The sequence below is a fragment of the Myotis nattereri genome (assembly GCF_964212035.1).
Source record: "Myotis nattereri genome assembly, chromosome: 3".
NCBI lineage: Eukaryota > Metazoa > Chordata > Mammalia > Chiroptera > Vespertilionidae > Myotis > Myotis nattereri.
In genome coordinates, this window is record NC_138077.1 from 126424386 (window position 1) to 126568564 (window position 144179).

Genomic DNA, 144179 nt, shown 5'->3' on the forward strand with positions numbered 1-144179 from the left:
CTCTGAGCCCGACCAGGGGCTGCACCTAGGAATTGGGCCTGCCCTCTGCCACCTGGGAGCAGGCCTAAGCCAGCAGGTCGTTATCTCCCGAGGGGTCCCAGACTGCGAGAGGGCACAGGCCGGGCTGAGGGATCCCCCTCCCCTCCCCCCCAAGTGCACAAATTTTTGTGTACCAGGCCTCTAGTGCATATATATATATATATATATATATATATATATATATATTACTCAGCCAAAGGTGAAATACTGCCATCTGAGAGAACATGGATAGATCATGAAAATATCATGCTAAGCAAGGTAAGTGAGATGAAAAAAGACAGCAACCATATGATTTCACTCATATGTGAGATATAAAACAGAAAGCAACAAACAAACAAAAAACCTCAGAGATACAAACAACAATATGGTGGTTACCGGAGTGGCTGGGGGGGGTCAAATATATGGTGACAGAAGGAGACTTTACTTTGAGTGGTGAACACAATGCAATGTATTATAAATGATGTATTATAGAACTGTATACTTGAATCTTATATAATCTTTTTTAAATAGATTTTTATTGATTTCAGAGAGGAAGGGAAAGGGATAGAGAAATAAAAACATCAGTGAGAAAGAATCATTAATTGACTGCATCTTGCATGCCCCCTACTGAGGGGGGCGGCGGGGATCGAGCCCGCAACCTGGGCATGTGCTGGAATCAAACCTAGGACCCTTTAGTCTGAAGGTCGACGCTTTATCTACTGAGCCAAACCAGCTAGGGCTAATCTTATATAATCCTATTAACTAATGTCATCTCAATAAATTTAAAAATATTTTTTTAACATTAGGTAGGAAGTGTTCCTTTCTCTTGTGTTTTCTGGAAGAGATTGTATAGAATTGGTTTTAATTTTTCTGTAGTTGTTTGGTAGAATTCTCCAGTATGCAGAAAAGAGTTAACGTGGAGACCTGAGACTGTGATTCTTACAAAGAGCTGCTTGTAAGGTTGGCCCTTGGCTGAGTGGCAGATAGTTCCCTATGGTGATAGCGCACTTTCCCTGAATGTTAACAGTGGCTCACTGTGCCTAAACTGTTCCTGGGATGTGGTTCATGCTAAACCACTGCTTTCCTTCTGGGTGTCTGGCATCTCAGTGACTGTGGTCGGTCACACAGGTGCCTACATAAGCAACCCTGGTGAAAAACCTTGGATTTCTAGGTTGGCAAGCTTCCCTTATAGACAAGACCTCATATGTGTTGTCATCACCCTTTGCTGGAGGAATTAAGAATATTTCACTCCACTGGAAAATGGCTCTCAAAAGCTTGTACCCGATTTCCTCGAGACTGTGCCCTAGGTGCATCTCCCTGCATTGATTTTATTCTGTATCCTTTTGCTGTAATAAATCATAACCATAAATTCACAGCATGCTGAGTTTATGAGTCCTGCTGGCAAATCACGAAGCCTGAGGGTAGCCTCAAGGACTCCCAACACATGCTGTGAATCCATTGGAGCCTACGGATTTCTTTTTCAGATTGGTTTAATTATAAATTCAATTTCTTTAATGGTTATGGTATAGTAAGATTGTCTATTTTATCTTGGCTATGTTTGAGTAGTTTGTTTTCTAGGAAATAATCCATTTCTGCCAAACTTTCAAATTTATGAGAAAAAGTGTTCAAAACATTCCCTTGTTAGTGTTTCAATGGCTGCAGAAGCTGTAGTGAAATCCTCTAGTTCATTTCTGATGTTGGTATTGATGTTTTCACTTTTCATTTTTGTCAATATTGTTAGAGGTATTTTAATTCCATTGATTTTTTTTTCAAATAACCAGTTTTCTGTTTCAGAGATTTTCTCTATCATTTTCCCACTTTCCACTTATTTGATTTCTGATCTCTATTATCTCTTCTGTTATGCTTTATTTGGTGTGTTTTTTTCTAGTTTCTTATAGCAAGAGTATAGATTACTGATTTGAGACCTTCCTTCATTTAATACTATAATGTTTCTCTCTCAGCACTGCTTTACCTGCATCTCACTTTTTTTAATATATCCTGTGTTATCATTTTCATTCAATTATATGTTTTTTAAAATTTTCCCTCTGAGAATCCTCTTTGATCTATGGATTATTTAAAAGTGTGTTGTTTAATATTCATGTGTTTAGAGATTTTCCCATCTACATTTTGTTATTGGTTTCTGGTTTGATTCCAACAGAGTCAGAGAACGCATTCTGTATAATTTCTTTGAAATTTGCTGAGTCTTGTTTTATGACCCAGGATATGAGAATATATCTTGGTGAATGTCTATGGGGGTTCTAGAAATGCGTTCTTCAGTTATTGGTATTCTATATATTATTTGTCAACTAGAGGCCCGGTGCACAAAATTCATGCATGGGTGGTGGTTGTGGCGGGGGGAGGCCCTTAGCCCAGCCTGCACCCTCTCCAATACGAGATCCCTCCCACAATCCAAAACCACTGTCTCCTAACCGCTCACCTGCCTGCCTGCCTGATGACCCTAACTGCTCCCCTGCCAGCCTGATGGCCCTAACTGCTCTCTCCTCCTGGCCTGATTGCCCTAACTGCCTATCTGTGCTCCCCTCCTGGCCTGATCCCTCTAACTGCCTTTCTGCTCTCCCTTCCTCTCTGCTCTCCCTTCCTCTCTGCGCTTTTCGGACCCCCAGTGCAGGAGTGCTGAGAGCTCTCCACCGTGGCCTCGCCCCCGTCCTGATTAGTCATTACATGATGGTGTCCAGCAATTTACATATTTCTCTATTATTAGTATAGATTAGATTCTGCTGATCACATGGTTTGTCCAGATGTGCTATCTCCTTGATGCTTTTTTGTCTAGCTGCTCTACCAGTTGCTAGAAAGTGATGTTGAAGTCTCCAATTATAATTGTGGGTTTTTTATTTCTCCTTTCAGCTTTATCAGCTTTAATTCGAATATTTTGAGGTCCTGTTTTTGGTGCACACATATTTAGGACCATTATACCTCCCTCATAGATTGATCTTTTTATCATTATATAATATACCTTTTTTCTCTGGCAATTTTTTTGCTCTGAAGTCTACTTTATCAGATACTAATATAGCCACTCTCATTTCTTTATTAATGATTTCATTATCATATATCTTTTTCTTATTCTTTTACTTTTAATTTATGTCATGAAATCTAAAATGAGCTTCTTAGAAGCAATATAAATATTGGTTGTTTTTTTAAAATTTATTTTAAAAAACCTCTTTCAGCCCTAGCTGGTCTGGCTCAGTGGATAGAGCATCCGCCTGCATACTGAAGAATCCCAGGTTCAATTCCGGTCAGGGCCGCATGTCAGGGTTGCGGACTCGGTCCCTGGTGGGGGGCGTGCAGGGGGCGGCCAACCAATGATTCTCTCATCATTGATGTTTCTCTCTCTCCCATTCCTTTCCTCTCTGAAATCAATAAAAACATATTTTTTTTAAAAAAAACCTCTTTCTTTTGATTTATGTATTTAGACCATTTACTTTTAAGGTAAATACTGACATGTTCATGTTTGTGATGCCATCCTGTATAATAAAGAGGTAATATGCAAATTGACCATCACATCCTCACACAAGATAGCCTCCTCCATGTGGTCAAAGATGGCCACCCCACCTCCATATGGACACAAGATGGACACTACAAGGTGGCTGGCAGGGGAGGGCAGTTGTGGGCAATCAGGCCAGCAGGGGAGGGCAGCTGGGGAGACCAGACCTGCAGGAGAGGGCAGTTGGGGGCAACCAGGCCTGCAAGAGAGGGAGGGCAGTTGGGGGAGACCAGGCCTACAGGAGAGGGTAGTTAGGGGCCACCAGGCCTGCAGAGGAGGGCAGTTAGGGGTGACCAGGCCTGCAGGGGAGGGCAGTTAGGGGTAACCAGGTCAGCAGGGGAGGGCAGTTAGGGGTCACCAGGCCAGATGGGAGGGCAGTTGTGGGTGGGGGGGATCAGGCCTGCAGGGGAGGGCAGTTTACAGGAACCAGTCCTGCAGGGAAGGGCAGTTGGGGGCAACCAGGCCTGCAGGGAAGGGCAGTTGGGGAGGATGAGGCTTGCAGGAGAAGGCAGTTGTGGGGGGAACCAGGCCAGAAGGGGAGGGCAGTTAAGGGTGACCAGTCCTACAGGGAAGGGCAGTTGGGGGCAACCAGGCCTGCAGGGAAGGGCAGTTAAGGGTGACCAGGCTGGCAGGGGAGGACAGTTGGGGGTGGTGGGGGGACCAGTCCTAAAGGGGAGGGCAGTTAGGGGCGACCAGGCCGGTAGGGGAGGGCAGTTAGGGGCAATGGGGCCAGCAGGGGAGCAGTTAGACATCAATCAGGCTGGCAGGGGAGTGGTTAGGAGGTGATCAGGCAGGCAGGCAGGCGAGCAGTTGGGAGCCAGCAGTCCCAGATTGTGGGAGGGATGTCCGACTGCAGAGACGAGGCAACCTATCTGACCAGTATTGCCCAGGGTTCTCTCCTCTCACCTTGCCCATCACAGCCTCATCTCTTTAGAGGCACATATTGGGCCTGGCCTGAACATGGCATGTGATTATCCTCACTGCCCCCCTGCCAGTCTTGCCCACCCTCAGTGAAGCTCCCTCACCTTTGGCACAAGCAAACATGATTGAAATTGGAAAAAAGGTAGATGGGGTGATGTTGCCATGATGATATGGCTACATTGGTATAAATACAGCCTGGTGGGGAAGAAAAAAGTTATTTGTGTTTTGTTTGTTTGTTTGTTTTTAAATATATTTTATTGATTTTTTACAGAGAGGAAGGGAGAGGGATAGAGAGTTAGAAACATCAATCAGCTACTTCCTGCACACCTCCCACTGGGGATGTGCCCACAACCAAGGTACATGCCCTTAACCGGAATCGAACCCGGGACCCCTCAGTCCACCACTCTATCCACTGAACCAAACTAGTTAGGGCAAGTTATTTGTTTTATTCCTTGTAGTTACACACTGAAAAAGGCTGAGATGCAATGTGACAAATTCTCCTCCATCTTCAACTCCACTAAACCTAAGACACTTATTAGAACTGAATTTTAAAATTTTTTAAAAACCTCTTCCATTCTAGAGGGAAAATATTGTGTGTCGCTGGTGCACTCTGCAATAATGGCTAAAATTCATCTGTCGAAGGTCTGTGCAATTCAAAACGCAATAGATAGGAGCTCTGGCTGTTCCTAGGCTTTGCAGCCTTTGGCTTCAGAATGAAGACTGCAGGTTGGAAGGTGATGATACAGCATAAAACCCAAGGGCCACCTTTTGTCAGATCCACTGTCAAAACTTTTATCTACAATATCCTGTGGATATCAACTTTTAGGGAAATGTTATGTTTTAAAAATCAACTTTCCCAAGTTTAGCTATAAATCTTATAAATCGTATGGTAATTAAAGATGAAAAAAAAAAACATTTCTTTTTCATTGATCTCATTTTTCTAATAAATGCCTTAGGGACTGACAGCTCAATCAATGCTTCCAGTCTCCTGAAATGAAATTATCTTTCTTTCATGAGCTAGATAAAAATGATTTAAGTAGGTGGAATAATTTGGTTATCTTAGTGTTATTAACTGAATGGCATTATCATCAATGTTTGTTCCCTCCTGTGTTATTTATTTCAAGAACAACCTGGGATTGCTGCAAAAAATAATTTTATTTCAGTAAAGATTATGTTTATAGAGGTTGCTCCCATTTACCCTTTGAATAATAGCGTAAATGTGAGGCCAGTGGCCTTCCTCAACTGAAAAGTAGATTTGATCTTCTTCAAATCAGAGCATTCATAGTACATTTAGAGCGTTCTTACATAAGATAAGCACACAAATTATAATTACAGAAGGAACATGGAAAATGTCTTGGTGGTTTAATAAGAATAGTTTTGTTGGCATTTTTCACTTGTTGTTTATTATATAAACATTTGTTAAACTATCATTATGTACTAGACTCAATGCCAGAAAGATGAATAACCAAGAGGCCTGGAGTTCGTGAATTTTATAGATGGAGAAGTAGACACAAATAAATAATGCTGATATACATAATGTGTACAAATGCTATAGATGAGATAGATAACTGGACCCTAGTGTGTAGGAACTGGGGATGGGGGGAACATAGATGACATATATTCTAAAGCAGCACTGCCCCATATGATAGCTACTGGCATCATGTAGCTATTGAGTACTAAAAATTTTCAGGTTTATTTCATTTTCATTAATTTGAGTAGCCAAATGTAGCCGGTGGCTACCATAGTGGATAGCATCATTCTAAAACAATAGTTCTCAAGCCTTTAGTCTGCATCAGAACCACCTAAAGACCTTCTGAGTTCTGATTCAATAGATCTGAGGAAGGCCCAAGAATTTGCATCTTTATAAGCCCAGGTGACTCTCATGCTGCTTGTCCATGGATCTCACTCTGAGAAGCACTGATCTCTAAAGGAATCGTGTCCTTGGCAGTCACCATAGGGCTAACACCCATCCTTTGCCATGTAGACTTACTATGAAGTGGGCTCCAGAGCCCACACTTCTATGGCCCGTTTGGAGACTTAAGAGGGTCTTCAGCAATGTGTTCACACAGGTCATAATTTGTAAAATTGGTAAAACCCAAGATTGGTTAAGACGACCATCTGACAAACTCTCCATCACTCTCCCTCTCCCATTGGCTGATGTGGAGACGCTAATGGCGTTTTGAGAATGGTGCTAAGGGGAGATTAATTGGCTTCCTTTTAGCTGCCTAGTGGGTATATTTTTGTGGTTTCCAGTTACATGCATGTGTAGAACTATGGCAGCTGGTTTTTGTGTAAGAATTGCAGCAAGACTGCTCCTATCAACTACTCTGCTGGCCTGCTGGCGCTGAGGTGAAGGTTCATTGCTTTACAGACTCTCCACACCACCAGACAGAAGTATGTGGACTGCAGGGGAGGAACAAGGTTTGAAATGGAATCTGTGGGATGTTTTCAATCATTAACGTTTATAATTGTAAGTGGAAGATTCAGTTCCTTATAGACACCTATTCAAAATGGAATTTCGTTCTTACAGAAATGTGCTTGATTCAGCGAATACAATATAAACAAACCATTTTCTTTTCTGTTGTTGTTGGCTGTTTTTGTGTGTTTTTTTTAAAGAGACAGATATTTTGAGAAAGTTGTTTTCCCTAATACTGTTTTACTTGCAATTTGGCAAGAGGTTTTGGAATGTATATTTTAAAAAGTGAAAAATTACAGAGTTTTTTGTAATTTATTTTGATATTTAGATATTTGTTTTGATCATCATTAAATTTATTGAATCAGCTAAAAATAAATGGAATCTAAAACAAAAGTCATAGAGATGAGCAGTGTAATTAGAAATTATTCTGATATTGAGAAGTAAGTAGTAGAAATTTTTGTCTTTATATTAAACCTAAAGTAGTAACTCATTATGTTGAATGAAAGTAAAGAGTAGGCTCTTTGGGTTGTTTGATATTCCAATTAATGAAGAGAAGTAAGTCCTATAGCAAAATGGGAAAACATTGAACTCTTATTGATTTGTCACAAACCACTAGTAACAACAAAAACCTAAAACTCATTAGAAGCCATGAAATGAAGGCCTGGTGACAGGATGGTTTATAAGTGTTTCTAACTCAAACTCTTTTTAGAAATTAGTATACCCAAAAAGTTGAAAAGTCCTCAGTGCCAGTTATTGTAAGGAAAAAACTCAGTTGATATTTTCCCAAATTTGACAATAATCTTAAAATTTTACCAGAAACAAATGGGGAAACTAATCATTTTTTATAAACTATCAATAATTTAAAAAAAAAACAACAACTTTAATCAATGATGCTAGAAGGGGCCCCTACCTTCATTGTCCCACTGTCTGGCTTCTGAGGACTCACAACCTGTGGACCCATTATCCCACTACCCACAAATCTGCCAGCTCTCATGTGTACAACCTGGTTCTGCCAGCGCCACCTTTATGAAGACAGTGATTCAACAGCTCCGGCTAGAGGCCGGGCTCAACTGTGTGAAGATTTCCCAGGCAGCTGCAGATTGGAAACAATTCTGTCTGCAGAATGCTCAACACGACCCCCTGCTGATGTGAGTAACTTCAAGTACCAATCCCTTTGGACCCCAGAAAGGCTGTTCTTTTTTGAAGTGAAATGAATCTTTGAAGGTGTTCTAAACCACTTTTCATGAACTGGTGAATATTCAAAGAGAGCTATATTTGAAGCCTGTACAAAAAGCTTGCCCTCTAACATGTGCCATACTACAGAAACTTCTGCTTTTGTTAGTCTTTAACATCTTCCACTCTAAATTTCATGAATTTCTATTTCACAAAGATGATTATTTTATATACACTGGCAACAGCATACAAATGAAATACTAGGTATAAACAACAACAAAAATAATGCTAGAGGAAAGACGAAATTATCTTCTTAAAATTGTCATCTGAAGAGAGTGAAGTAATAAAAAACAAACAAAAAAAAACCACAAAACACTAGGTGAAACAGTAGTTAGAGAGGATAACCAGAGAATTAACCAATTGAAATGTTATTTTTATAGATTTTGTGATGCTTGTGGTGTCAGCATTTTAAATTTAATGGCTTAAAATTGAATGATATCTTATTTATCTTATCATTTGAAATATTAATTTATGTTTGCAAATTTTTTTCTTCAAGAGGGCCCACAAATCATGAAAGTATTAGGCTCTACAAAACCTGATTTTGCCTCTGGCCTTCTCTTAGTACTTATGAAGTGAGTTGAAATAATGTTCTATAAGCAAATGGACTTAGGAAATGCTTTCTCTGCTATGGCACCCACAGTGCCTAGTTCATAGTAGGTGCTTAATAGAAAGTTGTTAAAGAGTAAATGAAGAGTAAAGCCCAGGAGTGAATAATGGTGAACAATTATCTGAGACAGAGCTACATGTGTGGGGTGAGGGGCTAGGGGACAAGTCAGGAAGAAGCTTCTTTTTACACACCCCATTTTGCTTCTCCTCAGTTACTCAGATTTATTGGTCCTGTGAAGCACACTCTGCTAGATTCCAGAGGCCTAAAGGTTTACATGACAGCCCCTCAAGGGGCTCTAAGTCCAGATGAGGGGACAAACTTATATAAAATAGTGCAACTGGGATGGTGAGGTAGCCTGGTGGACATCAGAGGAGAGAGAACACCCTGGGCCAATGTAATTGGTACAAGTTCATAGAACAGTAACTCTGAAACAGAAGAAAGGAGACGTGGGAGACGAGTGGGACAGGCAAAGGGTGGAGGTGGGAACTCATGTGGCCTGCTTGAAAGGCGACAGAAGGCAAACCACTTGGTGTGAATAGGCAAGTCCTGAAGGGAAAAATTGAAGCTTCTCTGGGAAAATCAACTATGAAGGCCAAGAATACCACTCCAAGGGGCTTGGCACCATCCCAAGCATAGAAAAGAACATGCAGAGGGTTGAATATGGGAGATGAGTGTCCAGTGGGGTGCAGAACACTTTGTCCCCATGGCACAGAGGAAGGCTTGGAAAACGGGACTCCAGGCAGGGAGACCAGATCAGAGGCTGCTCCACCAGCTCAGGAGCAAAGGAACATAGCCCAGGGCTCAGGATGTGGGAACATAGCAAAGGCGGGTGGCACTGAGGCACAATATAAGAGAGAGACTTGGGGTTTGCTTTATTCTGTTTTAACATTCATCGAATGCCTGGTGTGCAACAGATGCTTTTTCATGAACTACCTCATTCAAGTGCTGGTCACCTGAGAAGGTGGGGGACTCTTGTTCCAAAGCCCATCTTAGCATCTCAAGGCAGTCAGGGGGTTCTTAGGAGGGTAGTTGAAAGAGGAAAACTAAGGAATTCTGTCAAAGTCCAGTTTCAAATTCCAGTCTTCAGATGTTTCACTGTTCTCGTTATTGTGTGTCAGTGTCTGGTGCTTTATTTCTCTGTGGGTTTCATTGCTGATATCTGGGCACAGGATGTTGAAGGCCTGGTCAGCCATGAGCATCTGCTACACCTCAATGGTTGAGGCTGGCAAAAAGAGGAACTGGAACTGCTGCTGCCTGCAACATGCTTACATATGAAACTATTAATATTTTAGACTATAAGTTTTATTAGTATGTTCTTATTTTTAATTCTTGGTTAGTTAGTTAACTACATGTGAGGTTTTTTATACCCGATACCCTGTTACAAGCTACCTGGAAAAATGGAGGCCATCGTCCTCATGCCATCTGTAAGGAATGTGCGGCTCAGTGAAGTAACATTTGCCAAGCAGGCAGGATTCCAGGGGTTCCCCGTGAGCACGTTTTCAGCTCATGCTCTTTCAGCTCATGGCACAGCCCCTGGAAGGGGCGACAGTGGAGCAGTGTGCAGCATGGAAACCGAGAAAGGCCTGCCAGGGAGCCAGTGGGGGAAGGAGAGGAATGGCTGATTTTAACTGGGATCTTTTGCAGGAATTGATTTCTATTTGAACAGCTGGAGGACAGCTTCCTTTTCCTTGTTTTCCCAGCCTGACAAGTATTTTGAGCCCTGAGACTAAGACAGAATCACCCTGCAGCTGTCCCTGACATTTTTAAATCTGTTCCCAGTTTGAATTAAGTAAAGTCTCCATTCTTGGATATGAAAGCTATTGCCAAAAATGTTGTAGAAAGCAGTTTATTTCAGCTTTTTCTCCGTGTTGCAACTGACCTTCTAAATAAAAAATGTGCAATATAAACAGACCTTCCTGTCTCCAGTGAAGGAAAGTCTAGGAGATAAGATCCCGGGCCAGCCAACGTTCCACGGCCACATATCTAACTCCAGAAGAGGGGTTCGCGCTGCCTTTCTGCCCCTAGAGCTAGGCCATGGTCACACGTGAAGTTAAGCTAATACTGCTTCCACATGTGTGTTCCTTGTCTCCTCCAACTGTCTGAAGCTCAGTCCTTGGAGGGAATACAGTCACGGGGGTATGCTCAGGAGAGAGTATTTCTCCTGTTCAATAAGGAAAGAAATACTTATGCATTTTCACAATTTACAGTTTAACAAAGACATGTTTATTTATTTAACTATTTCTTGACAAGTCAGTTTTAATATCTTACATTAATCTTCCAAAGACAATTCACTACAGCTGCAAAACATCCTCCCTCTTGCAAAAACAAAAATTGCTGATTAATCACTTTAAATTGTCCTCTTCTATGGAAAGTGTGAACATTAAAGAAACACAAAAATGGTACTCCTACAACAGGAAGCTGATTTTAAAGACCCTGTAGGCATTCTTTAAGGTTTGAGGAAGTGAAATAAGAACTTATATGCATATATGCATAATCCGTGGACGCAGACAATAAGGTGTTGAAAGCCTGGGGTGGGACAGGAACTGGGTGGAGGGGGACAACAGAGGACATTTGTAATACTCTCAACAATAAAGATAAATTAAGAAAAGAAAGTAACAATCTCCACTTGCACCATCTAGGTGGATATTTTTTAAATCTTCTTTTTTAAATCACACAAGTGCTATGTGGTCACTGTAAGAGCAACAAATGTCATAAAACATAAGTCTAAATATCCCTTCCTTTATTGTCTCTCACAGGTTATTATACTGTTGTGAAAATTACATGTAAATATTCTGCATAAAATCTATAGTACATACTCCAGGGAGAACGTGAAATTAGACTGTGATGCATTGGATCACTCATGACTCTGCCACTATAACATGGCCCTGGTGTCGTCACGTCAGCTCAGAAAGCAGTGGTTCCGAAGTGCCTGCCCACAGACATGAGGAGGTACATGAATCATTTTTACCAGGTCTCAGCAAAATAAATAAAATAAGAATAATATCAATGTCAGTGTGAGGCTGCCAACTGTCTTGATTGTAAAGAACTTTGTTTTAATATAAGAATGTGTCTTTCTTTCATTTTTTTTTGGTCATTTCTCTAAAAACAATTATATCCATAGTAGATGATAATTTGGGATTTCTGCTTTTATGCCATTTATTGCAAAATAAGAAGTTTAGCAATACTAGTTCAGCTTATTTTTAACAACTTTCAATATTTTTAAGTGTACAATTAAGTGGCATCAATTACATTCACAATGTTGTGCAACCATCATCAGCATTTTCATGTTTTTTTCATCATCCCAGGTATTCTGTAACCATTAAACAGTAACTCCCCATTTCTCCTCCTCCAGCCCCTGGTAACCTCTATTGTATTTTCTGTCTCTATGAATTTGCCTATTCTAGGAACCTCATATAAGTGAGATCATACAGTTATCCTTTTGCATGTGGCTTATTTCACTTAGAATAATATTTTCAAGGTTCAGTCATGTTGTAGAATGTACCAAAACTGCATTCCTTTTTAAGGCTGAATAATATTCTGTTCTACATATGTACCAGTTTGTCTATCCATTAATTTGTTAATGGACCCATTGTCTTCCCCTTTTTTGGTAATGTGCATAATGCTGTTATGAACATGGATGTACATGTATTTTTTTGAGTCCCTGCTTTCAATTCATGTGCTAATGTAGCTAATGGATAGCCTTTTGGACAGCACAGCTCTACAGCAACCACTAACAACATAAAACAAGGAGGGAGAGCTAAAAAGCCAACATAAAAAATATTTTACATCAATGTTAAAGGCACGCTTTGAAATTAAATACCAATTGCATTTTGAAGTTATTTATTACATGTTCTTACAAGCTAATATCTTTTTAAAGTATGATACTTTGTGAAACACTGTGTGATATGAAGCCATAATTCTCGTGATCCATCCACAATGTGTTAACATGCTTTGTGACCTTAGAAAAGAGACCTAATCTTTCTCATCCTGCATTTATTCCTTTACCAAATAACTTATCAGAGGTGGGGCCAGAACGAAGTCACCACCCACCCACCCAATCTCTCCCTTACTGGGGCCATAGAATGTTGTACTTAAGAAAATGGACTTGAATATTAGCTCCAGGTTTGAGTCTCACCTCTGCCATTGTGCGACATTGAACAAATTACTTAATTGCTATAAAGTTCAGTTTCTTCATCTGTATAATGGGTACTATATAATACTTACCTTAAATCCATGTTAAACATGGTATCTATCATCTTGGAGGCCCTTAAAATATTAGTTTTTATTATTATTATGTACCCCACTAACTCTAAAAACCATGAACTATGAGGTACACACCATTCAAGGCAGCAGGGATTCAAAGGTGAATGGCAAAGGCCTTTTCTTCAACAGAGATGTGATATCGGACTGATGGAAATGGCTATTCTGAGGCTGAAGTAAGAAAGTTCAGAGAAGTGAAACCAGACAACCAGTGGATCTGGGCTGCTTGTCACTACTTCAGTCAATTAAACAGAGACAGGGTTGAATCATATATGATCGTTTATTCCAATACTGCCAGCAGTATGGAAGAGCCATGGGTCATCAACAAAAGTCTGCTCTCCAACACTCCATAAGACAGCTGCTTATATTGGATAGGACAAATATTACAGGGGGAAGTAGGAATTACAGGCATGGGGAAGTAGGCAATGCCAGCTGGGGTGGGACTCCATTGTTTGGGCAATAAGGTTATTAATCTTTCCATCATATTAGGTAGTTCTTGAATGAGAATGGACCACATTCTAAGGTTGACTCCCAGGTTCCAAGGTTGACCTCCAGGTCTGAGGTTAACTCCCAGGTCCCAGTGGTATGAGAGGTATACAACTCCCAGCCAGGTTAGAATATCCTTTCTTTAATCAGAACAAGGTAACCATGGTTAATGGGACATATTAATATTTCTTATAACTATAGCTAGTCCCCAATATTCTATTTTTGCCCCTAACAGAACCATTAGGGTAACCATATAAATGTTGCTATGTCAGTGTTCTTATTGTGATGTGTACTCTTTTTTTTTTTTTTTTTTTTTAAGTAAAATACAGTAACCAAGGAGCCTGGAAAAATTATGAATATTGTTCTGATTCAGTTGAGGAGACAAAAGAAGCTAGGCAGATTGGGGCAGGACCATGGGAGGAGGAACCCAACTAGGCGGAGTTACTAAGTAAGACACACCTATTGGGTGGGGAAAGAAGGTCGTGCTCAGGAGGCACAAGCTGTAAAATGTATGGCTATTTCTAAGACAGGCAGCATGCAGATAACCCATCACAAGATAGTAAGGTGCATAAGCCAATCCAAGGATGTTGCTAAAGCAGAATTATTTGAAAAGACCAATCAGGAGCTAGCAAGGCTATCTCTACCCCCTAAATTAAAAGGCATGCGCTTCCTCTCTCCTCTCTCTTCTCCCAGACTTGCTAGGATCTTGGGTTGATGGTAGGAGATGCACTCCCCTGCACCCATGTGGCTTATGGCCTCCGCACAGGGACTAATAGACTTAACTTGGATGCTAACCTACTCCCAGGGCAACATGGGAAGGAAGCTCTGGACACTGGCCTGCTCCTGGAACTCCAGCTGCACCTTTTCCAGGACTGGCTTCTCAATAAACTTTGGTTCCACTAACTGCTTTTGGTCCATGACTTTATTCTTCAATTTTATGAGACAAATGAATTTGGACTCAAACCCCACATTTTGGTTTCATAGTTATTGTTTCCAAAAATCATTAGGCTTTATTCTATCAGTGTACGGGAGTAAATTATTTCCATTTAACTTAAAAGAGCAGTTTCTACTCGTTCACAAAGAAGCTCAAATCTTCTAAATCTTACTCAGAGTTGTCAGGAAGTAGTATTTTACTGATAGTCTTTCTTATCAGCATCCTTTCACAAAGTATTGTGCTCATTTATGAGACCTAGCTGCTAATTTACGAGAGAATTATTCCCTAATGAGGATTACCAGGTTTTTAGTGCCAAATATGTAACAAGCACTTTCCATACATACTCAATCTAGTGTTTTTTTTTTTCAAACCTGAACCGTGGGTTTGGCGAGCTTCACTTTACAGATGACTCTGTGACCTGCCAAGGTCACAGGGTGGTCAGAGGTGGGACCAGAACCCAATTGCCCCGCCCAACTTCCCCCTGACAAGCTTGCTCTTCTAGTGGGTGTTTAGGAGAGAGCACTTGCTGAGTAATGGTATTTCCTATATGTTCAAAGTGTAAGGAATTGGTCCCACGCCTTCAATCGTTCTTGGCAAACCTTTGGAGGGGCTCCAAGGAGACTGCGCACTCCCAGGCGCAGCAGCAACAGCGGAGCAGCAGCCCAGGCCGGAGTTCACAGTCCAGAGTGGCAGCTGCAGCAACAGGCCCGGAGAAATCTCCTGTTCCACACAACTTCTAAGGTGATCATCACAAAGGGGAGGAAATTACCCACGCAAATACAGTCTCTTATCTAAAGCACTTTTATTTGTTTATGGATATTATCAGCACTTGTCTTTTATGAATAGCCGCATCCTCCTCCTAGTAAACTTGAGTGTCAAGCATTTCTCAGGGCAGGCTTTGCTTTACCTGCACCAGCTCATAATGCCATTTATCCAAGGATAAAGAGCACCATGCAAAGAGGAGGTAACAATAAATGTTTGTTAATTACATTCTCATGAAGATCTAAATTTAGTCCTCTTCCTTGCCATTTCTTGTCTTTACCTTTGATATCAAAATAGAAAAATGGGCAATAGCTATGCACAGGCATTTTCATAGGAAGAAATACAAATGATCAATAACAATAAGATGAAAACATGTTCAACTCTATTTGTGCTGAAAGAAATATAAGCAAAACAATTTTTAAATACTGATGTCTAACTGCTGGTGGGATTGTTGTATTATTACTGTGTCTGGAAACAATATGGTAGCATGTATGAAGAGTCTTAAAAGCTGGTAATTCTTTTCACCAAGTATTTCACTTTCAGGAGTTTACCCTGCGGAAGTAATCATGCCTTTCTGCACAAAAATACAGCAACAAGGAGATTTGCTGCTTCATTATCTCCTTCTAGTTTGCTATTAATAACAATATAAATTGATTAAATAAATTGTGGTTAATCCATGCAGTAAAATACTATAAGTCATTAAAAGTCATGTCATGGAAGAATTCTAAGAGACCAGTGTAAGTGATGTAGCATGTTACAGTATATGCAGTTTGTACAGTGTGGTCTTGTGTGTGTGTGGACTGAAAGGATATTTCACAAAATGTCAATCGTGGTTTATCTGGATATTGAGACTACAAGTGGTTATTTTCCCTCTCTTTTCAGCTTCCCTGCAGGAAAAGGTTGTCCTGTATATCTCCCAAGTCCTTCAATTAGAATATATTACTTTAAGAATGAGAAGCAAAAGGAGAGAAAAGGAAACTGTAATACTCCTGGGAAAAGATGACATCATGGTTGGTTGACTATGTGGGGACCATAGACTCCCTAGTGATAGAGAGCTGCTTGCTTTGCCTTACTGTGCTGGCCCACTAAGCCCAGAAGTATAGTCACCTCAGCTAAAAAGACAAGCTTGTTGGGCCACACCCATCCTGTCTTTCATCCATTCAGACTAAACTATTTTACTAAATTCTTGCTATGTGCTAGGCACTGGGCATACAACCATCAGGGGGAAAGGAGAGAAAGAGAAAGAAGGAAGGATGGGAACGAGGGAGGGAAGGGTGGGGGGAGAGTTACTGATTAGTATAAAGGAATCTGACCTTCACAGAATAATGGCCTGTGAACAGTGCTGTGAAGAGATGAGGTCCCCCTGGCACAAGCTCAGTTTAGGGGGAGTTACCCTTTCGAGGCAGAGCAGCTTTCTCCAGGAAGCAAGCGCGGAGCTGAGCTCTGAAGGAAGTGTAAGCATTAAGGCAGGAGGGCACAGAGCATTCCAGGGCGAGGTAACAGCAGGTGCTGGAGATGCTGCAGGAACCCAGAGAGGCCTGGGGCACTGGAGTAAGAGAGACCAAATCAGGCAAGGCCTGTGGACATTTACATGGGGCCCCTCTGAAGGGCTTTGCAGGGCAACCCTTCACAGCTTTGCATCTCAGCAGGTATCTCAGTGCCAGCTGGAGAGTGTGTTTGCGAGGGGCCAGGCTGGATCCTGGGAGACCTTGAGGACCCTCACAGAGGGTGTGGCAGCAGAGATGGCCAGACACAGACAGGAGGAGAGACCCTCACACAATCAGATGGAAAGCACATGGTGATGGACAGACTATTTTTAAGTGACTTCATCTTTGACTCCCTGATGGGTAGTCTCTAATCTCGGAGTTCAAAAGCATGAACAAGGGGAAGACCAGTTTTTGAGCAAGAAGTGAACTCCGGGCTACGGCTTTTTAACACAATTGAATTCCAGATGAGCAAGGCCACGGCCATGGAAAGCACGGTTTACCTGGAAAGCACCAAGTGGGGGGTTTCCCCGCTTTATTCATCAATAACCTTGTGATTGCTCCTGACATATCCAAGCTTTAAAGGAAAAGAGAAGAACTCGGCTTCTGAATGCTAAGCGGCTTGCAGTGAAATCATCTGAGCCTTAGTTTTGGCAGTGGCCCTGGCCATAAGAAAGGTGCATCGTTAGACTCCTTTGGGTGCCGGGAGCCGGTCCATGCTTGCTGTTTCAAGGGACCTGGCATATATGGCATACTGTTCTTAATATGTTTGCTCACCTTCTTGGCACTATGTGTTTTAACCAAGGTCTCTGAGAAAGGTTGTTTCCCCAGGTTGGGATTTTCCCCTGAAGTTAGGGAGGGAATAAAACCTCTTAACTAAGTGCCAGGCGGGTAATTAATCACTTTAACTATGAACAATCATGCTTAAGCTACATAATCTTTACTCCCTGGAATGGAGATAAGAAACGCCCTAACCTTTGTAATAGAGATTGATAGGATTGAATCAACTGGTATAAATACAGATGTAACAAGACAGAACTTAGAACACAGAACTTAGAAGAACACAGAACTTAGGAGACAGAACCGAGGCACAGAACCTACACAGAACGTTCTCTAGAGACAGAAGAACTTCGCTGGAGAGAACATGGCAAAAGATCCTGGACTGAACCTGACTACAGAAATTGGCAAGAGAACCTGACTAGAACCTGGTGACTGAACCTGGCTGGAGAACCTGGACAGAACCTGGCTGGAGAACCTAGCGAGGGAACATGGCTACAGAACCTGGCTGGAGAATCTGGAGAACCTAGCAAGAGAACATGGACACAGAACCTGGCAGGAGAACCTCTCTATGCTGATCAGCAGAACCTCTCTGGAGATCCAGACCAGAACTTGGCTGGAGATCCTGGCTGGAGATCCTGGCTAGGCTGCTGATCAACTGAACAATGCCTCCGTGTCCTTCCTTCTTCGCTGACTCCATCTACGCCTTTGGGAACCCCTGGACCTGCTGGGGTTGGACCCCAAGAGGCACAGAACCTAGAGAAGAACCTAGAGACAGAACATGGCAAAAGATCCTGGACAGAAACTGGCCTCAGAATCTAGAGACAGAAGAACTTCGCTGGAGAGAACATGGCAAAATATCCTGGACTGAACCTGACTACAGAAATTGGCAAGAGAACCTGACTAAAACCTGGTGACTGAACCTGGCTGGAGAACCTAGACAGAACCTGGCTGGAGAACCTGGAGAACCTAGCAAGAGAACATGGACACAGAACCTGGCTGGAGATCCTAACCAGAACCTGGCTGGAGATCCTAACCAGAACTTCGCTGGAGATCCAGACCAGAACTTGGCTGGAGATCCTGGCTAGTGATCCTGGCTAGGCTGCTGATCAACTGAACTCCGTCTCCATGTCATTCCTTCTTCACCGACTCCGTCCACACCTTTGGGGACCCCTGGACCCGCTGGGGTTGGACCCCGGCATTTGGGGCCACTCCCATGGCCTCTCTCCTGAACTGTCACTTCACAGTTCTAATGGGAATATATTTCTCCCATCCTATATAATAAAAGGCCAGCAACCATAATGGTGTAATGACCAGAACAACCAATCAACCAGTCGCTATGCGGTTCATTGACCACCTCTTGGTCCCTCCTTCCAGTCCGCAGGCTCCTATCGCTGAATGGCCAACAGGGAACCATGGGGAACCAGAGTGGGTGGTGGCAGGGCAGGACTGGGGACTGAAGAGTGGGTGGAAGGCAGACCTCTTGGTCCCTCCTCCCGGCCTGCAGGCTCCTATAGGTCACCAGATGGCAAATGGGGAACTGGGGTGGGTGTCAGTGGCAGGGCGGGACTGGGGACTGACAAACAGGCGGAAGATGGCCCTGATCACAGGCTAGGCCTAGGGACCCTACCTGTGCACTGGGCCTCTAGTAAGAATAATTTATGTGCCACATAAACTCATCCAGTTAGCCACCTTTCCATGGGGTGGAGGGCCTGGCTTTGGCTAAAGAGCAAAGCATGCAAACTAGGTTCTTGAGAGACTCTCTAGCCTGCCTCTCAAGCCTCTCCCAGGATCTGGTTTCCTTTAAGAGTAAAAGATAGTAAAAAAGAAAAAGAAAAAAAAGTACCATTTATTGATTATTATTGACTTTTGCAAAGGTAAAGAACTTATAGTCAGAGAGGTTATGTGACATTCCAATACCACACAGCAGAGGCAAGATTTCTGCCCAAGCCAGCTGACTACAAAACCCATTCCACGTGCACGGCCCCTATATGCCCCAGCACCCAACTTCCCATTGTGGCAGTTCTCTGACAGAGATGCCTACTCCTTGAAGCTACAAAGGCCAGTCCCGTCAGTCTCTAAGTGGTGGGGATAATTTGCTTTGATCTCACTAGAGAGGAGGATAAGCAAACATAAAGGCTCAGTAGTAAAGAGGCCATTTTCTCTGGGGTCAAGAACCTTGGATTCTGGAGTCTGTCTGACTTTCAACTTGGCTTTACCCAATGTGTGATCTTGGACTAATTTCTAACTGTGCCTCAGTTTCCTCATTTTGATAATGAGGATCACCACAGAACAAGTCCAGTACCCTTTCACTGAAATCTTTAGTACAGATCTATTTAAAACTCAGAATTTCTTGATTTTAAAAAGGTAATAGGGTTTATATTTTATAACACTCCAAGTGGGGTCTGGTACAGGGTCCATTGCTCATTAATCAATCACATTAATATTTTTGCAGTGAAACAAATTAATATTCAGTTAGGTATAATAAAATAATTCTCTAAATTGAGACTATTAAACTGATAAGACTATATATTTTAGATCAGATTTTTCCAGCAAAAGTATGTTTAAAGACTCCTTTTCCAAGACTTGGGATTTCAAAGTTGTGGTAGTGGAATGATGGTACCACACCTATATTGCAAGGCTGTTTTGAGGATTAAATGAGTGAGGGAATGCATACTGAGTGCTTAGAAGAGTGCCTGGCACATAACAGCGGTCCAGCACATTTGGCTATTCTTATTTATTCCAGGGAATAAATAAACAGGCTATTTCAAAGATTATTACTTATACTAGGGGCCCGGTGCACGAAATTCGTGCACTGGGTGTGTGTGTGTGGGGGGGTGTCCCTCAACCCAGCCTGCCCCCTCTCACATACTGGGAGCCCTCAGGCGTTGACCCCCATCACCTCCAATCGCAGGATTGGCCTGGGCAGGGGACCCTCATTTCCCCCCATCACTGGTTCTGCCCCCAGCCCAGGCCTGATGCCTCTGGTCCAGGCATCAGGCCTTGGCAGGGGACCCCCAGACCCCTCGGATTGCTGGCTCTGCCCCTTGCCCAGGCCTGATGCCTCGGCCAGAGGTGTAGACCCCCATCACCCTCCGATCACCTGATCGGCCCCTTTCCCAGGCCTGACGCCTCCGCCAGAGGTGTCAGGCTTGGACAGGGGACCCCCATCTCTCCCCCAATCACTGGCTCTGGCCCCCGCCCAGGCCTGAGGCCTCTGGCCCAGGAATCATGCCTGGGCAGGGGACCCCCATCTCCCTCTGATCGCTTGCTCCACCCCCCGCCCAAGCCTGACACGGGGACCATCATATCCCCCCAGTCCCCGGCTCCGCCCCCCGCCCAGGCCTGATGCCTCGGCCAGAGGAGTTGACCCTCATCATCCTCCGATCACCAATCACCGGATCAGCCCCTTGACCAGGCCTGAGGCCTCCGGCAGAGGTGTCAGGCCTGGGCAGGGGACCCCCAGCTCCCCGCGGTTGCAGGCTCCACCCCTGCCCAGGCCTAACGCCTCTGGCCTAGGCGTCCGGCCCAGGCAGCGGGGACCCGCAGCTGCAGCGGCCCCGCGATCGTGGGCTCCGCTTTAGGCCCAGGCAAGGGACCCCTAACTCCCGGGACTGCCAGCTTTGACCGTGCCCAGCTCCCATCGCTGGCTCCATCCCTACTTCCTGCTATCACTGGCCAGGGCGGCAAAGGTGCCTGATTCTCTGATCATGGCTGGGGGCTGGGCAAAGGCGGCCCCAGGGCCGCCTTTGCCCTGCCCCCCAGCTCTTAGCTCCTCCCTGGGTTTCAGATCACTGTCAGTGGCAGGGGGCTTCTTCCTGCTTTCCCTTTCGCCTCCCTGCATTGTGCCTACATATGCAAATGAGCCGCCATCTTGTTGGCAGTTAACTGCCAATCTTAGTTGGCAGTTAACTGCCAATCTTAGCTGGCAGTTAATTTGCATATAGCCCTGATTAGCCAATGAAAAGGGTAGCGCCGTACGCCAATTACCGTTTTTCTCTTTTATTAGTGTAGATGTCAAAATTACTGCTGAGTAAGCTTACTACTTCAGGGAGAATTCTAGATGGATCCATCCCATAGCCAACATCAGGAGAGAGAAGTCAAGAAAATGTTCTGAGTTCTGATGCAAATAATGGGCAAGTTATTTCATTCCAACTACCACCTGCCCGTCCAGCAAAATATGCTCTCCAACAATGTGGCTCAAAGTGACTCATGTAAACCCCATGATGACCAGCTGAAAATATGGAACCAACCAGAGTGGGAGGTACATACTGAAGCCAGAGGCAAGGCACAAGCTACAACTGCAAATTAGGACCCCTCTTCATAGCACGTAATAGAACTCTCCTCATTCTGACCCACACTTTTGGTTTCCTTCCTAATGCTTTCCCTTCAGCTTATCAAAGTCATTTCAATCTTAACAGAATGAAATCTTGAGAACATCTCAATCTGGAGAGAGTTTTAGCTACAAGTTGCTAATTTGTCCCAGGCAGCAGAGAAATTTTAGACAGTGTACATGAGTCTTTTCAGACTACCAGTGATGGCGAACCTATGACATGCATGTCAGAGGTGACACGCGAACTCATTTTTTTGGTTGATTTTTCTTTGTTAAATGGCATTTAAATATATAAAATAAATGTCAAAAATATAAATCTTTGTTTTATTATGGTTGCAAATATCAAAAAATTTCTATATGTGACACGGCACCAGAGTTAAGTTAGGGTTTTTCAAAATGCTGACACGCCGAGCTCAAAAGGTTCGCCATCACTGGACTAGACCCACCCTCTCTGAATCTCAGAGCAGTTTCTTGTGCCTTAATCATTGGGAAACTTGTGGCCATTTTCATCATTGGGAAATTGATCAGACTAATCTATAAAGCCCACTTCTTTCTTGGCCCAGCATACCTGTTCCCCAAACAAAACAAAACAAAACAAAACAAAACAAAATCATTTCTGTTTGTAGTTCATCATAGAGTTTATGGCCCCATACTTTGCATATTATGTCCCCAGAATAAATAAATAGGAATGTTAATAAATGGAGAAATAATAAGGAAGTTGGAAGAGGCAGTATCTCTAAAAATGTTCTTAAGAGGAAAGGCTTGCTAGAGTTCGTCTATTAGAACAGTTACTGGAAAGCTCTGATGAACTACCAGTCTGGGGCAAATTAAAAGGGAGGGGCAGTTAGTGTATACAGACACTAACTCCCCGGGCCCACAACTCTACTCCTTTCAGCAACAGGAAGCTGAAAGGATTTCAGAAATCTCAGTTCAATTTTCTGTGAAAACCAAGCAATTTTTCAAGAAGTGCAGTGTCTTTTCTTTTACTAAACGCTTTTACTAAACAAACGTTTTGGTTGTCTTCTCCCACTAGAAAGTTAGCTCTATGGGAATCGGCTCTTTGATCTGCTGGACTTCTGGTGCCTGGAATTGTACCTGGAATGTTGGAATGCTTAATAAATATCTGCCGAATAAACGAGTGAATTAATCTGAAACAGGTAAATAGATGACATTTTTCTCCTTTTCTGTGGGAAGCAGACTGTTTCTACACTTTTCTCTTTTCTTTGCCTTGTTCTCTGCAGCAAGGTCTGGTCCATCCAACTCCCTCATGTGGAGCCGCTACCCTCTTACCCTTTTATGTTGGACTCTTGCCCTCAGAATCTCACCTTTTATTCATAAAGTCTCTTCCTAAACATGAGTTTTCCTCTTAAGAACATTTTTAGTGACAGCCATCCTGATCATAACGTTTTACCTTTCAGGAAAATATAGACACCGTCCCCAAGCAAAACTCTATGCAAGGAGAGCAGCTTGAAACATGGAGGAAGAGGATTAGCAAACGAAGTAGAAGAGAAGTCTGAAGGAGACCAGAACAGCGCAGCTTCTACAGGGTCCTGGGAGTCAGGATCAGAGCCTGACAGTACTAGTATATTTGGTTGACATTTACATGTAAAAGGCCATTTTCAAAATAAATATCATGAATTTGTTCTAATTTTATTCTATGGTTAGGGAACAGGACATTATCAATAAACTCTTCTGTGAACTCTACAGCGTTGCTAGCTGAAGCACTCCTCAAGCTGGTATGGACTGCTGGAACTAGTGAGCCATACTGATGATTTCAGTCAAATCCTGCTCTTCAGGATGCTGAACTCCTTCCAGAAAGTTGCTCATTCCTTACTCCTCTTTGGCTGTGTTGTGTTTTACAAAATGTTATGCGTCATATAGCAGAAGAACATGTTGTTTATAAGAGGATTTTTAAAAATTGTACGCTCTGCAAGAGAACAAATTCCATAATCTAGGGAAAAACTCTCAAACTGTGGCCTCAGCCCAGCAGCAGCAGCATCTAGGAACTTGTTAGAAATGCAGGTTATAGGGCCCCACCCCAGACCCCTAAGTGGGGCCTGCAATCTGTGTGTTAACAAGCCATCCAGCTGATGCTGATTCCCACTCCCCCCACCCCCAAGGTATGAGACCACGGCTGTAGCATCACCACGCCTCCAGAGCCTCTCAATGGATGGTCCCTTTTGAACATTTCTGAATGCCAATGCTATCTCTGAATTATGATTCTTTTCATTGCCAGGTCTTTTGATTGACAAATATCTTTGGCCCGGTCCTCAGATGCCCTGATTTCCTTACTAGTAGCCACTCACAGCTCTCTGCCAGCCTGCCTGCTCCCTGCTCTGCACCCCTGGGCCGGTCTGCTGGTGTATTGGTCGTGCTGTGCTCTGCAGGGTGGAAGGACTTCGCCTTGATTGCTCTCCTCACTCACTGTTTAGAGCTCTCTCACAGCTTTAGAGACCTCAAAGGTCCCCAGGGAAAGCTGCCATGGCCTTGTCCTGAAACCACCAGAGATTAAATGCTCCCTGGGCCCACAACTTTAAACATTGAGCTTCCGGCTCTCACCTGAGCTCTTGTTCACAGCATAGCTGAACTCTGTTCACACAGACCACGCGGTGCTATCTTGTCTCCTCTTAGAGCAACTCACCTTCCTCTTCTTCGGGCCTCAACTTTCACCCTGAGTTCTTAATGCATCAGAGAGCTTATTACTACACAGAGTGCTGGCTGGCCCCCATCCAGAAGTTCTGATTCAGTTGGTCTTGCATGTAGCCCAAGAATTTTCATTTGTAATAAGCTCCTGGTTGATATTGATGCTATTGCCCAGGAACCATACTTTGAGAACCACTTTTGAAAGCCAATATCACTGTACTTATTTGCGGATGAGTACCTAAAAAAAAAAAAATCAATTCAGACCTGCCCCAAATGACTAGTCTCTGATGTCTCCCCCCCCCCCAAAAAAAATGGAAAGCATCCATCAACTAAGTCAACACATTTATTTGTCTTTATTGGCAATTACATTCCACTTCAAAAACAGTTTTGAGATGACTTTAATTCTTATTTAGCCATCGGCAAAATTTGTCAATTTCACCTACTGTGCTTAGTGAAATGCTTTTTCTCCCAGGGGAAATAGGGTTCTCTGTTGCTCCTAAAATCTGCCAGTATTGGCTCTGACTCCAGTTCTCTCCAGCGAAGGTGCAGTTGGGTGGGGGTAGGAATCAGTGTTCAGAAACCTTGCTGTCTGGAATCAGGGCAACAGTACTGGGATAGGGAGACAGAATCTTGGCTTTGAAAAGAAAGTGAGACATGACTTTAACAATCTTGCCAATGACCAAACCAATTAGATTCCCACTCATAAAAGGGAGGCCCTCACTTCCCCATCTTCCCCTACCCCGTCCACCAAGCTGAACCAAAAGTAGGCTACAGCTCACTTCTTAGGGCGACTCCCTCCCCTTCGTTTTCAGAGACCACATTTGCAGCGTCCAGAAAAAGGCTCTGTATTAGCAGCTGCACAAGTCCAGAGAGTGGAGCTGAAACCAGAGAGAAAAATGCCAATAGGGCAAAAGCCTCATTCCAGATCCCCAATGCCGGATGCTGCCTGCCAGCACCAGCCAGGTCCAGGGTCCACAGCCCGCATGAGAAGCCTGCAGGGACCTGGGGCCTGCTGATGGAAAGCACAAGATGGCCTGTGGCTTACCCCCCCTGAGTTCACAGTTCCACCTGGGGTGGGGACTCTTAGGCGGGATGTTTTGCGGGGACCTGAGGCATAAGGCCACACATCACTGCCTAGTTTCTCTCTGTGAAAGCAGCAAGTCAACATCCAACCTACCCCCCACCTAGACTAGCTTCACTCTGATTCAAGTGTCCCAGGTCCTGGGGGAACAGTATTCAAATGGCTCTGCTAACAGACTGTGCTACTCACAGTGGTTCTCCAGGAGCATAAAATATGAGAAGTGAAACCGAACATGTCACCCTTTTAATGAGGGGAGAGGAAGAACCACCCTGAAGGCCCTTCTTATTGGGCCTCTTATTTTTCCTTTGTTCACACACAAGCCTGGCCCACACCATGAAGGGTTTCACTGCTGCCTTCCTCATCTGGACCCTGATTTCTCCCAGCGGTGGTGGCACCCCAGCCTGGCCCACACACACAGCCTGCAAGGACTCAAGCTTGGAAGTGCTCTACCAGAGTTGTGGTAAGGTCTTTAACTATCCATTTGTGGCTCAGTGGTTGAGCATCAACCTATGAACCAGGTCACAGTCTGCTTCCTGGCCAGGGCACATGTCGGGGTTGGGGGCTCGGTCCTCGGTGTGGGGCATGTAAGAGGCAGCCAGTGTGGGGCATGCAGGAGGCAACATAGTGAGATATTTTTTTCTCTCTCTCTCCCTTTCTCTCTGAAATCAATAAAAATATATTTAAAATAATTAAATAAATATCCATGTGTGTTTTAGGGGAAATGAAGGCCCACAAACATGGGCTACTGTAGCACTTAGTTGGGGTGTGTAAAAGGTGAGGGAATTAGTGGCTGAACACTTTCTCCACTTGCAGCAGGTCTGCGAGGGCCATTTGGAGCCCTTAGGAGAAGGAAGGGTGGGGGTAGGAAAGAGCCTGAATAGAGTGACAAAGAGGACAAGAAAAAGACACTGAGAATCTAGGTATAGAATCCACTAATCCCACAGAGCCTGAAAAGGAACCCAGTGACCAATGAGTCTTCAAGTCATGAAGCCTCGCCTCTGCAAAATTAGGGAAAGATGCTTCCAATCCCCCGTCCCCTCCCTCAAATTGTATCCTTGGATAGTTTGTTTAGTTTGCAAGTTGAGTGAAAAGATCGCTTTGGCTAAAAAGGAGGTTTCTGTCCTTCTCATAACACTTCCAGAGCTTCTGCTGAAACAGCATCGCTCATTAGTTAGACAAAAACTTATCTTGCAGTATGAACGCCTGGGTTTTCTCTAGTGCTGCACATAGTAGAAGGGAATGAACCTGGTGGTTACCCCAACAGGGCAAACAGATAAACCAACAGAAATTGCAATCTAATGAACAGAATGCAATAAATTGCAATAATCAGTGTCTGAGCCAACCCTTTGGTTGTTAAATTAGTTCTATTATGAGGGCTGTCATAATAGAACACCCTGGATGTGGTGGTTGAAACAACAAAAAAATTGTTTGGTTTCTTTTGCGGCCTCTCTCCTGGGCTTGCAGAGGCTGTCTTCTCCCTGAGTCTTCGCCTGGTCTTTCCTTTATGCCCACACAGTCCTAGTGTTTCTCCCTTCTTATAAGGACACCAGTCCTATTGGATTAGGGCTTATTTAAGCTTAATCGCCTCTTTAAATGTCCTGTCTCCAAATACAGTCATATTCTAAAGTACTGATGACTAGGCTTCCAGATATGAATTGGGGAAGGGACACAATTCAGTCCATTAAGGGGGCCTGAGTGGGGAGAAATGAGCCTGGCCTCAGGATCATCTCTTGAATGAAGATTAGAGAGATGGGCTCATGAAAGGGCATGGCATTGTGAAATATGACACTTTGGACATAAACTATGGGCAAACTGTTGTTTGGATTGAAGGAGGTGGAAGGAGATCTCGCTAAGCATCTAAGTTGGTGTACTCTACTCTGGGGAGTAGTGGAGATGTTATGAGCAGATAGACGATCCCTACAGCTGCCACCCAAAGAGATGACCATCTGGACCTCTCTGAGGCAACACCGACTTAACTTTATTCCTTTAAAAGAAGGAACATGGAACACTAAAGTGTACAATTTTTTTGTTGTTTTTTAATGTAAAAGAGAATGAAAGGTTGATGCTGGTGTGTTGATCTCATTACTCTTGCTCTTCCCCATGGGAATGGGATGCTTTCTGCTGGCATCTGTTCATTTTAGGTGCAGGATGACAAACAAGACTTGAGATGAATGGACTTCTCAGGACTCCTTTTCCCAATTCATCCTCCCATAAAAGTTGCCATGGCTGGTTCAGCTCCCTGACCAGCCTTCGGCTTACAGCTAAGCTTGGTACAACCTTTCAAGTTGCTGTCAGGAGAGGCAAGAGGAGCAGATGAATCAGGGAAAGAACAAGAGCATAGCATTCACCCACCTGGGGATAATGCCTCTCTCTGCTCCAGGAATGTGGGCACAAGCCCTGATCTGGACACTCAGAAAAAAGAAATGGGGGAGATGCTGTTTTTGTCCAAGAATAGTGGGAGTCAAACAATTAAACAACAGGGTAAGTGTTCTGTATTAAGGGCTGGAATAGATGCATGCATTGTGCAGCAGAGGACATGGTAGCTGGAGAGGGTGATGTTGGGGAATGTCTGGGGCAGGGACACCAAGCTTGAATTCAACCTCAAAGAAAAATACAAATAGTAACTATAGCATCTCATGTTCATGAAAGATTTATATGTGCCAGGCACCAGGTCAAGTGCTTCCTATGTGTTATTTTATAGAAGTGCTAACTGAGGGTTAGAGATGTCAGGTAATTATCCAAGGCTGCTGCACAAGCAACAGTGGCAGAATAACATCCCTGCTGCACGGAGAAGATGTTGAGTAAATATTTATGCAATTAATGAATTGATCCGAGGCCTTTCTGACTCCATAGCTATTGCTCTTTTTTTTTTAATTTTGTTTTATTGCTTAAAGTATTACAAAGAGTATTACATATGTCTCCTTCCCCCCTCCCCCCCCTTGACATTCCCCTGGCCTCCTCTACCCCCCAGTGTCTTGTGTCCATTGGTGATGCTTATATGCATGCATACAAGTCCTTCGGTTGATCTCTTAACCCCCCCCCCTCCAGCCCCCCAGCCCTCCCCGGCCTTCCCGCTGTAGTTTGACAGTCTTATAGCTATTGCTCTTAATGTCCTGCTGTCTATTGTTCTGCCTGATGCCAAATGGAATAGAGGTGGAGAAGGAAGGAATGGCATGTGTGAAGGAGGGGCATGTGAACAGCCACAGAGTTCAGAGCTCTGAGGAAGGACTGGAACATGAGGGGATGAGACACGAGGTGGGCAATGGGGTCAGAACCTGAGTGTGATGGTTAATTTTACGCATCAACTTGATTGGGCAAGGGAATGCCCACATAGACGGCTAAACATTATTTCTAGGGGTGTCTGTGAGGGTGTTTCCAGAGAGATTAGCATTTAAATCAGTGGACTGAGTAAAGCAGGTCGCCCTCATCAGTGAGGATGGGTATCTTCCAACCAGTTGAGGGCCTGGGTAGAACAAAAGAGTGGAAGAAGGAAGAACTCACTCTCCACCTGACTGCTGAGCTGGGCTGTACCTCCTGCTTGCAGCTCCCCTGGTTCACAGGTCTTCACACTACACCACCAGCTCTCCTGGGTCTCCAACTCCCAGCCAGCAGATCATGGGACTTCTCAGCCTCCATAGTCATGGGAGCCTATACCTCAAAATAAATCTTCTTCTGGAATACATATGCATTATATATACTATATCTCATATGTAACATGTATACATTACAGATGTGATTCCATTGGTAATGTTTCTCTGGAGAACCCTGACTAATACACCAGGGGATCCAGACAAGGTTGGGCTGCATCCCTCTGGCAATGAGGAGAATGCATTTTGGAATGATCCCTCTGGTAATAGATAGGAGCATGGGTATTAGATTGAGAGGTGTTTAGGGCTAGATGCAGACTTTGTAGCCGAAAGAATCCATAATTTAGGAAAGAAACTATAGGAGCTTGAACCAGCATCATTTTAAGAGCTTTAATGTCAGAGGGAATCTTTGGTTCACTTGGTGTCAACAGAAAGGGAAGCAGAGTCCTGGGAGCTTCTCAAGAGACAGGCCCTGTTTCATGTCTCCATAGCCACTGAGCTGCCAGAGACCGGGCTGCATACCCCCTCCCAGATGGAGGTGGTTTCCTTTCAGATTCAGGATTCACAGTGGGACAGGCGCCCTCCCTCCCCACAGCCTCTATCCCCAAGGCCTTCACATTGGTAACACAGTGCAAAGGCTACATGTGTCATGCCTGCCCAGCCCTGGTGTTTAGGGGCTTCAAGAATTCTAATATGCGTGTGAATGTGGGAGGGTCAGCTGACAAAACAAAGGATTCATTGTTTTCTGGGTTTACTGTTTCATTTTTTCCCTTCTCTTTTTATTTTATAATTTTAGTGGGAATGGGAAATCTTAGGCTATAAACTGTTTTGAATAATACAAAAATCCTTGAGAAGAAAGAACCTCATAAACACTCACTGGGCTCTGAACACTGAGCAGGAAGTGAGCAAAACTGTCTGAAAAAAACAGAAGTCCCGCTCTGTCCAACTGTTAGTGCTACAGTAAAGAAAAGAGCAACAGTCTTTACGAAAGCAAAGGGGGAACAAAAGCAGTCAGCAGCTTTTCTATAGTTAAATCATAAAAAAATTTGCAGGCCTAGAAAAAGCCCATGCACATGCCGCAAATGTCCACCAGTATGTTTATACACTGACTCTATCACACATGCAGTAGATTACAAAAGTACAAGATGGGAAGATGAACTGCCAGTGAGAGAAGAAGGATAAGGAGAGAGGAAACAAAGTAAATAATAACGCCAAGGTAGTTAGGACAAGCACAAAAGATGAGGCAGTATAAGGGATAAGATCTTGGTGTCTGGAGTCAGCAAATCTCATTCCAACCCTTAGGCAATATTCTTTAAGTCACCTGTTCTTGAATATACAAAAGGTGTATGAGTCTCCTGTAGCTGCTGTAACAATGGTGGCTTAAAGTGACACACGTTTATTCTTTTAGAGTTCTGGAGATCAGAAGTCCAAAGGCAGTTTCCCTTGGTCAAGGCCACACTGTCTTGGGGAGAATGTCTTTCCTTGTCTTTTCCAGCTTCTATAACTGCGTGCTTTGCATTCCTTGGCTCACTGCCTCTTCTTCCATCTTCAAAGCCAACAAAATAGCAGCTATCACATTGCTTTCTTCTGCATCAAATCTCCCTCTGCCTCCCTTGTGATTAGGATAATCTCACTCTCTGAGGATCCTTAGTTTAATCATAATTGCTAACTCTCTTTTGCCAGATAAGGTAACATTCAAGGGAGAACATGGATGTCTTTGGAAGCCATTCATCATCCCTCTACAAAAGGGATAATAAATTAATCTACCTCTCAGGGCTGTGGGAGGATTAAGTGCAAAGGACTGCGTGAAAAGTGCTGAGCACATACTGCATGCTCAGTAAATCTTTGCTGCTCATGACTTATAAGATATTTTATAGTCACTAGAGGTATTTGACTATGAGCTCTCTTGAAACCAAGTGAAACAAGGACATTGCAATATTGCAAGGTAAAACCAGTTTTTAAGGGGATGTCCAGCTTTTTCTGCTACCTGGATGTGTGATAAGAGAAAGTTCTTCTTGGAGAGATGGCACCCTGGGCAGCATCTCAATAAGAGAGGCCACAGTGACTCACATTTGTTGTTTCTCATGGTGCCTTTAGTGTGGACCAAGGGCTCATTACTAAAACGCAACTCAGGATCAATTTTGCAATGGGCCACAGTGGAACCTCGTTGGCAGCACTTGCAGGTCTGGATTACTCAAAGGAACAGAGTGTAGGACTAGATGAGCTGTATGCGCCCCAGGCAAATCAGCCATAAATACCATTATTGCTGCCATTGTTGTTGTTGCTGTTGTAGGAAGTGGGTCTGTGATCCATCTCCAGCATAGTCAACTTTTAATGGAAATGGTTACTGGATTTCCCCAGGGTAAACAGAATGTAGGAAGGAGGGAAGAGGATATAAGAACAAAGAACTGTGTAAGTGAACCAGCATCATGGTGGAAACCCACGAGGCGCCAGCCTCAACTAGACAGGGAGAGGTGAACACAAATAGAAAAGGCCTCAGCCCATTTTTTTTTTAAATACCCTAAGGGGAGACAATAAGACCTAGGCAACATATGAGGAAACTATTAGCCCCATGGTACTCAGCCAATGAGGAACTGGAGGAGGGACTCTCACACTTTGGGGATAAATAGGCTGTGATTGCTACTCCATGTGTGCCTATACAACCAGACACCCACTCTGGAGAACGTATTAAAAGTCTTGTTTTCGCCATACTTCTGTCTCTGAGTTTGTTATTTGAATTCAGACAGGTGAGCATTTCTCACACTGTTATGTGATTCTTGATAAAGATTGGAGAGGAGAGATTTTATTCAAGAGCCTTGAGTGTAGATCTCAATGTTGTCATTTAAGATGCTTTGACATCAACCAGGCAGAGTGGAGGGTCATAAAAAGTAAGGGACCTGTGACACACGTCTAAATAGCTTCCTGTCCTCTTTTTTATCTCTCTGACACTCACAGTCAACCTAGCCTTTTAAGAGGCTCCTTCCTGAGCGTTGTGTAGGACAGGTGTCAGCAAATGAAGCCCTCAGGCCACATCCCAACTACTGCCTGTTTTTGTCTGGTCTAAATGGTTTTCTAAGAATGGTTTACACAGTTTCAAATAGCTAAAAATTTCAAAAAAGAAATAATCTTTGTAGCATGTGAAAACTATATGAAATTCAAATGTCTGTGTCCATAAATACGTGTCACACTTATTCATTTATGGATTGTCTTTGACTGTGATCGTTGCATAGCTGAGAATGTGACTATTCCTTGGTCAAGATTAGGAAGGAAGCTCTTCACCAGATCAGAGCCTCAAGTTCTAGGTCTCCTGGATAAGTCTAGCCATAGAGAGGCTGCATGGTCAGGTGAACTTGACACCTAAACCACCAGGATTGCAAGGAATTTATAGAATGCCTTTGAAAGAATCATCATTGCCATAAAAATCTCCTGCTTCTGCATAACATTTTACAGTTTACAAAGTCCTTCCGTTTATAAAGTGCCATTCTATCCTTATTAACAGCCCTAAGGGGTATGGAGGATGTTTATCTCCATTTCCCAGGTAGAGAGGCTGAAGCACATACATATTAGCCATCTTAATTAAGTAACATACCTGAGCCATGATACAAACCTGAGGGTCTAACTCCATGCCCAGTGCCTTAAAGCTGGATTGTGGAATTAGAATAATGAACAACTCATGACATTTGATCCCAGAAACACAGGATGGGGACAGAGAGAAGACACAGCTCAAAAACTAAGTTTTTGGGTGAAGAGATAAAAACACAAGTATTCTGTGGACTAGAAAGGGAAGGAGAAGGAGAAGGAGGAAGAGAGGAGGGGAGGGGGAGATTTATCCTCTGATTTAAGGATTGCCCCATCCCCTCCAACCTCCCCTCTCTGCACACACTCAGAACTTGGCCATTTTGGCTCTTCCCAGCATGCATCAGGCCTACAGCAGCCACAGAGAGGCACTCACATCTATATTTTTCAGTCATGTGTACCACATCCCCTTTTGTTACAATGGTGTCTGGAAATAACATCTCCCAAATTACAATGACATCTACCATTTTCTTATCAGTAACAGCATATTTTTCAATCAGAGCCCTCCTGTGCATGCTTATTAATCCACAGGAAGCCCTATGTCCCCCACACCTGACAGCAGTTTCCTCTGTGGAGAAGTTGGTGAGTGGGGAGGGGGCACAGCAGGAGCCCTATCTCTGGCAGTAAGTTGAGGTCTGTGGGTGATTCCTAGGGGGGCTGGCCAGCCATCTGGGAGATTCTAGGATCAGGAAACCATGGTATCCGCTCACATGTTTCAACTTTGTAACAAACACCCACTCTCCTCTCCTTGAAGGTAAACAGTCTTGTCCATATTTGCCTGAATAGGTTTTGTGCGTTGCCGAAGTTTGCTGCAGGGCAGGTACTTTCTCTGACTTCCAAAAAGTCCTTAATTACAAAGTCAAAGTCAGGTCTGGTGCACCTGGATAATCCATCAAACAGGACAATTAGTCAGACTTTAAGATTGCAAAGCAATGCTGTGCAACATCTCCTCCAAAATAAAGGGGAAGCTGCAAATGGCCTAGCTGCATAGCAGAATGAACAGGCATGTTGATAAAATGTTCATAGGAAAATTTCTTCAAAACTTCCCTGGGAGGAAAAGGAGAGAGAAAACACCTGCTTTTCTCAAACCTAATTATTCTCAAACCTTATGCTCCTAAGTAAATGGAGCATAAGACAAACCCAAAAGAAGCAACAACATTGAAAAATAGTAGTAATAATGGAAAACATCACTGGCCAAGTAGTCCTTGAGCAGTACTTTAAAATATTGCACACAGAAAGCATTTCTTTCTTAGTTTATTTTTCAAGACTAATAGGGATATAAATAAAGTACAATGAAAGACAAGTAGACAAATAGCCAAAGAAACAGAGATGCAATTCCAAAGGGTTAACCTTGGGTGTGCAGTATTAAAGAGTGCGCCGCTTTGAGCAGATGGAGGCCTTTTGGCCCACATGTAAAGACAGGAAGTTGACATGCAAATATAATGTGTGTGTGTGTGCATTTTAACATTGAGATGCAGATTTTTATAAATGGGAACAGGAAAATGTTCAGGCAGAACAGGAGCTGGAAGAGAACAAAGCTTGTAGGTGTGTTTCTGCTACCAAGCCACCGGGTTCCCCCCTGCTAATTCTCCCATCTTTTAAAAAGAGATGCCGAGAAACTTATCAATAGGAACCTAAAGAGGATTAAAAGCTGAGAGTCTGGGATTCTAAGAGGCCTCTTCTGTGCAGACAGAAAATGTCTCCCCAGGTCTTTCCATCCTCAGGCCAAATCCCGATGGGCAGCTCTGCTCCTGTTTTGGAGGAGAATCTTTGGAGAGGAGTTGGAGGAGGGCTGTCCTCCAGCTCTGCAGCTATTTTTGTAGAAACTATGACACAGAAAACACATTCCCAAAGCGGCTGCCAGTGTGAAGACCTGGGCGTGGCTTTGCTCTCAGGTAGCAGAAGCAGGACAGTGGCGGGAGCAAAGCAAATTTTTTCTTCACGCCAAGAAAGGCACAGGTGATAGAGCCCCTTCCCAGCCCCAGCTGTGCAGCTGGAGCAGCTGGCAGAGCCTGCAAGCACCAGGCTCCAGGTGACAAAGGAGTGACTTGCCCAGGAACTCTGTGCCATCTGGGTTGGTGTTTGGTCCTTTTCTTAGGTTCCTTGTAAAGTGCTATCCCAGGCCCCTGACCCAGTGGCTTTGTTCTGGGATCCCAGAGAAGCCACATGGGCATCGGAAGATGTACTCTGGGTTTACCCGGGAACAACTATGTGCATATCCATCTGAGTGCAGTCAACGGGGGCAATGCACGGTCAGCTTCCTTGTGTGGGATCCAGGAAGGCATCAGCGTCCCTTTCTGAGAGTCCATGTCAGTGCCCTTCTAGTGTCTCTCTGCCTCAGGATGCGGGTGAGTGGTAACCACCCAATGGCTAGGAGGAGAAAGAAAAGGCTCCTCGCCCAGAAAGTGCTGCCTCAAGCACAGTTTGTACTTGAAGATTCTTTCTCACAGGCTGCCTGCTTAGCCAAAGTGCTGCCAGTGGGCTCCCTCATTTGAAGCCTGACACCTCCCCTTGATGGCCAGGCAGGAACTACACCAGCCCCATCGAGAGATCTAGAACCTGGTGTCCAGGTTCCCATGGCCGGTCAGCCAGCAGGCTCCTTCCCCATAGCTGGGAACTTGCGTATTCAAAGGGCTCCTGTATATGGTCAATGTAGTCTTCCTCTACTGTATTAAAATTTTGCCTTCACACAATTAAACACTACTTGCATAATTAATAAATGAAAACTGTAAATTAAATTTATTGCTGGCATACATACATTGGTCACGAATTTATTAACATAGCTTTAAGCTTTTAATCTAATATAGCAGATTGACTTAAATCCCTTAAAAGCAGGCAAAGCACACACAAATTATCACAATGATTATTCTGTTTATTACCTGTTTCTTAAGCTAGTTTCCAAATATTAATAACATGGGTTTACATTTACTTCTTTATCATCTTTACATTGATTTTTGTTTTCACCTGTTTTCTAATGTTCCTGGAGTTATAGTAATACTTAGTTCCATATTTCCTAGGTGTCTCGTGTGCTCTAGACCTGAGGTGAAGACTGTCACCTCAGACCAATCAATTGATTCTGGGCTTGGTTAGCCAGCAAGCTCTCTTTACTTAAACTAGACCTTTTACACAAGCGGTTCTCAACCTGTGGGTCCCGACCCCTTGGGTAGTCGAACGACCCTTTCACAGGGGTCGCCTAAGACCATCCTGCATATCAGATATTTACACTACGATTCATAACAGTAGCAACATTACAGTTATGAAGTAGCAACGAAAATAATTTTACGGTTGGGTCCCAACATGAGGAACTGTATTTAAAGGGCCAGAAGGTTGAGAACCACTATTTTAAGTCCTTTCCTTTCAGAAGCTCCCGGTATCCTGGTGCTTTTTCTTCAGGTGATGTGTGTTTTGCTGGGTCACTGTGAGGTTCCTTATTGCCCTGGCATTACTACCCATCAACCTGGTCTGTCAGCAGGAAACTTCTGTCTGCTGTGGTGAAGTCAAAATATAATGAGAGGAGTTATTTAGAGGAGTTGATAAACTTTGTACAGTCGAGATCGATCTGTACAACATTTAGCTGACTCATCATCTTAGGATGCTCTTTCTACGTGTATATTCTATGTGATCGCTGCTGCTGATTTGACTCTTGTCCAGCATTCTATCCAATTTTTATGTGAGACCACCTGAGCTGATCAGGCCTTCTGGTCTAGTTTTTTCTGGCTCATTCACAGCTCTTTGTCCTTATTCCTTCCTACTTACGAAGATAGAGAAAACCACGTAGTTCTCTCTGGTCTCTCCAAGGGCTGGAAACACCCTAAATCTCCAAATAACGAAGCACAAGGCCTCATGCTCCTCTAGTGCTTAGGATGTGACCCAACTTCCTTCCTGTCATTGTTCAGGCTGCATCGCTCAGAAACGCTTGCTAAGTAATTATTAAAAACAGAACCGGGAGAGATGAGGTCTTCAAGAGCCCCAAACAACAGTGTGGCTTTCTTCCTATTCCCAGACACTGCCTGGCATAGCTAATGCCATGTGCTCCAACCAAAAGGAGAGAGAAGTCCCCAGTGGTCCCCCCTGCCCGCCCCACTCTGAGTCAGAGATGAGCATAACAGGCTACACTAGCACTGGCTTGCAGTCTGTTTACAAAGCTGTGGCCAGTATAGACAGTTACAGTTCACGTGGCCGAGTAGCTGCAAATGGAAGAGACGGGAAAATGTTCCAGGGCAGGGCAAGGTTGCTGGAGACATTCTTGGAAACAACCTTACGCTTTGTAAGACCGAAAGATCAGTTTCTGACAGTCAGCCTGTGGCCACCTATTGTGGTAATGGATGCTATTTGGTTTGGGGTGGGGGCTATTACATAGCCATCTATTTCTCCACAATCCTAGCATTTGCAGGCATGTAGAGAGAGTCAACATCCTGCCAGTCCCAGCCCATAGTCTCAGGGCAGACGGAGGACCTCTTACAGAACTGGGAGGTGTTCTTGCCAGATAGAACTGCAGGGCTCCAGTCCAGGCATCTCCTTGTTCAGAGGAAACTGAGACACCAGGCTAGATGGCACACAACCTGATAGGACCTTCCCAGCAGCTCTGCTTTCTCTCTCAGCACAAAGGCCATGAAGTGAGTTCACCAGTTTCAGGTTAAAGATACCACGTCCGCCAGAACCAGGCCTCTTCCCCACACCCACATCCCCCAAGTGCCAAGGATCCTCTTTCTATGCAGCCCGTCTCTTAAGGCGATTGGCCCACATCCCTGCTTGCCCAGACACTATAAAACAAGAGCCTTTGTATATGCAGAAGCTCTGTGAGGGCTCATTGATAACATTGAGATGACCAACAGTTCATAAATGTACTTTCATTGCAGATTTTACATAGAAATGACAGTTTCATGGAGTAGTAAAAACAAGAGCTTGTTTAGATAAGAGCTGCTTTCTTCTGTGATATGAGCCTCATCTAGGTTTCTAACAATGTTTAGAAAACAAATAACCAAGACAGAGAACAGCTGACAAAAGTATGACCGGTGGGTGACTCGGGCCCCTAAAGCCCTGAAGATCGATGCCAGCAACCTGCTTCTCCTGGTCTTTTCTCCATGTGGGAAAAAAAAAAAAAAAAAAAAAAAAACTTGCTCAGGACAGCCAACTTGAGCCATCAGGCAAATGCCAAATCCTTCCACCCTCTCCTCACCTGCCACTGGGGTCAGCTGGCAGGGTCTGGGCTGTAGATGGAGGTTATTCCAAATGGAGGTACCAGGAGCCTCAACTCTCCAGAGACCCGAGTTCAGCCTGACCTACACTGAGCTGCTTGAGATCCAAGTGGAGTGGAAAGTCAGCAGTAAGATTATTTCTCCAGGGTGAACAATAGCTTTTCTACCTCACACTTGGCTTTGGTTTTAACTAAGTGAAAGGGCAATTCTTGTGTGAGTGTGTACATTAAAAAAAAAAAAAAAAAAAAAAAAAAACCTGAGGAGAAAATTGCCAGTGGCTCTTGGTTTATTTAAACCAGTGATTAAGCAGAGCACAGACTTGTTAGTTAGTATCAAGTGTCCTAACAAAAATGTGCCTGAGGTTTTAGAGCAGTGATTCTCAACGTGGGGCACAATTTGATTTTTAAGGGGGGCAATTCGAGAATGAGTTATTAACAGTGAATTTTTTGCATTTCTTAGGATTCTAGGGGCCTCATATACAGTATATAAATATATATAGCGACTTATTTATGCATTTCAGTTCTCTATTATAAGTTTTGAAACTTTATTTGCTATTTTTTCATGTCACTGCATATTATTATTATTTTTAAACAATTTCTTAGTGATTTCTTCTTCAGTACTTCAACTGTCCTTTCGTTCTTTTATTTTTCTCTTTCATGGATGCTATGTTCTTTAGAAGCTTGTTTAGACCAAGTTGGTGGCCTTTTATGCTTCCTGCACTCCTTTTAGGAGTACACTGTTTGAATAATAAGAATTATATGTCACAGGGAGGCCATCAGCATTTTAGACGTGCTTAGGTGGGGCATGGCCAAAAAAGGTTGGGATCCACTGTTTTAGAGCGAATAATCAAAATCATGAGCAGCAGGCTGCCATGCAAGCACTGCCTGCTCTCAGGGACTCAGCATGCTGCCGTCTTGGAGTGTGGACCTTCAGAGTTCTAGAAAGCAGGACAGGAGAACAAGCAAGAGAGAGAAGGCCGCAGTTACTTCCTGCAAAACTTGTCATCTCCCTACATCTCACCATTCCAGAAGATGCAGAGCAGGGGTAAAAAAAACCCCAAAAACCAAAAAACAAAACAAAAAAAAAAAACAAACCTCAAATGCCACCACCTTGGCTGGTACGGCTTAGGTGGTTGAGCATCCTAAGCCACCCAGAGGTCACCAGTTCAATTCTTAGTCAGGGCACATGCCCAAGTTGCAGGCTCAATCCCTAGTATGGGGCATGCAGGAGGTAGCGGATTGGTGTTTCTCTCTCTCTTTCTCTCTACCTTCCACTCTCTTTAAAACCAATAAAAACATGTGTATATGTTTTAAAGCCTCAAATACCCTCCTGGAAAAGGCACATTATGAATGAGTGGATCAGTTGTAATATACAATAGAAAGTGACAGAGACTCCAGCACTTGCCTCATCTCTGGAAGAAACTATTCTTCATTCCCATCTGATCATCATGGGAGCTTGTGGGACCTTTGATGTCCAATCTTCTGATTTTTTAAAAATGAAACTGGAGTTTCTAATCCAGACACACAACTTCCTAATTTATAAGCATGGCGACTAGTCTAAGTTTATTAAAGTTTATGAAGGCTAACAAAATACATCTGAAAGCTAAAGCATCCCACAGGCTAGCAGTCTGTAGCCTTTTTCACCACTCAACGCATCTCTAAGAAACCACGTTACACTTCAGCTTTACCATCACTCTCCTCTGTATCAGAGCGATGTCCCCACATAAGTCCCCAAGCATGCCAAATTATAATAGTTAGATATCCACGTATTCAATGTGGAATATCCTTACTGGCCCAATAATCAAATACTCAGGTATGTACACTCCATGCTATTTCCATCTCACCCAAACACCTGGAATAGCTAATTAGATTTTGTGCCAATTTTGACCAAATTTATTAGAGTGTTTTTTTGCCACCTACAAATATCATTAAAATGTACATTTCTAAAAGATAGCAAGAAAGTAGGAAGCCTAGAGTATAAATACTCAAAATGAAACTATTTATTAGAATTTAAGATGAATCTACATTTAACACCATATAGTCAATAATCACTATAAATTAGGGGAATTTGGTTTAAATATTAAGTTTAAAGTTTCCTCAGAAATGGTCCCTGACACAAGAATTAAATATAAATTTATTTGAGGCAGGATCCTAAGAAACATTAACATAGAGTGAAGAAGTGAGACATGGAAGTAAAGGAAACCAATCCAGGTAACCAAAATGGGCAACTGGGGTTTGGTCCTTCTGGGGACCTCTGGGAGAACGTGTGAAATGTAAGTTCGAGTGGTCAAGATCTGAAGGGAGAAGAAACTGGAGTATTGCTCTACCAACTCTTATTGGCTGTGGTTGTCCGTAGAGATGCTAACTTGGTTTGATTGTGATGGGGGCAAGCTCACTTCCACACCCAGAGAAAGCCCTCAGGCAGCCATTGGTGTTTGCAAGAAGAAGGCTTCAAAGAGAATTAATGGCCTTCTGCAGTGTCCTTGTGTGTTTGAATCTCTGATATACACTGATAAAGCTCCCATAAATAGGACACTGGCAAAAGGCAGATCAATATAGCGCACCAAAAATGGTCGATGCTTCAATTGAAAATGTATGGAGTGGGCAATCTCCTGGTCTACATATGAAAACTGTCTTGCTATGAGATATCTGAAATGAATGGGTAAAGTGTGACACAAATCTTTTAAAAAAGCTTAGCTGAGCTTGCAAGAAAGGATGGTTTCCAGGAGCCAAAATAAACTGAAAGCCCAAAAGAGAGGAAAGCCAACACTGAAACTGTGTCTGCCTGCAGTAAAGGTGTGTCTTCATGAACCATGACTTAGACTTCACTGGCTGTGTGGCAGTCTGGCAAAGGTGTCTTATGCTGTGCAAGATGGGAAATGGATTCCTCCATGAACCTCAGACCTTCAAAGAGCTACATCCACAATAAAAACAAGTGGATAAGAAAAAATATATACTATTCCGCAAAAGTAGAAGACAAGAATGCTCATTTAACTCTACCTGGCCTCTAGGGAAAATAAGTCTTCCCTGAGAATTAGTTAACTCCAGACCTGTTATCACATAGGTTTCGAATCCAAATGTATATTGTCTTCACGATCCAGAAAAATCCAACCCTAAGAATTAAGTTAAAGTGGTCTTGATTAGGAACACCTGGGGAATATTGGCATAAGGAAATATGTCCTCTGAAGGGCACACACTCTCAATTCACAGGACTTCTGAAGATTGAACTGAAAATTTAAAAATATAAAGAAATATACATCCAGGAGGGAGAGTCAGCAGAAAAAACAAAGCAAAATCGCACCCCTAAATATTTAAGATTTAGAAAATATAACATTCAGAATATAAAATTAAAAAAGTATCATTTGGCCCTGGCTGGGTGGTTCAGTCAGTTGGACTGTCCTCCTTGACATCAGAAGGCATCGAGTTTGATTCCCAGTCAGGGACACGTAGGGGAGGCAACCCATCAATGTTTCTCTCTCTCTCTCTCTCTCTCTCTCTCTCTCTCTCTCTCTATCTCCTCTCTCTCTTTCACCCTCTCCTCTTTCCTCTCTTTCTAAAAACAAACAAACAAACAAACAAAAACCATATCCTTGGGTGAGGATTAAAGAAATTATCATTTGTTTAAAGAAATAAAAGAGGGTTTCTGTAACATAAACAAGGAAAATATGTCAAAAAAATAAGAAAGATTTGACAAAAGAATAATATAGAAGCCCTTAAAATAAAATATTTAATTGTTGAAATAAAAAAATTAATCATTTGTTTAAAACACAGATTTAAAAATAGCTGAAGAGATAACCAATGAACTAGATCAGTGGTTCTCAACCTTCCTAATGCTACGACCCTTTAATACAGTTCCTCATATTGTGGTGACCCCCAACCATAAAATTATTTTCATTGCTACTTCATAACTGTAATTTTGCTACTGTTATGAATCATAATGTAAATATCTGATATGCAGGATGTATTTTCATTGTTACAAATTGAACATAGTTAAAGCATAGTGTTTAATCACAAAACAAAATGTAATTATATATGCGTTTTCCGATGGTCTTAGTTGAGCCCTGTGAAAGGGTTGTTTGACACCCAAAGGGGTCACGACCCACAGGTTGAGAACCACCGAACTAGATGAAAGGTCTAGATACTCAAAATGTATCACATAAAAATAAAGAGATGGAAAATATGTTCTATAGCTTAAAAACAAAATAGATAAAATAGAGAGAAAGTAATGTCTGAAGAAAAATGCTGGGATTTTCTAAAATCATTGAAAAATATGAATCTTAAAATTCAGTAAACATAATTTCCATGTAGGATTCATAAAAAGAATTCCACAACTAGATCTTTTAAATCAACAAAAGTGTATATATATAAGAAGTGTATATATAAGAAAAAAACCCAGACACAACTGGTATAAGTGGCAAGAAAAATTACCTACTAAGAAAGTATGTTTTAACTAATAGAAGATTTCTAAATAGCAATAGCAGAGAAAAGAGAAAATTAACCTAGACTTCTACATATAGCTAATTGTCTTTCAGTAACAAAAATAAAGAATTTTTTGGACAAACAAAATCTATAGTTTGCCACCAAGACTCCCAGAAAAGAAACTTTCTAAGGGATATCTCAGAAAGAAGAAAATGATCCCAGAAGTTAGTTCTGAGATGCAAGATAGAATAGTGAGCAAAGAATCAGGAAATTTTAATAAGGAGTGAATGTTAGGATGTGAATAATGTCTAATCTGAAACAGGAATATTTTGTCTTATTGTTGCATAATAAATTACTCTAGTGTGCAACAGCTTAACACAGAAAACATTATTATCTCACAGTTTTTCTCTGGGCAGGAATTTGGGCATGGCTAATTGGGTCCCTGTGCTACAGGTTCTCTCACTTGCCAATCAGTGTTGTCTGGGCTACCACCATCTCAAGGCTTGGCTCAGGGAAGATCTGCTTCCAAACTCAGGTGTGTATGTGGCCATAGAAAGGTCCACTCCAAGCTCCCTCACATGGCTGTTAGCAGGGGTCAGGTCCTCAGTGGCTATTGGCCAGAGACATCAGTTTTTTGCCACATGGGCCTCCCTATGGTGCTATTCACAACAGAGCATGCCTGCTTCTCCAGAGTGAGGGCTCTGAGAAAGATAGTAAGAGAGGCCCAGAAAGACAGAGGACACCGATTTTTACAGCCTAATCTCAGAAGCAACATCACAACACATTTGCCATGTTCTACTACTGCTTAGAAGCAAGTCACTGGGTAACTCAAGGCGAGAGATGTTCACAACAGTGTGAATTAGGAGGCGGGATCATTGGGGGCCCAGTTGGAGGCGGACACCACAGGGCACAACACAGCACAAAACCATAGGGTAATAATAGCAATGGAGGAGGGTGGTGATGGAGCGGAAAGCATTCTGATGTCCTTGTATTTTTCAGGGGGCAAGAAAGATAATATTCCGTTTTACAAGATGGAAAGTTCTAGAGGTCTGTTGCACAGCAATGTGAATATACATAACATTATTGCACTGCACACTTAAAAGTGATTAAGGTGATAGATTTAATGTCATGTGCTTTTTACCACAATAAAAAAATAAATAAATGCCAAGAAAAAAGTTTTTTAAAAAGATAATGTTTAACTTTAAGCTTTGTTAAGTAAGACATGCATATTAAAATTTCAAGGGTAACTATTAAAAACTAGTAATTAGTATGTAACTTTCAAATTAATAAAAAATTTTTTTTAAAACACCCCAATCAATCCCAAAGAATGCTGGAAAGAAGAGAGAAAAGAACGTAGAAAGATCTGGCATAAAAGAGAGAAAACTCAAATATAAATGAGAAATAATACAAATATATTAGAAAGAAATATAATTTGATTAAAGTAATCTGATTAAAAAATGCCAGATTGAATTCTAAAAATTGGTTCTCTGTGCTCTTTACAGAAATGCTCCTAAAATATACATCTACAGTGACCATCACATTTATTGGTGATTCACTGAAAGCAATCCCTTTAAAACTAAGAATGAGACAAGGATTCCCTGCATCACCCTTCTATTCAACATTGCACCAAAGACCCTACCCAGCATAGTAAGTCAATAAAAATGAAATGTTTAAGGATTTGAAAGGAGGAGGAAACAAAAACATTATTATATGCATACAGCATGATCCTCTAAGACCTAATCTAAAAATTATTTGAATTAATGAGAGAGTTGCATTAACAACTTATTTTGGGGCCAATTTATGACATTATTTCAGGAGATAGCACAAGTAACTTTGGTTAATTTGGTTTCATGGTTATAGAGTATATAATTATGTGTATAGATGACAATTGTATCTATTCCCCTTTTGATGAATATTTAGGTTGCTTCCAATTTTTTACAGTTACAAACTGTTGTGAGGATTTATTACTCACTAGAAACCTGTTGCACGAAGATTCGCACAATAGGCGTTCCTTCCCCTGACTGCTGGTACCAGTTTTCCTCCGGCACCCAGGACCCAGTCCTTTGGTCCGGCCGCAGCTGAGAAGCCAAGCCTCAAGGATAGGCTTCTCCCCTCCGGCCGCAGCAAGCCTCTTCAGTCTTCAGTCTTCAGTCTTCACTCCGTCTGGAGCCTTCAGTCTTCGCTCTGCGCCTGCGTATACAAATTAACCGCCATCTTTATCGGGTTAATTTGCATAGTCACTCTGATTGGTTGGTGGGCGTAGTGGAGTGACACCAATTTGCATGTTTCTCTTTTATTAGTGTAGATGTTTTCTGTGTCAAAAGACAATTTCTCAGCTAGGGACTTTTCTTTCCAGTTTTCTGAAGCTTAAGCCCAGGTAAAGGTATTTTGGAGAACTGCTCTTAGTTTCACCAGTTTTGTCTAGAAATGTTTCCACACAAGGACAGTTTTAAAATGTTATGTTCTGAAAACTCAAACAGATGGCAAGAAAAGGTAACAGCGATGGTGTGAAGGAGAGGGTGAAGGGTTGGGTTGGGGTCTACTTGAAATTCTGCTGTGATCAACTCACGTGTTATTTTAAACTTGTGTGTGGGATTGATTGGGGAAGGGAAGCTGTGGTTAATTGGCAGGTTGCACTCTTCTCATTTACTAATCTGAAGTCAGGTCTCTCATCTTATTTTTCATGTCAGTTTGCCATCTTCCCATATAATTTTTTATATTTTTAGAAAAAGTATTTTTAATCCTCTAGTCAGGGGAAAAACACTAGAATTGTGTTGATTCAGAAAATAGAGAAATGAGTCCTTAACTTGGTTAAGAATTTGTTTTGCTGGAAGAGAGGAATTTTCCCGGCAGAAGGCAAAGGAATTTTGTCTTTCCATCATCGACCAGTAAGGGCGGTAGTCCTGTCTTACTTGTGCTGTGGGAGTCTAGACCCAGGTGGTCTGTGTTACACCCGTGACAACATACAAAGGAGAAGTGTGGAGTTTCCCTGGAGGCACCTCTCTCCTTCCCATCAGGGAGAGCTCCCTGCAGAGCTCTGGCTCCGTGTCACCATGTGAGAGGTGCAGAAAGAAATGATGGCCTGGCTTTAGAAATAAGGAATTCTGCTTCCCTGATTTCAGTCCAAGACATCCTATAGTAGAATCTCAGGATGGAGCCTATAGGTGGAACCCCTGATAGGAGTACTGTCCTTCTAAGAGGAAGAGAGCAGAGCTCTGTCCCTTTGGTGTGAGCACACATGGAGAAGTCACCATCTACAAAGCAGGATCAGGGCCCTCGGCAGGAACTGAACCTTCTAACATGTTGACCAGGGACTTCCCAGTCTCCAGAGCTGTGAAAAATTAATGTCTGTTGTTCAAGCCACCTCGACTGTGATATTTTGTTATGGCAGCCTGATAGACAACACATCAGCTCCATCAGTGGGCTTGCTTCCTAGAAAAGGTGTAAATTGATTTTTTTCTCTTGTGAGCCTGATGGGGGATTGGAAGCAGCAGTGGACAATTCATTATCATGTGCAGGACAGCAGTACTCAAGGAGGAAGAAAAATATATGAAGTTGATCTCATACTAGAAAGCATTGGGAAACAAATCTCAAGAATTAACACTTGCTCTGCAGGCCTCTGTATGGCCGAGAGTGGCCACAATTGCATCGGGGGCTCTGAGTGTGGCATTGAAACGGAAGGGTGGTGGCTAAGTAAGAAACCCCCATCATAGTGATTCAAGCCTCTCTCTCTCCTGTACAGGCATTAAGGACAATTAGCCATGGCTGCTTGTGCACTTCACAGCTCCTAGCATTTGCATTGCTTCTGGAAAAATAGGGGAAGTTAGCTAGGACCTCCAAGGCTGATGGGTATAAAAGTTGTCAACCCCACATTGGACTACAAGGCACTCTCCTGATTTATCCCTGGGGAACAAGCTTCTATGACAAGAGTTTCTCTCTGAAAGGACCTGCCTGCATTGCTGGAGGGAATGTAATCACAGCTACTCAGGAAAACAGTTGTGCCTTTTCTTATAAAACTGAACACATACCATATAATCCAGCAGAACTTGGTATGGCTTATCAACTGTGGTTTCCCATGAGGCTGAGCTGTGGCATCAGCTGGGAGCACTGAAAAAGCTCGATGCCCAGGCAGCACCCAGCCTCCTGGGGTGGAGCCCAGGCATGGGTATTTTTAGAGCCACCCAGGTGATCCCAATCTACAGTCAAGTTTGAGAACCAGTGGTGGCAAGCATCCGGACCACGAATTGTTCAATGCAATCCTATTTATAGCCCAAGGGCTGCAAGCCCTCACTGACATCTAGGTTTTGTTCCAGAAATATCTACTGAACTTGGCTAAATTATTTTAAGCCTAGAGTGCTCTGGTATTAAAAAGAAAATTTCTAAAAGAAGTTGGTTTCTATAGCTGCAATGAAAATAGTCAGCATTGCCCTTCTATTGAGAATCTATTTGCCTGGGACTGACCTAGATGCTCTACAGACTTTGCTTTTCTTGATTTCTACAAAAACCTTCCGATGCCTCTGCTTTCCACTCTGTGCCATGCCAGTGTCTTCTGGGTAGAGAAGCAGGTGCCCCTTTGCAGGGCAGCAGTGACCTACCCGACCCCAGCCAGCAAGCTAGCATAATTGGGAAGCTGGGTTTTTGTTTTTGTTTTTGTTCCTTCCTGTGATCAACCTGCAGCGTAAGAGGAGCAGGGTCTTGGCGCAGGGGTTGGACTCATTTTGCCTCTGTCCAAAGCTCTGCTTCTTTCTTTTTCTTAGTGGCCTCTCTTGCCTTTTGTGTCTCCCACGTGGCAGCGTGGGGGCCGAGCCACAGGAGCAGACTGAGAGCACTGGAGGCTGAGTCCTCAGATAAAACAGTCCCTTCCCTGCCCTAGATCTCAGCCTCTTCATCACGTGATGGAGATACTAATACCTGGTGTCCTGGCCACTCACAAGATTGGGAGAGAATGGATGATTCAAGTACACCTGGGAACTCCCGGTACTCTGGGCTCAGATGCAGTTCTGTAAATGAGCAAGGCCAGGGCTGCCCTCGGCTGTCACCTCCCAGCCAGCTTAGCAGTTTCTGTCATTCATGCATCGTGTTCCACAGCACGAGACGCCAAGGACAAACACCTTAGCTCTTTAAAAAAAACAAACACCATACCCAATTCACAACTTCCAGAAGTTGGAGGAAATTTCTTTCCAGCATTAACAAAACAAACAAACAAAAAAGCCCAGCACTCACCCTCACAGCCACACACCATCAGGTGAAACTCCCTGCACATCAGGACCCAGCTCTGGTCCCCTGTCAGAGATGAACAGATTTGTGCTAAATGCAGAAATGAAATATGACAGGTGTATCTGGTGGTGTCTCGATGTCACCAAATACTGCCATCGGTCCCACTATTCCTCAGCCCAGGACTCGTGGAGTCACCAAGGATCCCCCCCAGGAAGGGGGTGTCCGCCTGCTTGTGAAACCCAAACCCCCACCCTCAAAGTGCAGCGGAGACATGCTCTGAATTCTGCTCTCCCATTAAAAACAAAACAAGCTAGCTTTACACAGTTTTCCTATCCCAGGTGGACTGATTCCAGATTAGTTACAGAAAGTTAAACAATTATCAATACCAAACAGAATAGAAAAATACCCCAATGCTTCTAGACTTGGAGGAGCCCTGGCAGTTTCATCACTACTTAACCAATACCGGGGCTCTGAGGGCATCTGGCCTGGTCAAGAGCCTCCTGCCCCGCTTGGTCTAGCTAGCAGTGTCTGGTGTGTATGACACAGTTAATAAATATTATTGGAAGAGTGACTAGCAACATTGTCACTAAGATTAAAAAGGGGCCAAAATAGACAGAATGAAGTGCACCCATGGAAGACGTACCTTGCACAGAGAAGACCATAAAACGTTGACGCTATGTTGACTATAAAGGAGGGAGTGAAGGATGCATGTATCTTTTAATGAATCTATCATTCAGTTGCATGGCATTGTAATTAGATGATGGAAGTGTTGCAATCCAGATGAGAGCAGATGCATTTTCTGATTTGACTTTGTACACCCAAGGCCTGATGCTCTTCCTGCCAAATGTCAGATACTCAGTGAAATGAATGAGAAGCTACAGTAGAATTCCCAGTCTCAAGCCACTATCTCACCTATAGGACAGGTTCTAGTTTTCTCTCATCCTCATGTTAAGATTCTGTGCTAGGTGGCACCGTGGTGCCCTCTTGGTAACACACAATATAACTGTGTATTTAGTCTTCATTGTTGATCTACTCCTAAAACTCAAAGGATCAAGCATGTCAGCCTCTAATGGGTCCTTATTTTTCTTAAGACATTTGATGAGGTATTTTGGATAAAAGCTTGTCTTCATTGCCGTGGTCTCTAATGCTTACCTTATGATACAAAGCCATCTCCTCCTAAGCAGATGGAAGCCAATCTCAGGTTATTCTGGGGGAGTGGAATTCAGAAGCCAAGGGGCCATGCAGGTAAATATCCCTTTCCATCAATAATGAATTCCATTGAACTTCATTTCTTTTACGGTTAGAAGCAGACAAGTTGAGGGATCTAGAATTTTGAATTTGGTAGCATCAAACATACCTTTATACTCAATAATGCCTTCACTAAGCTTACCAGATAGACTGAAGATGTTGGAACCATCTTGCATTACAAACAATAGGTAATCTACTATGATGATGTCCATTCCATTTTTGTTGTAGTCAATATCAAGAACATATTTAAGCATTTTGATTAGACAAGAAGCCAGATCATATATCAGACTTTAAATGTGTGTGTGTTTCCAATGAAATGCTGACCAAAAAGACTTGAATGGGGATGAAACTACTCTTATTTGAAATAGTGGCCCAAAGGGTCCTTGCCGTGCCATTCTATAGTGACAAGATTTGACAGGTGTAAAAAAAGAAGAGATCAGGAAATGACAGAACAACATGTAATTAAAATATATTTGCTACACTGTAGGTCATGTCTTTCTCTTCCAAGTCAGGGTAGGAGTATGGAGAAGAGTGGAAGGAACACACCACAGTGGCATCAAGGACAGACAAAATAAAGGCTAATTTTGTGTTGTTATAGTAATGAATTTCCAGCAATGGCATCTCACTGGCCTTACTAATCATACTCCTTTTAGTGATTCACAGTGACCCTTTAATGTTTTCCTATGAATCACACAGGAAAATTAAAACACCCCAATCAAAATACAGCTACACAAGAAGGCAAATTTTCAGATTCATGCATAACTAGACCTGTATTGTAAACAGAGTACAAGCTTGAAGAATTGGTAATCATCCAACCTAAAGGAAGATGTCAAGAGCAAATTCTGTTTATTTTGTTTTATTTAGAAAAGAATTCTGAAAGATGACAGGAATATCTGCTACCATTTGGACTGGGACTGGGTTTTCAACTGTACTCAGAAATTCTATCCTAAGTGCCAAAGCAAATTCCCACTATTATGATGACGAAGCTAATGCACTAGCACCTTCTCAGAAAGCCTTCTGAGTGTGAGGAGAGATCAATATTAGTGGCCTCACAACTTAGGCTTTCCAAGTAACAGCTGGTGCCCAGCAAACCTGCAAGTACAAGTCAACTTCCCTTCTGCTATCATCAAAGTATCTGACTTTCTTTCCTTTCCATCTATTTATCCAACCAAGTGACATTCCTGGATACATTTACTAGAATAGACTCTAGTTATCTGAGATAAATAAAACATAGTTCCTACCCTAGTGTAATCTATGAGAGGTGCAAACTAGCAATACTTAGCACATTCGTAATGATAAAGGTATGATAAAGATATACACAGCCTACAGTGTGAGACCAGAGGAAGGACAGATGAGGAAAGGGCAGACAGCATCCTGGAGAGGAGTGTAATTGAGCTGGATTGTGAAGGAACAAAGGCCCCAGAGAAGCGATCAAATTTTTCCTGTATGAGACCTAAACCTCTCACAAGACATTTATTGGAAATTGTTCAAATTGATTTTTGCACAGCAGATAGAGGTAAATATGTCTTCTGAAAGTAGGGAATTAAAACAAGACCCATCTATCCAGCAAATAGTGAGTTAGCACCTGCCATTTCAGGTGCATGTCAGACACAATGAGAAGGGGACGGTAATCAAAGACATAAGAGGATATAATACAATAAGATATAATAGAAAAGTCCAGCCCTGGAAGATCGGACAGCCGTTGGAGAGGCAAGGCATTATCACATAACATATTGAGTAAGGACACATGGCAGTCTGTTACGTGGTAAGTAACTGGCATAGATCATAAGTTCATAGGAGTGGAGAGAAAGAAGCTGTGGGATGAGGTGACATTTCCCATAGAGGTCAGGATTTGGATAGAAAAGCAGTGAAATCACAGATCAGATCACGTCACCCACTCCCTCTAAAGTCATCATTGGCTCCCAGGAAGTTATTGGCTCACTCTTGGTGCTTCCACAGGACCAGGTCATCGCATTCATAATCCTCCTGAAACTGAGATGGCTTTTTCTAACCTCTATATCCCAAGCACTCCACATATTTCCTGCCCCTGGTAGGGGCTCCAAAACTTCATCCCACAAAGGTGCGGAGCCATTTAGAGGCATTTTAATCTTGAGCTAACTAACTGTTGACCAGATAAGAGCCGGAAGGGCTGTGAATGCTCAACTGGAAGAGCTGTGGAGGATTCGGGCAGCGTGACACAAAAGGCCTCTGTGGTGGGGGACTCTATGTCTCAACTTGGTAGGCTCTGGCGCCAGCTGTTCGGTGAAGATGTTGCTGTGAAGGCATTGTGGGTGTGATTAACGTTTCCAATAAGAAGACTTGGAGTAAAGCAGACTGTCCTCCACACTGTGTGGGGGCCTGGTCCAGTCAGCTGAAGACCTTGGGAGAAAGGACTGAGGTTTCCTGAGGAAGACGCAGTCTAGTCACATGACTGCGACAGGTAATCTCAAATTTCTGGCCCGCTGGCTTGTCAGCTGTGCCCACCACACCAAAGTGTGTGAGGCCATCCCTTATAATAAACCTCTCAGGTAGATAAATAGACGATAGATACATAGATTAGATATACTATATGCATTTACTATATATATCCTCTATGTAATACATATACAGGATGTAATTACAAAGGCAGTGTTTATTAAAATACATTTCATTTTCATTTAACAGCTATCAGCTTTTAAAGTGTGTATACATTTTTTGGGACACCCTGTATATTATACATATACAATATATATATATATATATATATATATATATTCTCTAGAGAACCCTAATATACCCCTTTTATTAAATAACAAGAAGCTACCTGGGAGAAACTAAGATGGCGGCTTAGGTAAATACCGGGAAATTGCTGCCTCCCACAACTTCAAAAATACAACGAAAAGACAAAACAGACATCATCCAGAACTACAGGAAGGCTGGCTGAGTGGAAATTCTACAACTAGAAGGAAAGAAAAGCACACTGAGAGCCAGAGGAGCTGTGGAAGTAAAGTGCAGAGGTACGGAGGCTCATGTGCGTGGAAAGGGGCGGACACCTGAGGTCAGGGCTGTCTTTTTGAATCAGGAGGGAGGCACAAGCTCCCGACTGCTCTGAACTCTGATTCTGGGAAGTCTCTGGGGACCCAGGACTCATACGGGGAGAAACTGGACTGTCTGGCAGCAAGCAGAACTTGGAGCTTGAGGGCGGCTTTCCCTCAGAGGTGCTTGCAGCAATTACCGGGACACTGAGCCGCGCGGCCCCTTAGGGCAGGGCTGAGGATCTGCTGTAGCTGCTTGCTCCACCCTTTGATTCCCTGAGACCCCGCCCCACCCAGGCTGCAGCAGAGGCTTTTGCATATGAATGCCCTGGCCCTTTGCAACCTGAAAATTACCTAAAAAATTGCAGCTGGGCCAGACAGACCCAGAACTTCCAAGAGAAGGTCCAAGGCCCCACAGCAGCTTGCATTGCTCCACAGCAGGGCCTCATCAGGGCACCTCCAAACTCCAAAAAAGGAAGAGGAATCTGCAGTTCTCTTTGTAGCTCCTGCCGGGTAACCTCAGGCTGAGGCTAAATTAGCACCTCCTTAGATCCAAGAGCCAGTGTACCCAGTTGTCAGAGGGGGACCACCCGGATTACAACTCCTCAGATCCATAAGGGACACGCTCAGGGGGCAGACTCAGTGAGCACCAAAGCCCCACTGAAGCAAGTCTTGCCTCATAAGGGTGTCTCCAGCACAAAGTTCTCCCACTGCAGACACAGCTGATTCCCACTGCCAATTGGCCTGGAGGTCAGTTCCTCCCAGTGATCCTACAATAATCAAGGCATAACTACAACAAGACTGTGCACAAAGCCCACAAGGGGGTGCACCAAGAGTGTCCACCTCAGGTAACTGCGGATGCTGAGCCACTGGGCCCTACAGGACACCTAGCACAGAAAACCACTCTACCAACACAGGGAAGCATAAAAAATGCGGAGACAAAGAAACAGGTCACAAATGACAGAAATGGAGGAAAGCAAATGACTGGCTATAGAGTTCAAAACCACATTTATAAGGTTTTTCAAGAATTTTATGGAAACCGCCGATAAATTTAGTGAGACCCTGGAGGATATGAAAAAAGACCAACTAGAAATTAAGCATACACTGACTGAAATAAAGAATAATATACAGAGATCCAACAGCAGACAAGAGGATCCCAAGAATCAAGTCAAAGATTTGAAATACGCTGAAACTGGTTTTGCTCAGTGGATAGAGCGTTGGCCTGCGGACTGAAGGGTCCCAGGTTCGATTCTGGTCAAGGGCATGTACCTGGGTTGCGGGCACATCCCCGGTAGGAGATGTGCAGGAGGCAGCTGATTGATGTTTCTCTCTCATCAATGTTTCTAACTCTCTATCTCTCTCCCTTCCTCTCTGTAAAAAATCAATAAAATATATTTTTTTTAAAAAAAAAAGATTTAAAATACAAAGAAACAAAAAATACCCAACCGAAAAAGAAAAAAGAAAAAAGATTCCAAAAATATGAAGATAGTGTGAGGAGCCTCTGGGACAACTTCAAGCGTACCAACATCAGAATTATAGGGGTACCAGAAAAAGAGAGAGGGCAAGATATTGAAAACCTATTTGAAGAAATAATGACAGAAAATTTCCCCTACCTGGTGAAAGAAATAGACTTACAAGTCCAGGAAGCGCAGAGAACCCCAAACAAAAGGAATCCAAAGAGGACCACACCAAGACACATCATAATTAAAATGCCAAGAGCAAAAGACAAAGAGAAAATCTTAAAAGCAGCAAGAGAAAGACAGTCAGTTACCTACAAGGGAGTACCCATACGACTGTCAACTGACTTCTCAACAGAAACCATGCAGTCCAGAAGAGAGTGGCAAGAAATATTCAAAGTGATGAATAGCAAGAACCTACAACCAAGATTACTTTATCCAGCAAAGCTATCATTCAGAATAGAAGGTCAGATAAAGAGCTTCACAGATAAGAAAAAGCTAAAGGAGTTCATCACCACCAAACCAGCATTATATGAAATGCTGAAAGGTATTCTTTAAGAAGGGGAAGAAGAAAAAGGAACTCTTACCATTTGCCACAGCATGGATGGAACTGGAGAGCGGATAAATACCACATGATCTCACTCATTTGTGGAATATAATGAACAACATAAACTGATGAACAAAGACTGATCCAGAGACGGAGAGGCATTGATTGGACTGTTGGGCCTTGGAGGGAAGGTAGGGGTGGGTGGGGGTAAGGAGGAAAGATCAACCAAAGGACTTATATGCAGGCATATAGGCCTAACCAATGGACACGGACAACGGGGGGGGGCGGGGGGGGTGAGGGCATGAGCGGGGGGGGGAGGGGGTAACGTGGGGATAAGGACATATATGTAATATCTTAATCAATAAAAAATATATTAAAAAAAAAGAAGCTACCTGGTACAATTTTATTAAGCAACCAGAAGCAAACCAGCTTCACTCACAGTCTCTTTGCCCAAGTGTTCTTCTCTCCATAAACTGTTAGAGTTGATCTCGCCAGTGCAGCTAAGCTGTGTGTTAATGGTAAAGCCTTCCCATTCTCTATTGTCCTTCCCTCCCCTCCCCAAGCTGTGCCTCTATTAAAAGCATGCTATGAAATATGCTTTGTAATTTCTAACTCCTAGAGTCAGCCTGTATTCTGCTCACAGAACATGTAGGAAGCAACACCAGTTCCTAAAGTAATGGGGATCCAGGGGGTGAACCAGAAGGTTAAGGTATAGTATTTGAAGAAAAGGCAGTGTTCTGGGTCTCAGATGTCATCCATCTAAGTACTGGATGGGTGCAAGGACAAAAAGAGAGGGGGGAAGGATGAAGGGAAGGGAAAAAAAGAGAGAGACAGAGAGAGAGAGGGAGGGGGCCTGGAAGGAGGGGTAGAGAAGTATGGGAGTGAGAGGAGGGAGAAGAAGAGAGAGGTGGGAAGAGAGCAGAAGAGAGGAGAGCAGCAGGAAGAGGGAGAGGGAAAGAGAAGAGAGAGGGAGACAAACTTCATGTAGCAGGAAGGACATGGACAAGCTTGGGGATGGACTTGGATATGAACCTGGGAGGCGAGCGGAGATGAGGCTGGAGGAGTACCAGCTCCTTTTCAGGGTGGCGCTGCTGTAAGAACTCCACCTCTCATGGGGCAGGAGAGCCGATGCTCACCTATCTTGCATTAGTTTTTAAAACCTAAAAAATCTGAATAAGTGCTGTGGATTGTATCTATGTCAGTTTCCTAGTTTTCATACTGTGCTATATTTTATGTCAGATGTTACCACGGGGGGAAGCTGGGTAAAAGGTACCTAAAACCTCTCTTTATCTCTTTGCAACTTTCTGTGAAAATATAATTATGTCCAAATATGAAGTCAAACAAAACCCCTCAAGCAGAACCATGAAATATAAAAATGGCATGAGCAGCATGAGAGTCGGCTCCTCCTCTATCCCTCAAACCACCTAACCAGTGACCAGGCTGCAGGGCGCCCAGCAATGCCCTGGCTCGGGACTTAATGCCATGGAGCCTGGGACCACACTGCCGGGCCCAGAGACCTGCACTGCCCAGGGCCCCCAGGCTCGCAGCCTCCCTGTCCTTGGTGGGGAATGCCCCTCCCGAGGCTGTGCCAGTGGGTTTTGTTTCCTTCCCCTGGGTCCAGCTGAGACCCGAACACTGGTTAGAAAATACCCAGGCGAGCTTGTCTTCTCCTGGACGACCACCCGGTCGCAGCCAGCCCCAAAGAGCACAGGCCACCTCCAGAGCTTCAGGCACAAGCATGTTCCCAGAGCTGAGATATGTTAGACCCTGCACAGGCTATGCCTCCTGCTTACCTAGGTCTGTTCTGCTCCGTGGGTGATCCCCAAGCAGTTCCAGGACACACTGACTGCTGCTGCCCTTGGAGAGCCAGGCAGATGTTGCGCTGCTTTCCAAGAGACTCTTCTCAGCCCCAGGGACTGGCTCTCAACTGTCTGGGGGGTAGGGGGTGAGGCTGCTTCCATGCACCCATGTCCCAGGATGGTGGGGGCAGCAGGGCATTTGGGGCAAGCTGGACTCACTCACTCTAAGTACCGTCTTCCCTTGGGTGGAAGCCATACATGTCAACAAGGAGCTTAGAAGCTGAGGAAAAATATTTCACATGAACAGGCTGTATATTTTACCATGAAGCTTTGCTTCTTTGCTCAGTTTGTTTGCTGCTCTCTATACAACGATGAGTCTGGAGGAAACATTCTCTCTGCCCTGGAAGCCTGAGAACACCAACTCGCACTAACTTCCCAATTTACTCTTTCACAACATCCAAGTGCAGGTGATGTGCATGTGTTACAGACCACCTGAGCAAGTGTCCAAGGGAAAGTCTCTGCCTCGCCCCCGATCAGTTCAAATTCTTTATAAAGAGAACTTTAAAAATGCAATCCACCACCTTTTATTCTGACAGGTGATTCTGAGACAGTTGGTAATCTGGTAACTGACAAAGCAATTCTTTAAAGCAGCCGTTCTCCACAACGTTAGCTTGTCCCCCAGGGGATATTTGTCAATGTCTAAAGACGTTTTTGCTCCTCACATCTGGAGTTGGGGGCAGGCCTGCTGCTGGTATCTAGTGGGGAGAGGCTAAAGATGCCTCCCACGATGCACAACACCACAAACAATGTGCATGTAACTCCTATTATTAATTCAGCAAACAACTATGTGGAACCCCTATAATCTTAAGGCATTATGTGGGCCCTGAGGCTGGGGACCCCGCTTGGCAGCACCTGTTGGAGGAATGTCAGAGGCCTACAGACGATATTAGAGCATGCTGAGTGCCTGACTGCAAACACAAACCAATAGGGGGAGGATATGAGATTCTAAGGATGGAATTGGGGAATGGGAGGAACTGATGTCATGTCCCCCAAGATGACTGCAAGCTGCATATTCACTCTCAAATGTAAAACGAAAATAACTGATAGGAAAGATCGCCAAGCCCAAGGCGCTTTTCCAGCAATCTCATTTTCTGTGTTTATAAACACATCTTCAGAAAGAAGTAGCCTACTGCTTTCTTTGTGACTTTGTTCCTTATTACGATTATTTTCCTAACAATATTTTTCCAGTATCAAAGACATATTTTATTTCCTTATTTTGTCCTTAGTTTATTCTCTCTATCTCTACCTTTAAATATCAATAAACATACAGTATCATTCTGTAACTGCTAAGTAGCTAAGCATTACACACTTGGCCTCTCTTATTTTTCCTCAGATAGCAACCTAAATGTATTCACAATTTTCAGATGTACTTTTCTAAACATCTGTTAGTTGGACTCTCTTTTTCAACACCGAGTGCCAAATATGTAACAGAAACATTGCATTTTTACCCACTGCTCCTACTTTCCAAGCTGAAGGAAGCCCTTGGACAGCACAGAGATGTTTATGAAGTAAAATGAGCAGAAGAGAAAAAGGCTTTTCCCCCCAGAAAAGTTAGTGGCCAGATTAAAGGTCACTAGATTCGGTTTGCAAGGCTGAAATTGCCTAGCGATCATTTCCACAGCAAAAACCACAGACAATTATGCATCCTCCAGGTCAGCAATGTGGGTGATAAAACTGTCTGGCACACTATCACTGACAAATGTGAGCTCATAGCTCAGCTGAAATTGAAACCAGTTATGAAAGAGAACTAGCAGATGCCACAGGCCTGCACACAAATATTCCAGGCCATCTTGCAAATCAAGTAATTAGCATGCATCTTTGAGGCTCTGCTTTGTGAAAGCCTCTGCACAACACGAAGCGGCAATTCTGTGTTTGTTTGTTTCTTTCTTTCTTTGTTTTTTATTCTGGTTTTAATCTTGACCCTGCTAGTTAATACCACCTCTCTGAGTCTATATGTTTTTATCTATGAAACGGGGAAAATCATACCTATCTCTCAAGATCATTATTTGTTGCAGCAGTCTGGACCTGGTCAGGAAAACAGGACCACGTCAGATATTTTAACACAGAGAATTTAATATAGGGAATTGCCTAAGCAGTTCTTAGAGAACCAAAAAAAACAAAAAGGGGGCAGTGAAGATGCAGTTACCACCCCAAAGGCTGGGAGAGCAGAGGGCAGTGGTTGGAGCTATTAGAACCTCCAGGGGTGGGCAAACTTTTTGACTCGAGGGCCACAATGGGTTCTTAAACTGGACTGGAGGGCCGGAACAAAAGCATGGATGGAGTGTTTGTGTGAACTAATATAAATTCAAAGTAAACATCATTACATAAAAGGGTACGGTCTTTTTTTTTTTTTTAGTTTTATTCATTTCAAACGGGCCAGATCCAGCCTGCGGGCCGTAGTTTGCCCACGGCTGACTAGACCCTTGAAAGAAGAGCCCTGTGGGGCTGAGACACCCACTTCTGGGGGAAGGGGTGACAGCTTCTGAGGTACTGTCATCACAGGAGCTTCGGGGCCCGCAAAGCTGAGCTTCTGCTGATTCCAGGAAGGTGCAAACGAGAGCTGGACATGAACCAATTGCCACTGCCAGGGTGACACCCCCTTGCCAGGTGACACTCTCAAGTACCAGCAAGTACGCAGGAAGGAGCAAGTGTCTCCTCCCACTCAGCCTCAGTTTCCCTCTGGCACCTCTAGCAGAGGAGAAACGTGATTTCGAAGAGCCCCAGCTTCACAAAGCAAGAGTTTGGAGGCTGGGTTTGGAGCTGAGAGATAGTGGCTTACTACACGGCCCTTTCATCCATTCATTATGTGATTTATCCAGCGCTTGCCATGTGTCTGGTCGTGAGGCTCTCTGCTAGATGCTAGGAGTCTGAAGAATTCAATGGAAAACTCATAAATAAAGTGCACAGCTCAGTGACTAGTGCAATGCAGACCCAGGTCTCCTCTCTCAGGCCCGGTGAGAAACATAAGGAAAAAGGAATGGACAACAAAACACCAGCTCCTACTTTTTAGGAGTTCTGCGTTATGGGGTAAATCAAAGAGCAACGTATAAAATCATACATGTTTGTACACTTTAAAAAGTATTTCAGACATAACTGTTTTAAGAATTCAGAAGCAAACAGATATGTCGGGGACTATCAGGGAAGCCTTCACAAAGACAAGGAGAATGAGCAACACCTTAGTACTTCGACAATGGCCCCAAGGGGTGAGACCATTATAAATGGGAGGAAGCGCGTGTGTAACTCAAACATGGTGGGAACTTCCTGGGTGCTTACATTGCAGCCCCGACCTCAGGGAATGGAGGATGCTTTGTGACATGGAGGGTGGAAGATGGGGCCAGTAGAACATTTCTTGACACTCTTCTAGGGGATAGATGAGCCATTGGAGTTTTTTGAATAAGTAGAAGTTATGTGTTAAAAAAAATTATCTTTGTAGCCCTTATCAGATCTAACATGATACCTTACATATAGTGAAATATTTGAGGAAAAAGTATTACATTGAATAGGATGGGATGGACTGGGGTGGAATTTTTAAGGCAGGTCTTAAATTTTGAAAATCTGCATATAGATTCTTCTGTTTTAATTATAATAATAAATACTTTGGGAAGTGTTTCGAGCAATCAATGAGCAATTTTAAGTCTAAGTTCAGGAAATAAAAAGAGTCAAGCAATGATAAAAATTTAACAAGTGAAGATGTAACCCACCAAAAAGACACCGTGCTCATTTCTCAGACCGAGCATGACACTGGGCAGCGCTGGCTTCACAGAGACTGGGAGGGGTTGTGGAAAGTATCACAGACCTATGCAAAAAATGTATTGGGCAGCATGTTTTTTAATCAATTTTAGTGACTCATATAGAAAAAATAATATAGAAAAAATAGAAAAAATAATGAATATGAGTCTGCAGAGTATACAGTGTATTCACACCTAATCTGCTGTTTTTCTCTTGGCAGATCCATTACAAGATTTTGGCTTTTCTATTGACCAGTGTTCCGAACATTTAAAATCAAATATCAACATTAGATTTGGAATCATTCTGAGTAAGTAAAAATATTGACATGAAATAAAACAACCTCTTCCTGGCTCACTCACCCAATTACTTGTATTAACTGGAGTGGCTGGCTCAGCCCCTGCTCCCCAGCACTCTGTGGAATTAAATCTACTTCCATCTTCCTCTTCAGTTCTCTCTCTGGGTAACATCCAGATAGAGTAAAACTCTCATTTAATGTTGTGATTTTTGTACTGAAAAGACTCTAGGCACTCATTTGTATGATATAAGCACCTGGAATCAGTATACCCGACAGAGAAAGAAAATATTTTGAGCTTAAGCATTGATGTTTGCTCAGGAGAGAGTTTTTGTTTAGTTATTTCAGCAACGAACAAGTCTACTACCAGCAACATGGCTAGTCTTTGTGTTATTTCATTTCCCAAACAGCTAATATAAGTTCTTCAATCTTGACTCAGTGAAAAGCGTGTAATTTCTCACTCCACCCCAATCAATGAGCTCCAATGCTTTCTGATTGTTTACATTTGTATGGTCATGCCATAGCAATTAATCGTCATATTGCTATAGTTACTAGAGTATCGCTTTTCTAAAAGGGTTTATCAAAACCAGAGCAGAGGATTTAATAAACTTAGCATGGGGAGTCAGTCCACAGAGATGGAGGGAACATTCCCAGAGTCTAAAGACTCTCATGCATCCTTGTATTTCTCAAACCTCACACAACGTCTGGACTCTATAGCAGCAGCTCAATAAATGCTATGAGGAGAGACAGAGAAATGCAGAATGAAAGGAGAATGGAGCAGAACATAAAAAGAGGAATGGAAGAAAGTTTCAGAAAGAATTGGAAGCCAGAACTGCAGAGCACCCTGAAGCTTCTTGTGTAACTATGCTACATCTGCCCAGCAACAGTGAGGGTGTGCAGGCTTGCCCACACCCTGGCGCTGTCAGGGAGGTATCTAATACTATGGGGCTGAAAAGTGATAGAAGCCAGACCTGCAGCCACCACATTAAGGGGACATGGCATCAGGACAGGGGAGCACAGCAGATAAACTATCTCCTCCAAGCAGATCAAGTTTGTGAAAGCACCTCATCTCATACTCAGGGCTGGCACCACAGTCCCCTGCACCACTGCCTAAATCAGTGGTTCTCAACCTTCCTAATGGCGTGACCCTTTAATACAGTTCCTCATGTTGTGGTGACCCCCAACCATAAAAATTATTTTCGTTGCTACTTCATAACTGTAATTTTGCTACTGTTATGAATCATAATATAAATATCTGATATGCAGAATGTATTTTCATTGTTACAAATTGAACATAATTAAAGCATAGTGATTAATCACAAAAACAATATGTAATTATATATTCAATATGTGTTTTCCGATGGTCTTAGGCGACCCCCCCTGAAAGGGTCGTTCGACCCCCAAAGGGGTCGCGACCCACAGGTTGAGAACCGCTGGCCTAAATGTTGTTTTACCAAGAAAACGGTTCCCTGTGCAGCACAGACTGCTGGAAATGCAAGTTCTTGGGGCTCATACTTGTATAAATTTTGAATGCTTTGATATGCAGAAACCCACACTAGGTAAAGCCCATCTCTTTTCCTTTAGGAGAGGACATAAAAGAGTTGTTTCTTGATGCAAGTCTCCTGACGGAAGGAGTGCCCTTTTTGAATTACTCCTATCCCATCTGTGAAGAGGATCTCCCCAAGTTTTCTTTCTGTGGAAGAAGGAAAGGAGGTAAGCTGCCTGTCTTTCTCACTGATTGCTGAGGCCCAGGAACAAGATCTCTGCTGAAGTCAGGACACCCTGGTGGGAATCTGTGGGCAAGTTTCACCTCACACGTCAGCATCTAAGTGCTGTGTCGTATGCTGTTACATAAAAATAACCATAAGGCTCGTCCACAGGGCCTACCTGATAAGGTGGGTGTGAAAATCAAATTAAATACCCATATATAAGGTACTTTACAAACACAACATGTGTTAATGATGGCACTTCATTTATTAAAAAAAAAAAAAAAAAGGAGGGTTGGCAACAGAAAGAATCCATTGCTGTTCAGTGTTTCCAAGTTTCTCCTCAGCAATCTCTTTACTGGCAGGGTCTCCTCAATATAGCAATGGACTCTGAAAAAGAAAAAAAAAAAATGGGAAGCTTTCTGACTGTCAGCATGCTGTAGTCTTTCTCATTTGAATCATTGACTGATGGGGCAGTAGGTGGCTACATTCAAAGTACAGATGTGTAAAACCCATGGTATTATCACTCTTTCTCCACCCACTAGGCAGCCATCCCTGCCATCCATACCTCAGAGTCCAGGAGCCCCCCTCCAGCCTTTCCCACCTCTCTTCTCCTCCCAGTCCTCACCCCTCATCTTCACCAAGACCCTGAGATGCCTCTGTTTATTTAACTAAAAGTTGGGTCTGCTCTGTGACTTTCCTTCCCCAGAAATTGTTCCTTTCCTCTTCCCAGGGTCTCCTTGCCATTCCCATTGGCCAAGGGGGAACATGCCCCTGATCCCACACCCTTGAGATACTCACTCATATATTTCCTCATTCAGGGAAGCTGGAGGGAAATCACCTAATTATGCTTCCAAACAAAGGCTCTAAAGAAATTGGATCCCCTTCCCATAGTGGCGATGCAAACTCAGGCACATCCGTGTATTTCCTCAGCACGGAGGGCTGTTCAGTAGCTGGTCCCTATTGAACTTTTTCTACCTGTCCTCAGCCATTCCTGCCTCAGACTCCTCACCCCACAATCAGCCACTTCTTCTTTCCTTCCTCCCCTTCTTCCTCATTCACTTCTTCCTTCCGCCCTTCCGCCCTTCCTTCAATACTAAGTCTCTACTGTGTGAAAAGCACTCTGGGGAGCCTGAAGGTGGACCAAGGATGGTTTCTGCCTTCAAGGACATTGATGCTGGCCTAGAGGAGACTAGAAACCCACAAAATTCTGTGTGGTGTGTGCATTAAAGAGGCACAAACAAAATGCCAAGGAAACGTGAGAGTTATAGTTCATTCCCAACAGGTTGACCTCTTGGAAAATGGAAAGTCTGAAAAATGTAATATAGAATTATTTTCCTGTTTGCCTTCAAGTTATTTGAAATTCGGTTACAGGCTTTTCAGCATTCATTATATACTAGTATATATGGTTTGTGCACAGCATAATAATGCTGGTAGTCTACAAGCATTCCTGATTTTATAAAATGTTTTGAGGAATTCCAAGCATCTTGAGTTGATAATTAAATAATAACCCCCGAGAAGACTGACAACTCAGTAGGCTGCCACCTAGAGTCAGCATCTACAGTCCTATCTCCCATGTTTGCTTATCTTTCCAATTTTCCCCCAAAATAATTATTTTTGAACCCAAATGTGGAAACAGGTATGCTTGGAAGTACTACTAGCTTAGTAAGAAAGAACCCATACCGGGCTGTCCTTTTGTTCCTACGTTTCTACTTTCTTCTATTCTCCAGATCAAATCTCCCCACCTCCTTCCGGGAAGGTGGAAATGACCTCCAGCCTGGTTTTCCTAGTTCCTTACTGCTGCTGCGGGGAGGGGTAGTCTTCCCAAATACAGTGTTGATCGTGTTACCCCCTTCCCAAAAGATTTCAGGGGTTCCCATTTCTTTTTTTTTTATTGTTTTATTCCTTAAAGTATTACAAAGGGTATTACATATGTGTCCTTTCCCCCCCCCCCCCGCCCTTGACAATCCCCTGGCCTTCCCTACCCCCCAGTGACTTATGTCCATTGGTTATGCTTATATGCATGCATATAAGTCCTTCAGTTGATCTCTTACCCCCCCCCTTCTGCCCCCCTACCCTCCCCAGCCTTCCCGCTGCAGTTTGACAGTCTGAGGCAGCTCTGCCTCTATATCTATTTTTGTTCATCCTATCTAATAAAAGAGAAACATGGTAATTGGCATACGACCGCTACCCTTCCCATTGGCTAATCAGTGAGATATGCAAATTAACTGCAAGCCAAGATGGTGGCCGGCAGCCAGGCAGCTTAAAATGAACATGAGGCTTGCTTGCTTCAGTGACGGAGGACTGCAACGTTCCCCGCCTGCCTTGCTGGCCTCTGAGCCTGCACTTTCAAACACTGTAACAAATATAGACGCTAAACAAAACCCCAGAAACCAGCTTTCAGCCACTGGGATCTCAGAGGTGGAGTTGATACAGAGTTTCGATTATAGAACCGAAACAAACCAGATACCTGCTTTCAGGAGCGGAGGCCTAAGAGCTGGAGCCTCAGAGCTAAAGCTGGCCCAGAATAAAAAAAAAAAAAAAAGGAAAAAAGAAGCAGTTGGGAGCTTCAGTCCCAGCCTGCAAACAGCCATCATCCCCTCATCCAGGCTGGCCAGACACCACAGTGGGGACCCCCACCCTGATCTAGGACACCCTTCAGGGCAAACCAGCTGGCCCCCACACGTGCACCAGGCCTCTATTCTATATAGTAAAAGGGTAATATGCCTCCCAGCACCGGGATCAGCATGACAGGGGGCATTGCCCAAACCCCCTGATTGCCCTGCGGCTCTGTGTGTGACAGGGGGCGGGGCCACAACCTCCCTATCTGCCCTGCTCTGTGTGTGACAGGGTGCAGCGCCCCAACCCCCCCGCCCCCCACGGGCCCTGCTCTGTGTGTGATGGGGTAGAGCCATAACCTCCCCATCGGCCCTGCCCTGAGTGTGACAGTGGCGGCTCCCCAACCCCCTGATCGGCCCTGCTCTGTGGGTGATAGAGGGAAGCGCCCCCACCCCCTGATCTGCCCTGCCCTGAGTGTGACAGGGGGTGGTGCCCCAACTCCCCTATCGGCCCTGCTCTGTGCATGACAGGGGGGAGCTCCCCAACCCCCTGATTGACCCTGCTCTGTGCGTGATAGGGTATGGAGCCCCAAACTCCCTGATGGGCCCTGCTCTGTGCGTGACAGGGGGTGGCGCCCCAACCTGCCCATCGACCTTGCCTTGAGTGTGACAGGGGGCGGTGCCCCAAACCCCCAATCAGCCCTACCCTGATCGTGACTGAGGGTGGCATCGCAACCTCCTAATCCGCCCTGCTCTGTGCATGACAGGGGAAGGCCCCCCAACTCCCCAATCGGCCCTGCTCTGAGCCCAACCAGGGGCTGCACCTAGGGATTGGGCCTGCCCTCTGCCACCCGGGAGCAGGCCTCAGCCAGCAGGTCGTTATCTCCCGAGGGGTCCCAGACTGCGAGAGGGCACATGCCGGGCTGAGGGACCCCCCTCCCCCCCAGGTGCACAAATTTTTGTGCACTGGGCCTCTAGTAAGTTTATAATGGTCTCTATTATCCATGAATGAGTGAGATCGTGTGGTATTTTTCCTTCATTGACTGACTTATTTCACTTAGCATGATGCTCTCCAGTTCCATCCATGCCGTTGCAAATGGTAAGAGTTCCTTCTTTTTTATAGCAGCATAGTATTCCGTCATGTAGATGTACCACAGTTTTCTAATCCATTCATCTACTGATGGGCACTTAGGCTGTTTCCAGATCTTAGCTATGGTGAATTGTGCTGCTATGAACATATGGGTGCACATATCCTTTCTGACTGGTGTTTCTGGTTTCTTGGGATATATTCCTAGAAGTGGGATCACAGGGTCAAATGGGAGTTCCATTTCTGGGGTTCCCATTTCTATAGAACAAAGTCTAAGTTCTTCAGTGAGCAAGGTTCATCACGGATTGCACTCTAATCAGCTTCTCCTGCCACATCTTGGCCCACATGCACCTTCAGCTACAGCTTCATTGAATTATTTGCCACTTTCTGACCACACCCTGTGTTTTGACACACGTGGTGCTATTCTGATGCTGCCTTTCACCTCCAGACTTCACTCAAGTATCACCTCCTCTCAGAAACCTTCCTCCTACCCCAAGCCAGTTAGTTGTTCCCTCTGGATGCCCCTGGTGTATCCCATCCCCACCTATCTCAGCCATCGTTGTATTTTGTATTCTAGTTATATTATGTGTGTGCATGTATACTAGTATGTGTGTGTCCTTTGAAAGCAGGCACTTCAAACTTTGAACTCCTTTGAGGCAGGAATATTTCTTGCTCCTCTCTGTTTCTGTAGACATTACAAAGAGAGACCAGCACAAAGTAAAGATGCAATAAATTCTTGTTTTATTGAATTTGCATGTGACAAAATGAATGCAAGTATCCCACCTCCTAAGTGACTATCTAATGATGCTTACACATGACACAAAGACACAGGTACATCCAATCCCAGCAACCAGTAAATTATCTTGATCTTCCACATTTAAGAAAACCTATTTTTCCTCAGTGAGTGGTTTTAATCCTATAGAATAAAAGGGTAATATGCAAATTGACCGAACAGCGGAACAACAGCAGCACAACGCCAGTGGCCCCTCGCCCCCATAGGCTCTGCTCCCGAGTGGCTCCCTGGAACCCAACGGGGGGCGGGGCCGACAAACTGCCCACAGTCCCTTGCCCTGGCTAGCCCACCCCTGATGGCTCCCATCAGGGGTGGGCTGGCTGGACCCCACCAGTGCATGAATTCATGCACCGGGCCTCTAATAGAATTGATAAAACAGAAGAGATATTGTCCCCCAAATTAAAGTGTTCAATTCTGTTTGGCAGCTCAAAAAGCTGGTTTTGCCTTATTCAAATGCTGGGCAGCCCTTCAGACATTTATTTGCTTTGTTGTCATGGAGCTTCATAGGCAGGCTGAGAAGCCAGAACTCGGGAAATTGCCAAGAAATTTCATATATATATATAAAATGATCAGAAAAGTAATATACAAATGCTACATGCACAAATAATTATGTAAATTACTAAACCAGAGAAACTAAAACCTTAAATTCAGAGGCTTGGGTTATTACATTTTTTTAACTCACCCATCAACCCAGTGTAGGAATGATGCTACTGGAAAGAAGTGAGGACTTCTAAGACCAGAATTAAGAGAAAAACATGCACCAAGGAGGACCTAAGGCAATACAAACCTGAGCATAAGCTGTTGTTGACATTTTAAACAGAAGCAAAGTCCCTCTGGGGTTCACAGGTCCTTCTTAGCAGAGCAGTGAGAAAACTTGGCGTCCCCTGTGGGCAGCCCATTATGGTGTCAGTTGCAGATGAATTATCTGATACTTCCATGGCACTAGAGTGCACCCCTCTGCAACCTGCACACCGCTGACTGTAATCCGAGCCAGATAAAAACATAAAATGGGTCAGACTTAGTGAGACTGTGTGGACAAAATGTTCTCTTTCCTTCTGCCTCTTCCCAGCTAGCTAAGACAAGAGCAAATTGGATTTAAAAACCAAGTGATAGTCTGTTGGCATTGGTAATTTGGGCACAATAGCTTCCAAGTCCAATCATAGGGGATTGACTAAGTAGACTATTGTCAGGCCAAACAAAGGTATTTAAATGGCTTTGTAGGAGAATATTAAATTACATTAAAATAAAAATATAAGGCTACTGTTAAGTGACAAAGAAGCTTGCTATAAAAGAGTAATCACTATTACATCCTGTTTTTGTTTAAGTATATGTAGATGTATACACCAAAAAAAGCTTTAAAATAGCATACACCTACTTGCTGTATAGGGGTTCTCTCTAAGTGATGGAACTGCAGATCTTCATTTTTATCTTTTTTTTGGAAATCTCTTTTACTTTTATAATAAACTAGAGGCCCAGTGCACAATAATTTGTGCACTCGGGGGGAGCGGGGGGGTCCCTCAGCCCGGACTGTGCCCTCTCACAGTCTGGGACCCCTCGGGAGATAAAGACCTGTTGGCTTAGGCCCACTCCCGGGTGGCAGAGGGCAGGACCAATCCCTAGGTGCAGCCCCTGGTCGGGCTCAGAGCAGGGCTGATTGGGGAGTTGGGGCGCCACCCCCTGTCATGCACAGAGCAGGGCGGATCAGGAGGTTACGATTCCACCCTCAGTCACACTCAGGTAGGGCCGATTGGGGGTTTGGAGCACCGCCCCCTGTCACACTCAAGGCAGGGTCGATGGGGAGGTTGCGGAGCCACCCCCTGTCACGCACAGAGCAGGGCCAATCAGGGGGTTAGGGTGCTTCCCCCTGTCACTCACAGAGCAGGGCCCATCGGGGGGTTAGGGTTCTATACCCTGTCACGCACAGAGCATGGTCGATCAGGGGGTTGGGGAGCTCCCCCCTGTCACACACAGAGCAGGGCCGATCAGGGGGTTGGGGAGCTCCCCCCTGTCACACACAGAGCAGGGCCCATCAGGGGGTTTGGGGCACCTTCCCCTGTCATGAACAGAGCAGGGCGGATAGGGAGGTTGTGGCCCTGCCCCCTGTCACACACAGAGCCACAGGGCGATCAGGGGGTTTGGGCGCTGCCCCCTGTCACGCTGATCCCGGTGCTGGGAGGCATATTACCCTTTTCCTATATAGGATAGAGGCCTGGTGCACGGGTGGGGGCTGGCTGGTTTGCCCTGAAGGGTGTCCTGGATCACGGTGGGGGTCTCCACTGGGGTGCCTGGCCAGTCTGGGTGAGGGGCTGAGGGCTGTTTTCAGGCTGGCAGATGACTGAAGCTCCCAACCGCTCCTTTTTTTTTTTTTTTTTATTCTGGGCCAGCTTTAGCTCTGAGGCTTGGCTCCAGCTCTTAGGCCTCCGCTGCTAAAAGCAGGTATCTGGTTTGTTTGGGTTCTATAATCAAAACACTGTTTCAACTCCAGCTCTGAGATACCGGCTGGCTGAAAGGTTTCTGGAGTTTGTTTAGATTCTATATTTGTAATAATGTTTCAAACTGCAAGCTCAGAGGCCGGTAGCAGCAGGCAGGGAACATTGGAGTCCTCCGTCACTGAAGCAAGCAAGCCTCATGTTCACTTCAAGCTGCCTGCTTGCCGGCCGCCATCTTGGCTGACAGTTAATTTGTATATCGCCCTGATTAGCCAATGGGAAGGGTAGCGGAGGTACGGCTAATTACCATGTTTCTCTTTTATTAGATAGGATACTAGAGGCCCAGTGCACAAAATCTGTGCATGGGTAGGGTCCCTAGCAGCTGCCGGCTGCCAGCCAGGGCCTCCCTTTCCCTGGCGGCTGCCTGCCTCAGGCAGGGGCCTCACTTCTTGTGGTTGGCTTGCTGGTCCCAAACCCTGGCCAAACTCCTGGTCGAACTCCCAGTCAAGGGCACAATTTGCATATTAGGCTTTTATTATATAGGCTACATGGTTACCCCTTTAATTATATACATTCTATATCCTTTCTCTGATACACCTTTAGCCCCTTGTACTCAGGTTCATTGAGAAGGGATCAAAATTGGCCACTATTTTAATTCCCACTCCATTAATGCCAGTTTAGGTCTTTTCTCTGCTGATCACATAGATTAATCCACTTTACTTGATCATGCTTTTAAACTGGCTCCATCAGCTCCACATCAATTAAATTGAATGTCCTTAATAACTACACCCAATTACAAGCCCTAAGGAAGGAAGCTGCAGTAACTTTCTTAATATTTAAGTTAAGAGCAGTAATGCTGGTAGAACCTCTGTGTGGTTAGTCAGGTTTGGCCTAGTCCACAGTCACCAACTGTGCCCTTTCCCCAGGTTACACATTACTTAGTCCCATGCTGTTGTCTTGGTTACACGTTAGGCACATGTGGCTTCTCAGCCATGAAAACATAGCTAGTCTAAGTTGAGATATACTGCAAGTATAAAATACAGACTCAATTTTAAAGACTTAATACGAAAAAGAGCAAGATATCTCAATCAAATTGTTATATTGGTTATCAGTTTAAATGATAATACTTGGGATTATTGACGTGAATAAAATATATCATTATTACATTTATCAGCAATAAAATATATTATTAACAAATTGTTAAAATTAATTTTACCTATTTAAATGTGCACCCCCCCCCAAAAAAAAATAAAAACCACATGAAATTATACATGTTACCATCATATTTCTACTAGAGGCTTGGTGCCCAAATTCGTGCATGGGTGGGATCCCTCCCAACTGATTGGGGCTGATTGGGGCTGATCTGGGCTGGCCGGTCAGGAGTAGAGACTGTGGGAGGTTGGCTGGCCAAGGAGGTTGGCTGTGGGAGTGCACTGACCACCAGGGGGCAGCTCCTGCAATGAGCATCTGCCCCCTGGTGGTCAGTGTGCATCATAGCTACTGGCTGGTCATCCAGTCACTTAGGCTTTTAGATAGATAGATAGATAGATAGATAGATAGATAGATAGATAGATAGGGCAATGATGCATTATAATCTCCCTTTGCAATTTTCAAGATTCCCAGACCAATTAATTCAGAATCTCTGGTGGTAAGACCCACGCCAGGTGATTTCAATGTTTAGCCAAAGCTGAGGAAGGAGGAGGACCTTAGCCCCAGGTAGGCATTGCACAATATGTGCCAGGAACCTTTCCAGGCAATAACTACTCTACTGTTTGCACCAACCTTATGACAATATAGAAACTACTGCTACTAGCCTCATGTTAACGTATGAGGAAATTGAGACCCAGAGAGGTTAAGTAACTTACCCTGAGTCACAAAGAAAGCAGGCAGTGGAGCTGGGTTTCTCCCCAAAACGTGGGGTTCCAGAGACTTGCTCTTATCCTGTCTGCTACCTATCCTCTTGGAACATAAATGAAACTGCTGGAGAAGTATATCTCATTTTAGCTCTCCACTAAGACTGAGAAGTGATCAAAAGACATGACCAAATTATAGAAATCAAATCATCATTTTGGGGCATAACCAGCCATTATATAAGGCAGTGTTTCTCCAAGTGTGGTCCCCAAACTAGCAACATCATCCTCATCCAAGAAATTTTAATAATGCAAATATTTACTTTCTACCCAGACTTACTAAATTAGCAACTCAGTGTTTAGAGCTTACAATTCTGTACTTTATCAAGCCCTTTAGGTCACCAGTCCGCAAACTTTTTCTGTAAAGGACAAAATAGCAGACATTTTAGGCTTTGCAGATGATATTTTCTCTACTCAACTCTGCTGTTACAGTGTGAAAGGGGCTACAGACAATATGGAAATGAATTGTACTGTTTTGTTTTCTCACCTCTATCTAAGGTTAGCCCCTACAGTTCTCATTTTCTGACCTAGGCTTGATTTCCTTTCAGAATGAGTGCCCATAGAAATGCCCACTCATTTCAGGGAAACCTGACATTTAACCATGGAGGTGTGGTCCATTCCCACAGCCCCAACAAGATTGTCCCACAATTGTCTGACTTCTCCCAAAGTCTGGGTTTGTCAGCACAAAGCAACACCACAAACAAGGCGCCCACAGCCTGTCTAGCTTGGAAATGAGTTGAGTTCACCCCAGTCTCTTTTATTCTGTCCTGATTTATCAAGAGTTCAACACACATTGATGTCCATTCTCAACAAAATGGGGTTCATTTTGTTAAACAGGTTTCCTAGAATATCCCATTTTAGGAAGATGAGAGTGAAACAATAAGTGAAATAGAGCAAAAAATTTATTGTAGGATTTATAATCTGGGAAGTATGAATGAGTCCCTCTAAGACCCGCTCACCTCCCAAAAATACATGTAGGGTGAAAATTACTCAGAGGAACAGGGTGGCTCATGTTTTGGCTGTCTAGAATATATTGTATAGGGCTATGTAGAAAGCAGACTCTCAACTGGACATAAGCCTGGAGATCTGGGCAAAGACCCAGATTAAGGTCATAAAGTAAATAGAATGAAGACAGGATTTTCACTCTTGATGACAAAAGACACATCAACTGTTATGCTTGTTTCAGCCCAAGCCTCTGGGAGTTCTAGCCAGGGTAGGTCAACCCAGGCAAAAGGCATTGGTTTCACAGCACTAAGTAGTAATTGGCTTTCAAAAATGACTTGTTTATTGTTTTACGGATTGACTTGTGGATATCAATTGTACCTACCTTCTTGCCAAAACCAACTAAAATTAAAATAAAGGCTTGGAGAAGTTAGATAAGTGAGGTGAAGTGTGTGTGTGTGTGTGTGTGTGTGTGTGTACATACTATGATTATAGGAGACTGTGCTTGAAATGGTTGAAACATGATGAAAACTCGGGAGGACTTGATCTTACATGTGTGACAGATCCCAGAAAGGTGCTGAAGACAGCAGGCCGCACAAGAACTGCTGGTGCGGGGTGCACCACCCCTGTACACGAGCACTAACCACTTTCAGTAGGAGCAAAATCAATTATGAAATACATGTACCAGATATGAATACACTTCACGTCATGCAGTGTGTAAGCTACAGAAAAAATTGGTTGTGGATTTAATTTTCAATGCATCTGGAAAGCTTGCAATTAAATATTGCAGTGACACCTTTTGTAGGCTGAAGAATCCTATAGATGAAAAAATAACTGCTCCCTGATGTATCTTTTGTGTAAATCTGAACTTTCCTGCTTTCACTGTTTGTTCAAAGTGGGGAATACATCATAATTAGATGAATTTCAATGCACGACAGAGTAGATCCCCTGAGAAATGTATTTAAAGTCTGACATGAGATTGTCCACAGGGTGGATATTTTCTCTGATAGCAGCTACAAGATTCTGCAATAATACTGATTTTACATGTACAGATAAGACAAAGATACAAGCATAGCAGGTACTCACATTGGCTCCCTGTCCTTCCTCACTGCTGGAGCATTTCTCATCTGTCCCAGTTCATACTGAACACATGTGTCCGGCCATCCTTGAAACATCTTTAATTGCTGAGCTTTCTCAATCTTTGTAACTATCCAAAATTCAGTCCGAATAGCAATTCAGATTTCATTGGCTAGATTTCTATTGCCTTAGCTATCTATTTTTCTATGTGCTCCTTTTCACAGGTTTATATAATGGAGGACATTTGGAAATTGCCTTAACTTGGAAAAATTCCTGTAAATGCTCTCTGCAAAATGCCTTACACTTTGCATTTCTCTGGTAAAAGACAGGCAAAAGCCACCTTCCAGGCAAGTGCTACCTGGAAGAAGCTCCACCATTAATCTATGCTGATGACCTAGCACCTCCATAAAGCACACCCACAGCCACGCACCCCTACAGGGCGGCCTCGCCTCTCATCTGTTTAACACCCGCTGCACCGGCATTAACGAACGCATGCGCCAGGAGTGCGGTCATTGGTTTGTGCTATAGGAGAAGGCGAAGGCCTCAATTTTAAAGCATGTCTTTACCGGGATAGCACTTCTGTCCTACCTGTTTGTTCACCTTCAATTTCTGGGCCATTAGACCATCTGCTCTATAAGCTCATTTGCTTCAGGCTTTCTGCTCTGCTGGTCCCGCACCTTATCCTCAGTCTCTCCCAACCGCAGCTTCTGGTTCCATCCTTCATCAACTATTGCTAATAGCCCTGATGACAAAGTGGCTTCGGTGGGAACTCGTGGCTTCACTTGCCATGGATGAATCAATAGACCTGCAGGGCGAGTGATGTTCTCTGCCACCTGGGAAATGGCAGTTTCTCCCGCCATCATCATTTGCGCTGCCATTTTGTAGTTGCAGGTAGCATGCTACCAAAACCAATATTATTCTGAAAGAGTGTTCTGTTGCCTGCCGCATCACACTTGCTGCATCGGGAGCAGGGCCCCGCCCAGTCCAGTGGTTCTCCTGCCTGAGCGTCAGCATCACCTGGCAGACTTGCTCCACCACAGACTGTGGGCCCACCCCCAGTTTGCAATTCAGTACAGCTGGAGAGAAGCTGGGGAATCTGCATTTCTCACAAGTCCCCAGTAACTGTTGATCCAGGGACCACGCTTGAGAGCCACCAGCCTAGCACATGATAAGCACAGGGTTTGAAGCTAGACGCACAGAGCTGGACCTCTCCTGCCACTTATCGTTATGTGACTGCAGGCAAGTTCAGCTCTCTGAGCCTCAGTTTCTTCATCTGTACGATGAGGAAAATACGAGCAACCTTACACGACTGTTATAAAGACAAAATGGGATCATCTGGGTGAAGGCGTTAGCACAGAAAGCTGTTTGGCACAGAGGAAGCACTCAATAAGTGATAAATGCTTGCCACTTCCTGCAGCTGATTAGGGAGTTCTCAAGCAAGGGCACTGAGCCCTGAAGTCATCCATCTCTGAGTGCAAGTCTGCGTTTTCACAAGGCCTGGAGAGGCAGTACAGCTTTTGAGGCTTAGAATTTAAGGCCTTTTCCCTCAGAGGTAGCAGAAACTTGACTTTGGTCCAAGCTGCGTGGCCTCTAGCGGCTGACAAAGTGGGGGCTGCAGGCCCACTTGCACCCCTGGGGAGAGAGCCCCATGTGCACTGCTCAGGGAAATGGAGATTGGCGGCACCATCTCCTCAGCCTTCAGCCTCTCTTCTCTTCATGTTTTATTCTTTGTCTGCATACTTCAAAATGTTTCAGGCAGCTGTGGATTCCTTCTTGTGAGTACAGGGTAGCAGCCGCTGCCACAGATTCATAGGGAATCAGCAAAAACAGCAGTTTAGTATTGAATTAACAGAAACTTCCCACTCTTACTCTGTAAAAAATAGAGCTAGAAACAATAGCCACCATAGAAAGGGCACCAGCAGTGACCAAGCCTAAGAGGACTTTTTCTTTCTAAGGACAAAGAAAAACCAAACAAACAAAAGGAAACGCATTGCCTATTACGAAATCCTATAGCCTGGGAGCTTCCCCTCCTTCCTCAAATTGAAGCCTCTCAGTGGGAGCTAATAATACCGGAAAACTACCGTGACATCAGCCGAGTCTCTGCTTTAGTTGAGCTCAGCACATTGAGACTAGTGATGATCTAGGGCCAGAAGCATTTTCCATTTTCTAACACAATACAAGCTCCTTTACAAATCCAGGCCTCCTATGGAATTTCATAAGTTTGCTCAATGACTCGAACACTCACCTGCGTGCAGGAATCATTGGGAAGCTAATTAAGGAGGCTGACTGCCAGCTCCCCACATCACATCAAAGCTCTGATCCCAGGGATCAGTGGGTTTGCATTTTAACAGCTCTGATGTGTGTGGACCCAAGAGGCCCTCAACCTGCAAAAGCCCTGCCCCCTCCAATTCCCCACCCGGCCCTGTGACGTCTATTTCATTATTTCTAATCACATTGCTCTTTCCTGTGGCTGTCCCAGGTTTCTGGAGATCAACTCCATTTCTTCTCCTCTCTCTCCTCCCATCACCATCTCTTCATTTCCATTTCTGGAAATCCAATCAGCCCACCAATTCACAAGTTGTATTTTAAGAGTTAAGTGTTTATCCACAGAAATCCAGAAATAGGTTGATAGAGAAAATAGCTGAAATTCTCTTTCCCTCCTAACTGCCAGAGTTATGTATCTCCTGGAGGGAACTGGGGCAGTAAAGACAGAAAGGTCTTGAAGGAGGAATACAGTTGAAATGAATCATTTCACTTTTTGAGCCTCAGTTCCTCCTCAATGACTTCATAATTGGCACTCTCTCTAGAACGTAGCCACTAGCCACCTGTGGCCACAGAGCTCCAGAAATGTGGCCTGTCCAAAGTGAGATGTGCTCTAAATGTAGAATACACACTGAATTTTAAAGACTTTGTGCAAAATAAAAGTATAAAAATAATTCTAAACATCTTTAATATTTTTATATTGGTTACCTATTGAAAATATAATATTTTAAATATTTGGGTTAAAATACATATATTATTAAATTAATTCTACTTGTTTCTCTTTCCTATTTTCCAAATGTGGCTACTAGAAAATTTTCAATTACATAAATGGCTCACATTATATTTCTGTTGGACAGTGCTAACCTAAATCTGCTCTGTCCAGGTTGGCAGTCACTAGTCACATGTGGCTATTTAAAATAATTTACATTTAAATTAAATTTAAAATTCAGTTCATCAGTCACATTAGCCATATTTCAAGTTCTTAATGGCCACACGTGGCCAGTGGTCACCAGATTTGAGGCTGCAAGCATAGCCGAGCCCATCTCTGCAGAATGCTCTGTTAGGCAGCACTCACCTAGTGCCTTCTATGTTGCTCTAAGTGTTTTTAACAGTCTGTCCTGAACTCATTTGGATTAGTTTATGTTAGCAATTTTACTCTCTAGCTCAGCTGTCGGCCCAAGCACCTTCCATTTTGTCCAAATGTGGACAGCCCCTGTCTTCTCCCAAAGTGGGAGGCTCAGAGCCCCACAGGGCCAGTCCAGGGCATTCATTCTCCTTGCTGCTCTTTGGAGCAAAAGTCATAGAACAGGTTATAGGGTGTTCAGATTTAGCTTCTTGGCTGGGTGGCTCTGTCATCAGAAACAGTTTTCTGGAACTACCCATAGCTCCTATGGGCCCTCATATGAATTAAGAGAAGGTGTACTTTCCACCAGGAAGCGTTCTTAGTTTGGAGTCCTCTCAGCAAAGTCAGAAACAAAAACCTGGGGTGAATAGTTTATTGGAATGTGAGACCAGGAAGCAAGAGGAGCTGAAACCGGTTTGGCTCAGTGGATAGAGCGTCGGCCTGCGGACTGAAAGGTCCCAGGTTCGATTCCAGTCAAGGGCATGTACCGGGGTTGCGGGCATATCCCCAGTAGGAGATGTGCAGGAGGCAGCTGATCAATGTTTCTCTCTCATCGATGTTTCTAACTCTCTATCTCTCTCCCTTCCTCTCTGTAAAAAATCAATAAAATATATATTAAAAAAAAAAAAAAGAGTAGGAGAGGAGCAAGAGGGACTCAGTGCAAAAGGAAGGGCCAAGAAGTGAGGGGTCAAAGAGCTGATGACCTGTGTGGAGAACTTGGGCAACTATAATGTGTGTCTCAGAATTGTCCCTCTGAAGGTTAGGTATCAATGGCTCTAAGTCTTCTAAGTTGAGGATTTCCCTGGGCAATAGAGCCCCTGAACTTCCCCCCATGGGCTGCTTTGCAGCAGACTACTGTGGAGGGGCAAGCACTTGGCCTGGGATACGGCAGAAGTGCAGCTGATGCTCACCACAGCTGGCGTGACGTCAGGCTGGGCAAGGGAATGTGCACAGGATACCAGAAGTATCTGCAGGTGGGAGCCAGCCCAGCCCCAGGCTGCACAGTCCGGCTCAGAGGGACAGGAGCTAGATTTCTGCTCCCACTACCCCCTCGGCCAGGCCGGTCTGTACAGCTGTATGTGGCGTGGCTGCAGGACCACCGCTGAGATGGTGCAGGCAGGGCTATGCACTGCAGGACAGACAAAAAGGACTGCAGCTGCTCTAGAGAATAACAGGAAATACGGCCGGGAGATGAAGAGGAAACTGGCAATTAGGACTAAAAAATATTATAAAATATAAACACTGGACCTGGGCCTATCCTAGAGCTACCTACTCACACTGCCCGGAATCCACTGAAACCTTGAAACCTCAAGGTTCTCCGGCCCCACGGGATTCTGGCACAGGCAGTCACCCTGGAGGCAATGGGCACTCTTCTGAGTCCCCAGCCCCAGGCAAGCTCATTATTAATTTAAATGATGTCTAACCAAGAACTGGCTCTGCACCCTGTGGGACCAGAAATGCAAAAGCCTCCAGGCCAGAGACAGAAAAAAGCAGAGCTCATGGCTGCAGCGAGGAGGAGGTGAGGAGCAGGGGGACTGGCCCCTCCACCTGCCAAATCTGGGGTCTTTTTAAGGAAATACGCAAGGCAGGGAGAGAAAGCCAGACTGTGTTTAGAGCTCACCACAATGGCCTAATACACTCGCTCCCTCCCACTCAGAAGAGGAGACTCTTGGTCTACCTGCAGCATTCTCCCTCCTCCCTCCTCACCCTGGGACCACAGCCCACAGGAGCTGCTGCAATGGGCCTTCCCAGACCCCGAGGTCCCCACTCACAGGAGGACAGGGTGAGGGCTGTGCTCCTCCAGGCATTGCTGTCTCCCAACCCCCGCTGAGCTGGGCAGGTAGGAAACAGGCTCAAATGCTGAATAAATAAATGTGATAATTTTTAAAAACTTGTTCTGAATATACTAATCGACCTATAAATTGAACTCTGTATTATCCTGTCAAGCACCCTCATAATATTTATAAATTGGACATTTTTGTAATAATTTGGAAAATTAGGGAATTTCAATAGAAGGACTAGGAAATGGCAGGAAGGCCATGCATTGGACCAGGCCACATCCTGGTTACTGAGAACAAAGGGCCGGGCGGCAGCCCGAGTCTCATGTCAGTCTAACCCAAAACCCTCTGTGATGTTTCATCTTCACAATTTTCAAGTCAATTTCCTCTCTAAAAGACTCTATGTGCCAACCACACAATGATCTGGGTCAAAAGGCCTATTCACAGAAATGACTTCAGGTCTTCAGAGCCAGAGGGTGAATTCCTTTAATTCACTGTACATTTAAACTGCTAATGATTTTAAATGAAGGAAAGAAAGAAGTGGTAGAGATATACTAGGGCTCTTTTTATAGTACTGGGGTGTGAAAATGTTAATTAAAGGAATCACAGAATCAGAGAGGATCTGAGGAAGGAAGGAAGGAAGGAGCAGGAATTTAATTTTAGGTGTTGTTTCATCAGGTTAAAAAAAAAAAAAAGACAGTTTCATGCATTGCTTGCAGCAATGCTCATGACTTCATGGGCCCCCAGAACAGCTCCTGTTGAAATGGTAAAGTGTTTGATTTAATAACTCCCTCTCACCTCAGTAAAGAGCCCATTAATAGTGAAGAGCACAAATTAGTAAATTACCAAATCTTTGAACATTAAATGAGCAAAAGGTTTGATATCATTCCCATGGTATTCTTCAAAGAGCCATGCTCAGCCTTTTTACTTAAGCAGAAATTTAAAAAGGAAAAAAAAACAAAAGAAAAAGAAAGGGCAGCAACAGGTCTTAGTTGTGTACATTGGCTTGGCAAAAAGCTCCCAAACCTGGTCTCACTCTGTTCCTCCGCAGCCGCCGAGTGAGCCCTCATACGTCACATCCAGGAACAATAATATAACAAATGATTACTATTTCTACCCTTACAGGGCACCCCACTTTGCTCAGCAAGTTCGCATACAAGTTCTTAAGTCCTCTTAATGCCCCTCAGGAGAGGGGCCCTATTTATATTCTGCAGTTAGGAAGCTGAGTCACACAATGGTTAAGCAAATGGCCCACCAGCACTTAGTTAGTGACTAGGAGGGGTGGGTCCTGATCCCAAGTGTGTGCCTCCTAGGTCAGGTCGTCAGCATGATGCCACTTTAGAACAGTAAGCAGAAACATAAGTAGGTATGACACATGCCCAAGAGCATCCAGTCGGACCAGACATGGACGGGAACACTCAGTCCCCATCCTTGGACTTTGCTCTTGAGCCACACTGTGTCCCCTACCCTGATGTCCAGCATGAGTGATTTTTTATTGGTTCATGCCCTCAGCAGTCAAAATCCCTGAGTTTCAGAAGGTAAAACCTATTCTAGTCAACAAAAACAAAGACATTTTCTCAAAAGGAATCACAGAATCAGTGAGAAGGCTGCTATGCCAGGCAGAAAGTGGGCAGCTCTAGAGCTTGGTGAGTTGAAATGAAACAAACCATCTCTCGCCAGAAGAGATTGGTCCTGGGTCTCTCTGTCCCTCTCTCAGAGTGTCCTGGCTTGGGTCAGAGAGTACCCACTGGGGAAGAGATTCTTTCCTAAAATAAAATCATGTACTGGTAGCTGGGGCACTGTGTTGCCCAATTCCAGAGGGCACCATAGATTCAATGTGAATGGTCTGCCCTCAGGTTGCAACACGCCAGCAGTACAAATGAATCCCAGACCGCCCCTCTGAACCCTCTGCACCTGTGATGTACACTACCCCCACACACCACTGACTTCTCACAGTTAACGTCTGTATAGCTTAATTATTGCTTCTCCTGGTGCACTGGAAGATTATTAAGGACAAGATCCAGAATGTTAACATCTCTGTTTCAAATACCACACAATATAGAGTAGTAATTTCCAATAAAACTCCCCATATCCATACCCAAATATATACTTCCTTTTAAACATGACTGGACCAGTACATAGAGTGCCATAAAATGGGGGCGTCAGCCATCTGGCACACGCTGCATGTGCATGTGGTCCTTAAGGAAGGATCTATATGCTGAGGACATGGGCATTTAACAGAAGCCAAAGTCTGTACTAAGAACGATCTCCTGCTAAAAGTTCAGCCTCAGATGGCCCCAGGGAAGCCTTTTAAAGGAATATTATCCCCACCCTCCTGGTATTGTTCCACGTGGACAGCTGCTCTTGCCCCAGTATGCTGCCCCTGGCCCAAAGTCCCTTTTAATATGGAGAGTTTGATCTGTCTCTAAATATTTACTGAACAGGTCCTGTGTGAAGCAGGAAGTCTCTGTGTCATTAAAAGCGCTCAGTAGCTAACAGCAATAAGCATTTATCACCTCCTTCCTCCTCCACCATCCCTCCTCCCTCATACCTGGTCGGTTGTTCTGAGTGACTCATTCCCTAACCCAGCCTCTTGTGTCAGCACATCCCAGGCCCAGACACTTCCAGAGGGATACAATAGCAAGAGCAAGAATGAAGTTGGTTGGCAAACCCATGTCCTGACTCTGGATCTGCTCATACAGTAACCTCATTCAATAACCATATATTGCACCTGGCTGTGTGTCAGACTCTGTGCAATGTGCTCGGAACCATGCAAACAAGAAGGCACAGAAGCCCAGTCTAGTGAGTAAAGCAGGCCCGGAAGCAAATGATTACAATTCCAGGTGGTCAGTGATTCAAATGGTTCCCATAATACTCTTGTCTACTGTCATATCCAGTACCTAGAATAATACCTGGTTTATAACAGATGGACCCCAGTCATGTGGATTGGTGGATGAATATATTAAAGGTTAACGCTTAATGATTGCTTACCATGTGCCAGGTGCTGTTATAAGAGTTTTACATATATTAACTCATTTGATGTTCACAAGAACCCTGTGAGATAGCTGTTATTATCACCCACATTTCCTAATAGGGAAACTGAGACACAGAAAGGTTGGATGACTCGCCCAGTTAGTAGGAAGAAGAGCCAAGATTCAGACCCAGCCAGGATAGTCTGGCTCCAGAGTCTCTGCTCTTAGCCTCTGCTTATAATATGCTCCGTGCACAGTGCGGGAAGACAGTCACCATCTGAGGAACTGGACAAGGTTCCATCCTTTCTCCTGACTTAATGTTGACATGGATGGCCCACCCAGCACCATGATACCTCGGTTCTTCAACTTCCTTACTTCTAATAACCATTTCCATCATTCTCCTGCAACTGCTCTCTCCCATAGCAGCCCTGCATCCTGTCATTGCCAGTAAATGCTCTACTTCTGAAATCTGAGTCCAGCCTTCTGACCTCGGGCTTCACCATATCCTTCCAGCTTAGCTATTCTATGACCTTAATTGCAATACTGGAAACTTCATTCAACAGACTCCAACATTGTTTTTGCTATTAACCAACTCCTCCTGCCTTCATTTTTTTCCTTACCCTCCTTAGATCCCATGCTGTTATGATAAGCTTTTCCCTGTGTCTATTCCTAGTATCCTTGCCTTTCTCTCCTTATCATTTTTGTCCAGTAAAACTCTAATCCAACCATCTACCCTCTCTATTTTTGCATCGGAGCTACTGAATGTTGCTGAGAAAATATAAATCTTAGCCAACCAGAGAATCTTTAAATTCATAGCCACAAGTCTCAAAAAAAACCAAAAAACAAAAAACACACTCAACAACGTTGCCTAGTAGTCCTACTGTGTTTTTCAAGTAAATTTCTTCCCCACTCTCCATAACTATTTTATGCCATCTTCTTGCTCCTCAGTGGATCAGAGTAGTCACCCTCAGGTTTTCCTTACATCTCTGCCCATGACCTTCACTGAAAAAAACAAAAAACAAATAAAAACAAACAAAAACAAAACAGAAGTAATCATTTTGGAGCCCAGCCATTGGTCCACTGGCAAATCTACAAATCTATCCATATCTGAACCTGTTCTACTGTCTTTTCAACCTCATAACTATGGGAGCAATCTTTGTGCTCCCCTCAAAGGCAAATCCCTTCCCTCTCATCTTCCTAAACACTTCATTCCTTCAGTTATTTCCTCTCTTCTGCATCTTCAATCCCTCTCTTTCTACAAGATAATTCCCTTCAAATTACAAACATGGAGCAATATCTCCTGTCTTAAAGAAGCCACCCAACCCTACACTCTCCTCTAATTGTTGTTCATTTCTTTTCTGCTTCTCTCTATAGAAAAACTTTTTTACTTTCTTACCTCCATATCACTCTTCAACCCACCCTATTTGGGCATTTGTTCTCACTTCTCCAATGATCTTGTCAAGGTCACTAAATAACATCCAAATTGCCAAATCTATTGCAAATTTTTGTCCTTAAACAAATTTTTGAATATCATTCAACACAGTTGGTAATACCCTCCTTTTTTAATTGATTAGAGAGAGAAAGAGAAACATTGACATGAGAATGAAACATCAATCAGTTACCTCTGGAATGTGCCCCAACCAGGGATCAAACCCACAACCTGAGTATGTCCCCTGACCAGGAATCAAACCTGCCACCTTTTGGTGATGGGATGATGCTCCAACCAACTGAGCCACACCCTCCTCTTTTGAAGAATATCCATCTGGCTTCTTTGATCCACTTCTGATTGCCCTCCTCTCCACATCTGTTCCTTCTTGATTGCCTTGGCTGGCTTCTCCTCTGTCCCTCTCCTGGACGTTAGAGGGCCTCAGGAGTGGTTCTGGCTCTTCTCCCTTTTCTACCTATTAATTTTATTTTCCTGGGAATGGAGGGGGGGTGCTCTCATACTGTCCTATGTCCTTATCACCATATACATATCAATGACTCCAATATCCATACTCTATCTCTAACCTCTTTCAAAAATTCCAGATTCATGTATCCTACTACTCTCAAGGTCCCTTAATAATCACCCCAAAGATAATCACTGGGGTATTATCTTTAATCACTGTCCCTACGCAAAGGTCTTCCTCCCTAGGCTCTCCTATCTCAGTAAATGACACCCCTATCTACCCAGGTGCTCAAGCCTAAACTCTCCTTTGCCCTTACTCCACATGCAACTCATCAGTATGTCCTGTCTCCCAGTGTAGTCATGATTTTATTCATTCTTCTCCATCACCACCCTCATGCTTCACTATCCATCACTCTCCGTAGCCACTGAATGGCCTCCATTCTAGGCCTCTGCACACATTTGTCATTTGACTTTTTACCACTTTTTTACACGGGCCCTTTTGTTCACTACACTTCAGCACTCTCATCTCCCTCTCTCCTTCCTTCCCAAACTCTTGTCCATAGCAGGGCCTTTGTCCTCTTTCTGGTGCCCTGGGGTTCTCTTCTCCCAGATCTTTAAATGGTCACCTCACTCTCCTCCCTCAGGGCTTAGCTCCAATGTCATCTCCTTAGAGACACCTTCCCTGACCAGCCATCCTATCAAACATGGTGTCTCCAGTACACACCTTTAGAAACATTTACTGCGTGCTTCCCAGACATTGGTGCTTTCCAATGATTACTTCTTTTCTTTTTCACAGCTTGATGAAGTGAGCACTGTTATTGTCATTATTATATTCATCTTAAAAACAAGGAAACTGAGCCCAAGGTGGTAATAACTGTCCAAGGTCAAACTGTCTTCAGAGATGGTTTCCGGATTTAACCCTGCTCAGCCTAGCCTCAGCCTGGCCTCTTAACCATCACACCACCTGCCTGGCTCGCCTTACCTGATGTCTCCTTCCAGCACTTTTTACATCCTAGCTACTGTTTATGTGCTGTCAGTGTCCTCATTAGAATATCAGCAGTGTTTGGACAAAGATCTTTTTCTTCACCACTGGATCCCCAGGGCACAGTGAGCACAGAAAATATGAGAAATCATTTTTGTTTTAAATGGTTGTATAACACTATGTATGTTTTGTTTATTTTTCAGAGCAGATTTATTATGCTGGCCCTGCCACTAATCTTGGATTTGAAATTCCCAAGGTAAGGTTTTGTTTTTCCATTTTGTTTTGTTACTTAATTATTATATTGAGCAGTTTCTCCAAGGAGAACAGAAGAATGGGGGTAGAGGAGAAGGAGGTGGGGGAGGAGGAGGAATAGGGAATTCAACAGTTAACCCTTCATAGGCCACCAGTAAGAAAACCCTCTTTCAGCAAAGCTGGTACCTCATAGTGGGCAATTTCAAATGTTTGATGAACTGGTTTTGTCATTTTGGTATTTGACATTTTATGTCATGTCAGACCTTTGGGGATCCTCTAGGTCAACACCTCCTGCATAGAGGGATGTGTCCCTTCAGGGCTGCCCTGCCTGTGGGGACTCCATGTAACTGCAGCTGCTGGGGTGTGGGAGGCAGGCACAAGCTGGCTGTCTTTAGCGCTCAGTAAGGCTGGCCTTTCAGAGAAAGGAATAAACACGACCACGAGGGCTGACAGGTGCCCCAGTTCGCATCCTTACACTGCTATTCAGGGGCTGCCACTGAGTAAATAACGTGTCCACATCCTGAGTGTTCACAGGAGAGCCTAACAGTTAAGAGTAGAATTTTCCACTAATTCCATTTTTCTCAAAACCATGTGATTTTATTAGATGGCTGCATGCAAACAGCTCTGACATAAGTAATACATTTTCAATATGCTACTTCCCAGAGAACCTTATGGGACAACATAAAAATAATCAGAAACAAATGTAATAATCTTAATTTTTTTGTTTTTAACATCATCGTTTTTGTCCTCCAAAAGGGTCTCCTTCTTCATAAAAAATTCGTTTAATTTCATTTCATTTCTCTTGTGTTTCCTTTCTATCCTAGCCTCTGGTTCCTAAGGTCAAAGCTGTGGTGTCTGTAGGCCATCTGGGACCTTCACCAGCATCGCTAGAGTAGCTGGGAACTCCCCCCCATCCCCCCGGGTTTTCTTCTCCAGAGCTTTTTCTGCAAGCTTTCAGTATAATATGCAAATTCCTTCATTTCTGAAATGTGGGGTCTAAATTCTCCAGATAGCTTTTTCTATAAATTTTTGCTATTTGAATTCTTTTTCCTTACTCATTTTCTTTCTGATACCCCCCCCCCCCCCCCAACACACACACTGGAGATTGACTTAAAATTTGCAAACAATTGACTTTAATCTTGCATTATTAGCTTTTTTTTTTTTTAAATAAACCAATTTCTGTTAGCAATTGCTATGAAAGGGGAAAGAACCCTTTATACTCATGGAATCCCTCTGAAATAAAATTTACCAGAGCTGTACAAAGCTTCATTGCCAGGAAAAAGGCTCAATGAGATTATTTCCCAACATGAGGGCAAAGATGCAGTCAGGTCTCCTGGCCCTGGTCTGGGTGTTTGAGCATCTATTGACTATCTTTGCCTGGTCCTCTTGCCTCCTCCTCTTCTGAGGCCTGGGCCTGGGAAGCAGAAACCTGGCCAGCGCTATTCCCCCAACCCCCACCCCACAGCCTGCTGACACCTTGCCAGACCCAACAGGGGAAATAACCCAAGTGGGACACATGCGGCCTGTCACATAAGCAGCAGAGGCAGCTGGAGGCTTAATCCCCACGTGGGCTCCCATGCTGGCCGAGGACCAGCTGCGGTCAGCTCAGGGTACCTGGCTGACGGCCAGCCTGCAAGGCTCAAAGGCTTCCCTTCCTAATATGGGACAGACACAGTGCGAAGCCTTTTGGTTTGAAAAAAAATCCCCTCCTCCCACCAAATCCCCTGGGGATGGGCTCTGTGCTAATTCTGTACCAGCTTGGCTGAAAACTTCCGCTCAGCAGTCCATCTTCGGTGTCTCGGTATTCTTTACTTTTCATAAGCGGTGCCTGGGCCCAGATGGAAGCCCGCCTGGGCCCTGCATCTCTCTGCGACTGCTGTTTTCTGGATTAGAGCTCAAGATCCTTGGGCCTCCAAAGCACATGGACAACTTGTAGGTACAGCCCGAACTGCATAAGTGCCAGGGACTGCATGTTCCTAACTCACACATTCGGTGCTAGTCTCAACAGCAGAAAGGCCACCGTTCTGTCCCTTGTCCCTCTGCTGCCCCCTGTCTTCTAGCATGTCCTTCCACCTGCCTAGAGTCGGGCACAGTTGCCTAAATACTACTGCTTCTTAAGCCAGAGTATCCATAGCTTGTAGTTCATAATCTAGAAACCCTTCCTTCAAATACTACATCTGACATTAGGCTTATAAAGCAATAATAAAAACTTTATTTTGTTTTCAATAATTTTATAGGGTATGGACATAAATGCACATGGGCAGTTAAAAGAAAAATAGATGGTGATAATTAAACATAATCAGATGCAAATTTGAGCTGGTTTTTACTCATAATTACTTCTCTTTTACACTGCTTTGGTTAAATTCCTGACACTGCTCCTGTAACCGCAGCTGCTCCACATGTGAGCAGTCAGACCCACGGGAGCCTATACAGCACAGAAGCCTCGAGCTGAATGGTGCCTGGGGTGTTCCAATCAATCCCCATGCCCAAGACACCATCCCAAGTGGAACCTGGGTGTCTCAAATACAGTTTTCAGTGGGGGGAACCCGCTTGCTCCTGGACCTCTGCTAATTGCTAGGAAGTTGTTCTCTTCTAACAAAAACTGCCTTTCATGCGACTTCTACCCGGCAATCTGATTTACCCTTCCCTCTGGCTTACACAGATTGGACCCCTTTCCTTCCTCCCGTGACAGGCGCGTCGAAGATGTGCCAGGAGCCTCCTGCATCCTTCCCTCTTGGGCCCTTGCCCTGCTTAGTGTTGCCGCTGCCCGCCCCAAGCTTTTCCTCTCCAGACTGCTGAGTCTACAGACACTTGCCACGTGGACCTGTGGGGGCTGGGCAGGGCTTCTGCTGGGAGCAAAGCAGATGTGGTTCACCCCTGGGTTCTTTCTGCAGCTCCACACAGGCCTGCGCAGCAGCCACTATCACAGACAGAAGGATCCCTCTGTGGAGTGCTGTGGCCAGAAAGGAAACCTAAAAGACAGCGATGCTTTTTCTGACAGAGGATGTTGGTTTCATAGAGTTGAATTTTGCTCCCCGAGAGGTCTTCCCTGTCTCAGCGAATGACACTTTATCCTTCTACTTGCTCAGGCCAGAATCCTTGGAGTCACCCTTCACCCCTCTCTCTCCCACCCACATGGGTTTCCTTAGTAAATCATACCAACTCTTCTTACAAAATCTACCCAGAACCCAACCCCCACTCCCTGTCCACCAGCAGCTCCAAATCAGCATCTCTCACCTGGTTTGCTGAGTCGCCTCCCACCTGCCCTTCCTGCTGCCCCCTCTCTCCCTGCAGCCTCGGGCTAGAGGCAGCCACAGGGACCTGTTAACATGCACCAGGTCAAACCATTCCCCCAGGAAAAACACTTCATGACCTCCATCCCTTGCAGGGCTGAAGGCAGCATTCCCATGGCCAGTGAGACCTCCCTGACTTCATCTCCTCTCCCTGCCCCTGGGGTTCCCTCTCCCTGACCCCCACTGAACACTTCACTGGTCCTTAACCTCGCCCCAAGCAGCATGGCGGCCCCTGCACCTTCTCCACGGGTCTGCCTTAACCACCCTACTTAAAATTGCAAGCCATCCCTAGCCCCATCCCGCCTGCCCTGCCCAGCTCTGCCCCGCACTCCCACCACCCCTTCCTGTGTAATGTCAGCATGTGACACACCTCATACACAGCTAGTGACCACATGTGCCGTCTGCCTGTCCAGTGAGCCACAGGCTTCACAGGGCGGGGTTCGGTTTGTCTGCTTCTACTTTCTCCCCAGGGTCCAGAGCAGTGCCTCACATGGAAGGTGCTCGATGACTCTTTATTGAGTGGTCGATTACTCTATGGCTCACACACCTCATGCTCTCCTTGTGTCCCTTGCAGGGAGAACACCAGGTTTTGCTGAAACTGTATAATGAAAACCATTCCATGGTGGCCTGTGCCAATGCGACCATCATTTGCTCCTGAGCAGCTCAGTAGCACAGCAGCCTTGTCATGTGGAAATTCCAGGCATCTCCAACTGAACCTACCGTGTAAGCAGAACCTCTGCGAGAAGGCTTGCTGAAGCCACAGGTGCTGACTTAGCCCAGCACCTTGGGCCCCAGACTCCACATGTGGAATGAAGCGCCCAAAATCACCTGCTTCTAAGGATCCTCCTGGTAGTCACTAAGCAGCCCTGAGGGCCCATCCTTCTGTAAGTGGGCACCTCACACCAGACGCCCTGCTGCAGCTCCCTAGGAGTACTTCCTCAGGTACCAGAATAAAGAAAGCTGGCCGACAGTCGGTCATGGTTCTTCACAGAATCTGAGTACAGTCCTGTAGTTATGTCATTTCCTGCAGACACAGCGCCGGGGCCTGGTGCAGCATGGGTGGTTCTAAGGTGGTTCTCAACCTTCCTAATGCCGCAACCCTTTAATACAGTTCCTCATGTTGTGGTGACCCCCAATTTCATTGTTACTAATTGAACATAATTAAGGCATAGTGATTAATCACAAAACAATATGTAATTATATGTGTGTTTTCCGATGGTCTTAGGCGACCCCTGTGAAAGGGTCGTTCGACCCCCAAAGGGGTCGCGACCTACAGGTTGAGAACTGCTGCTCTAAGAGATTCTGGAGGATGGTGGCCCTGCTAAAGCTAGTGCACTGGGGAAACATGCCTATCCTTCTGCTGGGAAAGCCGCGCCCTGGACCTCAAGGGCAGAGAAGCTGATGAAACCTCATAAAGAGTGACATCAAAGTCTTATTTGATGGATAGCTGCAGAGCTATGTACCAGGCCCTGCGCTCAGCCTGGTACTCCAGGGAGCAAAGCAGGCACTGTCCCTGCCTTCCTGGTGCTTGCTGTCCCCTACAATATTACAAAGCCACATGTCAGCCAGTGGACACAGTTATTCACACACAGAAGCACCTCAGTGCCCTCTGTTATGAGCAGGTGGCCTGCCTGATGTCAGACCAATTTTGGCAGCCCCGTCTTCTCCTGTCCCGGCACCTGCAGAACCGATTGGTGGGCCCCACAGCCCCTTTGCCATTCTGAGTCTTCTCCAACCCCCCTTCCTATGTCCCTGGGCCCAATGCCTGTCTGTCCTGTTGTCCTGCAAAGGGGCTGGAGATAGGTGACTGGGTTGACTTTACCATTTGCAGATTTTTTCTATCCATTACAGTGCCACTATATTAGAGATTAAAGAGGAAAACATGCCATCGTTTTAAAAAGTTTATTGCTGTCAATTACTGTCTGCATATAATTAAACTACCTAGAATAGCAATCCATAAATACTTGGTGAATCCAAACTTTAAAACCAGAATCTGAGGCTCTTTGAGATTATAGAGAGACGAAATTACAGTGTGGCCTGCCTGTGCCCCTAAGTGCTCAGGAGGAAAGACCAGCTGTGGCCGTGCCAGGCTCAGGAGACAACTGCTGACCACACACAGGGTGATACTGCTACGCACACAAAAAGCAAGCTGAGTTTCTGACCCTTACGGTTCCCTCTAGCAAGACTCTCCCCTGCACCCTCTTCAGTAAGCATCCCTATTCTAGCAAAGGCCTGGGGTAGATTCTGGGTACCCACATGTGCCAGCCACTAGGTCAGCTGTCAGCCTTCCAACGACGGGCCGAGGAATAGGGACAGCTCACTTCTTATTGTTCTACAGCTCAGCTGTTGCCTTTCCTATGTTTTGCCCTCTTCTTAAAAATTCAACAGTGTGTGTGTGTGTGTGTGTGTGTGTGTGTGTGTGTGTGTGTGATTGAGAGTTTCAGATGCTATAGGTGTGGGTTAAACAAGGATTTTCATATGCGGAGCTAACCTTGGCCATGACTGCATGCACAGCAGTTGCACTAAGGGTGTTGTGATCTGAGAGAAAAGGAAAGTGTTTCTCTGGCCCAAAATATATCTGTTCTTAGTGTCCTGCCCTGGGCCTTAAATTTCACTTTGAGTTTCACTCTTGCAAACTGAGAAAATTACCCACTGTCTACAAGTCTCCTGTTAAAATACAAAGTCCTGGTGGGAGAAACGCCCAAAATCATGATCACTCTTTAACCCTCTGGAAGAACAGAGTGACTGGGATGAAGTTGGGAGCTGCCCTCCGGAAGCAGGAGGCATTGAGGAGCTGGCAGCTCCAGGCAAGCTCTCTTAGGTGAACCGTCTATGTGTGCACCTGGGGGTGGGGGCGAGTGTGCACCATCTGTGTGTGCATCTGGGGGTGGGGGCGAGTGTGCACCATCTATGTGTGCACCTAGGGGTGAGGGTGAGTGTGCATGAACAGAGAACTTACTTTACTTTTCATTTTCTCATAAACAAAGTTTGCTACTGTTTCAAAAACATCATCAAGAATTCCAAAGTTTCTCCTCAATAAACTTCCCTAAAAACAGTGAGTCGGTTTAAGATTATGCTACGCCCCCAGAACCAAAGGACGCTGCAGAAACCAGCCAGCCCGTCACCATGGTGCCACAGACCTCCTTTATATTTTAAGGGAAATTGTAACTCTCTGTGTTTACTTTTTTTTTTTTTTTAAGGAAATGCCGGTGCCCAAGGGAAGCTTCGCCAGGCTAGTGTTCAGCAGAATGCTGAAGATTCCTTTGGGACAGTGTGATCACATCTTTCAACCTGTTTGGTCTCTGAGAAAAAAACCCTTTCAAACTGGCTTGCACACATGGGGACCTCTGGGCCCCTGTGACTGCCCAGCTGCAGGGTTCAGGCTCAGCCGTGGTTTGCTGCAGCGGATCACACTGTCCTCAGCATTTCACCCCTATTTCTCTATAATTCCTTCGCCTCTCACCTCCCTAAATATTGGTTTCACCCTCAAACAGTCTTTCCTATAACTGCAAATAATTTCACATGTCCAAAGTACAAAAAAAATGAGAGACAACCTTATCCAAAATGCTGTCATTCATTCTGAGTGCAAGGTCTAGGGTCACATGACTACTCCTGGCCAGTCACTTTGGCCTGGCACTGATTGGCTTAGCCTAAGTCACATGGCCCACCCCCAGAGCTGGACTGATGTTAGTCCCTCTGGAACCAATTTCGCTAAGTGGAAACTGGGGGGAAAGGGGAGTGAAAGAGGTAAAGAAATAAGAGGGGAGGGATACTAGAGTCCAGAACACAACTAGAATTAGGCCAGTTTCTGTTCTAACTTCCCTAGCTATTAACTCAGCAAGTGACTTAAATTCTCTGAGCCTCAGCTTCTTCGTCTGTAAGTGTGGACAATAATAATACCTACCTTATAGGAATACGGTGAAAATCAAATGAGAAAATGCATGCAAAGTGCTTGGAACAATGCCTGCATGTAACTTGAAGTGAGTGACTGTTCTAAGCTGGTGCCTAATCTCTTAAAGCTGCTATAATAAAAATACCATAAGCCAGTGACTTTATTTAAATCACAGAAATTTATTTCTCACAGTTCTGGAGACTGGGAAGTCCCTGGTCACGGCGCAGGCCGGTTTGGTGTCTGGGGAGGGCCTGCTCCCTGGTGCACAGGCAGCTGTTTTCTCACTGGGTCTTCAGCTGGTGGGAGGGGGGAGGGAGCTCAGGGCCGGGGTGGGGGTGGGGTGCCCTTCTAGAAGGGCACTAGTTCCCTAATCACCTACAAAGGCTCGCTTCTGAATACCAGCACCCTGGGAGGTAGGCTCTCAACAAGTTGACTGGTGGGTCCCTAAGGGCCGGGTGTTCCCCTGTAGAGCTGAAGCCTCTCCTAGTTACTGGGCTGCTCCAGCCACAGCCCACAGTCCCCGCCCCAGGCCTGGATGGTGCCTCGGCGCCCTGATTTCTTCTAAATGGAGCTGGTTTTATTAGACCTGGGGTGGAGTCTTATTTGCTGAGCTGTGTGCTTTGACCATTAATTTGGAAAAGAATTTAAGGGAAACATTCAAATATAAATTTTCCCCCAAACAGAAGATAACTGGGCCAAAAGAGCCTAGGAAAGAAAATGTGTGTAATTTTTAATTAAACTTGTTTTAAAAAGAAAAGAAAAAAGATATATGTCCAAGATGTGAAGAACTAAATGTAACATCTGCAACTTTAACAATTACATCTGCCTTCAAAAGAAATAAAAATAAATAAATAACCCAAAATAGCTAGTGAGAGAACGGAAAGGGCCATGTCCTGATTTCAGGGGACTCGTTCGGGAGAGGGAGCTCGTCGAGCCGGCAGGGAAACTTCAGACTTGCACCAGCTGCATGGCTCCCAGTCAGCAAACACGCTCCTGCCTAATTCCCGACCCTTTTATCTGGCCGAGGTGGCTCCAGAGGAGTGGGAAAGAGCTATTCACTTCTAGTTAGTAAATAACGTCAGTTGTTCCTTCTGGAACAGAAGCCTTCAGCTGCCTTCAAATGGACCAGCCTGAATTGTTTTCTCTCCTCAATAACCAGCTTTTCTTTAACATGTATGACAAGACGGAATCCTCTCCTTCAGGCTCTTGGTCTCCTTGTGGCTGAGGAAAAGAATGCATACATCAACATTACTTTAGCTGAAAACAATGAGTTCTTCCCCAAGCTGATATTTTTATGGATTCCCTGAAACCCAGCTAACAACAGAGGAAAACACATCCATGCACGTGAACTGTGTCACTGCATCGTGGTTTCCACCCCCGCCCCCCCTGCCCCCCACTCTTCCACTCAGAGGTGGTGGGGGCACATTTGAGAAGGGGCCAGAGAATATTATTGAAATGATCAAAGGGATACAACAAGGTTTCCACATAAAGGTGGACTAAAAAGGTTAAGATGTGTGAGTTGTAGAAAGACAACATCTGAGAAGGCAGAACAGCAGCAATAACAGCAACAATTTGTTAAAAGCTACCAATGATTTGAGCATTTGCTATGTGCTGGGCACCGTGTGAGGTATTTTACCTGCATTCAATACTTAATCTCAATAACAGCTCTGAAAATTAGGAATTAAAACCAGCACAACTGTGGAAGGAAATCAATCCTGTTGGCAAAGCCCACGTGTCATCTCTTCTGGATATTTGGGTGGAAGTGATGATGGTGGCATCACCTTGTGGGTGAGCTCCTGGGGCAGAGGGAGAGGAGGAAGGAGGACCCGGTGCCTTGTGTCCCCACCCAGCCACTCAGATGCGAGACAGAGTCACGAGGAGAGAGAAGCTGCAGCCAGAAGTCAGGCCAGGAGCTGACTTCACAACGGTTTCTGAGAAACTCGAGGACACCAGTGGCATTTTGGGGGGCCTCCATGGCCATGTGGTACAGGGTCAAGAGGGCTTAGCACAGCTTGGCCTGTTCCATGAACCTAGGGCAGGAGGGGAGGGAGCACAAAGAGGGGAGAGAGAACCAGACCTGGGCATGAGCCATGGTTCCCCCCCCCACCCCCCCCACCCCCGCCCCAAACAGCAGTAGCAGCAATGGTCTGCCTCCAAGTGGCCTTAAGAGCTTGGACACCAGCTCCGGGAGGAGGGTGCTAACGAATGAAATAGGAAAGCACTGCTCTTGAGCTGACTTGAGCGTCCAGAAATAACCAGCAGGGAATGTGAGAAGAGTGTGAGGGACTCTGTAATAGGCAAGTGAAGTGGTAAGTCAGTGATATCTATTACGTTATCATTGTTCCGGTGTCTTCCTAGGAAGCCATAGGCCGACACATAAGAAATTCCAGTTTTGCTGCTGAGCAGGGCTTCCCTGCCCGATGACACCTTTATGCAAAGCAAAGGGGAACAGGTCCTCTGGGCAGGCCTGGGCCCAGGCCCAGCACATTGCTCGGTAAGTGAGTGCATGTGGATTTCAGTCCCGCATCTCCCCTTGTGCAGTCCACAGCCTGTACGGCCTTACCCAGGGCCTAGCTCAGCTTTGGAATCTTGTCCCTCCATATGGACCGTGTTTAAGAACGAGCCAACTAAGGGGACTATTCTGCCTCAGGAAGACATTGGCCTCTGCCTGGTGATCGATGGGCCCTGATCTCATTATCACCCTCCTCTACCCCAAGCCCCACGCGCCATTACCAACCCACCAAACTCCACGAGGAGGCACCCTCACTAAAGTTACTCTGGAGTCAAAACTGCTAAGTGAACCAATCACATAGGCTTGTCTCTAACCTTGCTTGTCCCAGGTCATTTTGCACATCAGCTTGGAACTGAGTTTGTTCCATTATAACAACAAAGTCATTAGCAACCTGGCTCCATGACAGCCTTGCTCTTGTCAGAAACACTACTCCATCATGTGTGGAATACCTCTCCCTCCAAGAAGCCGTCCATCTCTGATGCCCAGGCTGGGTTAAAGGCGGCCCTTGGGGGCTCCCCTGGCACCCTCCCCTGGCCTTGACTGAAGCATGACACTGCCACGTTCAATTGCAATCGCTTGTGTACCTTTTGTCTGCCCTACTGGGACATAAGCATCTTGAGAGAAGAAACAAGGCCTTGTTCTCCTTTGAATAAATCTCCAGCACCTGATTTAAGATTTTTGTTGAAGTACTGGTCTAAGGAGGGGAGAAAAACATTGACTGTGTACTGTATTCATTTGCTAGGCCTGGTGTAACAAAAAAGTAGCACAGATGAGTGGCTTAGAACAATAGAAATTTATTGTCTCACCGTTCTGGAGACCAGAGGTCCAAAATCAGGGTAGCGATGGGCCATGCTCCCTCTGAAGGTGCCAGGGAAGGGAAGAGTTATTCTGTGCCACTCCAGCTCCTGGTGTCCCCAGACATCCCTTGGCTATGGATGCATCATTCCCATCCTCCACCTTCACGTGGCCTCTCGCTGCCACCTTCACATCATTTTCCCTCGGTGCAGGTCTGTTTATGTCCACAAAGTTCCCCTTTCATAGGGACATCAGTTATATTGAATTAGGGGCCACTTCAATGACCTAAATTTAATTTGATTACCTCCTTAAAGACCCTATTTCCAAATAAGATCACATTCTTAGGTTCTGGGAGTTAGGACTCAACACATCTTTTGGGGGAGAGATATAATTCAATCCATATCATGTACCTACAATGTAGCCAACATTTTCTATTGGATTATTTTAGTTAATCCTCATAGCAATCCAGTGAAGTAAGAAGGCCAATTCCCATTGTTCATAATATTCTAGAACTGAGACTTAATGAGAGAGCACAGGGCACTAAGTAGTGGAGCCAAGTTCAGTACCTATGAGAATGTGACTTCGGCACTAGGTGTCAGAACGTCATGGTGGGAAGGAGCATGGACTTGGAGTTCAGGTGGGTCTCCGCTGAGTCCTGGTCCTGCCTCCTCTCGGCCCTGTGACCTCCATCCCCTGGTCTGTTAAATAGCAACAATAACAGAACCTACGTCTTCATGTCATTTGGAGATACAATGCAAGTAAAACAATTACCATATAATACCTATTACAAAGATTTGACAATAATTAGTTAATATCATATCATGATACAACTCTAACTACATCTTCCTAAGAAGCAGCCCCGGGAACAGTACCAGAGCTGAGACATCAGGCGTACGTTTCCAGCTCATCTCTGTAGAGGATGAACCTTCCCTTGCAAAGTCCACGCATCCTTGTATGAGTGAAGAAGCCATCTGCTTCCTCTCAGCACTCACCTCCTCCAGCTCAGATGTAACATTCCGAGCAAAACAGGGACGTCTGGGAGCAACAGCCCTGTCCAGACGTCCACCCCTCTGCCATATCCCATTGCCACTTGCTCTCTGTCTCTGTCCCTTCCTCATCTTTGTCCCTAGTGTCACTATTTCACAAAGAGAGGTAACAATGGAGCTACTTTAATGCAAACACAAATCACAGAAATCCTTTAGAGGTCCTTTCAGTCCAAGGATACGTGAGGCCAGAAAAGAGTTGACTATTAATTCTTTAAAATTTTCCAACAAAACAAAACCCAGGCTTTGCTGGAAGTATCTTTCAGTAGCTAACAATCCAACAGTCCTAAAGTTCACATTTCACCCAGTCCCTTCCTCCTCCTTTCCTTTGTGCTGAAATAGATTTATACAATGCTTTGCAAAAAAAAAAAAAAAAATTAATGAATGCTTTGCAAAAAACTTAGATTTTTGGAAGGGTGTGTCAAGTATTAAACGTTCATGGTCCCATTTTCTTTTCCTTGCCCACTAAGGAAATAGTTTCAGAATTAACTCCTTTTGATTTTTAAAAAATGTTTGTGGTTTCAACTTGAGAATATGGTTCCATTGAAAAACTGACAAGGGTTGAGTCTCAGCTCCATCACTTCCTAGCTATGTGACCTTGGGCAAGCTGCTTAATTCTTCTGTGCCTCAGGTTCCTTATCTGTAAAATGGGATAATAGTTTCTGCTTCACGGATTGTTGTGTGAAATATGTAACACACTGGGCTTGGTGGCACTTGATACATATTTCCTCTTCCCTTCTTCCTTTGAGTCATTTTTAGCTACTTGTATCCAAACAACTGTGTGATATTTATGTAGAACATTAGAATTCTGAATACAGTCAAAAAGAAAATGTGGGCTCTAAATTCCCTGATGCAACTTGCATCTGAAAAAACACAAAGTTGATTTTGGGATGATGACACAGTCTGGAGATGGACAGTGGAGATGGTTACACAAAGTGAATGCACTTAGTGCTACTGAAAGCTTCAAAATGGTTTAAAAAGTAACTTTTGTATTACATATAGTTGACCAACTATTTTTTAAAAAGAAAAAGGGGTTAATTCTGAAACTATTTTTCTTAGTGGGCAAGGAAAAGAAAACGGAACCGTGAATGTTTAATACTTGACACACCCTTCCAATAATCTAAGTTTTTTGCAAAGCATTCACTGATTTTTTTTTTTTTTTGCAAAGCATTGTATAAATCTATTCAGAAGTCTTTGATCTTAAAATTTTGGCAGATATTGACACTAAAATAAAACCGTATTCAAAGACATTGTTTAAATTGTTCTCAAAAATCTTTGTTCTTTGTGAGGGTAGCAGTCTCTTTAACTGAGGCTGGGAACAGATTCAAACTCTCTTCATGGGACAGGAAAATACCTCTTATCAGAGAAATGCAGACAGCGAAGCTCTGGGCCTGCTTGAGATTCATAACACTGAGAAGGTTCCCTCCACCCACCCCTCTCACCCTCTTCCCCTTTTTCTGAAGAAAAGAAGGAAACTGGAGGCTCAGATGCATGGCAAGCGAACAAATTTGTTCAAATACCCCAGAAAGAGTGAAAGCAGAAGAGAACGCTTCACTGAGAATCGGTGACCTAAACGCCTCAGCTCTGCATTTCGCCGGAAATGGTGATTTTAGTCCTTAGTGCTTATGATGGGATTGCTTTTAAGGGCAACCTACTAGGCACTTATTCATAAATTAGGTAATTTAAAAGTCACTGCTACTCTGGGAGGTAATACTACCCCCACTTAAAAGTTTTGGTTTTTTTTTTAAAAAAATAAGGTTCAAAGAGGTTAAATGAATGACCCATTTACTGTGACTGAAACCAGTATCAGCAATTTAAGTAGAGCCATTCTTAGCAGAACCACGTTTTGATAAAGTCTGGAGGCCAGAAGTTTGCATGAGCAGCGCGTCAGCTCGCACTGGGGTTGTTGTCCAAGCTCCTGAAGCTACTAAAAGGCCCAGCCTCACTGCCGTCCTGCTTTGGGGCCACTTGGCGCCCCAACCTGGCCTGGCCTGGCCTTTCTCCCCCTGGTGCTGACATGCCCTGCAAACCAGTCTCGTGTGTCAGTGCGTGATGGTCATGCCCCACCCGGAGGCCCTGCGCTGGAGGCCAGGGCTCTGTGAACAGGCGGCATGGTGTCTGCTTTCAGGTCAGTAAAAGCAGGGAAAGCGCAAATGCGAACTCTGACCCTCTGGGACCACCTGTATTAGTTTCCTACCACTGTTCTACTAAATAACCCCAACCTTAGTGGTTTGCTCAACACAATTTTATTATCTTTCAGTTCAGGAGGTCAGAAATCTGAACTGGATCTCACTGGGCTAAAACCACCGTGGAGGTGAGAGTCTGTTCTTCTGCAGACCCGGGAGAAGAATCCCTTTCTTTGCCCTTGCGCCGCCCACATTCCCTGGCTCGTGGCCTTTTCCTCCATTGCTTCCCTCTCTGTCTTTCTTCCATCGTCACATCATCCTTGGAGTCTCTCCTGCCTCCTGTGTACACCTTGAAGGACCCTTGGATTACATTGGGCCCACCTGGTTAATCCAGGGTCATCTCCACACCTCAAGGTCCCCAATCACACCTGCAAAGTCCCTTTTACCATGTAAGGTAGCAGGTTCTGGGGATTAGCATGAGGACATCTTTGGGGCCCTATTCTTTCTTCCTCACTAAACAGGATTGGGGGACACAGACTGGGCTCTCAAAGGAGAAGCTGATTTAGTGAGACTATTTTCACATTTTTAAAAGAATAAAATGTATCCTGTATTAAATTAAAATATTCCAACCCAGCCCTGGCCCACGTGGCTCAGTTGGTTGGGTGTCATCCCTTACACTGAAAAGGTTGCTGGTTAGATTCACAGTCAGGGCACCTGCCCAGGTTGTGGGCTCATTCCCAGTGGGGGGATTGTGATATTTTGCTTTTGCATTGATGTTTCTCTCTCTCTCCCTCTCCCCTCCTCTGTCTCTAAAAAATAATTTTAAAAAAATTCTAACCCACTGCCACCAAGTAACAAAATATCTAATAATCTTGAATCATTCATAGTTAGTTATAGAGAGATAATAGGTTTGTCTGAGTAGCCAGAGTTAGTGTAAAAGTACTTGTGCAGGGTATGGCATTTCCCGAAAACAATTAAACACAGAACTGCCACATGACCCAACAATTCCCTTTCTGCGTACATGCCCCAAAGAACTGAGAACAGGGACTTGAGCAGATATTTGCACACCCGTGTTTATAGCAGCATTGTTTATGATAACCGAAGGTGAAAACAACCAAGTGCCTATCTGGGTGTGAATGGATGAACAAAATGTGGCATACACATACAATGGAAAGTTACACAGCCTTAAAAAGGCAGGAAATTCTACATGCTACAAATGGATGAACCTTGAGGACATATGACCAGTGAAATAAGTCATACAAAAAGGTCTTAATTTAATTCTACAGGGTGTCCCAAAAAATGTATACACATTTTAACAGCTGATAGCTCAATTTTGAAAATGAAATGTGTTTTAGTAAACACTGCCTTTATAATTATTCCAAGTGTGGGTATACATTTTTGCTCACCCTATATTTATATAACATGTACCTAGATAAGTCAAATTCATAGAGACAGAGTGCAGAATGGTGGGTGCCAGGGTCTGGGGAGGGGAAATGGGAGAGGGTGCTTAATGGGGACAGAGTTTCAGTTTGAGATGATGAAAAAGTTCTGGAGATGGAAGGTGGTGATGGCTACACAACAATATGAAGGTACCCAATGCCACCGAACAAGAGCTTAAAATGGTAAATGTATGTTATGCATATTTTACCACAATAAGAAAGGTCTTTGTGGATTTTTTTTTAATTTCAATCACTGATTAGAAAATGAAACAGAAATACTACGGAAGCTCTTAGTCAATTCCTAGTGTGTTGTTCTCAGCTCTTCTATTGATCTAAATGGCCAGACCAGGAAGAGACAGCAAAAAGGCCAGGAGCCTGTCCCCAACATGCCATCTCCTGCCTTGGAGTCTAAGCCAGGTTTTCTTTACTTTTTTCCTTGTCACTTCCCTCTCCCTACACACACATTCCATCAGCTTTTAGGAGTTCTGTGGCTGCTCAGCTGCACCCGGGCACCGGTAGCTTCTCTGCTTCCAGCCTGGTCCTGGAGGCTCCTGGCAGCTCACAGTGACTCACCTGCCATTTGCTCTTACAGAGACCCACAGAGCTCCAGATCCCACGGTGCAGATCAAGCATGTCAAACTTGCAGCCCACAACCAATATTTTGTGGCCCAGCCAATGTAACAGTATGTAAGAAACGTTTTAATAAAAGTTTTGTAACTTAATTTTTACAATATCCTGTTATACATAATTAATAATAACGAACTACAGCTTTCACTAATGACTGATTACTATAATGGTGTTGGATTCATTTCCCTTAAGCGCCTTATGTGCAGGCGCACGGTTTCTCTCCACTAATACTAGCAGTGAATATTTTAGCAGCCGATTGCCCCATCATTAGTCTTGGACTGACTTGTTTGGTGTGCGCAACAGGAAATATTTCGCTTTCGGAGAACAAGAAAAATAGGTTTATTTGCATTATGCTTATTAATTTGTGCAGTTCTTTAGTGTCTGGTAAGTTAATGTTCAAGAAAAAATATTAATTTTTATTAAAATGTTCTATTATTTTATGTTAATGATGACTCACTAATTTCAGCCCTTTGTATTCAGCATGTCTATTGAAATAATCCTACGCTTGTATGAAAATTGAAGTTTTTGTTTTTTTGCAGCCACACAAACTTACACCTTGTTTATTTGGCCCGTGTGAGCCTTTGAGTTTGACAGGCTTGGTGTAGACCATGAATCCAGACCACTGACACACACTTTTCATCTTGTGTTTGTATCTCTGGAAAATTCAATATTGTGGAAACATTTCCAACTTTTAGTCAGTGCCTCTATTTATTCTCTGAAGCAGCTCTGCAGCCAACATGGAGATCTGAATCCATGTCAAAGAGGAAGTGTGAGCTTGGCAGAGCCACGTGGGCCCCAGGAACTCCCCAGCCCTCAAAGCCCTTCCACTCACAGACCTGCGGGGTCGGGGCTGAGAGGAGGCGGGACACCGAGGCAGGGATGGAGCTCAGCTCTACAGCTCCCAGAGGCCACCGCTGTGGGGAAGGCCACATTCTGAAGTGGAAATAGCAGACCCTTAGCGAGGATTTGTAAGTCCATCAATAGAGATAAAGGCAGTAAAGTGCTCAACGCAACATGACAGAGCAAATGCTCGATAATGGAAGCTGTCATCATTTGTTATAATCACAAGTGACTTGGGACATATTGAAATCCAATCGAGAATGTGCGCTGGGCTTAGCACTTCACTCAGAATGAATATGCCCTAACTAAACATTTCATGGCCCCGGGTCTTCTTCATGGAGTTTAGGAAAAGAGAGCTGAGTCAGGTGTGAGCCTCTGACGGTTGGCTACTCCCTCGTTTATTCTGCGGGCGCTAAGCAACCTTCTCGCTGTGACTTGGTTTCTCACATAGACCCTTTGTGCAACAGCGGAGACTGGCTCAGTCCTAGAGTCCTTACAAAACAGGGTGGGTTTCCAGGGGAAGCTGCCTAACTCTGAGTGAGTTCTCCCCTCTTCGAGGTCAGTGTCCTGGACTAAATTACCTCAGATTTTCTTTTACCCTAACACCTTGTATCTTCAAGCATCCCAGCCCACTGCAGTTACAGGTACCTTTTCACAGCAACTAAATGAACTCAGTATTCTTTTTATAAAAATATATTTTTATTGATTACAGAGAGGAAGGGAGAGGGAGAGAGAGATAGAAACATCAGTGATGAGAGAGACTCACTGATTGGCTGCCTCCTGCACGCCCCATGCTGGGAATGGAGCCTGCAACCCCAGCATGTGCCCTGACTGGGAACCGAACTGTGACCTCCTAGTTCATAAGTCGACGCTCAACCACTGAGCCACGCTGGCTGGGCGAACTCAGTATTCTTTATGGGTTCTCCTCTCCTGAGTTGAAGATGAGCCACTTCCTCTGATCCTGGTTATTTCAGGGAGAAATAATAAAAATTAGTTTCTGGATTGACCAGCCTGAGGGCAAAACCCCACCTCATGGAGAGACACCCAGGTTCATCATTGTGTCCTCAACTTCCTCACGTTCAGTGCCTCCAGCCTCTTTTCCATCTGCAAAGTATAGACGAGGTGCTGAGGAAGACTCAGCTTTTAAAAGATTCATGAATTATACATATGAATAAGCACAGATTGTGCTATTTGTTTATTTTCCAAGTGTCATTGGTGGCAAATTTACACGGCCAGTAGGAGAGGAAAGAAAACCTTTTTTCTTAGTTTGGGTCTGTACCTGACCTGGTTTCCTCCTGTGCCCACCTGTCAGGTGGCAGAGGAAAGACCATTGATGTAGAGGCTGATTTTCAACCTTAGATGCAGTAACTTACGAAGCCTGCCCCTTGGGTATTCATTCTTGGGGGCTTATGTCTCAGTCTCCTGTTTCCATGCCTCCCCTTCCAAGATGGATCTGATGTCTGAGGGAGGAGGGCTCCTTTGACCTCACGGTGCGGGGTAAGGAGTTGGGGGATCCAGGATCTGTCCTCAGCCATGCTCCCCTCGGCCACTCTGGCACTACAGTGGAGTTGGCCTGCCCTTGTCTGTTAGATCTGCCAGTCTGCTGACGACATTGTGCCTCATGAACCTGGGACCCATTCTCTCCTAGTGCAGTGGTCGGCAAACTCATTAGTCAACAGAGACAAATATCAACAGTACAACGATTGAAATTTCTTGTGAGAGCCAATTTTTTTAAACTTAAACTATATAGGTAGGTACATTTTATTAACCTAATTAGGGTACTCCTAAGGCTTAGGAAGAGCCACACTCAAGGGGCCAAAGATCCGCATGTGGCTCGCGAGCTGCAGTTTGCCGACCACAGTTAGTGAGTCCTCCCACTGGTTCAGCCTTCCTCAGCTCTCACTGCTGCGTCTGATTTTCCTGTCAGGCTCTGGGTGGGCCCCTCACCTTACCACGACGGGCTCCAAGTCTGACTCAGTGGCTTTCAACTCAGCATTTTGCCACGTGAGAAACTAGGTAGGGTTGAGAGTGTTAACCAGACCTACTCTCTGTCCAACCATGTCACCTGCCATGCTGGATCAGCCATGCTGGCACATGTGCCCCCATAGCACTTTCCTCCCGCCTGTCAAATGGTGCAGAGGGAAAGCAGACCCCACCCTCTGCGCACTCCCATTTCTCCTTGGTCCATCTGTCCCCAGAGGTGTGCAAGTTAAACAACAGGCTCTCCAGGGATTTTACGTATTTACAAACATTCCCACCAGATCCAATTTCCAGCTGCCAACTATGTAACAATCAGCCTATAAATTCCTGAAATTTTAATAATCAGCCCTCAAGAGTTGGTAAATTACAAGCCAGCTTCAACACACGTGGACACTCTGACACTCAATCCTCTCCAGCATAAAGAGAGAAAATTGCAACAAACTTCCAACCAGCTACCTCTCCCGCCTCTTTCTCACTATTTTCTCTCTCATCATCTCCCAGTTTAAGAAGGGATGGATCTTCCCTCTTTCCTCTACCCAGAGCAGTAGGCCACAGAGCCAAGGCAGGCCCTTCTCTGTACTATGGAAAGACCTCTAACATCTGAGCCCTCAGGCTTGATCCTTAAAGATGCTAAATAGGAGCTGAAAGTATCAGAAAATGCTCTCTTTACCAATGCTTATTGTCAGGCTGTAAAAATCAGCTTTGAATGTCAGAGCTGAACATTCCGTTATTCATACTGGGCCATTTCTATTGCTCCGTCTTCAAGCTCACTGACTCTTTCCTCTATCACCTCCATCGAGACCATTCAGTTTTTAAAATGTTGGTTACCATATTTTTCATTCTAAAATTCCCATTCGATTCTCTCTTCTACTTAGTATTTTTTGTATTTGCTGAGACTTTCTATTTCCCACTGACTTGGAGAGGAGTTGCCTTTTCTTCTTGGAACATTCTTATAATTGCTGCCTCCAAGTCTTTGTCAGATGATTCCAACATCCACGATGTCTTCTCCTGCCAGTTAAACTGCTCCTGGTTCTTTGTATACTAACTAATGCTGGGTTATTTCCTGGATATTTTGGATATTATGTTCTAAGACACTATGTTTTTTTTGTTCTGTTAATTTTCACCTGAGGATTTTTTATTTTTTTTTTGAGAGTGCAAATGTAGGGCGGCCGGTTAGCTCAGTTGGTTAGAGAGTGCAAATGTAAACTTGCTGCCGACTTAGAGGCCCTTCAGATGCTGGCCCTCTTCCCAAGTCCACTTGCTGTTATTTACCATTCAGAGTCCTCACATAGCAGCCCACACATTCTGTCCCGGTTTTATAGCTGACCCAGTAGGAGAGGGAGGGTGGAGTGTGTTTAATTCATGTTATCCAGAACCAGACCCCCCACAGTGTAATCAAAGCGACCTTTCCAAAGCACAAAACTGGCTTGTCACCCCTCTGTTTAAAACTCTTTAAAGCCCACCCCACCCCCCACCTTGTCCCCTCATAGTCTGGCCTCCCTTCTTTTCTCAGCTTCCAGCCATCCCCACCTTTCACTTTGCTCCGAAGCAACTCTGAGCCTCTTGCAGCTCCTGGAGCCATAACGCTCTCCTGACCCCGGGGCCTTTGCACATGCTGCTCCCTTACCCTAAATGCGTGTCTCCCTCTTTCCTGGCTACTTTCCCACACATCTTAGTTGAGATGTTGCTTTCTCTGGGTCACTGCTCTTTATCCACAGAATGGGCTCACTTCTCTGCAATGACCTCCCACTGCCTCCTAGCACAGCATGTTATCACTCTGCGTTGTACCTATCTGTCTGCCTGTCCTCCACCGTCTGCCCCACAAGACTGTGAGCACCTTGCAGGCAGGCAGTGTTTTCTCCAGTTGCTAACAGAGGGTGTGGAACATAGTAACTTCCAATCATTATCCGCAGAATTGAATTGTGTCAGTACCAACAGTGGCCCTGGGAAGTGGATTCCTAACCCTAAGTCGCTCCCCCCTTGGTCGAGGCCCCTGGTAACACCCTGCCATTTGGTTCTCTGTCAACAATATGCTCCACCCTGGTCCCTGGTTTGCACCTCTCCAGACTGATGCTGTCGTCTGGATCCCCAGATAGTCAGCCTGTCTTTAGACTCCCGTGACTGAGTGCTGCTTCCTCAGGTTCCCGCCCCTTGACCTCAGTCAATATCTGTGGAACTAAATTGCATCAGTATCCACAGTGTCCCCAGAAGTAGATTTCCTCCCCTGAGCCTCTCTGCCTTCATTATCCGCACCCCCGACAACCACAAGATACTGTTCACATGGACCTCAAGCTCCTGTTTCACTTTACCACTCACCCCGTCTATGTGCCCTGGACCAAGCTGTGTCATATGAGGTCAGCCACATATGAAATTTAAAATTATCTAGTAGCCACTTTTAAAAAGAAGAAAAAAACAGGTGAAATTAATTTTAATAGTATAATTTATTTAACACAATATATAAAACATTTTATTAATTCAACATGTAATCAATATTTTTAAAAATTATCAGGGAAATATTTTACATTCTTGTTTCCATACGAAGTCTTCAAAATCTAGTCTGTATTTTATACTTACAGCGTGTCTCAGTGTGGACAAGCCTCATGTCGAGTGCTAAACGGCCACACGTGACCAGTGGACACCATCCTGGATGGCACAGGACTGGAGACGGGGTATTAATATTGACAGGAGTAGCTGATGGTTACCAGGCATCCACAACATGCCCAGCACTCTTCTGAGCCTCTATGACTCTTCATGCATTATTAAACTTAATCCTCACCGCAAGTCCATAAACGAGGGGCTGTTTTAACTCTCCGTTACAAATGAGTCTCACAGATTAAGCATTTGCCCAGAATAACCCACGCAGTTCAGTGGCAAAACCAAGCCCAGGCAAGGCTGGTGTGTTTCCAGGCTCAGGTGTTGGCCCACCCTCCATCTGCCTCCCAACCTATGGGACACTTTGTAAATATGAAACTTGCTAAGCCTCAGATGCCACACTTTGATAACGCACATGAGGACAAAAAATGCTATGGATAAGTTTTGATATGATATCAAGTTTTGATAAGTAAATTCATGATTTGAAAGTCATCAGAGAGGACTCCATATCCTTCTGGAAAATACCCGCCCTGGGCCATGGCCAAAGAATGGTTCTGGGTTGAATCGAAGACAAGTCTGACAAAGGGTAGCATTTTTACGGTCTCAGTCTTTGAAAGCTTCAGAAAGAATTAGTTTAGAGCAAGTTAGTTTTCAACAGATTTGACAGCATTTCAAATCAAGCTGGCTTCCTTCTTAGTCTCTGCCTTCAACACACTCTGTTAGCCTCTGAGGCCCACGTTCTTAGCCTGGCACACAGTAGGGGGGTTTTAGCTGCTTTCTTACGTGCTGTTTTCAAAGACTTCTCCATGATGGACGTGAGTGATTCCCTTCTTTTGCTCTTGCCAAGAGGGGCACCATCCTCACAATAGGAAGGTGAGATCTATCTGCTACCACCCTAATATAAGCCTAATATGCTAAGTGTCTGGTCATCCAGTTGGCCATTCAACCAATCAAAGCATAATATGCTAATGATATGCTAAGGCCACTTAACTGCTCACTATGATGTGCATTTACCACCAGGGGGAAGACAACCAGTTAACCAGTTGCTATGACATGCACTGACCACAAGAGGGCATATACTCCAACGGGTAGGTTAGCTAGCTGCTGGGGTCTGGCCGATCAGGACTGAGTAAGACAAGCTGGACACGCCCTGGAGCCCTCCCATGGTCCCTCCCTGGCTGGACAAACTCCCACATCCCTCTCCAGTCCCGGTGGAGTCCCTTGGCCTGGCCTGTGCCCTCTCACAATCTGGGACCCCTTGGGGAATGTCAGAGAGCCAATTTCAAACCAATCCCTCAGGCCAGGCTGAGGGACCCCACTGGTGCATGAATTTGTGCACCGGGCCTCTAGTCCTGTATAATAAAAGGCTAACACGCAAATTGACTGAACAGCAGAACAACTGGTCGCTATGATTCGCACTGACTACCAGGAGGAAGATGCTCAAAGCAGGAGCTTCCCCCTGGTGGTCAGTGCACTCCCACAGGGGGAGCACCACTCAGCCAGAAGCCCCGAGCTGGGCTCATGGCTGGCGAGCACAGCGGCGGTGGCGGGAGCCTCTCCTGCCTCTGTGGCAGTTGGACATCCCCTGAGGGCTCCCAGACTGCAAGAGGGTGCAGGCTGGGCTGAGGGAACCCCCGCCCCCCGAGTGCATGAATTTTGTGCACTGGGCCTCTAGTATGGAATAAAGGTGACCCAGTAATAGTCCCAGGAAATTAAACTTTTGTCTGTACCATGACTTACCTTCTGGGAAATATCTACTCCTTTAACCTTCAGACTTTACACAGAAAATGTAAGTTTTTAAAAAATTAGAATTAAGTTCTGTTTAAGTTCTTTTAAAGGGCACTTCCCGAAAGTTGTATACAGTATACAGTATACAGTATATGGCTTGCACATATGCCACGTTGACCAGAACTCAATCACAGTGCCATCCAAGCTTCAAGGGAGGATGGGAAACGTAGTCTTTGTTCTGAGTGTCTTTGGCAGCAATGAGAATGCGCCGCTCAGATCTCTGAGTGAGGAAGTGTAACTGTGAAATCCACCCCCACATTTGCATTGAGATCATGCTTCCTGCGGGCTCCTTCCAGCCAGCCACAGGCAGAGAGCATCAGGAATACTAAAGCAGCTTTGTTTCTAGGAATCCATGAGCCTTCATTGATGGGCAACATTTACTGGAGAACTGCATTAATTATCTGTTGCTATGTAGCAAATTACACCAGAATGTAGTGGGTAAACAACACAGTTTGGGTTGTTTCACAGTTTCTGTGGGGCGGGAATTCAGGTGCCGTTTATCTGGATCCTCTGCTTCAAGAACGCTCATAAGGCTGAAGTTCAAGCGTCAGCCAGGGCTGTGTTTCATCTGAGGCCTGCCAGGGAAGGATCTGCTTTCCAGCTCACCTGGTGGTTGGCATCAGGATTCAGCATCTTGTGGGCTATTGACTAAGGGCCTCACTCTTTCCTGGCTGTTGGCTGGAGGCTGCCCTCAGTCCCTTGTTACATGGGACCTTCCCATGGCAGTCGACTTCACCAAAATTAGCAAGAGAGTCCAGTGAGCTGGAAGTCTCAGTCCTTTATAACAACATCATGGAAGTGACATCCCATCACTTTTGCCATTTTTTATTCATTCGAAGCTAGTCACTAGGTCCTCCCACCCTCAAAGGGAAGGGATTACACAAGGGCATGGGTACCAGGAGAGGCAGAGTTCACAGGGGATTATCTCTGAAATCTGCCTGTCACAGGGAGTGCTGAGAGCTTTGCAGAACTTTCCTTAGAACCACACAGGAGTTTAAGATCTTTTCTTCCTTCCTTCCTTCCTTCCTTCCTTCCTTCCTTCCTTCCTTCCTTCCTTCCTTCCTTCCTTCTCTCCTGCACTTGTGGTCAGACCTGCACCGGGGCCTGGTGACCCTGCCAGTCCTCCTTAGCTTCCTCCCATCTTCGCTAACAGATGGTCCCCCTAATAAGATCCTTGCATGTTTAATTCCTTCTTAGCATCTGTTTCTCATAATACCCAGAGTAATACAGTGGTGGTGGGCCAGCTGAGAATCTGCTGAGGAGGAAGGGGACTAAGGATTCTGAGCAGATTCTGCCCATATCCTTAATACAGTTTGGAAACCTCCCGCCTGTGATCTCCACACATTTGATATTAAAGGTAAAATGCAACCTCCCCCCAAAAATGTAACTTAAATAACTGAAAAAACTTAGCTTTACCTCTGTCAATATATGTGTGCTAGAGGCCCGGTGCACAAAATTTGTGCACGGGAGGGGTATCCCTCAGCCCGACCTGCACCCTCTCCCAATCCAGGACCCCACAGGTAGGGTCCCTATGCCTGGCTGGCAATCAGGGCCTATCAGGGCTTTCCTTCCCCCGGCTGCCAGAAGTTGGCCCTGCCCCTACTGCAGCCACTGCTTGCCATCTGTGTGGCGCTGCTCCCCCTCCCCCGCCACTGGTTGCCTCCCTTTGTGAATGACAGGTGTGGGGTGCAATCACTTGGCTGGCCTGGGCCTCCCTCTGCAAGGCCATTGCTGGCCGGCCTGCACACATGCCACAGCATCTCTGGGTGATGGCCTGGACCTCCCTCTGTGGGCGATCGATTGTGGGGTCCTCAGATCAATCACCTCGCAGAGGGAGGTCCCACCTACCCACCACAGTGCCGCCAGCCAGGTGGCCTGGGCTTCCCTCTGCGGGGTGATCAATCACGCGGCTCCTCCAAAGAGAGAGGCCCTGCCCACGCGGCTGAGGCTCCGCAATCAGGGAGCCCCCTTCCACCATCAATTGCCCCACCGGCCAGTGGCCTGGGTCTCCCTCTGTGGGGCAATTGTGGGGCGATGGTGGGGCCCCCCTGAACAATCACATTGCACCTGCCTTGGCTGGCCTGGCGCCAGTGTGTGTCATAATGTGGCCATCCAGAAGGGCGTCCAGACAGTTGTTCTGCTGTTCAGTCGTTTGGTCGATTTGCATATTATGCTTTTATTATTATAGATTGAAAGTGTAAACCAGCCTAGCTGGTTTTCTTAGTGATTAGAGTGTGGGCTGGCAGACTGAAGTGTCTTGGGTTGGATTCCTGGTCAAGGACATGTACCTTGGCTGCAGGTTCCCAGGCCTGTGTCAGGATGCATGTGGGAGGCAATTAATCAATGTGTCTCTCTCACACCAATGTTTCTCTTTCTCTCCCCCTCTTCCTTCCCTTCCACTCTTCTCAAAAAAAAAGAAAAAAAATCAATGGAAAAAATATCCTCAGGTGAGGCTAAATAAAGTGTGCTACAATAAACCTTTTTATAACTTAGAATTTAAATTTCTAGAGATTTATACCCTAAGAATAAAACCAATATGAAATGATGATGAGGACTAATATCAAATCTAACATTTTATTGCATAATTTAAAGGCATGCTTTAGACCAAATACTTTTTATGTTGTAACTCTACTGAAGTCCTTAATTTTACACTCATTTTCCAAAATGATTGGTAAAATTCCCTAAAATTGCTAAGATGGCAACTTTAGAGAGTGGGAAGGAGATTTAAGAAACTCAGATAAGGGCTGAACACTTACTTTGGACAAAGGTAACTCAGAAGGTATAATAAATTGCTCAGATGAATTCTTTTCCTCATTGTCTCAAATGAGAATAGTCCCTGTTTTTATTAATCATTCTTGTCTCTGATTTACACTGTTCTAATATAAAAATACCAATAAATACTCTATCCAAATACTTTCTCGCTCTTTTTTTTTCTTCTTTGTACCGCACTGAGCTTGTAAATAGAGGGAAAATAGGGTATGTGATCTTAAGGTTTCCCAGGAAGCCTATGCTATGTAGTAAACAGCATCAGCCAGGAGGTGGCAGTAGTGACCAATGAGAAATCCTGATGCTCTGCCTCTATCAGCTTTCACTGCCCTGTGGATGCTTCCTGGATCTAATCTGATGCTTATGAAAGCTATTTCCTTCTTACAAAAACACCAGGCCCAAACAGAAACTAACCTCATCCTGCCGATAAAGACTGTTTGTGCCTCACACGTTGTCAAACTATCCCAGCTATAGCTAGATCTTCAATAAACAGTTCCCAGAAGCAAGATGCAGCTGCGCATTTTAGGCAGCGGGAGCGGGCACGCTGGTCAGGTGGGCCCTCAGGATGGTGGGAGGCTGCAAGACTGGTCTCGGCTCAGGAAGGCTGAGCAGGCTGAAGGATTCTGCAGGACATAACTGTTCTGAGTCACTCAGACCAAGTGCTTTCCCATCAGCAACGCCCAAGTGTCTTCCTCATGCAACACAGGTCTGATAGCGTCTCCTGCGAGGGGTTTAACTGAAATGCTATCATTGCTATCTTTGCAAGGGACTCTGGAGGATTTGGGAAGCCACATTAGGAGTTGAGACTTGTCCCCGTGGTCAGTGGGTGTCATTCGAAGGCTTTGAGCAGGGGATAAGGTGGCAATGGAAAGAAGACAGTAGGAAGGGCACAAGTTAAGTGGGTTTTTCTAGCCTTAGATGTGTTCAGCATCCAGACATTTTTATTCTATTTCTAATACAGTAAAACCTCGATATAACGGACTAATTTGGCCGAGGGGGTGTCTGTTAAAGATGAAAGTCCATTATGTAATAAAGTAGGTTTTCTATGTGCGCACATTGAAAAATTGACAAATTGGTTAATTTACCTGTTTATTTACGCAGACATGTTTGTGTAATTAAAATCGAGAGTGTATGAGAAGTTTAATTTCACAGAAAAGTTTTCTACATGTATGACTGTAATTTTGCATTTATACTGAATAGCTCGAGTAAACGCGTGCACTCACCCGTCGCCGGAGTAAACATGCGCACGGCTGGGCCGAGGTTTAGCACACGTGGGAACGTTGGCCTGTGTGCATCCAAACTGCTGCAGAAGGTCACGCCACCCGACACCAGAACCAGGTACCACATAGGATGCGGTGTGATCATGAGCTAATCATTCCCCGAGCATTGTCTATGAGCGCTGACTCTTGGATTTAAATATGTAGACGATAGTTGTATATATGCAATATGTATTTATGCAGGCGAAATTACTAAAGTTTTTCCAACATGTAGCCTATTCACTAAAATTCGTTTAAAATAAGTGAATTAATAACAAACAAAAAAACCAACCTGTTAATTTAATTATAAGCTAATCTTGGTTAAAACCATTTTAAAATTGATGGGGTGTTAATCGTCACATGACATATGGACCGGGAATTTTGTCTGTTGAATCCGAAGTTCGTTAAGTCGAGGTCCACAAAATGGAGGGTTTACTGTGACACGCTTGGACGAGCCCCGAGGGAAATCCTGGCCATGTGCTCTGGGTTTCCTTTCTCTACTGCATCTTTGGAGGGGAAGCAGCCCCCATTTCCATATCGTCCCCAGGAAAACAAATGAGAGAATACTCTGGCCTGGGAGGTCGGAAAAGCAGCGTAACTCCCACCAGTTTCCTCGGGCGCCACATGGGAAATAGCACGTGCTGCGGGGATTGGTGTGAGGCTAAAGGACTCACTCGCATGAGTCCTTAGGACAAAGCAGAGCTATATCAGCGCTCAATAAACAGCAGTTACCACAGAGGGAGACTTGACCTGAAAATGGCCACAAAATCGTTCAGCCAGCCCCGGGCTGGTCATACCCGCCAATCTATACAGACCCGCGCCTGGGCACACGCAGAGTCCCTCTCCACCACCGAACACATCCATTGGGTCTGCCTGGGCACACCTTCGCTTCAGCCAAGATGCCCTTGAGATTCACCCTTTCCATCCATGATCTGCTTCCAGAGAGCCCACCCGAGGTCCCGCCCCTCAGATGCTACCCCCTGGTATGACCCTGACTCTGGCCCTCCACCCAGGGCTTACCTCAACGGGCTTCTGCTTTCACTGTGGCCAGAGAAAAGTCACCTGCCGACTCGATAAGAGGAACTAGAAATGTTTGCTTATATGGCATCAGGGACCTGGGGGCACAGCCAAGGCTATGACACAGGTTTGAACTACAGGGAAGGGAAGATGTCCTGCCAAGGTCAGAAAGAAGGTGGGCACTCGCAGAGGCCACACAATGAAAAGCACGGCTTGTCAATGCCAATTTCACACCTATTCACCCCTGAGCAGGAGCCTGCACTGGCCCAGCTGTCTTTGAGGAGAGTGGGTGTGGCACTTACCATTGCTTCAGGGCCTGGTGCTGGCTGTCTGGCTGATGGCCCCTGAGAACTTGCACTCTTGGAGTTTAGCATTTGCCCGGATCTAGTGCCAAACAAGGCAAGCACACAATGGGTCACACTTCCGTGTGGGAATTCCAAAGCTCTACAAAGCAGTCCTACAAGAGGAGGGGGTTAGCTGCCAGGCCCAAAGTCCTCTGATGTAACTCGATTTGTTTAACAAAATCTGCACAGGCCCCAGCTTACAGCCAATGGACAACTGCAAGTGTGGGTTTGAAGTTGGTTTGAAATGTGTTTTCCCATCAGAACAATGAGGTTTGGGGCGGTGCACTTGCAGGACTCCCTAAAAGCCAATCGAGCCCACGCAAGGCCTTGTGCAGAGACCAGGGAGCCAGGGCAACCTGACAAGTCTGGGGGACCAAACCACGTTCAGAGTGGCAGAAGCAGTGATGCGGGGGCCAGGGGACAGAGAGCACATGGCGGAAGATGCACAGATGCTGGGGGAGATCATGAGGATTTTGGACGCCACTTTCAGACTTTGGACCTTACCCTGAGGGCAATGGGGCGCCATGGAAAGGTTTTAAGCAGAGGAGCCACTTCTCCCTCTTGAGGTACTGGGACACTGGGAGCAAACTCTGGCCCCCAACCTGGATCCCCAGAGACTCCAGGCCAACAGGGAGGAGAGGGCCCATGGAAGGAAGATCCTGGGTTCCCCGCCATGGTGGGCAGAGAGGGGGACCCTGAGGACCTTGGCTTCAGAGTTGGGGAGGGAGAGGAGCTGCTCGTTCGAAAGGCCCACAGGACACCAGATCCCAGATCGGGGAGCTGGGTGTAGGAGGGAGCAGTGTTTAATGCAGGTGCACACCAACTGGGGATTCTGCATCCTGCTTTCTTGGAAAGACAGCTTCCTGCCAGCCTAGAAGCTGCTCTCAGCGAGACATAATGGCTGCATGGCCCCGCAAAGAATGGTGCAAAGAGGAAACAAAGGTCTGTTTTATGAGACATTTGTTATCTCTAAATGTGTGACAAAACCAAAGTCCACTGGCCTTTGAGCTAGACTAATATATTGATTTCTCTTTATGCCCAGATATGAACTGCATGAAACTTGAGGTGGGTGGGAAGTAATTTAAAGTTGAAATACTTTTTATGATATTAGTGTTTTTCTAAAAGCACCAATGGTAAAGTTAAAGGTTCTATTTAAACACATTAATAAATAAACCCATGGGACATGACCAAGGAAACTCAAGGACACTCATGTCCCTAGTGGCGAGTTCATCAATGCAGGAGCAAAGAGGCAAGGCTTTGAAGTGAAGTGCTTTTGTCAAAGCTACATTCACTTTGCACAGCTGAGCTCTTGTTCTCTGGATGGCACAATTTATGATGCAAGCATTTTACTCTTATTTCATTATTATTATTATTTTGCTTTAGACAAATGCCAGGATTAACAAAAACTTACCAAAAAATATACCCAGAAATGTAGCCTTACAATATTGGAACTTCTCCACCCAAGAGCGAGAGTTGCATAGCTCAATTTAAAACCATTGGCAGGCTTCCATGAGATTTTGAAAATAGCTTAATGGCAAGATGGCTCACATGCTTCTCCAGGAATACATTAGAAACAGATTGATGACTATTGAAACATAAAACATGAACCCTACCGCATTTCATGGAATCTAAAACTTCACTATGTCAGACACACTGCTATTTCATGAAACACTAAATAAGTGTCACAATGCTTTCTTAGCACTTAGAATTTTTATCTTAAATGTATTAAAAGAGTTCTTTTAGACCTATTTGGACACAGAATTTTAATCCATATGTCACTCACTCTCCTGCACACACAGAAAGAAAATGTAGGCTAACAACTTGGTTAAGGTGTGACTAAAACTGCGTCACATCCAGAATTCACCTTTCGGGGGTCACTCTTGGATGTACGACTTGGAAATCCATGTTTTTCCAGACACCATCATCCTGTGAGTCACCAAGCACTTTCAGGAGAGTTCTGGTGAAGCCGTAGGCCACGTTTCTTTTAAAAGTGTTCCACAATTGTCTTCCCTGAGCTTTGATGCTCAGCCAGTGGCAATGACAACTATGACATGAGCTGTTTAGTTGACAGCGAGTGTAAGACACAGAGATTATAGATGGCTACCGCATGAGAAAATGTTCCTTCTAGAATCAACAAAATGGGTGCAATGGACTGAATGTTTGTGTTGCTCACAAAATTAATACCTTGAAACCCAACCCCCAGTATCAGGAAGTGGGGCCTTTGGGGTGATTAGGTCATGAGGGTGGAGTGCTCATGAATGGGATTGCACCCTTATGAGGGGGCCCCAGGGAGCTCTCTCACCCACCTCCTGCCACGTGTGGACACAACAAGAAGTCTGAGACCCCCCCAAAAGAGGGCCCTCACCTAACTCTGCTGGTGGTACCTTGACCTCACACTCCCAGCCTCCGACCTGTGAGAACTAAATTTCTGTTGTTCATAAGCCACCCAGTCTATGGTACTTTGTTATTGTAGCCTACCTATGCATACAGTCACTCAGACTTCTGCTGTCTCCTGAATCCACTTCCTCCCTCCCAGGTGTGTGTGTGTGTGTGTGTGTGTGTGTGTGTGTGTGTGTGTAGATTTTGAGGAAGGAGAAAAAACTGACATCTGTAATAAAAGCTAGGAAAAAATTCATTTGAAAAAACATGACAGTCTACGGCCATACCACCCTGAACGCGCCCGATCTCGTCTGAAAAAAACATGACAAGCCCTTAATTTCATGATTGGGATTCTTGTTGCCTTGGCCCAGAAGGTCTGCTGCGTGTCCGCTGTGTGGGTCAGCAGGGCAGTGTGGGAAGCAGGAAGCCAGACCAGGTGCAGTTAGGTAGCCTGGAGGCAGCGAGGGCGGAGCAGCACTGGCTTGGGGGTCAGGCACAGCCAGGCTGGGGGGCTGGTTTTCTCTCAACTTGCCCAGCGCTGCTCATGTGACGGATCCTCTCTAAGCTCCAGGTTGCTCATGTGCAAAAGGGTGAGTATAGTACATGGCCCATAGGGTTCCATAGGAGCAAAGAAAGTAACCCATGTAAATGCCATTAATAAATGCCAAACACATTTGATCCCCTATTTATTCTCCTTAAATATACAGCCCAAGGACTGAAAGTAAACCAAAACCACCATCAGAAAAAAACAACAAAAACCACTGAAGCCTGTTTTTGTCTGTATTTCACAGAGACTTCTGAGTGGAGACAATTCCTCCTGAAAATCATGCTTTTCACCAACACATAAAAAAAATAACAGCTAATGAGTGGGTCATTTTCTTTTGCATTTTACCAAACAGTGATCTTTATTTTAAGAATAGGATGTTAGCATGACTCAATTCTGAAGACAAACGAGCTCCGTTCTGTCCTCTGGTGTCCGTGGACAAAGTCAAAGAGACTTCTCTGGTGGCAAGTCCTGGCATGGGACCCGGTGAGCGATGACGTGGCCGATCCCAAGCCTGGCTCACTCAGAGTGGTTTCTCTCCCCTCCCTTTCCTTAGGCACACCCACTGCAGCCCTGTCCTGGCTGCACCCAGATAGAGGCCCCGCACGGGGCATGCACATGCAAACCTCTGCCTTCCAGGAAACCAGCAAACTTCTTCCCTGGGGTTGGTTCCAGTAAAAGGTGGGGCTCAACTGCCTGGGCAGGACGCCCACATGTAATCCCAGACTCAGCAGCGACTTTCTTTTCTGGTTTGGGGAGCTCAATTATTCACTTTGCCTTGGCTTTCCATCTTTATCGTGAAAATAATAGTCTTACCTCTTCTATAAGTGTGTTCTGGGGACTAAAAATTTGGGAGACGTGGCTGTTTCGTATCCTAATGGGTGGGACACAGAAGGAATGCTAAATACCACGTTGGTGTTACTGTGGGTGAACCTCCAGCCTGACCACTCAGTAAAGCATGTTCCTAGGAGTCTGGTTCCCACCACATTTCACAGCCATTATGTGTAGTGGATAATCCTTCTCATTCTCGCTCCCTCCTGATTTGGGTCTGTGCAGCTGTTTCCACTCTGCCTCTGGAAACATCCCTCCTTTGCACTGGGCATCCAGCCTTCCCCACTCTAACCATAGCACCTCATCCTACCCCACTCCCATTGGGGAGCCCAGGCAAAGGCCTAGGACTTGGGCCTGGCCAGTTATGAGAGCCCATCTACCTTAGCCTGGGTTTCCCCAAAAGCAGAGTGTTACAGGCAGTAGTTTATTTGGGAAGAGGGTCCAGAGAAAGGGTGAGGGAAACAGGAGAAGTCAATACAAAGAGGTGTTATCAAATTGCCCACCAAGGCAGATGCCTGGAGAAAGACCTTGCTGGTGTATTTGGAGTGCATCTCAGAGTCATCCGCCTGAGGGACGAGTGACAGGAGCATTTATGTGTTAGTCCCTGCCCGCACCCCATTGGCCCCGAGTTCCAAGTTGAGCATATTTGAGTGGTGGGAGAGGTCCTGCAGATGTCCCTCACCAGGGTTCTGGAGAACTGCATTGGGAAGCTAGGGGCATCCCAAGTTGGGAGGAGGCACATGTGCAAACCAAAGAATCCTGACTGGTATGAGTGGATTTAGCACTAAGCAGGCCCGCAGAGTAAGGATCGGAAAGGAAGGGATCACACCCCTTGGAGAGGAACATTCTGCAAGTGACACAGTAAAGGAGTCCTTAAACTTATACTTGAAGACCAAGAGCTTAAGCCTCTGATGGTTGCAGTAACTTTTCTATGAACATATTTAGACAACCAGGAGCTCCCAAACCAAATCTTATTTTAGTAGATATATTTCTCTATATTTTATAAAAATGAGGGAGTTATTTCTTACTATTTAACAGCCATTTCAACATTTTATATGAAGTATGATCCAAAGAATACCATTTAATGAGATGATTTATGAAAAAAGTGTGCCAGTGTCAAATATTGATAAATAGTGTATGCTAGGACACTTCCTTGATTCTATCACTCATTTTTTTCTAGTTCTTTTAAATTTCTAAAATAGGAATTCATTTAATAATTAGTGTGCTATGTTTCCTTACTTCCTCTTATGGGCTGAATTATGTCCCTTTCTCTCAATTCATACTAGTATGTTGAAACCCTAATACTTCAGAGTGTGGCTTCATTTGAAGATAAGGCCTTATTCAGTTAAGAGGAGACTGTTAGTGTGGGCCCTATATACAATCTCACTTGTGTCTTCAAAAGAAGATATTCAGGCACAAAGAGATGTGCATACAAAGGGAAGACCAGGTGAGGACACGGAGAGAAGGTGGCCGTCTTCAAGGCAAGGATGGAGGCCTCAGGAGAAACCAACCTGCTTGCAGCTTAACTTGCTTCCAGCCTCCAGAACTGTGAGAAAATAAACCTCTGCTGCTTAGCCTCCCAGCCTGTGGGGTTTTGTTATGACAGCCCTAGCAGACTAAGATATTTCCCATAAATCTGTTATTAACCAATGACACTCTGGGAAACATGATGTATCTAGGGAGCATCATGGTGCACATTACATACGGAATTTTCTGGGAAAGCCTGCAGCCTCTTTAACTCTAACCCCTGCTCCCACGCTCGGTCACCATCCAGAAACCCACTCTGAGCAGCGCAGCACGGACACATCTGCAGAAAGCCTCAGGGAAACAAATTGCCCTATGATGCCTTTTGAGCAATGGATTCGAGTAGGAGGGGTGAAAATGCCATTTCTTGGAGGAGTAAAGCTCATTCACGCATGGTGCCATCAACAAGAACTTCTATAACTTGAAGGTCAAGAATAACAGAAAAGCTCATTTATACTATTCCATCAGGCACACATACATGGTGGAATATACAGGCAGTCCCCCCTCACACATTTCCCAGATGCACAAATTTCAGTTACTCCATGGTAACAGGAGTTAAGTAACACCAGCCCCCAACAACACGGTTCCAAATTCAGTTACTACAGTACCTTAACTGTACATAATTCATCAAGTACAACTCTGCTGCTGCTCCCCAGGCCACAGGTCACTACATAAATTACAGACATGCGTCATAACCAGGGACCAGTCTTGTCACTTCCTTCAGAGTCCATGGGCAACTGGTCACTGTGCATCTGTTATCAGGTCACACACAGGCAGCAGAGCATGTCGCTGCATGGCCTCTTGTCTCCCGGTGATAAACCCCCGTGACATTTTACAGAAACGGATAATCAAAAGAGAGAAACAAAAAAAGTGATAAGACTGGAAGTGGAAGTTTAATCAGACGTAAACAGAGTTGTAGAGTAATGCCTGCTGATGCTGCTGTTGTTCGAGAGATTCTACATACAGCCAATGGACTTAGTGAACTTATTGAAATAAGTGAGGAAAGTGGTTGTGACAAAAAGGATGAAGATGCTGCAAAAAACAGTCCTTATTAAAGGAACTCTTGGAGATATTTCATGGCACTGAAAGTGTAAAAAAAATTGAATGTTGGAAGCTGACCCAGATTTAGAACAGGGTATGACAATTCACCAAGGCATAGAAGAGATGCTTGGTCCATACTATAAGCTTTATAATAAAAAATTGCTGTTTAGAACTCTGGAAATTTTTAACAAAGAAATAAAACATTATTTCTCAGTATTTCTAAGGTTTTATAGTATGCTAAGTTAATATTCATTTTGCAATTTATAATTCTCCTTATATATTTATAACCAATGATAAGAGAGTTCTTAATATTTTGACAAAATTTCGAAATTCAGGAAAGAATCTTATTGATCATTGATCATTATTATTGAGATTGCTTTGCACAGTTTCAGCTTCGCCAGTCCCACACTACCGTGCAAAGCAAACATGACTTTGTAACACTATGATGTTAAAAAGAAAATTCCTGCTGTCCTACTCTTAATTATTTGACAAACATTTTTGAAGCTACCATGATTAAGTTATATAAGGGACCCAAATACCAAGGTTAAACATAGCTTAAGAAGGATGGCAAGTATCTATACTAATAAAAGGGTAATATGCTAATTAGACTGGATCTACCAGACATCTTCCGGACATCTGACTTGCTTCCAGGCAAAGCCACAGTGGCGGAGGCCGAGGCAGAGGCAGTTAGAGGCAATCAGGCCAGCAGGGGAGCAAGCAGTTAGGGGTGAGATCAGGCCAGCGCAGGAGAGCAAGCAGTTAGGGGGGCAATCAGGCCAGCAGGGGAGGGCAGTTGGGGGCAATCAGGCTGGCAGGGGAGCAGTTAGGTGGCTATCAGGCCTGCAGGAGAACGGTTAGGGGGCAATCAGGCCAGCAGGCAGAGGCAGTCACGGGTGATCAGGCAGGCAGGCGGAGGTGGTTAGGGGTGATCAGGTAGGCAGGCAACTGGTTTGGAGCCAGGGGTCCTGGATTGTGAGAGGGATGTCCCAGATTGGAAAGGGTGCAGGCCAGGCTGAGGGACACCCCCCCCCACGCACAAATTTTGTGCACCAGGCCTCTAGTGCATTAATAATGGTTAACGCTATTATTGACTGATTGCTTTCCATGTGCTGGGCACAGTGCTAAATGTTTTTCTTGCAGTGCATGGCCTCCGAATAACCTCAGCACAAGTGGACCTTTCCCAGGACCACAGAGGAATTCTGATGGCTTAGATCAAGCATGTCAAACTCAAAGGCTAACACGGGCCAAATAAACAAGGTTGAAGTTTATGTGGGCCACAAAAAAACAAAAGCTTCAATTTTCATAGAAACATAGGTTTATTTCAATAAAGACATGCTGAATACAAAGGGCTGAAATTAATGAGTCATTGTTAACATAAAATAATAGAACATTTAAATAAAAATTAATATTTTTTCTTGAACATTAACTTACCAGACACTGAAGAACTGCACAAATTAATAAGCATAATGCAAATAAACCTATTTTTTCTTGTTCTTCAAAAGCGAAATATTTCCTGTTGTGCACACCAAACAAGTCAGTCCAAGACTAATGGCATGGCAATCGGCTGCAAAAATATTCGCTGCTTGTATTAGTGGAGAGAAATGGTGAGCCTGCACATAAAGTGCGTAAGGGAAATGAATGCAACACGATTATAGTAATTAGTCATTAGCAAATATTGTTCATTATGAATAATCATGTGTAACTGGATATTATAAAAATTAAGTTATGAAATTTTTATGAAAACGTTTCTTACATACCTTTATATTGGCTGGGCCACAAAAATATTCATTGTGGGCCGCATGCGGCCTGGGTGCTGTGAGTTTGACATGCTTGGCTTAGATGAAGGGAGGCTCAGCAAGGCCTTAGGGAACCACGGTGATGTCACCCTTGTGAGCTCAGGCTCTGCTTATGCCCAGTGCCCTGTGCTTGTGGCTCAAGATAGACCTGGCCTGCAACACAGCACTCATCTTTCCTTTCCATACTTACAAGCCCCAAGGCAAGGGCTGAGGATGATGTGAGTCATAAGACAGGTGCTGCTTATATGGGCCCAGGACACACCAGTGTCCTGCCATCAGGAAAATGGCAGATCTTTGCATCTACCACTGCTTTTTCATGGTCCCACAAGATGCAAATGTGTGTGGAGTTTTTGAACTGAATCTTAGGCAGGTGTACTCCCATCTTTCCCATACTGATCTAATTTCATGAGAGCAGTGAGTTGCTGCACAGGAAGGAATATCTAGCATGCTTTCTAATCTACTCATTAGGACTTAGAAAACTCCTTTGGCATAAAAAATATAAAAGGCCGAACCGGTTTGGCTCAGTGGATAGAGCGTCGGCCTGCGGACTCAGGGGTCCCGGGTTCGATTCCGGTCAGGGGCATGTGCCTTGGTTGCGGGCACATCCCCGGTGGGGGGCGTGAGGGAGGCAGCTGATCGATGTTTCTCTCTCATCGATGTTTCTGGCTCTCTGTCCCTCTCCCTTCTTCTCTGTAAAAAATCAATAAAATATATTTAAATATATATATATATATATAAAAGGATCACCTAACTTTGCTGCATATTCAAAAATGATCAGTGCTAATATGATATCTTTGTTAGACCTCCTGCTTCGAGGCAGCCCCTTTGAGCCTATTTAGCCTGTTTTTCAACTATAAGGTTAGGTATTTTTTTGTTTTGTTGTAGGCAAAAACATTTTCTAATGTATAGAAGTCAAATACCAAGGTGTTGGCAAGGTTGGTCCCTTCTAAAGCTTCCCGCCTGGGCTTGTAGTCGGCTTTCTTCTCCTTGAGTCCTCACCAAGTCATCCTCTGTGTGTATGTGTGTGTGTCTCTTTATTTGTCCAAATTTCTTAGCCACCCCTATTTTCTGATTCAGCCACATTCTGAGGTAGTGGGGATTAGGACTTTAAAATATGAATTCAGCTCATAACATATATAAGTAGGTAGGTAGATAGATAGATAGATAGATAGATAGATAGATAGATAGATAACAGATCAATCCTTAAAATGTCAACATGGATTTTAGAGATCCAAAGTTTCTAACTAATCATGATCCCTCAGTGTCTCATCTCCTCTCAATCTTCCCCTCCATGCAGATGAGCTTATAGCCACATTAGCTCCTTTCCTGAAGGCCTGATCCACATGTGTCGTGTCAAACTGGATATTTCCTGACAAGCCTTCTGCTGGCACCATCAGCTCTACCTATGTAAAACAAAAATCATCCCCTCAACATGAAAGCTCTCCTTTCTTCTGATCTTCCTGCTCCCCTGAAGGCCCTGTCACCTTTCAGATGTACCCTCCTCACTCTGGAGGCTCTGCCTCTGTCTCCCCCCTCTTCCCTCACTCCCCTCCAAGCAGTGGCTGTGTATAAATCTCTGAAGTGTTTCTCTCCAACTGCCCCATCACAGTTCAAGTCTTTTTCCCTCTGCTTGGGGAATTCCAACAGCACCTATGCACCTCCCCCACCTCTGGGCCAGCCTGCACATGGCACTCCCTGGCATGTGTAGCTCTGATTGCTCTTCACTCTCCATTAAGTGCAAACATCTCACCCTGTGATTCAGAGTCCTCTAGAATTGGGCAACCCAGCTCTCCACATAGCCAAGCAGCCACACCTTTTGAAAATCCAGAGTTCTGCTTTAGAAAAGTCTTCCTGGGTTCCTTCTTTGGTAACACTGGCCAATGTTGCTGGCCCAGCAGGAATTGTGCCATATTTCCACCCCTATATTTGATTTCCTATCCTCCTTTCTTCCTTCATTTCCCTTCTCAACACACACACACACACACACACACACACACACAAATTACCTCTTTAAATAGAGAAGTATTCTGAAATAATCAGCAAAAATCAAGATGTGTCAATGTCATACAATGAGCAAGAGAAAAAAGAAGCATACAGAAAGTATAGAAATCCCAAATTTTAACCAATAACCTCTTGGCCTCCTATAGCCTGCACTAAGAGAGGCCTCCACGAACAGATTCTTCCTCAGAAGGACAAAGTAGGGCTAGGAAAAGAGATTTCCCTGAGGCTGTCATATAGGCATTAAAGGCAGAAGTTTATATGCCAGAAAATAATGAGAATTTTGTTCCTTAACACCAAGTAAATAGAAAAGTGTACATGTAGACAGCTTTTAGGGGAAAGGAGGAAGGGAAGAGAATGTGACCCATTTCCTCCATCAGTTAAAAGGAAAAAAAAAGATTCAATAAAACAATGAGAAGATGGTGTCACTACCAGACATGGTGTATGTGTGCCAGAGTTTTGCTGACCCAGGAAATACTTCCGGCTTCTTTGCAATGTCTCTTGTATGAACACTGCTGAAAACATTGGTTGTGGTGGTGATGATGTGGTGTGTGTGTCTGTGTGTCTCAATAGGACCTATGGCTGTTTTGAGAAGAATCCATTTCCATTCCATCCAGAGCTGCCCAAGCCAGTCTGATTAGTTGGGAGAGTGAAAGAGAAAGAAGCAGACAGAAGAAAGTTTTTCCTTTCCCTTCATCTTTACTCAACTAAACACAGAAGATTTTGGGGTTGAATACCATTTTCTATAATAATAAAAGTGTAATATGCAACAGAACAACCATCTGGATGACCTTGCAGACGATCACACTATGGCACACACTAGTGCCAGGCCAGTCAAGGTGGGTGCAATGCGATTGGTCAGGGGGCCCCGCCAATGCCCCACAATCGTCCCTCAGAGGGAGGCCCAGGCCAGCCAAGCAGTCACACTCTACTCCTGTCGCCTGCAGAGGGAGGCAACCGGTGGCAGGGGCAGGGGCGGGAAGCAGCTGGGGGAAGGAAAGCCCTAATAGACCCTGATTGCCCGCAAGGCCTAGGGATCCTACTCAAAGGGTCCTGGATTGCAAGAGGGCGCAGGCTGGGCTGAGGGACACGCCCCCCCTCCCCCGCCCCGTGTACTAATATCGTGCACCAGGCCTCTAGTAACACAATATTTTTAAACCTTTGCTCAGTTAACACAGGTCTGTGTCCCTGTGGGAACCTTCAGAGAAGCACATACCTCCCCCTCACCCTATAGAGAAATAGACCCTTTACAATCCCATCCACAACTCCACCAACTCTATTTCTGCATGCACATGCACACACACACACACACACACACACAACTGTCCTCCCTCCTCTCTACACCATGGTTACCAGAGCCCCCACCCTCAACTTCCCTACATCAAAAATTGGCAAAGAACTCAAGGAAATGAATGTCCTCCCCATGAACCAAAGTTTTGCTGTGCACTGTTTAGATAACAGTATCTTAACAGAATACCTGGAAGTTACAGAATATGCTCACAGAGACCAGTTTAATAAGCCCTTGAAATGTCTTGGGACTCCCAAAAAAGAGTTTTTGGGGTTAGGGAGTTAGGTCAGTGCCTAGATCCTATTTAAGAATAATACTTTACTTCATATACTACTTGCTACTTTATATTGAGAATGTTTCAGGGGCTGAATCAGGCCTCCCTGTGAAAAATGCTATCATGAATTTGTGATATCTGCCTTGGATGTGAAAAGGAAAGTGGTATATTTTGTCACCCTCAATGGGGTTCATTCTCAGGCACTGTCTCGTTCAGTCCTCACAGCTTCCTGTATGATAAGTATCAGCCTCATTTCACTAACCAGGACCTGGGTGTCTTGCACTCAGAAGGGAGGGACGCCTTGTGTCTAGAAGATATGGGCTCCTTTAACGAAGGACTCTGGCTTTGTGACTCCCCACCAGCCTGGTGGAAACTTTCGTAGACCTGCATTGCAGGTGCTCTTTCTCTCTTCTCTCCCACTGGATGACACCTCCATCTCATTTGAGGGTCTTCCTAGTCTTCTTTATAAGGTAGCTACTGCCCCTGAGGAACTCCCCACCTCTTTGCTACACTTCTAAGTGATAACTACAGTCAAGTCCTGCATAACCTGTTTGGGTATGTGCTGTGCCTGATAAGGAAGGAAAGATATTACCTACCAAAGTTGCCTTGAGATTGAGTCACATCTACTGGCAGGAGCTAGGAAAGCGTTCCTGGCACTGATTTTTGAAGGGACTTGATCAAAAGAGCCAGAATATAAGACTGGAGAAAGGAGAAATTCATTGACTCAATGGCAATTCCCCAGAGTCAGAATTTAATATCTTGGCAAGGACTCCAGGGGATGGACAAATGCTCTGCTGAATAAACGGCTGGGCGATGCTGGGTGGAGGAGAAGTTTCCAAGCTGCCCTGGCAAGTGGCCAAGGAAGGGATGAAGGGGCCGAGGGCATGCTGGAATAGGCACACTGGGTGAGGCAGAAGATTGACCAGTGGATGATTCCCCATAGGAGGCCAGAGGACACACCTTCACCAAGGCATTAGGAATACACTGGTGAGGGGGCACCAGCATAACCATGATGCTCCGTGGTGGCTCTGCTGTGCAACCCAAGGCTGACCATAGGAAGGGTGGCCCCAGAGCTGGACGTACATATCCATGGTTAGAATGAGGGCCCTGAAACACTAGCAGCCAGGAGGCTGTGTTTGACCACCAGAAGCCACAAGGCTGCAATCACCCTACCTACTAGTGAGGTCACAGAGGCAGCCGAAGAGGCATGACCATCAGGGAGTTGTGGAATTGATTAACAGAGCCTGATGTCCTCAAGGGCAAAAAACAGGCTTCCAAGGAAGGTGCTGCTTAATATCTGCAACAACAACAAAGGCAAAAATAGAGTAGCAGAAGGCTGCAAAGGCTGTCCCAGTAAAATATCATAATCCCTTATGTAGTTTCTAGATCTGAGCCAATCTGCAGAGTTGAAATCCATTGACTAAAAAGGTAGAACTCTGCAACACCATGGCAAGCTGTACTGTGACAACAGTTGTATTAGTTTCCTAGGGCTGCCGTAACAAAGTACTACAATTAGGTGGTTGACAATAACAAAAATTATTCTCTCTCAGTCTGAAGGCCAGAAGTCTGAAGTCAAGATGTTGGCAGGGCCATGCTCCCTCTAAAACCTGGAGGAGAATTCTTCCTTGTTTTTTTGCTAATTTCTGGTAGTTTGCCATTCCTTGGTGTATCACTTCAATTCTCCATCTTCACATTAACTTTTCCATGTCTTCACACCATCTTCCCTCTGTGAATGTCTGTCTCTGTGTCCAACTTTCCTCTTGTTATAAGGACTCGGGTCATACTGGATTAGGGCCCACCCTGATGAACTAAACTCATCTCAGCCTGGTTAAACCTGCAAAGATCCTATTCACATTCACAGGACTTCAAAATATCTTCGTTGAGGAGACACAATTCAACCCATGATAATAATTGTTTCCTAAAGGTCTTTCACTAGTGAGTTATCACTGGGGAAAAGGGAAGACCGAGACAATTCAAGGTATATTGGACACATAGGGTCTGTGTTGACATTGACACTTGGATATCCCTGTTAGTGTGGAAGTCTAAAAGGCCAGGCAATAAATGGAGTCCTGGTTAATGTACAGCTCACCGTGGTCCTGCTGAGTCCAATGACATCCCGGTGGTCATTTCCTTGATCCCTAAGTGTAAAATTGTAATTGACATTCCCAGGAGTTGGATTAGCTTCAATATTGGGTCCCTCGCTCTAGGGTAAGACCTATCATAGTGAATAATACCAAATATAAAACTATGAAAATACCCCTATCACCCAAGGTGGTAAATAAAAAATAATATTGTATTCTGAGGTGGCTGACAGAACTTTGTACCATCATTAAAGACCTCAAGTGTACAAAGTGGTGGTATCAATCATATTTCCATTTAATTCACCAGTCTGGCCCCTGCAGAAACCGAATAGATCCTAGGGAATGACTATAATCTACAACAAATTAAACAAATAGTAGCCCTGATCACCGGTGCTATGCTGGTCATAGTTCGTGGCATTCACTCATTAACCTGGTATTGTTTGCATAACATCTTTTCAATTCAATCAAGAAAGAGAATTAGAGCCCTGCCTGAATGGCTCAGTGGTTGAGCATCATTCTATGAACCAGGAGATCATGGTTTGATTCCCAGTTAGGGCACATGCCTGGGTTGTGGGCTCAATCCCCAGTGAGGGGCATGCAGGAGGCAGCCAATCAATAATTCTCTCATCACTGATGTTTCTATTTCTCTCTCCCTCTCCCTTTCTCTCTAAAATCAATAAAAATAAAATAAATTAAAAATAAAGAGGAATGGAGAACCAAGATGATGGCATAGGTAAATGCTGGTACTCACCAGCACCCACAACCACATCACAATTACAAATAAAATGCAGAACAACCATCATTCAGAATTGCCTGAAATCTGGCTGAATGGAAGTGAAGTAAAGAAGAAAGTACATTGAGACTGGTAGGAGAGCTGAGGTGTAGAATGGGCTGGTCCTACACCTATGTTTATTTAATCAGGAGGGATATTTTAGCTGCAGAGGCCTCCCATGAGGAACAAGGAGTCCAAGCTCTACACCAGATCCCTAGCCCAGGATTCCGGAGCTGGGAAAAGAAGCCCCTGTAACTTTAGGCTGTAAAAAGCAGCAGGGATGTGGCTGAGTGGCACAGAGGCTACTGGAGACCCAGAAAGTTACTTTTAGAGGGCCAGCACATGAACTTACATGGTCCTTCTCCCTCTGAGCTCCAGCACTGGGGCAGTGGCTTGGGAGGATCCAGGGACATACAGAAAGGAACTGAACTGGCTGACATTGGCATTGGAATAAGAACTCAGGAACAAGAACCCAGGGGCGGCTTTCTCCAAGACAGGGGTATTCACAGAAGTCATTGTTCCTATGCTGAGACCTCCCCCCATTGCAGAGCTGACTGGCAGCCATATTTGAGTTTTCATCAGCCTTGCTAACACTATTCCCTCCATCCTGTTGATTTCCTGAGACCCCACTCCTCCAATTTTTAGCCCTACCCAAGCTGTTTGCAGCAGCTTTTCCATATGAATGGCCTGTCTTGGCTCAGGCTTCAGATCTCTCAAACAAGCAGCAGCTGGCATCAGCAAGACTCAGCACTAGCAGCAGTCTGCCTTGCTTCACAGATTGGCCTCACCTGGGCACTTCCAAGCCCAATACAAATAGCAGCCATCTGAAGATCACTCTTTAGCTCCTGCCAGGTGGCCCCAAGCAGTAGTTGACTTTGCACCTCCCAGGAGGCCCCAGGGCCAGTGCACAGCTTCAGACCATACTAGATTACAACTCTACACATCCACGAGTGACACACTCAAGGGGCAGACTCAGTGAGCACCAAAGCCCCACTAAAACAAGTCCTACTCCATAAGGGTATCTCTTGCACAGCAGCTGTCCCACTATAGTCACAGCTATAGACAATTGGCCTGGAGTTCAACTCTTCCCAGTGACACCAACAGCAGCCAAGGCTGAACTACAACAAGACTGTGCACACAGCCCACACAGTTCAGGTGATGGGGAGGCTGAGCCAGTGGGCCCTACAGGACACTGATTATACAACACCAGTCTACCAATTCCAGGAGACATAACAGTTCTACCTAATATAAAGAAACAAACACAGGGAAGCATCCAAAATGCAGAGACAAAGAAACATGTCACAAATGAAAGAACAGAAGAAATATCCAGAAAAAGAACTAAATGCATGGGCCAAGCGGCATGGACTCATTTACCAAGGTTGCTCAAGAATCTTAATGAGAGCTTCAAGGGACCTCGTGAGACTTTCAAAGATCTTAATAAGACTTTCAAGAACGTTAGTGAGAACATCAAAGACATGGAAAAGGGCCAGTCAGAAATTAAGCATACACTAACTGAAATAAAGAATAATTTATAGGGATTCAACAGTAGAATAGAGGATTCTGAGAATCAAATCAACAAATTGGACTATAAGGAAGAAAAAAACACCGAATCAGAAAATCAAAAAGTAAAAAGAATCCAAAAATATGAAGATAGTGTAAGGAGTCTCTGGGACAACTTCAAGCATACCAACATTCACATTTTGGGTGGCCAGAAGGAGAAGAGAGAGAGTGCAAGATATTGAAAACCTATTTGAAGAAATAATGACAGAAAACTTCCCCTACCTGGTGAAAAAAAATAGACTTACAAGTCCAGGAAGCACAGAGATTCCTAAACAAGAGGAACCCAAAGAGGCCCACACCAAGACACATCATAATTAAAATGCCAAGTGCTAAATACAAAGAGAGAATCTTAAAAGCAGCAAGAGAAAAACAGTTAAAGTTAGTTACCTACAAGAGAGTGCCCATACAACTGTCAGCTGATTTCTCAACAGAAGCTTTGCAGGTGACAGGGGAGTGGCAAGAAATATTCAAAGTGATGAGCAGCAAGGACCTACAATGAAGATTACTCTACCCAGGAAAGCTATCATTTAGAATTGAAGATCAGATAAAGAGCTTCACAGACAAGAAAAGGCTTAAGGAGTTCATCACCACCAAACCAGTATTACATGAAATGTTGAAGGGTATCCTTTAAGAAGAGGAGGAAGAAGGAGGAGGAGGAGGAGGAGGAGGAGGAGGAGGAGGAGGAGGAGGAGGAGGAGGAGAAGAAGAAGAAGAAGAAGAAGAAGAAGAAGAAGAAGAAGAAGAAGAAGAAAAGAAAAATATGAATAAAATGGCAGTGAATACATATCTATTGACAATTGAATATAAAATCAAAATAAATGAACAAGGAATCTAATGAACAAAATAAACTGATGAATAAAATAGAACCAGAAGCATGGAAACATGGAACAGACTGATGAATCTCAGAGAGAAGGGGGCGGGGGGGGGGCGGGGGGAGGGAAGAGATTAACCAAAGAACTTGTATGCATATATGCATTACCTATGGACATAGGCAATAGGGTGGTGAAGGCTTGGGGCAGGAACCAGATGGAGAGGGACAATGAGGGAGGAAAAGGAGGACATCTGTAATACTCTCAACAATAAATATTTTTAAAAAAACAAGAAAGTATTAAAGCCTGGCTGTTGTGGCTCAATGGTTGAGCATGGACCCGTGAACCAGGAGGTCACAGTTTGATTCTCGATTAGGGTATGTGCTTTGATTGCCAGTTCAATCCCCAGTAAGAAGTGTGCAGGAGGCAACCGATCAATGATTCTCTCATCATTGATGTTTCTATGTCTCTTTCTGTCTCCCTGAAACCAATAAAAATATATTTTTAAAAATAAAAATAAAATAGTTTGAAGATACACAGATCACCTGAAAAGCCCACAGAACATAATATCATGGTGACTGTAGAGAATAAATAAAAGGTGGCTAGTTCACTGGAGACTTTGGGAAGATATATGCTTTAGAGGGGATGTGAAATAAACCCAATGACGATTCAGAGGCCTGCATTTTAATAAATAAAGTTTTTTAGGAATCCAGTGGTCAAGGAAATTCCTGAATATTTCCTCCAAAGCAAAATACAAATTGCTGCATCTTGCACCCCCTACCACAAAGAAGAAACACAGTGTTTGGTATATCTTATTTGATTCTGAAAGCAACACATTCTAGAAATATTGCTCCAGCCCATACACTGGGCGGTACAGAAGGTTGCTAAGATTGAGTGGAGCCTGGCATAGGAAAGAGCAATGCAACAGGTCCAGACTGCAGCACAAATACACCTACCACTGGGGCCCTTATGATCTTGGGTGGGGGGAGGTACATGAGGCTGGAGGTGTCAGTCGTGGAACAAGATGCATCATAAGATGGAAAGGGTACAGCCGAGATCAAACCTGAGCAGAACCAAAGGGCACAAGTAAGTTGCATGAGGGAGTACTCACCACTGCTGTACTAAGGCCCTTCCCCAAACTGCATCTATGGTCATATTGGGAGGGGTGCCCCATTTCATCAGTAAAGCATGTGGAAGGACATATAGGAGTAGGCAAGAAGCCTGAAGATATATGTATCACATGCTAACACCCACCAGAAAGTATCCACTACATGAGAATATTAAATGCCCAAATAGGTCATTACAAATTACCTGGCCATTGGACATTAGCCCGCCTTCATCACTGGTGCAATTGACATGTCAATGGAGTAGCCACAGTGGCTGAGATGGAAGTGCTGCGTGGGCCCAGCTGCATGGACTCATTCCCAAGGCCAAGGGGATCTACTGCTGCCTCTCAATGTCCAACCTGTGAACAACAGAGACCTGCTGAGGCACTGATTAAGAGACCACTAGACTGGCAAATCTACTCCTCTGGATACCTTCCATATTTGAAGAGCCAGCAGCTCATCTTACAGGATATATAACCATTCTAGGTATGGGTTCACCTTACTGCCTAATGGACCTCGGCTAGCACCAGCAGCCAGGATTGCTGGGATGCCTGATCCACAGACATGGAGTTCCACTCAATCAAGCATCACACTGTGGAACCCACTTCTCAGAGAGGGAGGTGCAGGAGTGAGCACATGGCTGTGGAACCCACTGGTCCCATCATAGACCGCACCACCCAGAAGTTTCCTTGTGGAATGCTGGGATGGCCTTCAAAGAGCGCAGGTGAAGGGACACTGCAGAGAGCATCCTCTGAAAGGATAAATATCATCCTTCAGGACACATTAGTGAGAGACGTGTGGATGGTGCTGGGTCCCCATTAGGAATAACACATGGGTCTAGGGACCAAGAAGTAGAAGCAGGTGAGTGTGGGCCCCACTTACCATCACTCACAGTCGCCACTGGGAAATTCAGTGCTTCCCATTAAACTAAAAGCAATAGCTCTGCCACGGCACCTTGGATTCCTGGGTCCATTTGCCCCTGGGGCCCACAAGCCTAAACCCTAACCCATCCTGGCAGGGGTTTGTGACACCAACAGCAGCTGGAAAAAGTGCTCCTTTTACACAAAATGCAAGAGAAGTTCAGGTGGAGCCCAGGGATTCCCCTGGGTGCCTCTTGGTACCCCTGTCTAATAGTAACTATGAATAGATTCTCCCAGCCATCCCATTAGAAGGGATGTGGACCCTTATCTGGGTCACACCACCAGGTAAGCCACCAAGACCTGCCAAAGTGAGTGATAAAAGTGAGGGGAGCCTTGGCTGGTGTGGCTCAGTTGGTTGGGCATTGGCCCAGGCACTGAAAAGTGGCTGGTTTGATTCCTGGTAAGGGCACATGCCTGGTTGCAGGTTCCATCCCCAGTGGGGGGCATGTAGGAAGCAATTGATTAATGCCTCTCACATCAATGTTTCGCTCTCTCCCTCTTCCTTCCTCTTTCTCTAAAAAAAATCAATTAAAATCTTTTTTTTTTTAATGTGAAAGGAAATCAGGCTGGATAGTAGAAGAGAAAGAGGATGAATGGTAGTTTGTCCCCTCTCCCAAGAGCCTTCCTCTTCTCAGGGTCCCCGCTGGAGAAGAGGCCCATGGGAAGCACATAGAAGTTGTTCCCAGGAATTTTATGGATTAGATAGATCTATGCAACACAGAGCTGGGCTGTGGAGGCCATGGAACATGCATCTTGGACCCCTGGCTGATGAAAGAATATGGGCAGCCTCGGCTGCTGTGCCAAAATCTACCTCTTCCCAGCCAGTGACTGAGTGTGGCAGGGATGCTGGCCACTGTTCCCTGGAGACGCAGAACTCCTCTCTCAGTCACTGGGACTCAAAAGACTTGTCATTGGTCTGCCAAAACTTTCTTAAATCTGCATCACAAACTAAGATTTCCCTTCCAGCCTTCCAGCCTTCCCTCCCTCCTTAGTAAGGGTCAAACCTACATCCCAACACCCTCCCCCACTTCCCTTTGGCTTCCTCCCTCCATTAGTTTCCTGTGGCTATTATAATAAACCAGGACAAACCTAGTTCCGCAGGTCAGAAGTCTGAAACAGATTGTCAAGCTGCATTCCTTCCTGAGGCTCTAAGGGAGATTCCAGGAAAGAAGCCATCACTTGCCTTCTGCAGCCTCTAAAGGCAGCCTGCATTCCTTGGCTCATGGCTCCTTTCTCACTTCACTTGGACCTCTATTCCATCACCACATCTCCATCTCTGACTCTGCCCTCCTGTCTCCCTCTTAAAAGGTCCCTGTGCTACATTTAGGGCCTACCCAGACAATCCAGGGTAATCTCCCTAGCTCAAGATCCTTAATCTAACCTCATCTGCAAAATCATTTTGGTCACGTGTGGTCACATATTTACAAGTTCTAGGGATTAGGACATTGACATCTTTGTGGCATTATGTAACCTGCCACATCCCCACTCCCCCATAGGCATGTTCCCTAAGTAAATTTCTTGCACATCTAATCCTGTCTTGGCGTCTGCTTTCTTGGAGAACCTGAACTGACACCTGGGTCATTCACTAGTGCCCCTTCGATCTAGGCAAGCAGGGTCCTTGGACCAGCCCCATGCATCATTTGGCCCTGTCCTTTAGAGTGCCCTCTCCAAACCTTCTTAGTCCTCCTCTGCCAGGCTGATGGTGCCACCGAGGTGGGGGTCCTGGGCCTGCCTGAGACTTAGGTGGACGGCAGTTCCCATTTCCTACTTTAGAACACTCTCCAATTCTCCGTATCAGATGCTCTGAAGAGCTCTGAGCCCTGTGCCTATGAGGTTGTCCTGGGGCACCCTTGTCAGGAGCATTTGCAGGAGGGGAACGCCTGAACTGAGGCTCCAGCTCGCCTCCTAGGTATTTCCTCTGGATGGGTGAGATTGCGCCATCAGGGCAGTACTCACAGGCTGACTCTGGATGACTCCCACTCACATCAGATACAGGATGGTTCAGTGCTCTTGGCGAACAACAGTCTATCACAGACCCTTGGTTTGAGCAGCATTGGTGGCCCACACAACAGCTGTCCCTCCTCCATGTCCATGTCAGGCAATCTCCTGGAGGCTGTGGAAAGGCCTCTGAGGGTTTTCTCGCCATCATTCCGTGTTGCCAGTGCATCCTTCCAATGCAGGTCCTCTCTTGATTCCAGTCACTGTGATGATGCCATGCTCCCCTGAGGCTCAGGCTATGCTGGAGGAGGGATGAACATTCCTTGCTGAATGGGACCCTCTGGTTGCTTCCCCCAGGGCTCCTGGCTGTCCTCCCATTGCTGGTGGTGTGTGAAGGCAACATGCGAAGAGAACACATTTCAGGGATGTAGGATTAAAACCTAAAGGGTTAAGAGAACACAGGTTTGGAAAATAGGTTCTTCTACCTTTACCAATATACTAAAAAATTCACTTTTGTGGGGAAATAATTAATTTTCACATGAAAATAATTTTTTTTCACCACACATAGTTACAAAACATTTTTTCTTGTGATGAGAACTTTCAAATCTACTCTCCTAGATACTTTCAAATATGCAATACAGGATTATTAACTATAGTCACCATACTGTACATTACATCTCATGACTTGCTCATTTTATAACTGGAAATTTGTACCTTTTGACCTGCTGAACTATAAAATTTGAAATACATTTTACGACCAGAAGATGACTTATTGTTCACATTTTTGTGCATGCTGCAGGGACGACCTGGGATTATAGTCATCATCAACAAAGCATGGCGACAACCTTGAGAGAGTCGGTGGAAGCCAGTACACACAGATGCGGGGTAGATGAGGCAGCCTCCTGAGTAATGGTATGACCACCATTAAATCCATGGCATTAGGAAGCTGAGGAGGCAAGACGATCTATGTTGTTTCAATACAAACAAGCCCAGAAGAGCCATGGAATTATGAGTAATAATCATGCTGCATGAGAGATACAATTAGCCAAGATTTTGAACAAAAGAGATGGTTCCTGGACCTGAACAGAAAGAAATGGTACCTGGACACTAAGAAGAATCTTTATAAAGACAGGACAATAAATACATTTGTAAGTGTATCTTCTCTACTCATAACTCTAAATCAATCACTCAGACAATCACTACGCTTCACAGGGGCCCATGAATTTTGTAATACATTTAAAATTTTTTTTTATGTTTTATTGTTCACTTACAGTTGACATTCAATATTATTTGTATTAGTTTCAGCTGTATAGCACAGTGGTTAAATAATTATTTACTTCACAAAGTGTTTTTCCCAATATTTACAGTACCCACCTGGCACCATCCAATTATTACAATATTACTGACTTGTAAGACATTACTAATAAAATTGCTTATGGTAGACAGGAGCTCCACAGAAATAAATCAATAAATATCTTCCTGGGGTTTATGAACATTTACCAAGTTCTAATATGAACAAGAATTGTGCTAGATATCATGAATACAAAAAAGAATAATGCACAATCCTGGACTCCATGTAACCCACAGTTAAAGTTGTAGCAAAGTACAGATATAGCCAGGGCCCTGTGGCAGGGAAATAGCTAGGGCCCAGTGGAAGGGACAGAGAGAGGGACAGTGGCAGGGGCATAGCCAGGGCCCAGTGGCAGGGAAATAGCTAGGGCCCAGTGGAAGGGACATAGCCAAGGCCCTGTGGCAGGGACATAGCCAGGGTCCTGTGGCAGGGACATAGCCAGGGTCCTGTGGCAGGGAAATAGCTAGGGCCCAGTGGAAGGGACAGAGAGAGGGCCCAGGGGCAGGGACATAGCCAGGGCCCAGTGGCAGGGGCATAGCCAGGGCCCTGTGGCAGAGACATAGCCAGGGCCCAGTGACAGGGACATAGCCAGGGCCCTGTGGCAGAGACATAGCCAGGGCCCTGTGGCAGGGAAATAGCCAGGGCCCAGTGGCAGGGACAGAGAGAGAGCCCAGTGGGAGGGGCATAGACAGGGCCCTGTGGAAGGGACATAGCCAGGGCCCAGTGACAGGGACATAGCCAAGGCCCTGTGGCAGAGACATAGCCAGGGCCCTGTGGCAGAGACATAGCCAGGGCCCAGTGACAGGGACATAGCCAGGGCCCTGTGGCAGAGACATAGCCAGGGCCCTGTGGAAGAGACATAGCCAGGGCCCTGTGGCAGAGACATAGCCAGGGCCCAGTGACAGGGACATAGCCAGGGCCCTGTGGCAGAGACATAGCCAGGGCCCTGTGGCAGGGACATAGCCAGGGCCCTGTGGCAGAGACATAGCCAGGGCCCTGTGGCAGGGACATAGCCAAGGCCCTGTGGCAGGGACATAGCCAGGGCCCTGTGGCAGAGACATAGCCAGGGCCATGTGGCAGAGACATAGCCAGGGCCCAGTGACAGGGACATAGCCAGGGCCCAGTGACAGGGACATAGCCAGGGCCCTGAGGCAGGGACATAGCCAGGGCCCAGTGGAAGGGACATAGCCAGGGCCCTGTGGCAGGGACATAGCCAGGGCCCTGTGGCAGGGACATAGCCAGGGCCCTGTGGCAGGGACATAGCCAGGGCCCTGTGGCAGGAACATAGCCAGGGCCCAGTGACAGGGACATAGAGAGGGGAGATGCAGAGAGCACATGGAATATAATGCTCCCTGTTAGACCTCAGAAAGGCAACAATGAGAACCACTCTCTCCGAGAGTGGTTTAATGGGATTTTTCAGCCATCTTCTGAGTCCAAGTTTCTTCTCCTTTGATTAAACTTCTCTTTGCTCACGTCTCCATGGATCAAAGATTCTGGTAAGATACCTATGGAAGGATGGGAGAAACGCAGGTCTGTCTGTACAAACAGCCTGCTCTGAAGTCACCAAAATGACACCAGAGAAAGGATTGCTTGGCCAGCCTCCCTCTCTTTCTGTTTTAGCTTCAGAGTCTGGGTGGAGTAATAAGGCACTCTTGCAAGGATGACCCACGGCCCCACATCATCCATCACAGTAAAAGTCTACATGGAAATAGAGGTCTCTCAGGGGAAGGAGCGAAGGGGAACGATGAAGTCACGGGGTTCTCCTGGCTTTTCCTTTGCTTTGGGGGCAGAGTCAGCTGGGAGTCTCCACAAACATGAGATTTCCAGCCCATCAGTCATCCTACAAGCCCCACAGGCGTCTCATCATCAGGCAAAATGTGAGAATACCGAACTGCAGGGCTGTCTGAGGACACACAGTATCGGGGAGCAACACCGAGAAAGAATTACCTATTATTTCATTTATATGAGATACTTACTAGTAGAGAAGTCAAATTCATTGAGACAGAAAGTAGATGGTGGGTGCAGGGCCTGGGGGAGAGGATGGGGAGGTAGTGTTTAATGAGGATAGTCTCAGCTTTACAAGATCAGAGAGTTCTGGAGGTGGATGGTGGTGCTGCTCACACGACACTATGATGTATTTAACTTATAAGCACTCAACAGTACACTTAAAATAGTTTAGATGATAAATTTATGTTATGTGTACTTTATCACAATGAAAAAATTTGGAAAAAAAGGATGAAACACATGCTGATACATGCTGTAGCAAGGGTGAACCTCGAAAACATGCTAAAGTGAGGGAAGCCAGACACAAAGGTCACAGTATGTGATTCCATTTATATAAAAAATCCAGAATAGATAAATCATAGGGATGGAAAGCAGATTGGTGGTTGTCCGGCCAGGGGGAGGGGGAATGAGGGGGTACCCTGCTTAACCATAGTTTGCTTCTGAGGTGATGAAAACGTAGAGCTGGAATGGGGTGCTTGTGCAACATCGTGAATGTACTAAATGCCACTAAATGATTACTTTAAAATGGTTAAGTTTATGTTGTGTGAATTTCCCCTCCATAAATTATTTTTTCAAAGTACAAAAAAAAAAAAAAATGCCAGTCAGGCTGGTGGGTGTGAGTGAGAATAAAAATAACCAGGCCGGGAGGCTGGGCCCGGTCCGGAGGTGGAATTTGCCCAGATCTTCCCAGCTCCTGAGGGTCTTCTCTGGGGACCTAACCACAATCCGAGCATAGACCCACCTGCTGGCTCCAGCCACTCTGTCCTCCAGAGCCACGCATGGCAGCCACTCTCCTCCCTCTCCCTGGGCTCCTGCACTTACTCCTACAAAGTCAGGCCTATTTGCAGAGACACCAAGGATGTAGCCTGGGTCAGAGCAGCAGTGTCAGGGAAAACGCAACCTGTGCGGCTGCTCCACTGAGGGCCAGCCAGGCGTCCTCGGCTTTCTGACCACGACCTCCACTTGGCAATGCCACAGTGGGCCCCTGGGGCACCGCAGAGGCCTCGGATGGCTGCTCAGGGCTGCGTGGGCCAGTGAGGGAAAGGGGGAGAGCAGGGCCCCTGGCTGCCCGGTGGGAAGATGAGACCTGTCGGTGGGGAAGTGACGTGAGGGCAGGGAGAGGGCGGCAGCCTGAGGAAGAAGCTACTCTACTGTAAGATGTTTTGTTTTTTAGAGAGAAGACAAACACCTGAAATAATTTTTAAAAAATCCTTTGGTGAGGGAAACACTGACTGCACATGAAGGGGTAGGGAAGGGCAGTGTGCCAGGGAGGTGGGGGTGGGGGGAAGGGGGGAATGTCCAGATCCACGGGGAGAGTCAGCCAGGGAGCCAGGGGAAAGCTGGTGTGTGGGCAGTGTTTGAAGGTGGAGGGTGAGAAATTCCAGGAAGCACAGAGCAGATGCCTTAATCTTCTAAGTGGGAAAGGAGGCAACATCAAAACTGACAGGGGGCTTTGGGGGTGGAGGCAGGGCTGAGAGGTGAGGCTAGGTAATTCCCCGGTGGCCACAGAGGGCCTAGAATAGGACGTCCTGGATGAGTGACAGCAGTGTTTGCCAAGCTTGCTGGCCAGGAATGTCACCATGTGCATTGCCCAGCTCCTCCCCTGGAGATGGAGTCAGTACACAGGATGGATGGGACCAAAATCTGCATGATGAGGACAGCCTGAGGATGTACTTAACGCCAGGCAAGTTTAAAGAGACGGTGAATTAAAGAAGTGTTGAGCAGCAGGGAGAGGCGGGCTAAAGGGAAATTGAGGGGGATAATTCAGTATCCTTCTCACAGCAAAACTCTGTGGCCCAGAGAGTTTGGAGCATTTGGAGAAAATGCTCCAAATGCTCCAAAGCCCATTTGGAGAAAACGGGTGGTGGGGTTTAGCCGTAACAGTGGGATCTATGCAAGAGACTGGAATCTACTCAGGAGGGTGAGGTCTATCTACTAGGCAGGGGTCTTTAAGGAGAGTGCAGTGGCACGTCCAGGGCATGGGGGTGCAGGGTGTGGTGGTAACTGTGAGCAGTCCGAATGCTTGACCTTGGACCCACACTGGGCAGAGGACAGAGTGAAAGCAAGAGAGAACTGACAGATGATGAGAACAGGAAAAGTGGACGGAGCAGGGTCAAGATCCTGAGGTCAGTGAGGATGAGGAAACGGGAGAGGCTTGGGTAGAAGATGGGAATTTCAGAGTTAAACATCGGGGAGTTTGCGTGTATGCATCACTGCTCATCTGGGAGAGGCATATTCCCAGGCCACCGATCAGACCGAGCACATCTTCCGGAGGCAGCGTTTTACACATATATTTGGGGAGGAAATTATTTTTATATTATAATAAACACATTCCATTGATTCACATGAAATTGTAAGATTTTTTTCAAAAAGACTTCAAAGACTTTTCTCTTGGCTGCTTCGGGCTGCATGCCCGGGTTCGGGTTCCTCTGTGGTTAGCGGGACTCAAGAGGAGGCGTTTGAGCAGCGCTGCTGAGGAACCTGCCCAGTAAAGCAGACGCCGGGCCCGGCACTGAGAGCAGGACCTCTCAGCAGGGCCAGCTTTGACCCCGTGATTATCGGAACTTCATGACATTGCCAATAATTCCATAGCCATTTATATAAATAAAAATGGTTACTTGATGTGACCAAAACCTAAATCTCAGGTTCACTTTGGAGGTCTCTCCCTCACCACCACCTCTACCATATGGCCTCCAGGGGGCACTGCTCTCCCTTCTAAACTCTATCCCCAAGACAAAGGCCACTTCTTGGCTTCCTAAAGCATCACTAAGTCAGGCTTAGAACAAAAAGACTTTTAAAAGAAGTAACCATAGAAAGACACATGAATCTGGGCAGTATAGCCCCTTGTCCCCTGAAAGGTGGCCCCAGACCAGCAGTATTAAAATCACCTTGGAGCTTGAGGCTTCCCTGGCCCCAACCAGACCTATTGAATCAGAATTGGCATTTTAACAAGATTGCCCCAGGTGATCTGAGTGCACACAATAATTAGAAGCTCCGGTCTAGTGGGCATGATTCTGCTTATTGAGCATCTGCCTCCCTAACCTCAGCAAGCTGGGACCGTCTGAGTAACACCCTCCCCAGGAACGCCCTCTTAGACCCTCCACTCCTCAAAAATAGACAGAAGGCTTGGCCCTCCCAGTAATACCTCCCTGCCTGTGGGCCCCCTTTTACTCTCAGGGTGTATTAGCTATCTACTGCTGTGTGACAAATGACCCCCAAACTTAATTTAAAACAACAAACATTTATTATCTCACCATTTCTCTGGGCTAGGAGCCTGGGCATGGCCTAGCTGGGAAACTCTGACACCGGGTCTTCTCAACAGGCTGCAGTGTCAGCAGTGGAAACGGCTCCACTGCGAGCATTTCACTCTCGAGCTCACTCCTGTTGGGAAATCAGGCAGCCTCAGGTCCCAGCTGGCTACTGGTCAGACACGTTAATCCTCTGTCACGTGGTTCTCTCTGCAGCGTTAATCACAACAGAATAGCTTGCTTCCTTCAGAGCATGAGCTCTGGAAGGTGAGAGGGCACAGTAGAGAGATATTGACAGGGCAAGCAAGTCAGAAGTCACAGTCTTTTGTAACCAAACCTTGGGAGTGACATTCCATCACTTGTTTTCATGCGCTGTTAGTTAGAAGCAAGTCACTAGGTCCAGCTCAGGCTGACAAGAGCGGATTACTGGGGTGTAAATACCAGGGATCACTGGTATTGACAGTGGGGATCACTGGGAACATTTAGCCGCCTCCCTCTGGTAGTGATCTCACATGTAAGGGGCATGTCCCAACAGGGCAACATATCAGAATACAAGACAGTAACCTCCACCATCATCCCTTAAGAATGACAGACATCCAGTAACAGCAGGTTTATTCCCTCTTATAGCAGCTTTCAGAGTGATTCCACAATAACATCACTTGGGGAACATTAAGAATAATAATGGGGGGGGGGGGATAAAAACACTAATGCAAGTCAATTGAATCAGAACCTCCAGGCACTGTTTTTGTTTTGTTTTAGTTTTGTTTTCAATTTCTGGGCTGATTTCAGAAAGAGATGGGGTTGAGAATTACTGTCTCAGATGAACAATTTCAAATGCTGTAATGCCAGGGCTGGGGTGGAGGTCACTGGGACAGAAGAAGGTATGGGCTGGGCAGCTTGGGATTTCGATGGGTGACCTGCTGTGGAATATGGACAGGAAAAGTCAGCAGGAGATATAGGCCTTAAGGAGTCTGCGCTCATCTGAGAGGTGAGGGGATAAGACAGACGAAAGAGAAATGGCTTCACACACTGCCTTCCAGAGGTTAGGCTGGATGACTTTTGTAACAGTTAGGAAGAAAGGAAGGAAAAGAGGAGGGAGGCAGGGGGTGAAGGTAGAAAAAGAAACCTGTCTATTTAAAAACTTGTCCTCAACTCCAGCTGATGGCTTCAAGGAAATGAAAATAGAAAATGAAGAAGACTGAACCAATAAAAGTGCCTTATGGTCTTTTATCCTATGTCCATAGACGTACAGAAAGTCAGAGCTGGAGAGGCCCTGTAGAGTACCAGGCCACCTTCATGTTATGAATGAAGAAAACGAGGCACAGAGGGTCATGGGAGGGGGCATGGCATTGCTGGGATTAGAACTCACACCCTTGAACCTGAGCCCAGAGCTCAAATCGCAGGCTTCCCACATACACCACATCTCTGGGCAGGGTGGGTTTCACCCTTCCCCTTCACACCAGCGTGAGAAGGAGACTTACTGAAGAATGGGTCCAAGGAGATAACATGCCTTGTCTTACAGGGCACTGTGTCGTTGGAGAGTGTCTTTCACAGAAACATTTCAACAAGGGTGAGCCCACAGGGGGTGGGTGGTTCTCCGTTAATTTACTGTTTGATGGCAACAGTCACGGGGGTGATGACAGTCTTGAGGTCTAACAAGCTCCCTGCTTATTGGAGGGCAGGAGTCTAAGTCTGAGCCACAGTCCGAGTCTGAGACGGGCCTTAACCGCTGCTCTGCCCTCAGTTTTGTCCACAGTAAGACGGCCCTTCTCCAGGCAGGTCCAACCTTTACCTCTCCTCCCCTGCCTCTCCCGCCTAATCGGAATCTTACCCGCTGTTCTCATCCTCAGGGACAGTCACTCCCCTCCCGTTGCCATGGCCACCAGCCTCACCCAGAGCATACCAGCCATGCTGTTCCCAGCCTCTGGCTGCCACCCAGGCAGATGCAGAGCAGTTGGGGAAGAAAACAGCCTCCTCGGAAAGCTGGTCCAAGGCTGCTTGGAGGGACTCTCCGCTGTGGGCTGAGTCTTCCCCTTCGGTCATTTTGGCTGCCGGCTGTGCCTGGGCGGTGATTGGTCCTGTCTCTCCCTGCACCGGCTTCTCGGGAGCCTCTGACCCAAATCTCCTAGCGCTAAATAAGGCTGTTCCCAGGGCTCAGGAGCCTGGCTGGGTACCAAACACTGAGAACTGAGAACGGCACCAGTTGCCGCCAGTTCACATCTCTAAAGTCTTAAGAGAGTGGTGAGAAGTGCGTCCCGAGAGCTCTCCTGGAAAGAGAAATCCGTGGCGGAGAAGCCAAAGAAGCACCAGAGGCATAGAGATGGACTCCCTTTAAAAACAAACAGACACACCCGCCCGTGTGTCCTGGCCTAAAGGACAGCCATCCGGGGGCTACGCTGGCCCAGGCTTGCTTCACCGCCAGCCATTGCAGCAGCGAGGCCAGGGGAGGACCCTGCAGTGCATGCCAGCACTGCCAAGTGGCAGCTGTCTCTAGGGTGGACGACCTGCTTTACCCGGGTCCGGATTCTGGCCAGCACCCTCCAGTGAGAAAAGGCAAGGCACAGCGCAGCACAGAAATGCAGAATGCTGTTTTCCCTGTGCATCCCTCTCCCCCTCCACTGGTGCTCACAAATCACCCGCTGGTCCCTGCCCCGGTTTCCAGTAGGTGTCCACAGAGTTACAGAGCCTGGCCTGGGATCAGGGTGGGGGGCAGGGGTGTGCTCACAGATGTGACAAGGGATGGGGACAGGAGAGTAGCAGCTACTTCTGCTGGCCAAACTACAGCAGTTCCAACCACCTTCTGCTGTCCAGGGCCATGGACCACCCTTCCCCCTCCCCCCACCCCCCACCCCCGTCCCCCACCACCCCCTGCCCAAGGCACTGATGTCCTGCCCAGAGGGATTTTGTTGAAGGTCATGTGTCTTTGTTAAAAAGTTGCTAATAAATGGAGCTGAGCTGCTTGGGGGAAGAAGGTGCTTTATTCTTTTGTAGAAGTAATTTAGGCCTGCCCAGTGTGGCTCAGTGGTTGAGCATCGACCTATGAACCAGGAGGTCATGGTTCAATTCCCGGTCAGGGTACATGCCTAGGTTTCGGACTCCATCCCCAGTATGGGGCGTGCAGGAGGCAGCTGATCAATGATTCTCTCTCATCATTGATGTGTCTCCCTCTCTCTTTCTTCCTCTCTGAAATCAATATAATATATACATATATATTTTTTAAAGAAGTAATTTAGAAAATTATCTCTTTCCAGTGGGAAAGAATAGAATCATAAGTTACTAACTAGTCAAAAATTAATGAAAATGATGCCAAAAGATGCTGTGGTCTGAATTTCTTCATAATTTTTAGTGCTCACTTGGAATGATTTTTTCAGCTTACTATTTAAGTTTAAGTATAAACATTTTCATAAAGATGCATGATTTAATTTTCAAGGGATATGTTTACCTCTATAGCTTATAAAGCAAGCCTCAACGACAAGCCTTAATATTCAGACCACATGGCCGTGAACCAGTCCCCATCAAACCATCACTCCCACCAACTGTAACAACATCCCCTGAAAGCAGGGTAAATAGATTCCAGGTTCGAAGATGGAAAACGAATGTTCAAAAGGTGGCAGCCATCACATCTCCCAGTAGAGCCGGCACAAACCCTCTGCTTCTCTTCCCATTCTCTCCATCATCCCCTCCCCTCTGGGCACCCACATACCCAATTTATTCAGAACGACTCCTGATCTCAATGAGGAATATTTAGATGACTAGAAGCTGAGGGTCCAGCAGGGAGAAGCCTCAATATGGCTGGACAAATTCAGCTGAAATATCTTCCGAAGTTGCTGGCACTCTTTGGAGACTTACTGTCTTTTGAAAGACAAGGACAGTTGGTAACTTCTTGCACCACCGAAGGTGAGCCCCCTATGCACACAAGCACTTTCTCCCTCCCCAGCACATGGCTGTTATCTCTCCGTCACTCAGACTCACGTGCACTGTGCTTGGCCTCGCCCCAATCCCCCGAGGGACAGCTGCTCCAAGGCCCAGCCTGACACCAAGCAGCTGGATGAGCAATGTTCTCCACTGCGAGCAGGGGGCGGGCTGGGCTGCCTGTGGGTGAATCATGAGAGTCTGACTTGGAAGACAGATCAGAACCATGAGGGAACTCCACCGCATGAAGGCGTGGAGGGAGATTTACCACTTTCCAAATAGATAGCAGAAAATTCAAGGTTTTCGTTTGTTTGTTTGACTGCGTTTCAAGTATTTGGAAGGCTTACATGTAACTAACTGGCAGCTGCTGACTTCCTGAGCCTTTAAAAAATAACAAGTGTAGCCCTGGCCAGTGTGACTCAGTTGGCTGAGCATCACCTCATGACCGGTTTGAGTGCAGGTCAGGGACCATACCTAGGTTTCGGGTTCCATCCCGGTAGGGTTTGCTTGTGGGAGGCAACTGATTGATGTTTCTCTCTCACATGAATGTTTCTCCCTTCCTCTCTTTCTAAAAATCAGTAAAACATATGTTTTAAAATCTTTATTTAAAAAAAAAAAGTATATTAGGGCACAGATCTAAAGTTCAATAGATGTCAGTTCGGATGTGGCTCTGCCACTTACCAGCTGTGCTACCCTATAAGTCACTTACCCTCTTGGCGCCTTCACCTCTGAAACACATTACACATAAGCATGTCAAACCCCTGGCCCGAGGGCCACATGCCTCATTTATTTGGTCCGTGTTGGCCTTTGAGTTTGACATGCTTACATTATATCTTTTCCTACTGCCTTGGTTTGAGGTTTAAATGAAAGAATTCGTGGGGTAGGCAGGGGCAGTATCTGTTCGGAGTGGTTGGCACATGAGAAGTGCTCAATAAATCTGCTCTGAATAAGTGAATGCCTATACTTCCAGTGTCTGCCATGGAGTAGTTACTCAATGAGTACTGATTTTTGTCCCTTTCCTTTCCCAGATGAGCAGCCACTAGAGAGCTGGTTCCAATAACCTCGAGACCAAGCCAAAAATACAGCTTCTCAGAGGGGCCTGGCCACCTCTGCCAGATGCTGGGGGGGGGGGGGG

The 144179-nt window shown here is 45.1% G+C and overlaps 1 protein-coding gene across 1 annotated transcript; it reads left to right on the top strand.

Annotated features, from left to right (window-relative positions):
• Nucleotides 1-25773: 25773 nt before the first annotated feature.
• LY86 (lymphocyte antigen 86) lies at nt 25774-91284 on the top strand. Its single transcript, XM_081087934.1, has 5 exons — nt 25774-25917; nt 59528-59614; nt 61184-61312; nt 83310-83362; nt 87226-91284. The coding sequence occupies exons 1-5, from the start codon at nt 25791-25793 to the stop codon at nt 87307-87309; spliced, it is 480 nt and encodes a 159-aa protein (XP_080944060.1). The 5' UTR covers nt 25774-25790; the 3' UTR covers nt 87310-91284.
• The last annotated feature ends 52895 nt before the right edge of the window (nt 91285-144179 follow it).

Coding starts and splice junctions, on each gene's coding strand:
- LY86 (XM_081087934.1), top strand. CDS start 25,791: ATGAAGGGTTTCACTGCTGCCTTCCTCATCTGGACCCTGATTTCTCCC. Junction 59,615..61,183: donor TAGATTTGGAATCATTCTGA/GTAAGTAAAAAT, acceptor CTTTTCCTTTAG/GAGAGGACATAAAAGAGTTG. Junction 61,313..83,309: donor CTGTGGAAGAAGGAAAGGAG/GTAAGCTGCCTG, acceptor TTTATTTTTCAG/AGCAGATTTATTATGCTGGC.